General features: G+C 37.2%; 1 protein-coding gene and 1 pseudogene across 1 annotated transcript; one reads left to right on the top strand and one right to left on the bottom strand.

Moving 5' to 3' along the window:
• The first annotated feature begins 328 nt into the window (after nucleotides 1-328).
• Nucleotides 329-104185, top strand: PTEN (phosphatase and tensin homolog). The gene is made up of 10 exons (XM_004607499.3): nucleotides 329-533; nucleotides 748-1545; nucleotides 23582-23666; nucleotides 54699-54743; nucleotides 62058-62101; nucleotides 64121-64359; nucleotides 83575-83716; nucleotides 91101-91267; nucleotides 94301-94525; nucleotides 97750-104185. The coding sequence occupies exons 1-10, from the start codon at nucleotides 329-331 to the stop codon at nucleotides 97933-97935; spliced, it is 2136 nt and encodes a 711-aa protein (XP_004607556.2). The 3' UTR covers nucleotides 97936-104185.
• On the bottom strand, nucleotides 56059-56185 carry LOC129399463 (small nucleolar RNA SNORA72; annotated as a pseudogene).
• Nucleotides 104186-121896: the final 17711 nt, after the last annotated feature.

The following is a 121896-nucleotide window of genomic DNA, read 5'->3' as shown; positions in this document are numbered from 1 at the left end:
GACCAGTGCAGCCACCTGGTCCTCTCCACCTGTGCACGGGTAACCCCAGACTACGAGCCAAGTGATACCTCTCAACGCACCCACCACCGCAGCTCTCAGCTTTCACCTTCAGTCCCCCGTTGCCACCTACGCTCCCCCTCCCCCCACTCCCAAAGCCTACCTAAGAATCCTCGGCTAGGTTTCTGGGCACAAGCCGAGGCTTCGCCTCTTCTCCCCCCCGCCCTCCACCCCCTCCGCCCTGCGTTGCTGCAGAAGCAGCCGCGTCAAGTGCAGTTACTGGCGGGCTCCTCGGAGCAAGCCCGAGCGAGCCCGGACAGTCACACTGGGCATGCTCAGTGGCGCCTGCAGTTGGGGGGTAGGGTGGGGGTGCTCAGCGCAAGAGACCGAAGCTGCCGGTTGTGCGCCCCCGCCCCCGTGTCCCGTCCAGGGCCTTCCCTGCCCGGATCGGCACGGTGTGCTCAGCCTCCCGCCTCCCCTCCGGCTCCAGAGGAGCCCGGGCTCCCGGCGCGGCGGCGGCGGCGGCGGCGGAGGGGGCGGGCGGTGATGTGGCAGGACTCTTTGTGCACTGCGGCAGGATACACGCTGGGGCGCCGGGCCGCGGCGGCGCTCAGTTCTCTCCTCTCGGAAGCTGCAGCCATGATGGAAGTTTGAGAGTTGAGCCGCTGCGAGGCGAGGCCGGGCGCAGGCGAGGGAGATGAGAGACGGCGGTGGCCGCGGCCCAGAGCCCCTCTCAGCGCCCGTGAGCAGCCGCGGGGGCAGCGCCCTCGGGGAGCCGGCCGGCCGGCGGCGGCGGCAGCGGAGGCGTCTCTCGCCGCCTCTGGGGCTTCGCTTCTGACCGTGCAGCCGCTTCCTCGGCTTCTGCTGCCAGGGAAGGTGGAAGCCGCGGGCTCGGGCGCGAGCCGGCTGCTGAGGCGCGGCGGCGGCGGCACCTCCCGCTCCTGGAGCGGGGGGGAGAGGCGGCGGCGGCGGCGGCGGCCGCGGCGGCTGCAGCAGCAGCTCCGTGGAGAGGGTCGGAGTCGCCTGTCACCATTTCCAGGGCTGGGAACGCCGGAGAGTTGGTCTCTCCCCTCCTACTGCCTCCAACACGGCGGCGGCGGCGGCGGCACATCCAGGGACCCGGGCCGGCTTTGAACGTCCCCTCCGCCGCCGCCGCACCCCCCCCGGTCCGGGCTCCGGAGGCCGCCGGAGCAGGCAGCGGGGCCGAGGATCCTTCGTCTTCTCCCCGTTCCGCGGCCGCCGCTGCCAGGCCTCTCGCTGCTGAGGAGAAGCAGGCCCCGGGGGTGCAACCATCCAGCAGCCGCCGCAGCAGCCATTACCCGGCTGCGGTCCAGGGCCCCGCGGCCGCCGAGCGAGGGGCATCAGCTACCGCCAAGTCCAGGGCCATTTCCATCCTGCAGAAGAAGCCCCGTCACCAGCAGCTCCTGCCGTCTCTCTCCTCCTTTTTCTTCAGCCACAGGCTCCCAGACATGACAGCCATCATCAAAGAGATCGTTAGCAGAAACAAAAGGAGATATCAAGAGGATGGGTTCGACTTGGACTTGACCTGTATCCATTTCTGCAGGCGTCTCTCTCTGTCTCTGTCTCGCAATTTTATTTTCTGGTTCCTTGTCTCTGTCATTTCTGTCTTGTAACGTGGGAATGGAAGGATCCCCCCCCCCCTTCCAGTTTGCCATCGTTGGGGGGTGGCTGTAACATTGAACCTGGTGGAATTTCTAGACCCTGTGCATTTCGGGTCTCCCTCCAGTGCATTCATGCCAGGGTGTGTTCGGCTCATCAGAACCTTTCCCTGGTTGCGAGTGTCAGGGCACCGGTTGGTTTCTTATTCTTTGGGGGTGTGTGTGTGTATGTGGGGGGGTGGGGGTCCTCTTCCTGAGGGCTATTGTCCGTTAATACCGAAAACGGCACAGTTAGTGGATTAGTGAGCTCGTTAATCCGGTCTCCTTAAATGAACAGAAAAGTCGACGGTTTGAGATTGGACGTATTTCGATTAAATCTTGGCTTTAGGCCCTAGATCGAGGGTATAGATCAGATTAAAATGAAAATTAGTGGTGCACGTAAGCATGTTGCATCAGAATCTTGCAGTGATTGTTTTAATTTCCTGGGTTGCATGGATTTTTTTCTTTTTTAAAAAAAAGTGAGTTGTGAACTGATTTGCATAACTTGGGGAGCAGAATCGTTTTCAGCATGTGTGGAGCTCACTTGAGGACAGAAGTAGGTTTGTCTGTTTAAGCCTGGTTAATTACAACTTTGAACTGCATTAGAAGTTTGAAATCAATATACCTCCCGGTGCGCTCATGCTGGAGCTTTGTTAAATTTGCCTTTTCCTCTCCTGATGCGGTGATGTAGGATGGGACATGACATTTCCAGTCCAGTAGACTTTCATAATCAGTCATACCTAATAATTTAATGGAGATTGAGTGCTTTTTGATTCCAGAGATAAGGTGGTGTGGGTTCAAGGGTATTGTGTGTAGCAAATGGTGATGGTCGAGATTAAACTTAAGTTCTCAGTGGAAATGTTAGTAGTACTAAGTGAAGACAGAATTGCCACTCACCATATTTGGTTTCAGGTCCTCCGACACCTCTGGGTATCTGTCCATTTTACTTACTTGTATGTAATATCAAGTATGATCTACTAAATAATGCCCAGAAACGCTGGCGAAAGTGCATCACTCAGACTTAAGATTGTAGATGTGTGAGCTTTTTTTCACAGTGTATTAGATTTACTGAGTCAGCTTGTTGAATAAGAAGGAAACCCAAGAATTTTAACTGTATAGTTTTGGTTGTCTAAAACTTAGGCCTTTGTAGTTCAAAAAGATAGTGGTTATTGAAAGGCTCTTTGCGGTTTCAGGTATAACAAACTGGTTTTGATGAAGGATAGGGAACACAGTCTTTCTTTTTTGCAGAATGGAAAGTATCACAGGAATTGAGAATTACTGGTAGGCATGAAAAAATGACAAACAGAATTAAGTTATTGTTGTGAAGTGACTAACATTACATTAAGGCCTCTGTTTAAAAATCAAAAGTTTGATTATATTGTAGCAGTGGGCAGTTTTCAATTAAATTATGTAACTGCGTAAATGCTCATAGGCTAGTCTTAATAAAAGTTTTTTTCTTAAATATTTGTAAATGTTTTGCTGAAGGTTAGAGTAGTACTAAAGTGTCTATGTCTTGCTAAAAATAGTTTGGAAGATTTTATTTTTTGAAGAAAATGTTTTATATCCAAGGATTTTGTTCTTTTTGGATTACTTGCTGCATATAGATGTGCAAGGAATTTTTGCCCGCGTTTTGTTCTGAAGATTTTGAAGAAGTAATAATACAATAATTTCATGTTAATAGAATATTTGAAAGACTTGGAAAATGCAAGCTTTCAGTAATTGAAAAACTTTACTAAGGGTGATTTGATCTGCTTCCCCAGAAGATAATTATGGAATAACTTGTGATTTGTAACATAACAAAAACAGTTCACTGTAGATGTGACTAAATGATAGTAGATCTATAGGAAAAAAATGGTTTTTAACTGTATTTTAAAAAGCCTTCGTTGAAAAAATTTTTTCAGAGTGCTGTTCGGTAGCTTTGCAATTAGTGTTCAAAGTACATTTATGTATTTTCTTTATTTTAATTTATTTGGGCTGTAGGACTAATATTTGTGGAGGTTCTTCTATGTGAGTTGTGAGGTGATTGGCAATATTGCCTTTCCTGTCAGAGTATGTGTGTCTTTGTGAAATTCAAGTGACTTGAAACTTTTTCTAAAACTGCGGTATGCGTAGAAAGCATTATTGAATTTTGCATTAAATGACTAATAATACCCAATTTCTAGAATTGTGGTTTTATTGAGCCAAATGTTGATATGAAAGAAAAGTCACTTAAAAAAGTTAGTGAAGGACTTGGTTTTTTTTGACAGCTGCATTTACAATAATTTTGATATGCCCAAGCTTTTTTGGTACGCTTGGTTTAACGTTGGTGTCTTGTGTTTATTGTGGGAAAATAATTGAAATGGTCACTGAAGACTATCTCTGGATGGTTGTGTTACCTTATTTAACAGCAGGTCAATTAAAAGTCAATTCTTTTATGATTGAAAGTAGTGATTGGAGTGTTTTTTATCTGATAAAGATTAATAAATAATTTCTCAGGGAAATTGAGGGTCATAATGTAGCTTTAAAGTATTTTTGCCAAACTGCGATATTCCAAAAATAATTTGTTGGTAGGTCTTTATTCTCATTTTTAGTGTGGAAAGTAGTGCTGAACAGGAGACTAGAAAAACTGTACTGTCTTTAGATTCCTTGGAAACTTTGAGGCTTCTCTTGTATTTTATTGACAAGTTTGCATCTTTTCAAATACTAACCTTCATAGGTAGTGTTTTTTTTTTTTTTTTTTTTTTTTTTTTGCTTTTTTTTTTGGGTCACACCTGGCGATGCACAGGGGTTACTCCTGGCTCTGCACTCAGGAATTACCCGTGGCCATGCTCAGGGGACCATATGGGATGCTGGGATTTGAACCCGGGTTGGCCGCGTGCAAGGCAAACGCCCTACCCGCTGTGCTATCTCTCCAGCCCCCATAGGTAGTGTTTTTAATTTGACTTTTGAAATGATCCATATTATCTTTTAAGCTTAGCGATTACTGAAATGACCATATTACTAAAGTTTTTTTTAAAAAAGATTTTATTCACAAGTTTTATTTTACACTGTTTTGTAGCTACTAAATTGTATTCTTTTCCTGCACAATAGGAAGGGGCCACCTGATTACTCATAGTTAATTACAAACTTCATTTCATAAATCTTAGTCAAGAACAGAGTATCTGGAAGGAAAATAGGTTAAAATTTATATGATTTTTCATATAAGGAATTTTATTGCTGCTCATTGTAAATGTTTATTCAATAGTAACTATCATCAGTATATATTTACATTGCTTATATTTTACAAGTTTCCAAATGAATCAGCATCATAAAATATAATGATAAATAAAATCATCTGAATTTTAAATTTAGCTTTAGAAAGATGGTGGTATAGAAAAGAGCATTTGTGTGTATTTTAGAATTTTATTTTAACAGCATGAGAATTTGATGTTGAGAATGAGATGTTGATGTTTTAAATTTTTTTAAAGAAATGTAAGCACTGTACTGCTAACACTAATGTGTCTGGAATACAATGTTGCTACCTTACACCGATATTTTAATTTTTGTGAGTAGCAGTAGATCTGCTTTTTCCTAATAATCACATAAATTACAAAAACTCTATAATACAGAATTCTTCTTTTTTGATAAGTGAAACCTTCAGTTCCTATTTTCAGGTGTTCTTATTTTGAAATTTGCCTCATTTTGTCTTTGTTCATTTGATAATAGCTTCGTCTTAATTTTTAAGCCACTTGGTAATTTTGCTACTTTCACTGAGGCAGTATTTATTATGAAAAAAATCAAGTCACAGAGTTGCAGCATTAATTAACTCTATGAGTTTTAAATTTCTACTGTAACCTTTTTAGTTAGATTAAAAACTGTAGGAAAATGTTTTAACAGTCTATATGAAATAAGAGTTTGTAAGGAGAAATTTAAACGTGCACATGTGTATGACAGTTTTTCACTTCCTTGAAATGTTAGACCTTGGTAGAAGTACAAGGATTTAACATAGTAGAAGGTATTAATGATAATATTAGAAAGAAGTTATATGGCACATTTTTTTTCCTGTAGATTCTTAGCTCGGAAAATTTATTTATTTATTTATTTATTTATTTATTTATTTATTTATTTATTTATTTATTTATTTATTTATTGCTTTTTGGGTCACACCCAGCGATGCTCAGGGTTACTCCTGGCTTTGCACTTAGGAATTACTCCTGGCGGTGCTTGGGGGACCATATGGGATGCCGGGGATCGAACCCGGGTCGGCCGCGTGCAAGGCAAATGCCCTACCCGCTGTGCTATCGCTCCGGCCCCGGAAATTTTATTTCTTAGAAATTTCTCTTAAGACTCTGTCTTCCTTTCCCTCTCTTCTTCCCTCCATCCTCCTCCTCCTCTTTTTCCTCCCTATTTCCCAGTCTTTCTACCTTTCCCACATAAACATGATTTTCAGCCAGTATTGGAGAATTCTTTTATGGCCTTGACTGAGAAAAGATGTTAGAATTTATTCTAAGGATACATTTGTATCCTTTTGTGAGATTGGTGTCAATAATGATTTCAGTTAATCTTCAGTTCTATATTACAGTTGCTTTCTATCAGCTTTAAAATTAATGAGTTGCTCTCAGAAATATCAATAACTTTGTTGTTGGACTGAATAATCTTTTAATTGGTAAGGATTTGCCAAGCAAACTGATAAACTTTAATTCTTTCATAGGGACTGTATTACTGCTGCCTGCCACCATTACTAGGTGGTCAAAGTGTTTCGGTCTGTGAATAGTAATGCTTTTTGTAAGTATTGAATCTGTGTAGCTACTAATGTAAAACACTTTCATTTGTCAGCAAGGGTGAAATTGATATATTGGATTTCACTAGTTAATTCTCTAATTTTTGAAAATTTTTTTCATTGCTAAAGAATTTAACAATTAGCATTTTGTTTTCTTTTAAAGTAATAGGCATAGAATAAAAAGGCTGTTGAAAAATGTATGAAAGGGACAAGAGTAATTTCGGAGGTGGCTTAATTTGGGTTGGAAAGTTTGAGTTTACTTCAGTATAGTTAAAACAGATTCTGTTGATTTGTAGTAGTTATGAAATTAGAGGGCCTGTCGCTGTAATAGGTGTCCACACTTGGTAGTGTTGAGAATATTGACAAATATTACCAGCAAAAAGTTTATAACCTGTATGTAATTGGAAAAGAAGACTGTTTATATGTTGTGTTTTAGGTTGTTATATACTACTCGCCAGCAGTGTAAAACATTAAATATGGGAATGAATCTTTTAAGTGTTTGATAACCACGTATGTATTTAGTTAGCAAACTGATTCAAAACTAGGAAGTCTTTGAAAGAGATATCCCTGGGGCTGGAGCAATACTGACCTGGGTTCGATTCCCAGTATCCTATATGGTCCCCCAGGCACCGCCAGAAGTAATTCCTGAGTGTGCAGAGCCAGGAGTAACCCCTGACCACCGCTGGGTGGGGGGGGGAGGGGGGGAGAAGGAAAGAAAAAAAAAAAAGAAAGAGATATCCCTGGTGGATTAGGCTTCAGAAGTTTCAAATACGATTCACTATTTAAATTATATTAGTAGTTTTATCTACGCATTGCTTACATACTTTTTTAGGTGACAGTGTAGGCTATGGATGTAGATTGCCTGGATGCATCACTCTGGTTATGCATCTTAGTGACTCGATGACAAGTAGGCTGCTTAATCTTTTTCAATTTATTTTACCTGAAAAACGGGCTGATAATGGTGCCAACCTGAGTTTATCCTGAATGTGAGATAATATTCATTTAGCATATTCATTGCCACACTCTTAAGTACTTGTAAATGCTGCTCTTAAAATTTATAACTTCAGATTATCCTGATAATGAGAAATTATATTTTCATTTATGGAGCAGTGACTGTAACTGATTTTCCTTGGTTTGGACATACTAAATTTTGTTGGAGTGACGTGTTAAAATTTGGTTTCAACAATGGGGGTTTAATAAAAATAGGGATATTGCTTAAAGAACTCTGTGGAACATGTCTGTGACTTTGCTGTTTTATCAATATAGTATAGGAAGTTCTGCCCAGTCATACAGTTGATCAAAGAAAATTTAAATTTCATTTAAATATTTTTTCATTAAAATAGTAAAAGCTTCCTAGTATTATGGCATAATGCAGTTTTAAAATAAGAAAATGATGTTTTATTTAGCACTAAAGACAAGTCTACTCATGGCATATTCAGTAAGCCAACAACAGTAACAGCAAGTCTCACAATGGAGACAATACTGGTGTCCGCTTGAGCAAATTGATGAACAATGGGACAACAGTGCTGCAGTGCTTAAGACAAATTGGATTAAACATATATATTTGTAATTTTAATTTAGGATGAATAATCTCTGCCTCCATTGAAAGAAAATTTATAAAAACTGTAAGGGACTTATCAGTAAAGGTATTCTCTAGCATTATTTTAAGTTCAGGTTTTTGGGAGGTGTCATTAAACTTGGAAATGCCAAAGTTTTATTTATTATGATAAAATTAGCAGTGTAATCTGGCAGTGTATTAATGTAAGATTAAAATTGGGTTTAAAGCCTTGGTATTTTTATTGGCTATACTTAGCTGTGTTCAGGACTTACTCCTGGCTCTGTGCTCAGGCATCACCCCTGGAGAGTTTGGAGAACAATATGGGATGCCTGGAATTAAACCCATGTTGGACATGTTCAAGCAAAGCACCCTACCTGCTGTACTATTACTACTACTACTACTACTACTACTACTACTACTACTACTACTACTACTACTACGCTGTACTGCTACTCTGACCCTATTTTACTCCTTTTCACATTTGATCAAAAATCTTAGTACAATTTTAGGTTGTAGCAAAGAGAAAAAAAAGCTAAAGAATTTTTTTTTTCTAATTTGATACAGGGAATGATGAAATCAACTAGATTTATCTAGTAAAGATCATCATATCTATTGGTACCATTCTTTTTTCCTCCTTTGTGCTTTTCTACCAGCTGTATAAGAGTACCCTTAACAGTGAAAGCACTTGATTTCAAATGTTTTTTTCCTTTTAGGAGTTGAGAGTGAATTATATGTGATTATAATTAGGTGAACTTTACGTTTTTGTTTTTGCTTTTTGGGTCATACCAACTGTGTTCAGGGCTTACTCCTGATTCTTTGCACAGGGATCACTTCTGGAGGTATCTGGGATCGAATCAGGGCTTTAACATTTTATGTTATCTCTCTGGCCTGAGTTTTACATATTTTGTTGTGCTATATAAACTGACTGCCTTTTTGGTATAAGGCTAGATTGTATAATTAAACTAAATTATAATTTATAAGACGTGTTTTGACATCTTATGAAAAAATCTACATAGACATTTAAAAAACAGATTGACACTAGTTACTACAGTATTAAAATACTAATTTTTTAAACAGTGAATTTAGTAGTATTAAAGCCCTTCAAAAATAGTTTTGAATTTTATTCTTTGGAATTTTACAGATTTCAGGCAAAATAATGTTCTTTTTAGTGGTAATTGAAGGCATTGCACTTTGTATGTTTATATGTTTGGTCTTTTGATGACAGTATTTAAAGTATGAGAAAATGTTTTGAATTGTGATTAGAAATAGATATTCTGTGACTTACTATAAAATATACTATACGTGCTCACATTTGTAAAACCTACTTTAAACTGCCCGCTACTTCTTAAAATTTAGGATATTTTTGCTCATGAATGAGTGAGATTTCTATTTGAGTATCACAGTTGTTCTGAACTGACAGGAACTCTCCTATCAATAGGATTGAAAAACTGTTCTGCTTTTAAAATGAGTTTGGGAGCTGTGAAGTTTGATTTTATGTTTTTTTTTAAACGTCTATTTGTGAATTGATTTGAATCTTTCAAGATGACATGGAAGGCTGTGCTTTTCTGTTTTTTTTTTTGTGTGTGAAAATTGCTTTGCTCTGCTTTAGCTATGTAAAATTAATATTTTCTTGATTTACAAAATGTGAAAAATAAGGATTTAAAAACATTTTTTTCCATTTTGATTATGGAATAGAACTAGCATATTCCAGAACAATGTCTATATTTGTTTAGTTTTTTTTTTTCCAATTAGCAAAGCCTTTTCTGATTCACTAGCTTTTTTGCAGAGAAAATAAAAAGGCAGCCTAAGGAAAGAGCAAACATCATTTTCTTTTTTTGTAATTAGTAATCATAGCTTCAGTAGACTTAGTAACTTGTTAAAAGCTAATAGGAAATTGAGTCCATATAAGGATATGGGATTGTTGGGAATTTGATGCAGTATTTATTTTCTTTTCATATATTTATGGTTCTCAAACTTGAGGGAGTAGCAGAGTAATTTAGAGTGTTTTTTAAGCCATAGATTACTTACACTACCCCTAGAGTTTCTGACTCATTAGCCTGGGGTCTAAGAATTTGTATTTCTTTTTTGGGGGGGTTTGTTTTTAGCGCATACCTGGTGATGCTCGGGGGCCAGGGGACCAAATGGGATGCTAGTCATCAGATCTGGGTGGACTATGTGCAAGGCAAATGCCCTACCTGCTGTACTATATCTCCAGCTCCCAAGATTTTGTATTTCTATTTCCAGGTGTGATTGGTTTAGGGATCATGCTTTGTGGACACATCTCACCTCAAGCAATTTTTGAATATGCTTACCTCATTTAGATTAATAGAATGTGTACATATATATTATTTAATTTTATCTATAAATCCTAAATTGCTATGTGTGGAGGATATTATTCTAATAATGTAGATGAGGCAATGAATGAGCTTTGAAATGCAGTTTAGGGCAGGAGAGAAAGTACAGGGGTTAAGGCAATAAATAGTACAGGGGTTAAGGCACTTGCTTTGCATGTAGCTGACTTTATTTCAGTCTTTGGCAACTGTATAGTCTTCTGAACACTGCCAGGAATAATACCCAAGCACAGAACTGGGTGTAGCCACTCAACATCTCTGGATGTTGCCCAAATGCCCCCACCAATGTTTTTTTTTTCAAAGACGTTATAGTGGAATGGAAGTTGCGTAGATTTGAGAGACAGCTAAACCTTTGCTTCTAAAAACAGTCACAACTACTTACAGGATTACATAACAACGTGGGGGGTGATTTTAAAATAAATCTATGTTAATAATTGTAAATGCTTGATTTGTAAATCCTGGGTTTCTTGGGTTTGATTTTTGTGCCACACCCTGTGATGCTCAGGTTTACTCTTGGCTATTCACTCAGGAAATAATTCTGTCACTGCTTCGGGGACAAGATGGGATGCCCAGGATCTAACCCGAGTCAGTCGCATACAAGGCAAGCGCCCTACCCTCGTATTATATTTCTGGTCCCTATATATAATGATTTTATATATTAATATGTATACGTTTCTTGGGGGAAAAAGGTTTGAGGAAAAAAAAGTTGTTAAGGTCTAGTTAAATTCTGCTGAGCCACTTAGCAGTTATGTAATAAAAAGACTCTACTTAACCTTAATGAACCCTAATTTCCACATCCCCAGTGTGATGGTAAAAATTCTTGTAGGGTGGTTATTTAGGTTTCTTCGAAGTATAGTTTGGGCCAAAGAGATAATAGTACAAGGATTTAGATACTTGTCTTGCACTCTGCTGATCCCTGTTCAAGCCCGGTACCACATGTGTTCCCCCAAGCACATCTAGGAGTAAGCCCTGAGCATAACTGAAGTCAGGGCTTATTCCCTTCTCTGACTCCCTCTTCCACAACGCCCGCCCCCCAAATTATAAATGCTTTTAGTATATTGATTTTCAACTGGTGATGATTCCATCTTGTCTGGCATTTGGCATGGCAATGTTTAGAGATATTTAGATGAGACTTAATATCTTACAGTGTATAGGACAGGCATTACTACAGTTGTCCTTCACAACTATCCTAACTGCTAACTTGAGACCCTAGTTTAGAGTTATAAAGTAACTGGTCCAAAATTTTAAATGCATGACTTTCTATAAAAGTCACTATTTTTGCTCTTTGTGGTATTTAAGAAGGTTTAAACTGATCTATCCAAGTAATCCAAAAAAGTTTATTTAAAGAGGACTTGTATGTTGTTTGGCTGATTGTTAAAGTGTTGCTTTGAATTCCTCTTAGAAAAGGCTGAAGGGGGCTGGAGGGATAGCACAGCGGGTAGGGCGTTTGCCTTGCACGCTGCCGACCCGGGTTCAAATCCCAGCATCCCATATGGTCCCCTGAGCACAGCCAGGGGTAATTCCTGAGTACAAAGCCAGGAGTAACCCCTGTGCATCGCCAGGTGTGACCCAAAAAGCAAAAAAAAAAAAAAAGAAAAGGCTGAAGATATTTTCAGTAGGTGTAATGCACTGAAATGTGATACTCAGATGGTTGTTACCTAGAACTTCTATTAGTATGAATATGTTTTATTTTATTAAGAGACATTTTGAAAATTTTTAATTTTAAATTGTAGTTTTCAGAGTCATTCTTTTTTTTTTTTTTTTTGCTTTTTGGGTCACACCTGGCGATGCATAGGGGTTACTCCTGGCTCTGCACTCAGGAATTACCCCTAGCGGTGCTCAGGGAACCATATGGGATGCTGGGAATCGAACCCGGGTCGGCCGCATGCAAGGCAAACGCCCTACCCGCTGTGCTATCGCTCCAGCCCCTCATAGTCATTCTTGACTAGTTTTTCTTAATTTTGGCATTGTGGGCTGTTGGCAGATAATTTGCTCCTAGTATGTTTTTTTTTTGATTAGTGCATTTTTTAATCTTAAATTCTAATGCTATCTTTCTTATGAGACATTAAATTTATATTAAATAGCAAATTTTGATATGAAATTTTTAAAGATGAAGATACTAGAACTGATCTTGATATGCATGTATTAACACTTTTTTAGATCCTGAATTTGCTTTATCTGTTGAACTGAAGTTCTTCATTAATCCACTTGAAACATGTACTAATGTGAAGTTCTTAGGAAAGTATGGGATATGAGTTTTCGGTTCAGCTGGTGAAGAAAAGATACCAATTGAGTAGCTTAGAGGGTTATTTTTTTTTCCTCTTATTTTTTTCTTATTTAAATTTTTAAGTAAATGAAAAAAATTTATGCACTTTTGATCTGTCAAATTTCCTTTTCTTATTGTAGAAATTATTTTGATGAAAGTGGATATGGAAATTAACTTGAATAAGTGATTATGTTTTTACTCAAGTGATTTTTAGCCCTGTGCTTTCCTGTCTAATCAGAAAGGTTATGGCTTGTCATATTACTGTGCCTTAAAGCATTTTTTGATGGATATGATGTACATTTATTTATACTGTTGCCTCAGTAATTGTGATAGTAATTAGTAAAGGTTTGCTGTACATTTGCATCTATTTCTTTGTGATCAAAATTTCATTTTTTAAGGTTTTATCTGTAAGATAACTGAAACGAAAATAATTTTAGCTATTAACTAAATAATATTTTTCTATGACTTTATTAATATAGTTAGAGCAAAAAATAATGAACTCCTAAAATTTGTTAGAATACTTTTTTTCCTACGTGAGAAAAACAAGGAAATTTTGATCTAGTTGTGGTATATACTTTTTTGGGTGCCATTCTTAGTGTATAGCATACTAAATTCAACTGTAAGTATAGTATAACTTTGTATTTCTGAGTTACATTCAATGTGAAAGAATACAAAACATGAAGGCTAGTTGGAGTCTTTTTAATACTGAAAAGTTCACATAGAATGTGATTATTGTGTAGTGTCCAAGAATGAAGTTTTGCCATCTGTTACTCAAATTTAGAAAAAATTTAAGATAATCTAGTGATAGAAATGGTTTTGACATTTCTATTTTTGGAATCACCTCTTAGGAGTTTTTAGACTAATATATATATATATATATATATATATATATATTTTTTTTTTTTTTTTTTTTTTTGGTGAAGACCCAAACCTTGCAGTACTCAGAGCTGACTCCTAGCTCTGCATTCAAGGATCACTCCTATGTCTCAGGGGATCATAAGGGATTCGAAGAAACGAACCTGGTCAGTTGTGTCCCTCATGAATTTTTAATTAAGCTTTTGCAAAAATAAAACTTAATGGTTTGCTGTTTGCGTTTTTTTGTATTTATATCTATATTTTATCTTTACCTGTATTTTGTTTTGTACCTATATTTTATTTTATTTTTGGTTTTTGAGCCACATCTGGAAGTGCTCAGGTCTTAACTCCTGGATATATACTTACTCCTGGCTGTGCACTTAGGGATCACTCCTGGCAGGCTCTAGTGACCATTGCGGGTACCAGGGATTGAACTCTAGTCTGCCACTGCAAGGGAAGCCATATTTGAAGGTGTTTGAGAATACCCTCTGTATTATTTCTTTGGTTCCTGTATCTGTACTTTAAAATACAAAGATAATAGTTGAAAACTAAAGATGGCTGAAAGTTTAGCTTTATCATTAGCTTTTAAAGAATCATATAAATATGTATATTTTGTATATTTAAGTGGAAAGGTTTTAAAATGATATTAATTTACATAATTATTTTGATACTAACCTTGTTGGTTGATGTTGGGGCTACACCTGGCAGTTTTTACTTTTGGCTCTGTGCTTAGGGGTCAATCTTGGTGGTGCTCAGGGGACCATATGTGGTGCTGTTGATCAAACCAGGGTCAGTCACATACAAGGCAAGTGTCTTAACCTTGTACTATCTCTCTTGTCCCCAAAGATTTTGATTCTTTGGGGCAGAGAGGTAGTACAGCGGTTGGGTGTTGGCCTTTCATGCAGCTGACCTCGGTTTGATCCCCCCCCAGCATCCCATATGGTCCCCCAAGCATCGCCAAGAGTAATTCCTCAGTGCAGAACCAGGTGTAGCCCTTGAGTTTGGCCCCCAAACAAAAAAGACAGTGGAAAAAAAAAAAGATTTTGATACTTTCATATTTTTAGAGTCCTAAAGGTTGAATTTAGGGCCTCAGTGTATGTGAAATATATGCTGTTCCTCTGAGCTGCATCCAAGACCCTTAAGATTTTTATGCTTTCAAGCTGAATGCTTCTTAACAGTTGAAGTAGCACTGTAGCACTGTCATTCTGTTGTTCATCGATTTGCTTGAGCAGGCACCTATAACGTCTCCATTGTGAGACTCATTGTTACTGTTTTTGGCACATCGAATATGCCATGGGTAGCTTGCCAGGCTCTGCTGTGCTGGTGGGATACTCTCGGTAGCTTGCCGGGCTCTCCGAAAGGGATGAAGGAATCAAACCCGGGTTGGGCCATATATAAGGCAGATGCCCTACCCACTGTGCTATTACTCCAGCCCAACAGTTGAAGTATAGGAATCTATTATTATCTAAACATGGAACTGATTGAGTATTTTCCTTCTATAATCAGTTCTTATACCAGTAAATGAGTTTCCCTATTTTGCTTTTGTAAATTTTATATCACTACAGAAGTTTTTCCTACTGTAATTTGTTTTCACCTTCAAAAATTTTGGGTCTTCGCAAGTTTCATAGAAGTCTTTTAAAATTAATTGGGTATTAGGCTTAATATTTGGTTTGTCTTAATCAATTTTATTTTATTAGTGATAATGTTTTTTGAGAATCTTGTTTTCATGCCAAATTATTAATATCAGAAATAGTTTAGATACGGTTTTGTTTTCACAAGTAGAACTTTGGGGCCTCTATTTTTTGTATTTGTGACAATTTCAAATTAATGTCTGATGGAAGTATATTGTTTCTGTTAGCATCATTTTACAAAGTTTGTTCCGATCTGAGTTTGAATAGGCCATTAAAAGAATAATGTTCCATGTTTTTTTTATTTTTTCTTTTGTTGTGCTGGGGAACAAATCCAGGATCTCATGCAATACCAGGCATTCCTCCACCCCTTAGCCACATTGTTGGCCCTCAGAATTTTGTCTTTTGAATAGATAATGTGTGAAAAAAATTACTTCTCTTGTATGAAGTGAGACACATTTATAGGTGAGATTAACAAAGTACTAAAAGCTTGCTAGTATTTAAAGGGCCTGAAGTGTTAGGAGCTCCTTTCTGTTGTTTTCATTATACTCCCATCTAACTATTGATATTTTTGTCTTTGTGAGTTGAACTTAATCATTTTCTTAAAGTTTATTAAGTGATTGAAGAAATTGACTCCTGGAACTTGAGAGATAGTATAGTGGTGTCCCCAGGCACCACTAGGAGTGAGCCCTGACCACTTTCTGGTGTAGCCCTAAAAGCCAAATGAAAAAAACACCTTCCCTGTCTCTCCTATAGCAAAACAAAAAAATTGACTTCTTAGTTTTACTTAAAATTTTTTAGTGTTTTTGAATATTATAATTCTAAAACTAATCATTTTAGCAATTTTGCTTTTATCTCTTAATTGCAATAATTGGATTCATTCTGAAATAATATCCCTTCAGAAACAAAATTTCTAAAATTGAGTTATCTGTATAAATCAAGCAATGCAGATGTACTCATATGTTAACATATTTAAAAATAGCATATAATTAAATTTTCAGATAGAATTTTGGTATTTCAATCTGCTTTCAGATTTGAGATGCTTTTATTTAGGCAATCATACTTAAATTATTAATTATACTTAAAATATTTTCAGTGGGAGTATAAATTAATTTGTAATGTTAACAGGTGATTATTTCTTTTTTTCCTTTTTTTGGTCACACCTGGCAATGCTTAGGGGTTTACTTTTGGCCCTGCACTTGGGAATTACTCCTGGCGATGCTTAGGGGACCATATGGGGTACCAGGGATTGAACCCATGTCAGCCACATGCAAGGCAAATGCCCTACCTGCTGGGCTATTGCTCTGGCCCCGTAACAGGTGGTTGTTATAAAATCCGTAATATGATTTTTCTCATTATAGTTGTGAATTCCAATGTCTTTCTAATTTAAAACCTCTTTTAAAATAAATGTTTTTAATCACCTCAGATTAATAGGGATTTCTTTGAACGGCAACTTTTTAAAATGGAAATTGGTTATATATTATATTTTTGGTTAAGTTAATAGGAATACTGAAACCTTGCCCAAGACACATTTGATTAGAATTTTTTTAGTGTCTTGTCTGTATAGTAGTTTTTTAATACTTGTAGATTTGTTCTCTTTGCATCTAAAAAAATCAGTAGTGAGAAATCTTGGAGTCTTATTTTTTTCATAATGCTAATAAGTGAATTGTCACTAAATGTTACAAAGCTTTTGTTCTTAAACAGTTGACATCTCTAGGCATCTTCTGTACTATGTTGAGATGTCTTTTTTTTTTTTACCCTGTGAAACTTAAGGACATTTTTGTTTAACCATAGAGTAGCCGAATGTTTTAATGACTTTAGTTGGGCACTTCTGGTAAAAATAAATGGTAAAAGCCTTGCATTGTAATAGAATGCTATTATAGCATAACATACAAATTGGAATACAGCAATTGACCATGAAAAAACTCTTATGTACTTTAGTGCTGGATCTATGCTATAACTTTAACCTGTATGATCTTTTCTATGCATCATTAACATTTAGAAAATCCTGAGTAGCATTTATATAATTTTGACAAGTATGTATAATGCATAGTTGGAACTAAAAATATATTTAGAAAGTTTTTTTGTGGGGGTGGGGGTGGAGGATGGGGGCTCTACACTCGGTGGTACTCAAAAATCTTATTCCTGGCACTGTGTTCAGGGATCACTCCTGGAGGGACTGGGGATCATATAGGCTGCCAGGGATCAAACAGCATGGCTGCTTGCAAAGCACATGCTCTACATATTGTACTCTTGCTTTGCCCATTCCCCCCATTTTTTTTTTTTTTGTAGGAACACACACACACACACACACACACACAGAACTAGAGAGAGAGAGAGAGAGAGAGAGAGAGAGATTGTGTTTTAACAGCTAAGTTTTGAAACAGGAATTATGTCTTATATTCATCCAGAGACCTAGGAAGAAGGTCATTGTTTGGTGTACTCATTAGAATTAGTTAGTTGGGCAACTTAAGCTTTTAGAAGAATACAGTTGTAGATTTGAGTGGTTGTAAGTATATTATTTACTAGTTCTATTAAAAACTTCTATTAAAAATTTTGGTTGAGGGAACTCATTTCTCAGTAACATACAAAGTATTTGTACATTGGATTTTATTAACATTTTTTCCCCCTGCTTGCCCGCTTCAGTTTTATTGAAATAAATTTAGAGAAATGTGAGGGGAGAGAAGTAGAGCTGTATGTTGGAGAGAACATGGGCTTCTCCAGAGTGGAACAAGTCAGAACATTAGATTTGAGTTTTGCTGGTATTATTAGTGCCTTGAAAAGATATTATTTTGGTATTCTAATTTTCTTAAATAAAGTTTAGGGTCTTGATTTATTTTTTAATTAAATATAGTCTTAATGTGTCTGACTCGAAATGCCTTCAAAGCAATACTTAAATCCTTAAGAAAAAAAGTTGTTTATGACCGGAAATTATCTTTCCCTATTTATGTCCCTGATTTACATGTGTCTTTTTTCTTACTGTCCTGTGGCCTCTTCACTAAATAATTTTTATCTGCCAGTGGGCATTTACTATTTTTAAAACTAATATTTCTTCAGGCTAAGTACTCTAGTTTCTTTACTGTGTTTGGATTATATCCATATTTTTATCTTTTTCTTTCTTTTTCTCCACCCCCATAGTTTCTTTTTCTCTTTTGCCCCCTTACCCCATTTTTCTACCCTCCCTCCCAGCAGTAATCAGGGACTACAGGATTGATGCTGCGTTGGGTATACTCGGGGTGTTCTGGGAATTAAATCTGGACCTTCCATGTGCAAAGTTTGGTTTCAACCCATTAAGCTTACTCTTCGGCTTAATTTTATTATTGAGTTTTTGGTTATTGGGCCATACCTGGTGGTGCTCAGGGGGTTCTTCTAGGTGGTGCTGGGAGATGTGGTTGTTACAGTGGATCTATTCCTGGGTCTCCTGCTTGAAAAGCCATGTGTTCAACGCTTTTGAGCTCTCTCTGCCTGAAGGACCTCCCCCCTTTTATTCTATTTAGAGCAGCACTATTGTGAGCATCTTTGCAGTGTTTTCTTTCTTTCCTTCTTTTCTTTTATTTAAACTTTGTTAGAGTATATTACTAGAGTGGGACTGCTGCAATAAAAGACTTAACACATTTACTGCTCTTTGTTACAGGTTGTAGATATCTTGTCAAATGAATCAGGTTTTAGTGTTGCTACTAAGTAGCAGAATTACTAGCAATTCTGTTACCTTTAAAGATGAGTTTTGGGGCTGGAGTGATAGCACATCGGGTATCACGGTTTGCCTTGCATGCGGCCGACCTGGGTTCGATTCCCAGCATCCTATATGGCCCCCTGAGCACCGCCAGGAGTAATTCTTGAGTGCAGAGCAGGAGTGATCCCTGTGCATTGCCGGGTGTGACCCAAAAAGAAAAAAAAAAAGATGTGTTTTGATTTGAAAAGTGAAATCTAACCTTCTGGGGTGTGTACATGTGCGTGTGTCGCGCGCACACGCACACACACCTCTCATTGCATTTTGCTCCAGCTTCTGGGGTGTGTCTCACACATACAGACACACACACACACACACACACACACACACACCTTGCATTTCATTTTGCTCCCGATTTGAATCCCAGCATTGCATTTTCACACACACACACACACACACACACACACACACACACACACACACACACACACACACACACACACACACACAACACCCCCATTGCGTTTTGCTCCCCTGATTTGAATCCCGGCATTGCATTTGACCTCCCTTGTATTGCCTGTGGTTTCAATATAGAAACCAGGTCCAAATAATTTATATCTTTAATAGGGAAAAATAAAACCTAATAAATATGAATTCTTTTTTAAATAAAAAAGTAATGGAAGTCCGTGAGAGTAGTTGGATATTTAAGTGTAATATGATTAGAAAGCTTAGTCATATAAGATAGCTGGAACATAAACTTGGAAAATATTTGTTCAATTTTTTTTGTAGGCTGGAGGGCCCAACTTTTTGGCAGTGCTGAGGGAACCCAGAGCTCCTTCTGATGATTTCTGGCACATAGTAAATGCTTCTTTTTTGAGCAGTAGAGGAGCTTCCCCACCTGTGTTGGGGAGCTGGCAGTGGAGACCTGGTAATAAGGTGTTCATGTGCTGAGGGCGTCTTAAGGAACTGTGGCTCAGCCTGAGGTGGATCTTGAGCTAACTCAAGGCATACAATCTGCTTATTTGAGCTGTTGCTATGGTTTCATATTTTGTAAATTTTAGTAAGTGCTTTTAGAGTCATTTTTATTGTGCTTTTTTTTTTTTTTGTTTTGCAGGGGGATGGGGGTTTAGAAATTCAGTATTTAAATGCAGAGCTGATTCTAAATATACATGGGAGGATATTTTATGATAATTAGGAAATAGACTTGTAGATAATTTAAAAGCAAGCATAATTAAAAATGTGGTAGCAAAATAATATAGTTTCATTCTAAAAACAAAATGTAAAACAGGCAAAAATGAGAATAAATATACTTCCATTACTTAGAGATTATTGCATTTGTGTCTATGTTTTTTTTTCATACAATTGATAATATACTATACATTTTCTTTTGAAACCCTTTTTATTGGTCAAGAATGTCAACATTTCCATTTCTGTAATTTAAAAAAGTATCCTATACTGAGATTATAATAGAATTCCTCTATTTGACTCAAAATGCTCCTTCCTTTTGGCAGGGTTATCTAAAACTAGTGTTTCTCAACCATTCTCTGACCTTGGCCTTTTTCTGACCTTCTCTTCCTTTGGATCCCCTGTTCTAATTGGCCCTTTGCCTCATGCCATGGCTGCCCCCCATTTGGGGGATTTTTTTTTTTTTTTTGGTCTGTAGTGTCTTGGAATATCCTGGGAGCCCAATAGAAGCCATATATTCCCCAGTTGAGAAGCACTAGTCTAAAACTGTACCATGAAAGTATTGTAGTCTTATACCTGTAAATTTGGCTTAAGTGAATTTTTAAGTGTTTTTGAATCAAGGGTAGTTAATTCTCTCCTTCGTTTAAAATGATAAGACATTAAAAAAAAAAAACATTTGAGGGGGCCTAGGAAATAAGTAGAGCTGGTAGGGCATTTGCCTTGCACTTAGATCCCAAGCATATGGTTTCCCTGAGCTTACCAGGAGTGATCTCTGAGCTCTGCCGATTGTGGCCCCAAAACAAAAACAAAATTACACACAGAAAATTTTGGAAAGAAACTTTGATGTCCTAGGGCCTTTTTAATTTGTTCAGTTTTCTCTCAAATTTTCATTTAGCTTGTTCTATTCCATGTGTTCTCTGTAAATGTATAATAGTTGTTGAAGTCTGAGAATTTCTGAGGTTAAAAATAACTTGGCTGTCATAGATGATGCTGTGTTACATGGAAAGAAATTTCTTGCATCATCACATTGTAAGTTACTATGATTATCTTAGTGATGCTAAATGATCACTGAAATTAGAAAATATGAGAATGTTTTCTTCTCAGTAGTCAATTTTATCTGTTTCTCTAGGAAGAAGTGTTCTTGTCAGGTGTTACTGGGCTCTGTAAGAAAGTTAACTTACACATCATCCACTCAACATACTGGTTTAGCATCATTTAGCATCATGATCCTTGCTTTATTTACAGTTAGTGGGACTTGTAAAAATAATATTTTACCTTTTTATTTTTTTTTTATTTTTTTATTTTTTTATTTTTTTTTGCTTTTTGGGTTACACCCGGCGATGCACAGGGGTTACTCCTGGCTCTTTACTCAGGAATTACCCCTGGCAGTGCTCAGGGGACCATATGGGATGCTGGGAATCGAACCCGGGTCGGCCGCGTGCAAGGCAAACGCCCTACCCGCTGTGCTACCACTCCAGCCCCTATTTTACCTTTTTAAACTGGTGTTTTATATTATGAAATGGGGCTGATGGCTGACCTTAAAACTCAGGTCCTGAACCAGTGAGATAATACAGAGGGTAGGGCACTTGCTTTGCACCCACAGTCCCCCTGAGCACGTCTAACAGTGAATTCTGAGCACAGAGCCAGGAGTGAACCTTGAGCACTGCCAGGTGTAGGCCCTCTCCCCTCCAAAAGAAACAAAAACCCAAATACCTAGTTTCTACATGAAAAGCAGACTAACTTTATACTCTTAACCTTTACTAGTTTTCAAAGTGAAATACTCATCTCCACCTTTAGGTGAATGAATAAAGCATAATGTTAAAGAAAACTCTCGAATAGGTTACTGGAATTTGTGAGTTTTGACTAATGTTTGAATAGAATGATTCCAGAATGTGCAAAGAACTTACAGATGATCATAAAGGGAGGCTATAAACCTCTGCAATGGAGCTGTAGGTTTGTGTCAAAAATACAAGAAATTTGAGAGGTTTGGTGGTGGAGCTCAAGAGGAAATGAGAATTGGACAAAATGTGTAAAATGTAATTGTTATATAAAGTTAATTTTGATATAAATTCTTAAATGTTGTATTTTTGTTTCTTTTATTTTGGGGGCCACACCTGGGTGCTAGGATTTTCCTGGCTCTGCCCAAGACTGACTCTTGTTGCTCTCTAGAACCCGAGTCAGCTGCATGCAAGCCTAGCACCTTACCTCCTATATATTATCTCTCTGGCCCTAGAAGTTTTGTTTTCTTCCAACTGTAGTGTGTTACATATTTGAATATGCTAAATATTGTCTTGATTGGAAATAAGATGAAGTTTCTACTTCAGGACTGGAGTGATAGCACAGTGGGTAGGGCCTTTGCCTTGCACGTGGCCGACCTGGGCTCAATTCCTTCGTCCCTCTTGGAGAGCCCGGCAAGCTACCAAGAGTATCCTGCCCACACGGCAGAGCCTGGCAAGGTACCCATGGAGTATTCGATGTGCCGAAAACAGTAATAACAGGTCTCACAATGGAGATGTTACTGGTGCCCACTCGAGCAAATGGGACCATGGGATGACAGTGCTACAGTGCTATTTCAGTATTATCATAGCATAAATCCCAAGCATTAAAAGAGATCTTAGTGGTTTGTTGCTGCTATTTCTTTGTTGCTGGAAGTCCAGGACCTCACACATGCTACCTGTGAGCCACATCCCCAGCCCTCTTAGTGGTTGTTTGTCTTAATTTAATCATCATTACAGTAGGAAACTGAAAACCAGAAAGGTTAAGTGATTTGACCTATTATACAACTAGTTAGTGGCATAGCCAGCTATTAATATGGCATCGTAACTATTAATTGTGTTTACTTTTCTCTACAAAGTGGTGCATTTTACAAACTTTGAAAATTAGAAGTTGTACAGCCTTATTTGTTTGTTTATTATGGTTCTGGGACCACACCTGGTGTGCTTAGGGCTTAGCTCCCATCACTTCACCCAGCTGAGGATCACTCTTCGCAGGGCTGGGAACCATATGTGGTGCTGGTGCTGGGGATTGAATTTAGGTTCGTCGCATGCAAGGAAAGTGCCCTATCTGCTGGACTATCGCTCCAGCCCCTATTTTCATTTTTGTCTCAACATACTATAGTTCTTTGATATAAAACGTAAAATGTGAAAGTGTGTTTTTATTTTTAATGCTTTGACTATGGAAGTTTCCTTATATATAGGTACTTGTGTGTGTGTGTGTGTGTGTGTGTGTGGTGGATCTTGAATGTAGGGGCCTGGCACATGTCTCCTTTATCATTCAGCTGTGTTCATTGCCAACTTAGGTATATTTTTAGCGTGCTAAGGAGAGGGATTTGAAAATTACCTTGTTGTGTATTATTTTGATGATCTTTTTTAGAATTAATTTCCTGTATTTCTTTTTTTAACCTGCATTTTATAATTATATATTATGGATTTACATTATTAGCTTTTTATTAGTATAGGTGTGTTCTATGTACATAAAGCTTTTTTTTTTTCTGGCTCATCCTATTTTTTAAAATTAATTATTTTTTGATTGAATCACCTTGAGATACAGTTACAAACTTTCAGTCTTACAATAATCGAGTACCCATCCCTAAAGCTTTCTTTTTATAATTATTTTATGCCATTTATGTATTGCATTGTTGCATATTTCAGATACTTCCTTAACTTAAGTACTCAGATATTTATCCAAACATTATTGCTATGGGGTTTCCTGCAGAAAGACTTGAAGGTGTATACAGGAACAATATTGATGATGTAGTAAGGTAAGAATTTTTAATTTTCTATTTCATAATTGATGTTTTACTTATGCTGTATTTTCAGTTTGAAAAGCTTTGTAAACTAGAGAAAACGATATGCTTGATGTAAACTTTTATTTTTATTATGTTCGTGCTTTGTAACTACCTGTCTTTTTTTAGTGACTTAATGGACCTCTGGATTACAGTTCACTTGATAAGAACTGACCTTTTACATACTCAGGTGAATGTGATATGGCTTTATGGACTCCATATAATGCCTCTCACCAGGACAGTGTAATGAGTTACATTATGATTTTTATTTTTTATTTTATAATTGGATATTAGGCTTAAAAACTCTTTAGTTAGTGGTTTATGTACTTAAATTTATTCATCCTAAGATTTAGATAACTGATACTATGTATTTTTGTGTAGTTTGTAATGGGGCTTAAGTATACTAAGGAACTTGGTAATAAGGATATAGAAAGGAATTTTTTGGCTTACCAGTCTAGTTTTGTTCACTTTATGATTTTTCATAATTTTTAAAGTGTATCATTCAGTTCAGAATATATTTATGACATGAATACTTCCTAGTGCTCTCAGGAATTTGTGTCTGCTGTGTAAATCATGTTAATATATTTTGCTGTGCAGTTTTCTCTTAGTATCTCTGGAAGGTTAACTTCAGGATCCCATGTACAACAAAATCTACAAATGCTCAAATTAATCATATTGTTTGTGAGTAGCTTGGATACTTTAAATCCTCTTTAGATTGCTTAAAATACCTAATGTAAGTGCTACATAAGTAATTCTTGTACTATATTGTTTAGGGAATATTGACAAGAAAAAAGGCTATATTGTTTAGGAGAGGGGCCATAGTAGACCTTACAATATGGCGCATAACTCACTCATGATTGTGTGAATTCACAAGGAAAGCCAACTGTATTGAATTGGGTATTTTTTTGTCTTTATATTAAAAATTAAATTCAGAATCTATAAAAATCCCAAAAAAAGCCCTCTGAACTTCTTTCTGGTTTCTGTTGTAACAATAGATGCCACGAGATTGTCAGAGGTACTGTTTAAGGACTTAAAAATAGGAAAATAGGGCCAGAGAGAGATAGTACAGTGGGTGGGGCACTTGCTTTGCACGTGGCTAACCCAGGTTCAATCTCCAGAACTACATATGGTCTCCCGGGCATCAACATATGGTCAGGGATGACCTTCAAACCAAAACCAAACCAAAAAAGGGAAAATGAATTTGCCTTCTCATAGTTAGGTATGATGCAAGTCAGGAATGCTTATCATCACAGACCCATGAGAGGGACATTTAAATTGGCTGTAATAATACATATCTATGAGAATGCAGTGGGTGGGGCCGGAGAAACAGTGCAAGGGTCAAGGCACTTGCCTTGTATGCAACTGGCCCAGGTTTGATCTCCTGCACTGTATAAGAGTCACTGTGTGTAGAGCAGGGATAAGCCCTGAGCACAGCTGGCCATGGCCCCAAAACAGAACAGAACAAAACAAGACCAAAAAAAAAAAAAAGCAAAACAACACCCCAAGCAAAAACAAACTTGCAGTGGGTGATAGGAAAAGAGAGTGAAGTAAATGGAGTAAAATGGAGAATAGGGGACATGAGCAGCGAGAGTCACTGGGCCATGCAGTCTGTGGTACAATCTTTATAGCTTAGATCAGAGCTTCCCAAAATTATTTGGTTTACTACCTTAAAAAAGAAAAGAAAAGAAAAGAAACAAGCCCTGCATTTCTCCCTACCCACAGAAGTTGATCAAATAGTCAAGAAGCACCCCAGTAGCATTCAAGGTAACTATTGCCCTCTTGAATTGCTTCAGTGTCCCCCATAGGGCTGGTATCACTTTGGGAAAACCTGAGTGATAAATGATCAGTGCAGTAGCAGTATTATTATTTTCTGTTGTTCTGTTTTTTTTTTTTTAAAGGTGGGAAAGGGGTTTTGGGCTACACTGTACACTGGGTTGTGCTCAAGGCTTATTCATGATTCTGCTCTACTCTGGCATCATTCCTGGCAGTGCTTGGGGGAATCATTTGCAATGACAGGTTTTAACCAGCATCAATCTCATGCAAGGCTAATGCTTACCTCTTACCATCTCTTTGACTTACAGTTTTTAAAATATGTTTCATTTTAATTCTTTTGTCTTGTGGCCACACCTGGGCTGGAGCGTTAGCACAGCGGTTGGGCGTTCGCCTTTCACGAGGCCGACCCGAGTTCGATTCCTCCGTCCCTCTCGGAGAGCCCCGCAAGCTACCGAGAGTATCAAGCCCAAGCGGCAGAGCCTGGCAAGCTACCCATTCGTATTGGATATGCCAAACACAGTAACAATAAGTCTCTCAATGAGAGACGTTACTGGTGCCTGCTCGAACAAATTGATGAGCAACGGGATGACAGTGACAGTGACAGTGGCCACACCTGACAGTACTCAGGACTTATCCTAGCTCTTAGGGCTCATTCTTGGAAGTACTGAGAGGACTATGTGTTGTGCTGGTGATCCCCTAGTGCAAGGTAAGGACCCTAACTGCTGTACTATTTTGCTGACCTCTTCCCCCCTAAAACAACAACAACAACAGCAGCAGCAGCAGCAGTGTTCATTAAGGAAGTTATGCAGTCTTTTTTCCAAAATGAAAAATGAAAATGAGTGGTCTGGAGCAATAGTACAGTGGGTAGAGCATTGGCTTTGCATGAGGCTGACCCAGCTTTTGTACCTGGCATCCCATATGATCCCCTTGCCTGCCAGGATTGATTCCTGTGCTCAGAGCCTATTGTCTTGTACCTTTTCTTTTTTTGAGGTCGGGTGGTGGCCTGGGACCACAACCAACTTTGCACAAGGATCATTTTTGGTGGTGCTAGGGGACCCTGTGTGGTGCTGGGAATCAAACTGGGATAGGCTATATACAAAGCAAACACCCTAACCTCTGTACTATCTGGCACTCTACTTTTTTTTTTTCAAACCAAAACTTTTAGTTGGATTTTTTTTTTTGCCTTTTATTGGGATAGTTAAAATGTATTTTAAATATTATCTAATTTTTTTTTTTTTGGCTTTTGTTTTTGGGCCACATCCAGCTGTGCTCAGGGCTTACTTGTGGCTCTGTCTCAGGGGTCACTCCTGGTAGGTTTGGGGGACCATGGGTTGCTGGAGATCCTACTCGGGTTGGCCATGTGCATGGCAAGCACCCTACCTGTTGTACTATCTCTCTGGACTTTCAAATAGGAAATTTTATGTAGATTTAAGACTTTACTATTGTGTATTATTGCTTTGAGTAAAATTAAATTGCATGGTCTGAAGTGACAATACAATAGTTATTATCTGAGCCAGAGCCAGGAGTCAACTCCTGAGCATCTCCAGGTGTGGGCTCCTCTACTTCCCCAAATCCACAAATATCTTCATCCTAAAATGTTCAAGCATTCTTTATTTTGTTTTATTTTTATTTTTTTGCTTTTTGGTTACACCCGGCAATGCTCAGGGGTTACTCCTGGCTCTGTGCTCAGGAATTACTCCTGACGGTGCTTGGGGGACCATATGGGATGCTGGGAATTGAACCCGGGTCGGCCGTGTGCAAGGCAAATGCCCTACCTGCTGTACTATCACTCCAGCCCCTTTCAAGCATTCCTTAATTATTTTGGGATGTGGTTTGTAGTGGAAATCTGAATTTTACACTTGAGGTAAATGCAAAGAATTTTGTGTCAATTTTTAGCTTTTCCTTTTGAGGTTGCTTCTTAGTATCAAGAATTAATATAAAAAGTTAGGGTAAGAGTGATAGTACAGGGGGTAGGGTATTTGGCTTGGCATGTGGCAGACCTGGGTTTGATCCCTGGCATCCCACACGTTCCATGAGCCCTGCGGGAAGTAAGCCTAGAGCATCAGGTGCATAGCGAGGAGTAAACCTGAGCATAGTCAGATGTGTCCCAACCCTCACCCTTCCATTTCCCCCCCCCTCCCTTCCCCTGCAAAAAGAAAAGGAAGGAGAAGTAATCCAGTCAAATTTTTTGGGTACCATTTGACTGCATATTTTGTTTAATAAGTAATTAGACTTGATATGGTAAGATAGTTTACATTTCCAAGAAGGAAAACTGAAGAAGTATTTTTTTACTGATATTTTCTTCTTGTCCTATCATTGCCACCTCTCCTGTGTCATCTTGTTACAAAGTTCTTACTCTAACCTGCTGGTACTATGAAGCAATGTTTTATTCAGATAATTGATTATTCTTTGATATGTATGTTAATCTTTTCCCTTGGGTTAAAACTGAATCTGTGTGATCTGGTATAAATCTAAGCACTCTAACAAATTGATGCTTCATGTGTTTAATAGACACAGCTGTAGAACTGTTTTGTCCTTAATAAATCAGGAAAATGTATGCTTAATGGAGGTGAACTGACTTTATAGCTGCAGAACCTCTAATAGGCCACTGTGCATTATAAATCTCCATAGAATCAAATTCTTATATGCTGGCATACTTTTTCTTTCCTCCTTTTTCCCTCTCTTTCTCACATACCTTCTCTCATCTTTTCCTTTTATAATACTAAATATAATTTTTTTTCTTTTTTTTTTGCTTTTTGGGTCACACCCGGCAATGCACAGGGGTTACTTCTGGCTCTGCACTCAAGAATTACCCTTGGCAGTGCTCAGGGGACCATATGGGATGCTGGGATTTGAACCCGGGTTGGCCGCATGCAAGGCAAACGCCCTACCCGCTGTGCTATCGCTCCAGCCCCTAAATATAATTTTTATGAATATCTTATGAAACAGAATTGGGTCACTGTTAAAATGACAAAGACTCATAACAATATTTTCTTCTAGTCTCAATTAGTATGAAATTATCCTTTTATTGAAAAGATTTCCAAAGTGGCAGTATTCTATTTAATAAGTAAATGTTTAGAGCTTAATCTGGTGATATATAATGATTTTAAAAAGTCTATTATTGTTATTTTTGGGTTTTTGACCACTCCAAAAAGTACTCAGACTTACTCATTTTTTTTCTTTTTTGGGCCACACCCAGCGATGCACAGGGGTCACTCCTGGCTCTGCACTCAGGAATTACCCCTGGCTCTGCTCAGGGGACCATATGGGATGCTGGGAATCGAACCCGGATTGGCCGCGTGCAAGGCAAATGCCCTACCCGCTCTGCTATTGCTCCAGCCTCCAGACTTACTCTTGATTCTGTGCTCAGAGATCACTTTTGGTGGTGCTTAGGGGACCATATGGGGATGGAACCCAGATAGGCTGCATGCGAGATAAGCACTTAATCCCTCTATTATCTCTCTGACCTCAAGTCTCAGAGCATTTTATTTTTGGGGGGTCGTACCTGCTTGTGATAGCAGCTTACTCTTGGCTCTTCACTTAGGGTTCACTTGTGGTGGGGCTGGGGGACCCATATGGGGTGCTGGGGATCAAACCCGAGTCATTCGTGTGCAAGGCCAGTGCTCTAACCCCTGTATTACTGCTCTGATCCCAAGACTATATTATCTTTTATCATGATCACGATCACGATCACGATAGCCCAGTAGCATCTCATTTCGTCCTTTCCCTGAGATCTTAGAAGTCCATCTGGACTTGGCCCTCCCAACGATGTTGCACTGGGGGCTCTTCAGGTCAGGGGAATGAGATCCAACTTGTTACTAGATTTTGCATAAAAATACACCATGGGAAGCTTGCAAGGCTGTCCCATGTGGGCAGGAAACACTCAGAAGACTGCCAGTTTCTCCCAAAGGGAGAAGCAGGCTAAAGAGAGCTTGCTTTCAAGTCTCTGGATGTTGACCGTTGATGGGATTACACACACCTGGGTTCCTCTGCCGGTACCTTCATGCATGAGGCCTGTCCGAACGTGTAGAGAGGAGCCTCCAGCATGGCTGCAGCTAGGTTCTGGTGGTCTTCGGCCGCCGGGAGCTCTGGGTTCCTCTGCCAGTATCTTCATGCATGAGGCCTGTCCGAACATGCTAGAGAGGAGCCTCCAGCATGGCTGCAGCTAGGTTCCGGTGGTCTTCGGCCGCTGGGAGCTCTTCTTGGGGTGAAGAGGGAAGCTGGAGCCCATCCCCTCCGAGGGGCCCCGGGGAAGACAGCCAGGAGTGCGGGCAAGAGACTCTCTGCATCGCTCTCTTCTGAGAGCTTGCTTTTAAGTCTCTGGATGTTGACCGTTGATGGGATTACACACACCTGGGTTCCTCTGCCGGTACCTTCATGCATGAGGCCTGTCCGAACGTGTAGAGAGGAGCCTCCAGCATGGCTGCAGCTAGGTTCTGGTGGTCTTCGCCACCGGGAGCTGTGCTTGGGGTGGGGAGGGAAGCTGGAGCCCATCCCCTCCGAGGGGCCCTGGGGAAGACAGCCAGGCGTGTGGGCAAGAGACTCTCATATTTAGTATATATCTTTTATACTATAGCTTTATTTGTTTTTACTGTATTTTAGAAATTTTATTATAATTGAATCTAGTGCCTTCCTTTTATACTATTTAAAAAAATACGACTTATTGCTGAAGAAGCTTTCTGATTATTCCCTTTTAATTGATATCTGATCTCAGTCAACTGATTTTTACTAAAAAGGGGAGTACGGTTATTCTGTTCAGAACAATTGAAAAATAGCAAGAGAGATTGTGTGGTAGGTATGGTGCTTGCCTTGAACATTTCTGACCTGTGTTTGATCTTTGCACTCGTTTTGGCCCCTGAACCCTGTCATGTGTGGTCCCTAAACACAGAACCAAGTTAAACCATGGCATTCGGGTGTGGCCCAAAACCAAAATAAATCAATAAAAAGAATGGGGAAGAAGGACCAATGAAGTGGTTCAGTTGTATAGAATGTGCCTTGCTCCATCAAAAGTAAAAAAGAATAAAATAAAGAATTAGCAAAAGGTTAGTTAAGGGAAAGCTTCTAAATAAGAGGAAAGATACTAGAAAAATTCCAATAATTTTTTGTTTGTTTCAGGGCCAATCTGGTGGTGCTGAGGGCTTACTCCTGGCTCTGCCCAAGTATTTTTTCCTGGCAGGGCTCGAGGAGACCGTTATGTATTGTGGGGATAGAACTCAGGTTGGTGGTGTGCAAGGCAAGTACCCACTGCTCTATCTAGCCCCTTTTCCTACATTTGAAAAAATGTTTTAAATTATATAGTTCAGCCACATATTTTTGGTACTGCCACAGGTTTTGTGACTACCATTTTTATTAGTTTTCAAAACATGTTTGTAAGCCCAAAAGAAAACCTTGTACCCATATGTGGTCCTAGGAATTGAACTTGGGTTGGCCACTTGCCTACCCACTGTATTATGTATCTGGCCCCTACACATGTCATTTTGTTAAATTCTTAAATCTACCCTCATTATATAAATGGTTTAAAACAAGTATATACTCTGTCCCATGTGCCACAGTTGGTAAATAGTGAGGTTGAGTGAAGTTGAGAGCTAGAAGCTCTTTTAGATTTCAACTGTGATTTATTAAATAACCATATAATCTTACATATCAGAGGACAAAAACTGGAAACTCTAGACTAATTTAGCCTGTCCTTTAAAAAGAAATATTTTTGATGTTAAAAATTTATTTTCTTGGGGCTGGAGAGATAGCACAGCGGGTAGGGCGTTTGCCTTGCACGCGGCCGACCCGGGTTCAAATCCCAGCATCCCATATGGTCCCCTGAGCACGGCCAGGGGTAATTCCTGAGTGCAGAGCCAGGAGTAACCCCTGTGCATCGCCAGGTGTGACCCAAAAAGCAAAAAAAAAAAAAAAAAAAAAAAAATTATTTTCTTAATGAAGGCATTGTGGTTTCCAAAGTTATTCATAAGGGCCAGTGAGATAGTACAGTGGAAGGGCACTTGCCTTGCATGAGACACATCTGGGTTTGATTTCTTAGTCTGTCCTTTTTTTTGGCTTATTACAGTATTTTCCATACAGTGTGGAAAATCATTAAAGAAGGTGTTTTCTGATATTATTACACCAGAAAATTTAGGATTTGATTGTCTAGATTGAAAAAAACCATATATAGTGCCAAACAAAAATGAAATAGGACAATAACAAATTATTATGAAATTTCTGTAAGAGTATCAGAAATAATGAGACTGCCTCAGGAACATTCAGGGTCATTTTGGAAGGACTGGGAATATGAATGGTATCTTCTTGACAATAGAATTTAAGAAAGATGGTAGGATAGCACTTCAAAGAATCTGCGGTCAGCTTAGAATTGTGTATCAAGCCTGTCATCAAAGAAAGTGTGAAAGTACGGGGAGAAGCAGTTCAAGGACTACAGAAATGTTCACAAAACATTTCTTGGTAGGTTACTAGTCATTATGCCCTCACAAAGCAAAGGGAATAAACCATGAAAGTAAAGGCTTTTATTAAATAGTCTTCAGCTCAGAAGTAACAAAAGAGCACAGGATGCCATAAACTGAGTAGCAACTACTCATTGGAGCAGAGTGAGATTCTTGGGAAACTAGATGAATTAGAAACAGGAAGTAATGAGTAATATGTATGGATTCAACCCAAAATTGTAATATTTCTATTTGAAATGAAGAAAAAGGAAACTTGTTGGTACTCCTTGATTTTGCAAACCCTCTCTACTGTGACAGAAAGTATATAGGTAATTGTTAAATCAATAGTAGTACTGAGTATAGTATTAAAATTCTCAAAGAATTCAGGTAATTGAGGGTGGTTGCTTTGTGGGATAAGAAATAAAGGTTTGAGAGTGAATGCGATGGAGTCAAGTATTCGTTTTTAATTGTGGTGGAAAATAAGTAAAATTCATTCCACGGTTACCACTTTTTAGTCTATACTTGAATGTCAATAAGTACTTGTTGATGTTATGCAACCAGCACTGCTATTTATCTTGTAAAAAATTTTCTTGATTCCACACTCAATATTGTTTAGGACTTACTACTGGCTTTGTGCTCAAGGATCACTCCTAACAGGGATTGGGAGACCACAATTGGATAAGTGGTTTTGAGTAGCAAACCTAGGTTGTCTGCAGCAAGGTGAGTTCCTACCTACTACTGAACCATCTTTCCTAGCCTCCAAACTTTTTTATTTTACCTTAAGAAAGTTTTTTTTTAATCTAAAACTTTTTATTTACTGTGGATGGTTCATTTCTTTTTAATAAACTTAATTTGAGAGGGAGAGTATTGTGGGTCACTCCTGGAGATGCTGGGGGAGCAGCAGTAGTACATATGCTGTACTAGGGATCAACCAGGATCAGTTGCTTGTATGGGTGGTATTTTACTTTCTGTACTGTATCTCTTCGATCCCAATGTAAAACTTTTTTTTAAATGATTTTTACTGAAACATTCCTTAATAATCATCACTGCCCACTCCTCTTAACTGCTCTCAAATACTGTTCTCTTTTCTCTGTGTTTGACTTTCATAGCTACCTTATAAAAGTGGAGTCATGTAATACTTGTCTTTTTGTATCTTGTTTCTTTTAGCATGATGTCTTTAAAATTTATTGATACTATGATGTTTAATTTTCATTCATTGATGGACACTTGCTCATTCCCATCCCCCCTCTATTAGTTATTGCTTTTTGTTTGTTAGTTTGTTTTGGGGCCTTATCCGGTGGTGATCAGGACTGACTTCTGGCTCTGTGCTCACTCCTGCCAAGCTTGGGGAAGCCATATGGCGTTTCGGGGATTGAACCTAGGTTGTCCGCAAGTGTGCAGGGCAAATGTCTTACTCACTCTGCTGTCTCTCCCTCCCACTATAATTTTTTTTAAGGCCTTTTACCCAGAAGTGTTGGGGTGCCAGGGCAACTCTCAGTGGTATTTAGACCTGGTGGTATAATTTTGAAGGCAGGTGCTTAGCATGCTAGGGTTGAGGGCCTAGATCTCACCTGGGGAGGTGAGGGATGGTGCTTGCCCCTTCCTATTTTTTGGGGGGCGGGGTCACATCCAGTGATACACAGGGGTCACTCCTGGCTCTGCACTCAGGAATTACCCCTGGCAGTGCTCAGGGGACCATATGGAATGCTGGGAACCAAACCCGAGTCGGCCGTGTGCAAGGCAAACGCCCTACCGCTGTGCTGTCGCTACAGCCTCCGCCCCTTCCTATTTTTAATTGAAATAATGTTTTAGGTGTCTTTGCCTTTTATATTTTATAAATAATTCTAGTGTGAATGTGGATGAACCAGTGTGTTCTGGAGCTGCTCTTAGTTTTGGTGTTAAGGGGTTGCTCCTTTTATGGTGCGTTGGCAACCATGTGATGCCAGGGATCAAGCCTCTACGGCAGGCACCACTTTTCATGTCTCTCTGGCATTATGATTTGCAATACAGGTATTGAAAGGTTATTGTATATATCACTTTCAAGGCCTGAATTTACACCTGGAAATGGTCAAATGTTGATTGCTTAATTTTCTAAGGAATTTATACAGTACTGTGGTTTTCTACAGTGACCTACTCTGACCCTAATATAAATTGTATTTTTAAGAAACTTAAATTTTAGGAGCCAGAGCAGTAGTACAGTAGGCAGGATGCTTGCTTTGCATGTGGCCAGTAGGGATTTGATCCCAGATACCCCATATTGTCCCCCGAGCACTGCCCAGAGTGATCCCTGATCATAGAGCCTTGAATACAGCTGTTTATAGCTCCCATACAAACAAAAAACAGTCAAACCAAAAAATTTAAATTTTACTAAGAGTTCTATATATATCCTGGGTCTCAATTCTTTTCAAATAATATTGGTTGCAATATTTTTCTCCATTCTTTCATTGGCTTTTTTACAATGTTGATGTCTCCTTTCATGTATAGTTTATAATTTGATGCAGTCCAATATATATTTTGTTGCCTGTATTTTAGATGTCACAATCATTGCTAAATCTAGTAAGGTCATGAAACAGTTATCCTATGTTTCCATTTTATAGAATAAAAGTTTTACATCTTTTTTAGGTTTTTGATCTGCTTTGAGTTAATTTTTATATATGGTTTAAGATAATTTAGGATTTTATATCTTGCTTAAGATTTTTATATTTGGTTAATTTTTATATGTGGTTTAAAAGCTGTTGGCTTTAGCATGCAGATACTCAGTTTTCCCAGTACCATTTATTGAAAAGACTGACCTTTCCCCATTGAATGCCAGTAGCACACTTGTTAAAATACAATTTTCATCATATATATTAGGTTTATTTTTGGGCTTTCAGTTCAGTTCGTTTGGTGTGGGTCGATGCTTCCTAGCTTTGTAGCCAAGCCAGTGCCATGTTTTCTAGCTTTGTAGTCAGTTGAAATCAGGAACTTTGAGACCTAAAGCTTTTGTTCTTCAGGGCTTTTATTTGGCCATTCACGCTCTTTAGAGTCCATGTGAATCTTAAGATGGAATTTTCTATTTCTGGAAATAAAATTGTCAGGATTTTAATAGTAATTATTTGAATTTGCAATTTTCGTGTTGGGCAGTATCGAAATCTTTGCAGTATCAGGTCTTTAGTTCAAGAGCATACACAGGCCGCCTTTCATTTTATTTGGGTTTTTGATTTCATTAAACTTTATTTTTTAGTTATGTATAGATTATTATATCCATAGATAAAATTAAAAAGAGGGGTAGGAGTGTAGCTGAAAGTATATTGGCTCTGGGTTTGATCCCTGTATTGTATGCCCCACCCCTTACACTGAGAAAGTAACTCTGGTGGCTCCAAACACTGCCAGGATTGATATCTTTAGGGTCTCCCAATAGCTTGGGAGGGGGGGCATAAAACAACTGGATCATTTATTCCTTTCACATGGAAAATATAAGTTTGAGAAAAATTCTTTTGGATTTTTAGTTTTTAGTATGAAAATACAACTGATCGTTGCATATTTTGTATGCTACTACTTTGCTGAGTTTGTTTACTGGAACAGTCTTCTATTATTGTGTAATATGTTAGCTGTGGAGTGTTTTTCTTTATTTCTTTTGGTTCTTGGGCCACACCCAGCTGTGCTCCTGGCTTGCTCTTGGCTCATCACCCAAGGATCACTCCTGGCAGGGCTTGAGATTCTGGGGATCAAACTCAGTTTGATGGCATGCAAGACCGATCCCTTACTTTCTGTATCATCTCTCCAGTCCTCCTTTTTTTTCTTTTTTAATAGCCTGTTGGTTTGTGTATAGGGTAGTGTATGGGCCACTTCCAGTGTTGCTCAGAAACTATTTCTGGTCCTGTGCTAAGGGGTAATTCTGGTGATGCTCAGGGAATCATGTATGGTGCCTGGGATCAAGTGGGGTCAGTGGCAAGCAAGGCAAGCACTGTACTCTCTGCCTGGCCCCAAGACTTTTAATGTGTTTAGAACTTTTTCAGTCTCACAAGTATATTGAATATAAATTAGAGATTTCCTGTACACTCCCTCCTTCCACATGTGCTTTTCCTCCATTATTAATTTTAAGTGATGCATGTACACTGACACATCATTATCATCCAAAGTTCATAACTTTGCATTTAAGGTTATTCTTGGTGTTGTACATTCTGTGGATTTGGATATATTCATTATCTGTGTTCTCCATTATATTTAGTATTGTACAGAATAATTTCATATAATGGGGCTCATCTAGTATATTATATACTCAAAACTCTGAAGCTTTGACCATGGGAGTGGGGGGGGGGAGAGAGAGAGAGAGAGAGAGAGAGAGAGAGAGAGAGAGAGAGAGAGAGAGAGAGAATATTCTGAGTCTCTCTGCTTGTGTTGAAGGCACAAGCCTTGCATACATATAGCCACTGTAGTATGATCTGCATATGGTGCCCCAAGCACAGCCAGGGAATTATGTCTGAACACAGACCCAGGAATAACATCTGAGCGCTGTGGAATGTAGCCCGCAAAAGATAAGAAAACCTGTGCTCTTCTTATACAATTTAGCAATTTATTTAAAGTCCAATGATGAAAAATGATAAAGATAACTGAAGAAGACATTTTACTTTTTTTGGGGGGGGGTCACACCTCGCAATGCACAGAGGTTACTCCTGGCTCTGCACTCAGGAATCACCCCTGGCGGTGCTCAGAGGACCATATGGGATGCTGGGAATCGAACCCAGGTCGGCCGCGTGCAAGGCAAACACCCTACCCTCTGTACTATTGCTCCAGCCCCAAAGAAGACATTTTAAAGTTTTGTAGAAAAAATAAATATACTTTGACTGGCTGGTCAAGCAAATGTATCTCTTGGTATTCACTCAGAGTTGGAAACTTAGTTTCACATGGAAAACACCTATACCCAGATGTTATGCTTGAATGACTGACCTAAAATAACTGTAGCACTGTCCTCCAGTTGTTCCTCAGTTTGCTCGAGTGGGCACCAGTAACGTCTCCATTGTGAGACTTATTACTGTTTTTGGCATATCGAATACACCACAGGTAGCTTGCCAGACTCTGCTGTGCGGTCAGGTAGCTTGCCGGGCTCTCTGAGAGGGACGGAGGAATTGAACCTGGGTGGGCCGCATGCAAGGCAAATGTCCTACCGGCTGTGCTGTTGCTCCTAAGGGGAATAGGGGGAAAAGATGAAGAAAAGGAAAAACAGACTTTGGATAGTAAATCCTCTGAAGCCATTTCAGTCCGTGGGGATTGCATCAGTGGCAGCCTGCTTACTTCTGTTCACCAAGTCCACAGTCAGAAGCTACAGTTAGCAGTCACAACACATATTTGGAGGATGCAGTCTCAGAAATTGGTGCAGGCTCCTCATGGAGCCTGAGTGGTGCATAGCTGCTGTCAAATAAGACTTGAGATAAACTGAAGCTTCCTTATATTCTGTCTAAACTTTCCCCGGAAAATTGGAAACTTTTGAATAGAGCCCACAGTTCCAAAGTAGTGACATCAGACATTATGCCTGTACAGTTTTTGTCTAGGTAGGAGGGTGGATTCCTGGTGCTTCTTATTTTGCCACTTTCCCTAAATTGTACTTTATTACTAATTTTTTTAATAACATTTTTTTTTTTTTTTTTGCTTTTTGGGTCACACCCAGCGATGCTCAGGGGGTTACTCCTGGCTTTGCACTCAGGAATTGCTCCTGGCAGTGCTTGGGGGACCATATGGGATGCCGGGGATCGAACCCGGGTCAGCCGCGTGCAAGGCAAACGCCCTACCCGCTGTGTTATCGCTCCGGCCCCTAATTTTTTTAATAACATTTTGACAAAAATTTAAAATTTTAAAAATACACATTGCTAGCGTTTTTAGAACAATTTGAAAGCAGTTCTTTGAGAAAACAAAAACTTTTAAACTGTAGAGATTTTTCATTGCCACATTTGTCTTTAGTAGAATTTAGACTTTTTATAATTGAACTTATCAGAAGTAAGTTTTGTTAGACTGGTTTCCTAGATTTTTCAAGGTTTGAGAGTCTTACCCCTGCTCTTGTCTAAATTTTTAGTTTCTACTTTCCAAGTATCTACAATTAAAATTTCTCATTTCCCTTTGGAAAGTGCCGTTTTCTTGCCTTTTTTCCGCCTTTCCATTGTATCAAACTTAATAAGGCAGTAAGCCAATTGTGGGCATGAAATCCTTGGGAGGAGAGAGGAGGAAGTGGGAGGGGTGGCCATGGTGGTGAGTGTTTCCTAAGTAATGTTTGATTTTGTTGGGAGAACCCACAAAGAAGTTTGATTTGTTTGTTTCTCTCACGAAAAAAAAAAAGCAAAATTAGGAAAATACTGTAAGTAAAGTCAGAGTTCTTGGTTGCATGTGACAGAAAGTAAGTCTAAATTTGGTTAGAAAGGAATGAAAAGTTATATGACTTCTGTGATGTGTGATGGGCTCACATCACATCTTGAGATGTGTACTTTCAGCTTTTCCCTCTTTGGAGAAGCTCAGGTTCTTTCCTGAGTCTCTCTCTCTCTCTCTCTCTCTCCCCCTCTCTCTCTCTCTCCCCCTCTCTCCCTCTCTCATTTCTTTAAGTAAATTTTTAAAAATGGGGCTAGAGAGGTAGTACATTATTGTCTTGCAAATACTGCTGCCCCAGTTTTGATCCCTGGCACCCTGTATGGTCCCCCGACTCTCTCTAAGTCTAAGCCCTCCAAAAACCAAAACCAGTTTTTTCCTTTGTCATTTGAATAAAATAACAGGTCTCATTCCCCTGACCCTGAAAGAGCCTTCAATCGTTGGGAAATATGAGTAAGGAGAGGCTGCTAAAATCTCAGGGCTGGGACGAATGGAGACTGTACTGGCGTCCACTCGAGTAAATCGATGAACAATGGGATGACAGTGATACAGTGGTTTAAATAAAACCCGTTTCACATTAAATAAGGTTATAAGATCATGTAATAAGTAGTTCCACACCCAGAGGTGCTCAGGACTAACTCCTACCTCTGCCCAGGGATCACTCTTGGAGGGCTTGGGGGGACCATGTGTGGGACCAGGGATCAAATACAGGTTGTCTGCTTGTAAAACAAACATCTCATCCACTGTAGCATCTCTGGCCCTAAATAGTTCTTAATTAGAGAACTAGGCTTGGAGGATTTGCAGAAGCTGATGAAAGCAAGGCATAGTTAAAGCATGAGAATAGTGGTTTTAGGAGATTTTGCTTGGATAGTTGTGGCTTTTAAGTCCTGCTGCCATGAATGGATATTGTTGACTGTAATCGTAAACAACTAGTTTTTCAGGAATTTCCCCTTACCACACTGTACCTTGCTCTCAGTACCTAGTAAGGATTCATTGTGTAGGGAATAGGAGAACCTTATTGATTGTGACCTGCACACATGGTAAGAATAAACTAGAAAAGGGACTGTCCTTTCCACCTCTTGAAAATCTCTTCATATTGGATTGGTTTTTGGGAGCTTAGCAGCCCAAACACATCATATATCCCCTATAAATTTCCTCTGCCCAAATATATTTATAATAAACTACTTCGTATTTCTTTTCTTTTTTGTTTGTTTTCTTTTTTGATCACACCCAGCAGTGCTCAGGGGTTACTCCTGGTGGTTCTCAGGGGACCATATGGAATGCTAGGGATTGAACCTGAGTCGGCCGCATGCAAGGCAGACGTCCTACCTGTATACCAAGCTCTGGCCCTTGCTTCTTATTTCTTTAAATTACTCTAAAACTTTTTTTTTTTCTTTTTGGGTCACACCTGGTGATACACAGGGGTTACTCCTGGCTTTGCACTCAGGAATTACTCCTGGTGCTCAGGGGACCATATGGGATTCTGGGAATCGAACCCGGGTTGGCCGCATGCAAGGCCCTACCTGCTGCGCTATTGCTCCAGCCCCTAAATTTCTCTAAAACTCTTATACTCAGAATTTTTTTTTTTTACACAGATGAAAAACATAAAATGTTCCCATCAACCCTCATGATGTTAGGATGTGTGTATAGTGGCGCCTTTCTTTTTGTTTAGTCTTGTGGTGTTGACTTAGGCCAGCAGTGGTAGGGAGGGGGCATGTGGTTACAGGTATCAAACTCAGGGCCTCAAACATGCCAGACATACTCTATCTCTTAAACTCTTCCTGTTCCTTATACCCTGTTTTTAAGAAAAACAAAGTTGGGACCAGAGAGAGTGCATCATGTAAGGCACTTGCCTTGCATGCAGCTTACCTGTATTCATTAACCGGATCCTGGCCAGGAATAATCCTTGAGAACAGAGCCAAGAGTAAGCCCTGAGCAGAGCTTGGTGAGGCCCCCAAACAAATAAGGACAATAACAAGAAAGAAAGAAAGAAAGAAAGAAAGAAAGAAAGAAAGAAAGAAAGAAAGAAAGGAAGGAAGGAAGGAAGGAAGGAAGGAAGGAAGGAAGGAAGGAAGGAAGGAAGGAAGGAAGGAAGAAAGAAAGGAAGGAAGAAAGGAAGAAAGAAAGAAAGAAAGAAAGAAAGAAAGAAAGAAAAGAAAGAAAGAAAGAAAGAAGAAAAACAACAACCAATATTCACATTCAGTGTACTCTTTCGGTGAATTTCTTTGTGTGTATGTGGTGGCAGGTGGGGTGGGGGGGCTACACTTGATTATGATCAGGGATCACTGCTGGTGGAGGACGGGGGGGTCATATATAGTGCCAGGATTTAAACTTTGGTTAGCTGCATACAGAGCAAGCACCCTACCCACTGTACTCTCTCTGGTTCCTGTCATTACCTTTAAAATTTTTTGTCTTTTAACATACTTAGTAGTTTTTCATTTTAATAGATAAAACTTAATAATTTTTATTTTTAATTTTTGTTGTTTTGGGGTCACACCCAGCTGGTACTCAGGACTTTGCACTCAGGGATCACTCCTCAGGGATGGAATCAGGGTCAGCTGTGTGTGCAAGGCAAGCACTATACCTGCTGTAAATCAAAACAACATGGTGTTACGTAGAGAAGATGGAAGTGAAAAGTAATTAGGAGCTTGTGCTCTTATAGAGCTGGGGACCATGTGGTGGTGTTGGGAGGCCACACAGTGCTATGGATTCTGTGTATGACAGATATGCTTTCCATCCCTTTGGGACTACTTTTGGGACTCCGAGTTCTGCTATGTTTTTTACCTTTAGAATCATAAAACTAACTTGTGGGATTATACTTTATTTATTGCTCTTTTGAATTTAAATATTCCCTTCTACTTCAACCCTTTTTTCTTTTGTCTTTACCGTTTATATATATATATAAGATATCCTTTATATATTGAATACTTATATTCAATAAGTAATTTTCTCCATTTTTTGCCTCATTTTGTATATTGTATGTGTACATGCACACAAATATATATATATATATATATTTATGTATGTCTTCGTAATTTTTTTTTCTTTTTGGGTCACACCTGGTGATGCACAGGGGTCACTCCTGGCTCTGCACTCAGAAATTACCCCTGGCGGTGCTCAGGGGACCATATGGGATGCTTGGAATTGAACCCGGGTCGGGCCGCATGCAAGGCAAACTCCCTACCCGCTGTGCTATTGCTCCAGCCCCCTGTCTTCGTAATTCTATTCTGCTATGTTGATTGGTGTACTTAGGTTATATTTTCCTTTTCTGACTTAAAACTGGTGTCATTGTAATTGTTTACACTTAATTTTAGTTGTAAAGCTTTCTGAACTCTTTTAGAGTTAAATTGTGAATTCATAGCCTGTTTTTTTAAATGAAGTGTATTAAATGTGTTTCACTGATCTGTATCATATCTAAGTATGCCAGTATTTCCTTCCTTCTCTGATGTGAACTCTAAAGTTACATGAACACTTTCTCTCGTTTCCTGGTACTTCCATTAAAACTTGTTCCTCATTTCTAATTAGAACTATGCTCTGGGTTGTCGTTCCCTTATTAACTACTTGAAAACAAAGCTAAGCATATTAAGAAATTTTTGCAAAGTTGCATTCGGCTAAAAATATTTTTTAGTATTGTGAAAGTTCAAGTTGGTTGTTATCTATTTTATTTTCATGCTGTATTTCTAGAATTTGACTAAGATCTATACTGTGCTCCAGTGAGATTTTTTCATATATTTTTTATACTTGTGCTATCCAATGTAGTAGCTACTAGCTACATTTAATTTTATATTTAAATTAAAAAGAAAGTAAATTTACTCATTATCATTTTTACTAGTCAGATTTTAAATGCTGCATGTGGCCGTTGATGTGTTGGATGGCACAGATACAGAATGCTTTTGGATATTCTAGACAGTTTGGCTTTGTTTTGCATTCTAAAAGTTGTAATTTCCAAAGATGATGTGTGTGTCTATATATATATCTATCACTGTATCATTATCATCCCGTTGCTCATCAATTTGCTCACTTGGGCACCAGTAACGTCTCCATCGTGAGACTTGTTACTGTTTTTGGCATATCGAATATGCCACAGATAGCTTGCCAGGCGAGATATTCTTGGTAGCTTGCTGGGCTCTTTGAGAGGGGCAGAGCAATCGAACCCGGGTCAGCCACGTTCAAGGCAAACAACCTACCCGCTGAGCTATCGCTCCAGCCCTTATATATATGTGTGTGTGTATATGTGTATATATGTGTATATATATTTGGCTTTTGGGTCACACCCAGCAATGCTTAGGGGTTACTCCTGGCTCTTCATCCAGGAATTTCTCCTGGCGGTGCTCATAGAACCATATGGGATGCTGGGGATCGAACCCAGGTCAGCCACAAAGCAAATGCCTTACCGCAGTACTATCGCTCCAGCCCAAGGAATAATTTATAATTCAGTAGACTATAACCATTTTATTTCAGACAATGGGCTGGAGTGATAGCACAGCGGTTGGGCTTTTGCCTTTCACGTGGCCAACCCGTGTTCGATTCCTCCGCCCCTCTCAGAGAGCCTGGCAAGTTACTGAGAGTATGGAGCCCGCACGGCAGAGCCTGGCAAGCTACCCGTGAGTGTGCGTATTGGATATGCCAAACACAGTAACAATAAGTTAATGAGAAATGTTACTGGTGCCCGCTCGAACAGATTGATGAGCAGCGGGATTTCAGTTGATGTGTGTGTGATCCCTGTACTCTCTCTCTGGCCCACAAATGTTTAATATTTTATTTAAATAACAGTTAAGGGAATTTTCTTTCTACACACACAGATACTCTTATAAATATCACCATATAAGATAACACCATATATAAAACACCATACATATATAACACCATATATGTAACAGTTTTGTTACTATAATAGGTTTTTCTCAGGCATTTTTGTTTAAATTCCTAACCCTGGTGGCAGGCAATCTGTAGGTTTGTTCTCATATAAATTTAGCCATATAGTATTTACTCTTTTGTGTCTGACTTCTATTTTTAATATAGCATCTTGAAAGTCACTCCTGTTAATATAAGTAACTTCTTTCCTTTTATTGTTTAGTATTTCATTGAGTGACTTTGACACAGTTTATCAGTTCACCTGTATTGGAATATTTAGGTCATTCAGTTTGGGTCTAATATGAATGAAGGAACATTCTTTTTTAAAAACATTTTTGTTGTTGGCCATACCTGCTAGTGCTCAGGGCTTATTCCTTCTCTGTGCTCAGGAGACTATATGTGATGCTGGGGATTGAACCTGGATCGTCTGCATACAAGGCAAACTGCTTCCCTGCTGTAATATCTGTCTGGCATAGGAACATTCTTGTGTAAGACTTCTGTGGATATGAATTCTCCTTTTTGTTGTTTAAATACCTATACTGGGTCATATAAGTCAATAGCACATAGTCAATGAGATTATAGAAAAAAAATCTCTATATACATACGTATGTGTTTATATATGTGTGTATATATGTATATATTTGGACAATGATGCCAAGATACTTTTTTGCTAGTGAGTGGATCTCTTATTAACTAATGATGCTGGAGCAATTAGATTTCAATATAGAAAAGAAAATGAATCTTTAATACATAATATCTAGTGCATCAAAATTATCTTAAAATGCATTGTACATCTAAGCATACGTAAAATGTAAAACTATAAAACTTTAAAGCAAAGCACTAGAGAAAACCTTTGTGATATTTGGGTTGTTAGTCAAAGTTATTTTAGAGTACACATAAATCACCCATCACTGTCATCCCTTTGTCGATTTACTCGAGTGGACACCAGTAACGTCTCTATTCCTCTCAGCCCTGAGATTTTAGCAGCATCTTCTTAATTGCCTTTCCCAACAATTGGAGGCTCTTTCAAGGTCAGGGGAATGAGACCATCATTACTGTTTTTTGCATATTGAATACGCCACAGGGAGCTTGCCAGGCTCTGTCGGTGTGGGCAGGATACTCTTGGTAGCTTGCCGGACCCTCCGAGAGGTATGCATATATATCTATTACTGTATTTTGGATATGAATACACCATGGGGAACTTGCCAGGCACTCCTGTACGGGCAATAAATTCTCAGTAGCTTGCCAGGTTCTCCAAGAGGGAGAACTAGGCAATCAGATGTCTGGTGGCCGCATTGCGTGAGCTTGGTTTTACAGTCTCTGGATGTTGGCTATTGATGGGATTACACAGCGCTGGGGGGGGGGGGGGCGGGCAGTTGGTGGGTGTGACTGCTTAGCTACTGGGAAATGGGGAATCTGGGTGGAAGAGGCTCAGTCCCAATCCGAGCAGCCTTGGAAATCTCGGCCTTGGGTCCTGCACACCTGGGTTCCTCTGTCAGTTCCTTCATGCTGTGAAGCTTGTCCGAATGTGTGGAGAGTGACCTTGAGCATGGCTGTGGCTGGGTTCTGGAGGTCTTCAGCTGCTGAGGCTCTGCTCAAGGCGGGGAGGGAAACTCAGCACGCCCCCTCCGAGAGGCCCTGGTGAAGACAGCCAGGTGCTAGGGTAAGAGACTGTGTGTCGCTCTTTTCCGGGAGCTTGGTTTTATAGTGTCTGGATGTTGACCATTGATAGGATTACACGGTGCTGGGGGCAGTTTGTGGGTGTGACTAGCTACTGAAAAATGGGGAATCTGGGTGGAAGAGGCCCAGTCCTGATCCAAGCAGCCTTGGAGATCTCGCCCCTGGGTCAATCACCCATATTTTAAGAAATGGATAAACTGCATTTCATCAACATAGAAAACTTTTTTTTATAAAAAGGCTATAAAATGCAAAGGCAACTACAGTTTGTGAGAAATTTTTGCAGTATGTGTATGTACGTGTCTGTGTGTGAGATAAAAGTTTTGAATCCACACTGTGCTGACACTTAAAAATTCATAGGAAGACAATCCCTAATCCCATAAAGAAAAAGACAAAAATGTCTGATTAGTAAGTTCACTGTCATTGACACCGTCTTCCTGTCCCGTTGCTCATTGATTTGCTCGAGCGGGCACCAGTAACATCTCCATAGTGAGACTTATTTACTGGGATGCTAAAACATAAAGGACTAAGCATTTGCAAGAATGTAGGTCTACTGGAACACCCATCTCTGTTGATTAAAGTTCAAAGCAATGCAAGTTCGGGGCTGGAGCAATAGCACAGCGGATAGGGCGTTTGCCTTGATTCCATTGTTACTGTGTGTTCTGATTTTCACTTCTTGGAGGTCTGTGTATAGTGAGAGATAGAACTGATTATAACACTATGAATAATTTTTGTGATGGTTAGATTTTTTTACTTATTATTATGGTTATTTTAGCCTTGATGTTTGTACATCAATTGTATGATATTAGTTTGAATTTGTTCTTGGGGAAAAAAAAACCCAAATTCAGTATATTGACAGACTCAGGCAGAGTTAGAGGTATCCAAAAGGTAGCGGATTAACCCCTGGACTATGACAATAACAATGGTAATTGAATTTTTGAGATCTTTCAATAATAATAAAACTCTTGATAAAGCTTAGGCTTTTTGTTGTTTTGGGAATGAATTCTGTAGCATAGCATTAATGTATAAAGCAGTTTTATATTTGATGTATGCTCCTGCTTCTTTGGAAGGGACAATGCATATTATTTACCTATTGACTGTTGTAACTTACATAGTAAGTATATGTAGACATATATATGTACATCATGAACATTATGTCAGTTTTGAACTTCACAATTAATTGGAACATTTACACTGTAATTTTTTTGCTAATGCTTTAAGTTTGTTCTGTTTGTCTTTAATGTTCAGTATTTATGTGTTTTCATTCTCTTTGGATTAATATATTTTCAGATTCTTCATTTTACCTCTATTGACTTTAAGCTGTATCTCTTTACATAGTATTTTTGAGGTTGTACTGGGAAATATATTATTAGCTTTTTCTTTGAATTAATATTGTGAACATCAAAATGGAAAATCCAAACAACAAAATTCTGTTTTCCTTTTTTTTGCTTTTGGGCTACACCTGGTGGTGTTCCGGTCTTACTCTTTGTGCTGTGCTTAGGGATTACTCTGGCAGGCTTGGGGGGACAATATGTGACATCCTTGTGTCAGGGATGGAACCTGGGGATGGATGCCTGTCTTCCACATGCAATACAAGCATCCTGCTTGCTGTACTATCATTCTGGCCCCAGTTTTGCACTATTTTGTATGATTGAGGGCTGGGGTCAAGTGGAAGGGTCTCTCAAATGTTTATAAGCCCAGGAAACTCTTTCCAGTGATATTCAGCCCATATACATGCTAGTGGTTCAGTGCTCAGGCCTGAGAATGTGGAACCCCAGGGGTCCTTGGGGCCACATTTCTTGAGCTATTTCCTTGTTCTTTTGGTGGCTGGGATCAATCTCTGGTTGACAGTATGCTTGCTGTATCTGCTGTTTCTTTGGCCTCACCATACATTTTACATCTACATAAGTAGTTCCAGAATACAATATTGTTTTGTTTTAAACATTCAGTTGTCAAAAACAAAATAGATGCACTATATTTACTCCTTTATTTTTCATTTGTTAATTCATGTATGTTCAAGTTTTCTTCTGGAATTGGTTCATTTTATCGTAGGGCAAATCTGCCAGTGACTAGTTCTCTCAGCTTTTGTTGATTTTTTTTTTTTTTAATTCTCTGTTGACTCCCTCACCCCTCATCTCCTTCTCCATTTCAGTACTTTAAAATGTCATTCCATTAGATCTGTTCAAGGCAAGCACCTTCCCTGCTGTCTCTCTGGACCCATACTACTTCGTTTACTTTTTGTTCTGTGGGATTTGGCTTTTAATGTGCATACTGTGGTTCTTTTTTTTTTTTTTTTTAAATCTTGCTGGCGTTTATTGAGTTTCTAGTATCTATATGTTGATGTTTTATATTCTCACAACTGAGAAATTTCTGAGATTTTTTTGGGAGAGGCGTTTCCACCACTCCTGGCAGTGCTCAGGGGCTGCTTTAAATCCATATCCACTCATTCTGGGACCTGTTTTTTCTTGGAATTTGTTGCTTGCCTTTTTTAAAATTTTTCCCCCTTGGTCATAGGTCATGTTTTTCTACTTTTGCATGTCTCATAAATTTTAGTTGTAGAATATTACATATAATAAGTTTCTGGGGGATTAGATTGTTATTTCTTGAAGGTACTGAGTTTTCATTTTGTTAGGCATTTATTTAAATTAACAGAAAGAAGCTTTCATTTAGTAGAAGCTAAATGAACCTGGGAATTATTAGGCTTGGGTTTCTTAGGCCAGTCTCAGTTTTGATTCTTTTCTTATGGGCGTAGTATTGTTTTCTGTGGTGAAACCTTTCTTGGGTTCTCAGTTGAGTACTTAGGGCACTCATAAGGTCTCTCCACTAGGGGTGCACCTAATTGTGTTTAGAGCTTATTCCTACCTTACACTCAGAGATCATTCCTGGGGGAGCTTTAAGGGCCATATGGAGTGCCTGGGACAAAACTCTTGTAGGTCATGTGCAAGGCAAGTGCCCTACATACTATACTATTGCTTTGGTCCCCAGAATTTCCAGATAAATTTCTGAGATATTTCCTTTTTCTCTAATACCCTGTTCCACAAAATCCAGCTTCCTTATTCTCCCCACCCCCCATGACACCAATCACTGCCTGCTTACCTTAGTAGAACCTGTTCCATTTGCTCTGTTTCTTTTCTGCTCTGTCAGAAAAGAGCCTCCAGGCTGAAAGCAAGGCAGTCATGAGGGTTACCTCATCTTTTTTCTTTTTTCCTTTTTTTTTTTTTAAGAATCATAAGCCTGTGCTGCTTTTTGTTCAGGGCCAAAAGATGGTCACTTCATATGTTTTGCCCAATTTTACAGTTTATAATAAGAGGAAAATTCTTGAACCAGATACCTCTACTGGTCAAAAATATATAAATTCAAAAAATATAAATTCAACTCAGAAAGTATGAGGTGGTCTTTTTATAATAAATACTAATATAAGAAAAAATTAGAATAATTATTTCAGGCATATTAGAAACATTTAACTTTGTGGCAGAGACCTTGAGCCACACATAGCAGTGCTTAGGGGTTACTCCAGGTTCTGTGCTCAGAGGTCACTCCTAGCCTTATGTAGTGTTTAGAATTGGGGGCTCATATGTGGTGCTGTAATCAAACGAGGGTCAGTCTTGTGCAAGGCAAGTATCTTAACTCTTGCATTCTGTCTCCAGTCCAGAAACAACATACTTTGCTGCTATTTAATAACCTATTATGTCCAAATTTTACTGTATTAAATTTTATTAGTATATTTATATTGATTTTCTCTGGAAGTGACAGAACTAGCACTTTATGTGCCTTGCCCTAACTAGTGACAGACATTGCTAATCATGATATTCTTTCCTAAGATCCACCTTGATGTTATATTGATACTTCACTCCAATAAGCCCCTACCAGTCAATACCTTTTTTTTTTTTGCCTTTTTCTAGTTTATTTTCAATTTGCTAACTCAAATAGTTATTTTGTGGGATATATAATTTTATGGAAGTTTAACCCCATAAGTAATTTTTCTTTTTAGAAGTGATTTTAAAAACGCTTTATTTAAGCTTTTGTCTCCCTCTTCCCTCCATCCCTCCCTGATTGTGCCCTGGTGCCCCATATAGTCCCCTGAGCCTACCAGGGGTGATCCCTGAGCACAGAGCTAGTAGTAAGCCCTGAGCACCACCAAGTGTGGCCCCAAACTACCCCTCCCCTGCAAAACAAATAGATAAACTAAAAAAGCCCCATGTAGTCATGTTGAGCTATTTAATGTCTTTATTACTTCCTGAATGGAAAGTAGAAAAATTTAAAATTGGGTAACAATTTCTAAGCACTTATGCATGTAATTAAAAATGCTTGAATTTAAAAAAATGATAAACATGACTTTGAATGTGTGCTGTAGACGTGTAGCTAAGTTTCTATAATGAAGATATATGAAGTTGAAAAGTAGTTTTTTTTATGCCTGGACTCTTTAAGAGAGAGATTGAAAGAGATAACACAGTAATAGCATTTTAACAGTAATAGCATTTAATAATAACAATGATTATTCTTGGATAATCATTTTTCGCTGAGATAAAATTTGTGATTTAAAAAACTATTTTATGTAAATTAATTATTTGTGAGCCTTCCCTTCTGTATTTAGTAGCCCAGGAGTTACTTTAAGTAGTATTTAATCCAGGTGTGCCTGGTCAATTAGGTGCTAGGGATTGGCACAACCAGGAAGTATTTAGGGGCTACCAGGGCTGAGCCTGACAGTGCTTGGGGAGCCATGTGGTGCTTTGGACACAAGTTTATGTTCCTTTGTTCCCCCTTCCCCCACCAAACTAACTTCCTGGCTCTCTAGGTATCCTTTGGACAAGCTCAGCAAAAGGATATATAAAAAAACTTCATTGTTATAGTAGTAATTGTATGTGGGACTCATGAAAGGTAATTATTTCATTAGGAGTACTGTGATCACAAATAGAACCTCTGCTCTTTATTTGTTTTAGTTAAGAAGTTGCATATGGGGGCCAGAGTGATGGTACAGAGGTAGGGAGTTTGTCTTGCGTGTGGCCGAACTGGGTTTGATCCCTGGCATCCCATATGGTCCCCCAAGCACCGCCAGGAGTAATTCCTGAGTGCAAAACCAGGAGTAACCCCTGAGCATCGATGGGTGTGACCCAAAAAGCAAAACAAAAAAAAAAACCAAAAAACGCATATGGGACTGGAGAGATAGCTCAGTGGACTGAGTGCACGGTCAGTGTGTAGGAGGCCTTGGTTTGATCCTGGTTCCTCAGGCTCAACCAGGAGCAACCCCTGAGCACTGCTGGATATTGCTCAAAAACAACAAAAAAAGCTGTATATGAACATAGTTTATATATATGTATATGTATGTGATGCACAATACATATATTTTTAAATCCTAAAAATAGTGCTCATAAGAGTTGGGCTTCAATTTTAAGCTCTCACACCCACTTTTTGAAGTTAAAATAGTGTGATATCAGTTCTGTACTTTTGGGGAAATATGATAGGATGGAAAAAAAATTTCTTTTGAAAGTAGTGTATGTTATAAAGTTTGTGTCTTTTAATTTTGGGTCATACTACTGCCACAGTGTTTGGGGTCACTTCCAGCACAGTGCTCAGTTTAATGTGTTTATCCAGCTGCTACTTGTGAATAGTATTTTCTGAGATTGGACAGTGGTATGTGTATCCTTATTATTGTAGTGTTGGCTTATATTACAAAACTCAGAATGAACTAAAAATAAGTTGTTAATCGTACGAAATACCCTTTTGGGGTTCACATCTAGTATGTAGGCTTTCAGTGAGAAAATAACAACTTCCTACTTGTTCATTTCTATCGGAATAGACCCGTAGTGAAAGATAAGCCATGTAAAAGTTTTCTGAAGTTTTATAATCATATTTCATTTTATGAAAACAAAGGACAAGACTCAAAGCAGTCTGTGCTAATAGATTTAACTACTTGGGATTTTAGGGGCGTGTTTTGCAAATGAACATGAGTTTTCTAGAAGGCACGTAGGGAGTGGGCGTATTGTATGTTTTGATTGGGGTAACTATTGCTAAATTCAGAAATGGGGGCCAGAGAGATACTATAGTGGGTAGGGTATTAGTCTTGCATGCAGCCAACCTGGATTTGGTTCCCTGAGTACAGACCCAGGAGTAAGAATTGAACTCTGTTGGGTATGGTTTCTAAACAAAACAAAACCAAATCCTGAAGCTCAGAATTGTACTATATAAGATCTATGACTTTCACTGTATACAAATTTTACCTAAGCTAAAACAAACAAACAAAAAACTCCCAAAAACAGAAATTTTAAAAGATGGTGAAAGAGACCAGAGGGAATAATGTGTGAAATAGACTTTTTTTCCCCTTAGTGTATTCATAGTTCAGTAGAATTCTTGGTGCAATCAGTGATTGCTTGGTTGGTTGAAGTAGTAGTGGGTTAAAATATAGAAACATAAAGATAACATTTCCTGAATCTTTAAATTGTGGGGCCAGAGAGATAGCACAGTGGATAAGATTTTTCCCATGTAAACAACATAGTCACATTCCTTCCCTGGCACTGCCAGGAGTGATCCCTGAGAACAGAGCCAGGAGTAAGTCCTGAGTACCAGATATTTCCCCCACCTTCGCTGCAAAAGTTATATGCACAAAATATCAAATAGAGCAGTTCTGTAGAGCTTAATACTCACTACAATGAAAGTGGCTCTTGTCCTTCATTTTTCCTTGACCTTCAATAAGAATTTTTAATGTATTTTTATGATATGTGCTATTTAGTGAAGATTATGGAATCCTTTCAGAGCGATTTTTATCTTTATTATTTAATTTTGGTTTTGGGGCCATGACTACTCCTATTCAGTGCTCATTCCTGGTGATGTCACAATACAGAATATAGTACCGAGGGTTGACCTGGAGTTTGCCACATGCAAGGCAAGCACCTTAACCCTTGTACTATCTCTCAAGTCTCTCATAATGGTTTTTAAAGCAACATACTAGTGGTTACTGAAGTATTTATCACATAAATATTTTGATTATAGTAGCTTGAGAAATAATAAAGGTCAAATATTTAATAAGGTAATAGAGTTAATGCATTAAGAGTTGATTTTACTTACAGTACCTGCAACTAATGTAATACAAAAATATGTCATTTCATACTGATTTTTTTTTACACATTTCTTGCCCTCCCCCAATTTCTTCCCCCCCTCCGTTTCTGTGTACTTCTCTACAGTTGTATCAATATCACAACAGATTTCAACACATTAAACGCATCAATTTTATCATTTCTATGAGCCTTATTTAATTTTTTTTTTTTTGCTTTTTGGGTCACACCTGGTGATGCACAGGGGTTACTCCTGGCTCTGCACTCAGGAATTACCCCTGGCGCTGCTCAGGGGACCATATGGGATGCTGGGATTCGAACTCGGGTCGGCCGCGTGCAAGGCAAACGCCCTACCCGCTGTGCTATCGCTCCAGTCCCAAGCCTTATTTAATTTTTAAAAAAATTCATTGTGGTTCTGTGATTTGTTAATGGTGGTTTCCTATGTATATAATCCCTGTGCATAAACTACTCCCATCACCAGTTTACCCACTTCCTTCCCCTTCGGACCCCAAAGTCCCTTCCCAACTGTTGCTTGCATCAGTTCTCCCACTGTGTTGCCTTTTGCACCGTGTTGCTCCTTGCATTGCATCTTTTTGTTTGTTTTTTTGCTTTTTGGGTCACACCTGGCAATGCTCAGGGGTCACTACTCCTGGCTCTGCACTCAGGAATTATTCCTGGTGGTGCTCAGGGGACCCTATGGGATGCTGGTCATCGAACCCGGGTTGGCCGAATGCAAGACAAACGCCCTACCCACTGTGCTATCGCTCCAGCCTCGCAGTGCATCTTTAAGTCCTACATATGAGAGAAAACTTCTGTATTTATATTCCTTTCTTCACTCAGCACAATATCCTCTAGTCCTATCCATGTTGTGGCAAATTGAATCATTTCTGTTCTTTCTTAGAACTATTCAATAATGTGTTTATAGAATACAGTATAATACTTATAACTGTATTCTGTAACGTATTCTGTAATGTATATATACACACAACTTCTTGATCTATTCATCCATAGTGTGCCAATTTTAGATTAGTTGTTGACTTGGCTTGCTCTGTGGTTCTCTTCACCTCATTCCGGGTATTCTTTTCTTCTCAAGTTGGAGTTTTTTAGTTTCTGAAACTTGTCTTCGTTTTTCATTATTCTCATTCTTGTGGCACACTTCTTTGAGACATTGCTTATTTAAAAATACCTTTATTATGCAAAATATTTTATTATGGCCTTCCTTGCAACCATTAGTTCTAGGCTGGGAATAATTTTCCCTTGGGTGGTTTTACATCCAGTTGTTCACATCTAGTGGTTTACGTCCAGTGTTGCCATTAAATTGGGTGATACCATTCTTATTCCAGTTTCTCAAACCTCTTTCTTCCTGAGCATGTTTGAGAGAGGAACACAGGCTTCTCTAGAGTGGAAATAGCAAGCAAAGAAATATCAAGTTATATGCTCAAGGAAGAATACAGGCTTGAAGAGCAAGCCAATATATTGCTATTGGTTTTAATAACCAACAGGTGTTAGAAAATATTTTTTAAAGCTTTGTTATCTTGATTACAATAATGATAATATTTATGGTATTGATAATTACTGTACCTCACCACCACCAAAGTGCCCACAGCTCATTACTACTTTATGTCACATCTGGTCATTTCTTCATTTTTTTTTTTCCTCCTCCCACTGATTGTTAATCAGTTTTGTAAGTCAAAGCCATGGGTTTGTTATTGCTTCATTCTGTCAGTTCCCTTGTTTTATCTTTATATTCACAGATGAGTGAGTTCATGTGGTATTTGTCCTTCTCCCTCCCATTTATTTCAGTACCATAAATGTTGTAGTGAAGTGCATGATTCCATCTTTTCTCACAGATGCATAGTATTCCAGTGTGTATGTGTGTGTGTGTGTGTGTGTGTGTGTGTATGCATGTGTGCATGTATACCACAGTTTATTTTTTTATGAGTCATTGGGTATTTTTAATTTTCGGAGTCTTAAAATATACTTAGTGTTTCTTTTTTATTCTATTTACTCATCCTTACATACTTCTAATCCTTATATTGCCTGACTCATAGGATTAAACAAATTTGGAAACATGGGGTACTTAAAATAGTGCCATACATCCAGCAAGTGTTTATGTTAATTATAATTGTTGTTTCGGTTATTATTCTTTTTTCCCCTGAGCTACAACTGGCAGTACTTAGGGCTTATTCCTGGCCCTGTTCTCAGAAATCAATCCTTGCAGAGCCCAGGGGACAAAATCTGGTGCTGGGGGATTGAACTGGGGTTGGCTCTATGCAAGGCAGATGTCTTAATCCCTGCACTATCTCTCAGCTGTTTTTTAGTTTCTTAGCTCTTAGGTATATTAGCTGTATGACATGCGACTATTTTGAAATGTGAATAATCTCTACCTTTAAGATGAGTGTGAGCATCAAATTACAAAATGTGAGAATTTGCTTAATAAACTTCTGTTTAGAGTTAATAGTTACATCTGCATCTTCCAAGTACTGAAAACACTTAGTTTGAAAGAAAATGATTGAATTTTGTAGGTTATTTAAATATGTGATTGGACACGACTCTTGCAAAATGTATATGACTTAGATGAACTTGGGCTAAATGCTAATGTTGTCTTTTATAAGTTACTTCATAATACTCAGCTATCATTGTGTTAAGATGAAGATTATACAAATATTAATTCCATGAAAACTACCTTACTTTAGATTGTATGAATCTGTGTAATGCAGTAATTATTTAAGAATGATTCCATTGTATATTTAGGTACATGGAGGGAATATTTATAGTAGAGGTTTTTTTTAATTTGTCTTAAATGATAATTGATTAGAAAATACTTTTCTTAGTCAAAAAAGTAATTTCACATTAGTTAATTTTGTATTAATGTTTGTTCTTTGTTTTGTTTTAAGGTTTTTGGATTCAAAGCATAAAAACCATTATAAGATATACAATCTGTAAGTATATGTTTTCTTATTTTTATGCCTGCAAATATCTTATAAAGTAATTGTCAATTAAAATTATTTTCTTGTTACAATGAAGTAGAATTAAAGAAATCCTTTAATAGAACTGTATTTTTTTTTTTTTTTTTTGCTTTTTGGGTCATACCCAGCGATGTTCAGGGGTCACTCCTGGCTCTGCACTCAGGAATTACCCCTGGCTGTGCTCAGGGGACCATATGGGATGCTAGGAATCGAACCCGGGTCAGCCCGAGTGCAATGCAAACGCCCTACCTGCTGTGCTGTCACTCCAGCCCCAAAAACTGTATTTCTAAAACAATCCAAGAATCTGCTTGAGAACTTTGTTCTTTAGAAAGTGGTGATAGTTAAAAGTGTTGGTACAGATTCATATTACTTTTCCTGCTATAAGTGATTTGGAATCTTTTATTCTTTATCCATGTGGTAGCTTGAAATGTAACTCATAGAACTACTTCTGTTAAAGCATTCATATCTTGCATGGAAGAATGTTTCAGAGTTGAAAAAAATATTTTATTCTTTCTCTGTTGATTGACTGAAACTGCTATTAGGGTATTTTATAATTATGTAATGCAAACATATTAGCTAAAGTACTTGAGTTGGGTGGTTTTTGTTGTCTGGAGCAGGATTATAAAGATAGCACATTTAATAGCCAGTTGACCATAGCTTTAGTTTTTTATCTTGGCATTTTGAATAGGATATAAAAATGAAAGTGGAAGAAAAATGGAGGGGGGGAGAAATAGTTTTTCCCCCATACTTTCCAAAATGTTGACTCTTTTATAATTTAAAAAATGTATATAAGGGGGCTGGAGAGATAGCACAGCGGGTAGGGCGTTTGCCTTGCACGCGGCCGACCCGGGTTCAAATCCCAGCATCCCATATGGTCCCCTGAGCACGGCCAGGGGTAATTCCTGAGTGCAGAGCCAGGAGTAACCCCTGTGCATCGCCGGGTGTGACCCAAAAAGCAAAAAAAAAAAAAAAAAAAAAAAAAAATGTATATAATATGTGATATTTTTGTGCCTGGCCTTTTATTTTTCCCTGTGACAAGTATTGCTTAATGCAATTGGAAAATTAAAAATCTAAACATGTATACTGATTCACTTATAATTTCTGTAGAGTTTATCAAGTATATGAGCAAAATTCTTTTTTGCTTTTAAGGGACATTTAAATTAACAGAAAGAATGAATGAAAGATTTTCAGTGCTTTGTAGGTAGTGGGAGCTTGCTTTTGTATCTTAGTAAAGATAGTGATTTTTTTTGTTTGTTTTATCACCTGCATGTCTTTCATTTATTTATTTATTTTTCACCTTCATTTCTAAGACTATACCTATGTAGATAAAGAGTTAGGTCTGGGACATGTGCATTATAGAGAATATTTAGCCTGTCCTGATCATTACAAAATCAGAACAGCAAGAGTAGTTGCAGAACTAGTGATCTTTATTTTCTAGTAAGAGCTCAGAAGATCTGAATATAAAGTGTACTCCAATGAAGAAGATCTAAATATAAAGTCTATTCCAATGTTTATTCTTGTAATATTTTACTTCTTCAGAGTCACAAGAGAACAAACATATGGAGTACTTGCCATATACTAGTCATTATAAAATACATTGGAGATGCAGAAATGAATCAGGTTTAGTTCTATTTTTAAGAAAACTTACAATCTACTGTGAAATCTAAACAAAGTATTGTAGGAAGGAAATTCTTACCTAGAACAGAGCTGCTTAGAGAATCACTGTCACTGTTGTCCCGTTGTTCATTGATTTGCTCGAGCCAGCGCCAATAACGTCTTCGTGTGTGCCTGTCGCGTTCTAGTACAGCCCGATAGAATCTGCTCACTCCAGGAACATGGAGAGTATGTTGTTGTACTGTTTTTTGCATATCAAAAACATCACAGGTAGCTAGCCAGACTCTGCTGTGCGGGGGTGGGGAGGGGTGGGGGGGGGAATAAATAAAAATAAAAAGGTCATGTGCCTGCAAATGCAGCCACGTGCTCCAGGAAAAAATTGTATCGCTCTCTTCTGGAAGCTTTGTTTTATAGTCTCAGACTAATGGAAAACTGGGGACCTGGATGGAGGAGGCCTAGTTCTGATCTAAGCAGGCTTGGAGATCTCAGCCATGGGCCCTGCATACCTGGGTTCCTCTGTCAGTTCCTTCATGGGTGAGGCTCATCCGAGCATGTGGAGAGTGGCCTTGAGCATGGCTGTGGTTGGGTTCTGGAGTTTTTTGGCTGCTGAGGCTCGGCATGGGGTGAGGAGGGAAACTCAATCCACCTCCCTCCGAGGGGGCCCCTGTGAAGACAGCCTGGTGTGGGTTCAGGAGAGTCTGCATTGCTTTCTTCCTGGAGCTTTGTTTTATAATCTCTGGATCAGGGCCGTTGATGATATTACATGGCCACAGCCACAGCCATGCTCAAGGCCACTCTCCACACGCTCGCATGAGCCTTAGCCATGAAGGAACCGACAGAGGAACCCATGTATGCAAGACCCGTGGCTGAGATCTCTAAGCCTGCTTGGATTGGGACTGGACCTCCTCCACCCAGATCCCCAGTTTTCCAGGAGCTTGGCAGCCACACCTACAGGCTGCCTCCGGTGCCATGTAATCTCACCAACGGCTTAGAGAATAGAAATAGTAAATGTACCTCATGGGAGGTTTTGTCAGAAAAAGCATGTTTAAGATGGGGTATTGAAGAGAACCAGTGGAGATCAACTTTCTGTTTGTTGTAGACAAGCAGAAATAGCATATATGCATCTCTTTGGCATGATAGTATTTAGATAGAATATGGCAGATACTCAAACTATGGTGTATATGTGGGTATGGTGATAATTAAGAACATGAAGAAAGTAAAAGGTGCTGTGAAATTGTAAGTTAAGATAGACCCCAGTTTTCAAATGAGCCATGCATCTGCCATTTTTGTTTTTGTTTTTGGGTTACACCAATGGACTCAAGTCTTTCTCCTGATTCTGTATTCAGAGATCACACCTGATGGGCTCAGGGAACCATATGGGGAGCCATAGATGGAACCTGGCTTGGCTGCATGCAGGCCTTACCTGCTGTACTTTGCTCTGGCTCCTGCCTTCTTTTCTGATTAATTTCACCTACAATAAGCTTTGTTGCAGCTACCATATAGTCCATTTAATGAGTTACTAAGGCTTAGACTTTTCAGAATTAGGCATTTAGAGAAACTCAGAAGGAGAGTAGAAAGGTGTATAAAGAAATTTTGCCCTTTTCAAAATTTAATTCAAATTTAACATCCAAGGAAGGGAAAGGAAATTCTTTTCATTCTTGTGCATAGTGGCTTCTTCCAGAATTTAGAATTTTGGCTTATACTAACAGTATTATGAGTCATTTGCATTATTGTGAAATCTGGCACTGGGGACTAGACTGTTATTTCCAGACACATTGGAGTCCCAAATTAATGAATTGCCACTATTAGCTGATAGTAGTTTTTGGTGTATATATTTTAATTTCTCATCTGTATTCCATTTAATGGAATACTAGATTTCCAGATATGGGAAATACCTTAACTTACAGGTGGAATATTTGAGGCCCAGAGAAGTTAAGTATGTCTAACAGATAGCAGTCTACCTTCTATTTATGCCTGTAGTCCCTTTCTGCTTTTTGTTTGTTCTAACCTACCCACATTTTACTTATACTAAATTTTGGTGTAGCATGTTTTGATTTCTGATGTCACTATGCAGTTTTTGTCTTCTTTCTACTCATGTATATATTTCTGATTCTGGATGAATCTTACATGCAGCAGCTGTTTCTGTTTTATTCCCTTTTTATTTCATATGTTAAGCATATCTGATGTATGTCTTTGCAAACATAACAGATCTTAAAATATTTTTGCTAGACATACCTATGTTTACTAATATATTAAATTTTCTGTGACAAATGGATAAATAAGACTTCTTCATCTTAGTATGGACTTTCTAAATTGACTAAATATTTCTCTTTTCATTAGACATTCAATACATACTTAAAAGAGGACAAAACTAGCCTCATTAGTAAATTAACCAGTGTTTTTTTGGGTAATAAAATTGAGTATTAGTATGAATGTGTATATGGCTATATCTGCCTAGCACTTGTGTTGGGCAAAACTCCGTTTGCCATTTGTTTACCTTAATTTTGTTTGTTGAGAGACAAATCACAAACATCCTTAAAAAAAATTACAAGGAACCCTGTGTTTGTACCCATAGGTGAGTACACTCATTATTATATGTCTTAATAAAGAGGAGTCTTGATTCTTACCCTGTTTGACTCTCCCCTCATCACTTTCTTTACAAGAAAGTAGTCCCACTATATGATCTCACATATTCCCTTTATATATCTGTAGAGGTTTTCATAACATTTTTGTTTTATATTTTTGGTTCTCTTTGTGTATGTCAGATATTGCTCTTGTAGAAAGGTTTACTTTAAATTTTGTTATTGCTTTTTTGTAAAACCTTTTCTATTTTAAAATTTATGTGGAAGTATGAAGCAGCAGTAAAAAAAAAATCAACTTGTAATCAGAGATAATGTCTTGCTCTGGCTCTTATATTTATATGTTGTAGTTTGGGGCAAGTATTTTAATATTCTTGCAGATTTTAGTTTTGTCATATATAAAATGGGGATTTTAGCTACGGATTATTTAAAAACGTGGAAACTACTTACATATCGATATATCTGGTAGACATTTATTAGCTTATTATTTCCATTTTCCTTCCATTTCTTCCCCTTAACAATAATAATTGTGAATTGTTTGTTTATAAGGTAGTCTTAATCAGGGTTTGCCACGCTAAACATTTTGAGCTTCTTAAAAAGCATGGGAATTTTAGAGAATCAAAGTAGCATGTAACTCATGTTTATATTTTATTGAGCTGTCATGGACCAGCTTCTTAGAGTTGTTTCCTAGACTGTATCTTCCCTTCTAAGCCTTATCTTTTCATGTGATTCATCCTTCTTTATGGATTCAGTTCTAATATGAAATCTTTATTGTTGATAGTATTGATCTCTGCAATATGTAGTAGAGAAATTACAGATTGTGATTGTTTTCTTGGTCAGTCTTTTATTCCTAATTAGTGTTTTATATAAATGAAGAGGAAGAATTTGTGTGAGTACATTTGCGTGTACATAGGTGAATGAAGAGTGTTATGATATGCCTAATAAACGGTATCATAAATATTACATGTGTAAATTTTAATAAGTCTTAAAGAGGAAAAGTATGTCTCTCTGTGTGTCGTTTAGCTGGGTATTGAGCCCTCATGCATGCAAGACAAATGCTCTAACACCGAACTATGCCCTGGCCCTAAAGAGTAAAATTTTTAGAAAACATGTATATGCCATTACATTTTCTATTTTTACCAAAGCTCAGTGTCATTAAATTTTCTTTCTGTCAAAACTCAATATACTAATTTATGCTAAAAAAATTTTGCTTTGAGCTGTAATATGAAAGTTTGAAATATCAAATCTGACAGATTAGAAACCATTGGTTTTTTTTTTTTTTTTTTATGCTTTTTGGGTCACACCCAGCGATGCTCAGGGGTTACTCCTGGCTTTGCACTCAGGAATTACTCCTGGTGGTGCTTGGGGGACCATATGGGATGCCGGGGATCGAACCTGGGTCGGCCGCGTGCAAGGCAAACGCCCTACCCGCTGTGCTATCGCTCCGGCCCCAGAAACCATTGTATTATAGTTCGTTTATGAGCATAAATCTTCATGTGGTTTGAGGTATCCATTTACAGTTAGTATATTTACAGTTACTAAATTCTCAGAATATCTAAATATAGAATACAGATTCGCAGTGCTTATTTGAAAATTGGGCCTGTTTCAGCATTCGCAAATTTTGAATTTTCAGAAGGGTAGCATGGAAGCATAAATAACCCTGGGTGCGTTGTACCAGTAACTTATAATGGACTCTTAACTCTTGATCTACTAAGATTGGTTTTGCAGCTGAGTTTGCTGTGAATAAAGTGCCAGATATTTAAAATTTGGAGATTTTGAAATTACTTTTGTTTCAAATGTTGTTTTTCTTTTAAATATTAAGAAAAAACTTTTTGGCTCATCAGGTGGCTGGAGTGATAGTAGTGGGTAGAGTGCTTTGCCCGACATGGTCCCCGGAGCTCATCAGGAGTGATCCCTGACTAGAGCCAGGAGTAAGCCCTGAGTGCTGCCGGGTATAGCCCAAAAACAAAACAAAACTTGGTTTGGTTAGAATTTGGATTTCTTAGAATGCTGCTGACTACAAATTAACATAGAATTCCTTGTTGAGCCTATTAATTTTTAGAAACATTGCCTATTATTTACAAGGAAGCCAATGCATGGTTATCAGTATGTCACTACTATTCAAAAAAAAAAAAAAAGGCTTGGTACCAGAGGGTTAGAATAGAGCTTAAGGTACTTACTTGCTCTACTTGTGGCTGATCCCAATTTTATCGTTAGCCCCACATTTTGGTTCCCAGAACACAATGGAATGTGCCTACAAGACCCCTATCCTTCATCAATAAAAGTGCTAGAGAGATATAGTACAGAAGTTAAGGTGCTTGCCTTGCACACACCCAATCATAGTTCGATCTTTGGCACTCTATATGGTCACCTAAACACTGCCAGGAGTGATTCTTGAGCACTGATGGGTGTGACAGTTACCCTACACCCCAAGAAAACAAATATTATCATGTCTACGTAATGCTAAATCTAAAAACATTTTAATATTCTGTATTGACATTATTCTCTTTCAAGTTTATAATCTGAGAGATAATTTTAAAAGATGACCTTTGATTTATCCAAAAACAAAAGGTCTAATTTAAAAAAATTTAGTAAGTAGTATGTCTTAAGATATTGATCCCTTTCAGTTTGTTTATTTTTTTATCTGTACGGATTTTATATTTGAACAAATATCTTTGATTTTTGAAGTTTGAGAACTGTGTACACTTAACTCTGAGATAAAGGTAATATTGAAACTAGGTAGTGGCTTAGATATATTCATGAAATCGATTGCATTAGCTTGAAGAATTTCTATAAAGGGAAAGTTATTAAGCAAATTTGAGGACTGGATATGAAGCTTAATTTGCAGATATTGAATATTTGTGGCATCACATTGTTTGCATTCTTAACCTTTGAGGCCATAGTTTCCTTAATTGTAAAATGGGATCGCAACAGTACCTACTTTATTGAATTCTTGTGATAAAAAGAAATAGTTGTGATAAAAATTCTTATGATAAAGAGAAATAGTACATTATGAGGATTTAAAAAGTTTGTTGTCATATTTTTTTCTCAAGTACAAAAGGTAACCTTGTATCTATTTAAACCTTTCTTTTAGATGTGCTGAAAGACATTATGATACCGCCAAATTTAACTGCAGAGGTAGGTATAAATGTACTAAGTTATGTGACTTTAAAATAATACATTGAGTCTTAGTGTTTTGGCAGTAATAACAAGTAGGAAATATATATCATAATGATGTGCTTTAAAAATTTGAAAATGAATTTAATTTTCTATTGTTTTATCTTGTGTTTTATTTCGGTTATACCCAGTGGTGCCCAGGGACTATTCCTGGATTGGAACTCAGGAATTCAGAGTGCTCAGTAAACTAGGTGCCAGGGATTGAATGCAGAACTCCCATACAAAACAAGTATCATATAAACCCACTGGCACTAATTAAAATTTATAAACTGTAGTAGTATAAGGAGAGCTAATAAAATATAAAATAGGGGGCCAGAGCAATGGTACAGCGGGTAGGGCATTTACCTTGCACGTGGATGACCCAGGCTCAATCCCTGGCATCCCATATGGTCCCCCAAGCACTGACAAAACTAATTCCTGAGTGCAGAGCCAGGATTAACCCCCGAGTGTCGCTTGGTGTGGCTCTCCTCCCCGAAAACTGACAGAAAAATAAAATGTTTGATATGCGGTCAGCAATAATACAGTGGATAGAGCATTAAAAAAAAAATCAGAATAGTCTAATGGAGATTTCTAAACTAACAATAAAAGGAGGACAGAATCATACTTACTTTTGAAAACGTTATAAGAAAAAAGCAGAATGATAATTTATGAAGGAGCTTGACCTAAAAGGTAGGAAAGACTGTAATAGTCCAGGTAAAGTACTACACCTCATAGATGAGAGCAGGGGGCTGTTTAAGTGGGTTTTTCTTGGTTATTGTAAATCAGTCTTTCTCAGAGTTCACAGAACTTCGTTTTGTTTTTGTGGAATCACTTGAACCATGAGAATATTGGAATGTTGAGAAGCTTGAGGTGTTGCTGTGATAGTTTGAAAGAAAAACTAGGAGCCATGAATTAGAGACTGATGCAGTTGTTAAAATCTAGATGAGGCTATGAGATAGCCCAGAGGGATGCAGCATATTTTGCATCCAGCAAACCCAGGTCCCACGTGTGGTCCTCTAGATACCAAGCCAGGAGTAGCCTCAGGAGCACCACCGTGTGTAACCCCAAAACCAGATTAAATAAATGAAATTTTAGAATAGACTTTCAGATGGTTGATTTGAGTTGAAGCAATAAATGACTGGGAACCATTTTAGAGTCAGTAAGGTATCTTCTTTTTTCATGAATTTAGTTAGACTAAGGCTACTGTTTTTTAGGCAAATCATACTATGTTTGAGGTTTTATATCTTTAAGTAGACATTTAATAGGTTTTCCATGGAAATTATTGTGTTGCAGTGAGAAAGTATAGATGGAGTGACAGTCCAGTCAGCTAGATGACTAAATGAAAGCAACCATGATGACTCCCTGTAACTGATCTGTAGAGGGAAGTCTGTCACACCAAGAGATTTAACTGCAAGACCTGTATCTTGACTCTAAGGAACAGAGAACTTTAGCTTTATTAATAATTCTTGTGAAAATGCCAAAACTTTGTTTGACATACTTTGCTATAGTTTTACAAATAATATTTTAGTATTTTATAAATGGCTTTAAAATCACGTAAATATAACACATTTGCAAAACATCTTTATCACTTACTAGCATTTTAATTTATAAAAAGTATAAATTACACTCTTCTAAATTTTTCATTCATAGTAATTTTTGATACCTTAGAGAACATGTTTTATGGTGGCACAGTATTGTAAAAACGTTGCTCCTATATTGAGAAATGTATTGAGAACCTTGACAAAAGGTCCATGTTATTTTTCATTTTGGGTTTACCTCAACCAATTTTTGTTACCATTCCATAGCAGTATATTCCATATAATAGCTCTCCTTTCTAATGAATAGTTTTGAGTCAATGATACTGTTTTTCATAAGTAAAATTTGAGACAATTTTTTTTTTAATATATGTTCAGTTCATAGGCAACATAGGTAAAGTGAAATTTATTTCAGTAAACAATTAAGGAGAGATTTCTTATTCTGAGTTTATCTTTTTCACTATAGTTGCACAGTATCCTTTTGAAGACCATAATCCACCACAGCTAGAACTTATCAAACCCTTTTGTGAAGATCTTGACCAATGGCTAAGTGAAGATGACAATCACGTTGCAGCAATTCACTGTAAAGCTGGAAAGGGACGAACTGGTGTAATGATTTGTGCATATTTGTTGCATCGAGGCAAATTTTTAAAGGCACAAGAGGCCCTAGATTTCTATGGAGAAGTAAGGACCAGAGACAAAAAGGTAAGTTGTAGTTGATGTTTTTTCTTTTTTCAATTCTGAAAATTTAAATTAAATTTAAATATATATTTAAAAACATATTTTGGTAATCCTTATATCTTTATTCTAAAGATTTGATCAAGTATACTTTAATAGTAAATGAGCAAAAGACTAATTCCATTTACTTTATCTCTTTATGCTAGCAAATTCTATATCTTCATGCTAGCAGTTTCATATGTTGGAAGCTAATTTTACTGATTAACTTTTTTGCTTATTTGGCCTCATAAAATGCTTACAAAGTTCCTAAAACAGCATATTGAAAGTAAGTTTTTTTAAAAAAACAATTAAATTTGATATTTTCAAAGTTTGCTTGAGATTAAAAGGTTTTTAGATTGATAACTTAGATGCCTTTACCAAGTCAAGTGTTATCGTTTACTCTGTATAAAGATTATGATTTAAAAAAAACAAAAATATGCTTTTATATAAATATTACTTGTAATTAAGTTTAGTTACGAATCTCCTTATTCAAAACACTAAAGACTGATGAAAAGTGACAAATGTGATATGTACAGTAATTTGAAAGTAATTTATGTATTTGCAAAAATTTGTAGTAATTTGCAAACAGCAAATTAGGGAGAACTTCTACAGTGATTTTCTTTTTGTCTCTTCTTCTTCTTTTTTTTTTTTTCTTTTTGGATCACACCCAGCGATGCACACGGGTTATATCTAGCTCATGCACTCAGGAATTACTTCTGGCGGTGCTCGGGGGACCATATGGGATGCTGGGAATCGAACCTGGATTTGCCGTGCGCAAGGCAAATGCCCTACCCGCTGTGCTATGGCACCAGCCCCATGTTCTTGCATTTCTTGCATTTTGTTTTGCTTTTAGTTTTTGGACTATGTCCAATGATGCTCAGGGTATACTCATTGCTCTGCACTCAGGAATCACTCCTGGCAGTGCTTTGGGGGACCATATGGATTGGCTAGGGTCAAATCTGGATTGGCTGTGTGCAAAGCAAGAGCCCTATGCACTGTGCTATCTCTCTAGCTCATGCTTCCATTTCTGATGAAGAAATTTTATATACTTCTTTGTCTTCAAAAAGGGGAAAACTTTAACCCATTCCAGATATACAGAAAACCTCATTTAGAGAGTTGTTGAGGTAGACATTACATCCTTATGTGATCATATGTGTTTTTTTTTTTTTTTCTTTTTTTGGTAGGGAGGTATTTTAGTTTTAGGCCACACCTGGAGGTGTTCAGGGCATTTATTCCTGGCTCAGTGCTTAGGGATCACTTTTGGTTGGGCTTATGGAACCCATATGCAGTGTTGGGGTTTGCTGTGTTTGCCAGTACTATCTGTCTGTCTATCTGTCTATCTGTCTCTCTATCTCTTTTTCTTTCTTTTTCTTTCTTTTCTCTTTCCCCTCCTCTTCCCTTCCCTCCCACCCTCCCTTCGTTCCTATAAACCATTGTGAATTACATAGTTATAAAGTTGTTCATGATTGGGTTTTGGTCACACAATGTTCCAGTACCCTTCCTCTCATTAGTGTACATTTCCCATAACCAGTGTCCCGAGTCTACCTTCTTCCACTCTCTATCTCATCATTCCCGTCTTTCTCCTCTCTGGCTTTGGGCATTATGGGGGTTGCAGTACAGGTACTGAAGGTATCACATATATCCCTTTACCTACTTTTAGCACTCAATTCTTGGCCAGAGTGATTATTCCCAACTGTATTGTCATAGGGGGCCCTTCTCTATACTAACTGCCCCGCTTTCGCAAAAGCTTCCAATTGTGGACCAGTCCTTTCCCTCACTTCTACTGTCCTTAGGTAATTGGATTTTATCTTTAATTTTCTACTGGGTAGTTGCATTGATTTTTTTTTCCACTCCATCCTTATTTAGCTCTTGTTTTACTTGTCTTTTGTGACTTTTAAAAATTATGTCAATATTGGGTACTGGAGCAATAGTACAGCGGGTAGGGCATTTGCCTTGCACGTGGCTGACCCGGGTTCGATTCCCAGTATCCCATATGGTCCTCTGAGCATTGCCAGGGGTGATTCCTGAGTGCAGAACCAGGAGTAACCCCTGTGCATTGCCATCTGTGACCCATAAAGCAAAAAAAAAAAAAGAAAAGAAAGAAAAGAAAAAAATTATGTCAATATTCATTTGTGATAGTTTGTAAAAGTTGATCATTAATAAATTGCCTTACATTTCTGCATATTTTGTATACCCTGGAATGATAGTACTGAAATGAATTCCAGAGCAGAGGACTGGAGATGTTGACTTGGTTCATCTCTTCAGGGAAACACTTGCTTTTACTGATAAAAAATATAGAAGGTAAATTGTTCTACACTTTGAGAATAAATGTTGGGCACATGGGTTAAAGAGGCTGAATTAGGAGAAAACCATAGAAAGTGGGTCAAATTAAAGTACAGTTATAGCAGTGGTAGTAATTTAAAATAGGGTTAATGAACAGCCAGCATTTTGATAGTTAAAAAAAAAATCAGGTAAAAAGAATTTGTAATAGATACTGGGGAAATGATTCAAAGGGCTGGAGTGGATGCTTTCCATACAGGATCCCAGTTTGATCCTCAGTCAGCACGTGGTCATCAAGCACAGAGCTGTGAGTCACCTCTGAGCGCTGCTGTGGTATGGGCCTCAAACAAACAAATTATTTAGAAGAATCTTTGTATTGTGGAGCTAGGACACTAGATTAAACTAGAGGTTTAAAAACTGCATGTGTAGTATTCCTTAAGAAATATAACATCTATAAATATCTCCAATAAAATTAAGTACAGTATACACAATTTTGCTTCACTGTATCACTGTCACTGTCATCCTGTTGCTCATCAATTTGCTCGAGTGGGCACCGGTAACGTCTCCATTGTGAGACTTGTTACTGTTTTTGGCATATCGAATACACCATGGGTAGCTTGCCAGGCTCTGCTGTGCGGGCGAGATACTTTTTGGTAGCTTGCCGTCCTCTCCGAGAGGGGCAGAGGAATTGAACCTGGCTCGGTCGCATGCCCACTGTGCTATCACTCCAGCCCCCACAGTTTTGCTTATAGTTCTTAATTGCACTGAAAATTATCTTAGCATAGTAGTTTTTCTCATTTGTTTTCATGTAAAAATCAGGTGCAAAGAGTGATAAATTTAGAGATGCATATTAGCCAAAATTAAATTTTAGTTTTCTCAATAGTAGTGAAAAGGCTGCTTTAATTTGATTGTTAAGAAAAATGATATGTTCAAGCTATGCCATTGTCTTTCACTTGGTAACTTGGATGACACCGTTGATAGCTAGTCAGTTCTCACTTTGCTTTTGGTTAAAACAAGTGCTGAAAGCCCTATTGCATGGGAAAATGGGAGCAAATGTAATCTGTAGAATCTTTTGCCAGATGGAAAGTAAGCTTGTGTCAAGAAAGAAAGATAGGCCAAAAGGCACATGAAAAAGTGCTCTATAAGACTAATTTTCTTGGGGATGCAAATGAAAACAATGAGATACCATCTCATGCCACAAAGATTGGCACACATCAAACACCATGAGTGTTGGCATGGATGAAGAGAGAAAAGTCCTTTCATTCACTGCTGGTGGGAATGCCGATTAGTCAAACCTTTCTAGAAAATAATAATCTGTATGACTCAGCAATACTGCTCCTGGGAATAGACCTTGGGACCCAAAACACAATGCAGATAAGCCATCTGCACTCCTGTGTTCATTACAGCACTGTTCACAAGAGTCAGAATCTGGAAACAATCCAAGTGCCCGAGAACAGATGAATGAATAAAGAAACTGTGGTACATCTACACAATGGAACATTATGCAGCTGTTAGGAAAAATAAAGTCATGAAATTTGTTTATACATGAATGTACTTGGAGAGTGCCATGCTAAGTGAAACCAGAGGGAGAAGGACAAACAGAATGATTGCACTCATTTGTGGGATATAAAAAAAAAATCCAACAACATAGTATTAGAATAATGCCCAAAGATGTAACACATAAATACAAGGGCTAGAAGGACTGGTCCATTGTAGGAAGCTTGCCACAAAGTGGTAGGGTGAATGCAATTAGGACAGAAGGGCAGTGATAGTTGGAAATGATCACTCTGGACAAAACTGAGTTGTGAGAGAAGGTAAAGTGATATGCATGATACCCTTTCAGTATTGTAAACCATAGTACCTAAAAAGAAAATGAGATAGGAGTGGAAAGGGGAAGGAAAGGAGGGAGGGATAGAGGCTGCAGGGGTGGAAAGCAGGAGGGAAGGAAACTCAGTCATGAACAGCTTTATATATCTCATGATGATTCCATAGTTTCCAAAGAGTATTCACAAATCGAATTTTTAAAAATTGTATTACTGCTATATTTGATGAAAATTAGTAATTGGGTAACTGAGTAATAGTTTGAAAGGAAGTAGTATTTTTCAATTCTTACATGACCTGCTCCATGGTATAAAATCCCGATCTTTTTTTTGAATGCACAAAATTATTTGGTAGAGATAATATTCTGGTGTTTCATGTTCTAACCTACAGATAATGTTTGATGATTTCTAAGGAATTTGCCTTAATTTTTAGTTGTGGCTGTATTTCTTTCTTTGACATTAGAGCCAACAACTCCAAAGGGTGATTTGATCTGTTATTTTAAGTTGGGAACAAATAAATGTTTCTGCTTCTTTTCTAATTAAACTTTGCTTTCATGTCTTCAAACTTTCTACTTCATCCTTTCTCTTACTCATCTACCCCATACTAATGCGTCCGTGTACTGTCTGACATAGGTGCTTCTTGAGAAAAGTTGGTCATTTGCTTTTGATAGTGAAATCTAGATATACAAGAAGTATTTGGAACATTCCATACTGTCATGTTTAGGGATCAAAAGTGAAAGAGACTGGGATATGAAAATCACATACTTAGTATGAGTGAGACTCGTGTTTGAGCTGTAATCATTCACAAACACACAAAAATCCAAGAATAAATAAACTTCATTATATTTTGTCTGTTTCTAGCTTAAGTTTGAGCCAAGAGAAATTGTCATTTAAAAAAGTAAGGAAATATTTTAATTTGTTGGTGGGAAAATATTTCAGTGATCACAGCCTTTATAATGGATAATTTTAAGAGTTAATGAGATAGTTTTTATATAAAAGTTAGAAAATTTCATGAGGCAATTCTCTTTGTAGAGGAAGGATATTTGATGAAATGGTAAGCCGTATGAGATGTTGTGAAACAGGGCCAGAGTGAAGAGAAACAGGACAAGTATTTATGAAAATGAAATGTATGAGAGCAGGAATGGGGTGGGGGTGGGGTGATGGGAGAGAAGCTGGGGGCACCAGTGCTGGGGCATGCACACTGGCAGGATGGGTGTTGGAACACTGTATGACTGAAACCTAATCATGAACAGCTTTGTAAAGATCTACCTCGGTGATTTAATAATAAAATCTTTTTTAAAAAAGGAAATGAAATGTGAAGTCTGTAGTGTCACTTACTATAGAAAGGTACTATTTATTTATTTATTTATTTTCCCTGAGTAATGATATTTTATTTTATTTTATTTTATTTTTTATTATTTTAATTAATTTATTTTTAATTAGAGAATCACCGTGAGGGTACAGTTACAGATTTATACACTTTTGTGCTTATACTTCCCTCATACAAAGTTTGGGAACCCATCCCTTCACCAGTGCCCATTCTCCACCACCCGTAAACCCAGTGTCCCTCCCACCCTCCCCAATCCCATCTCCCCCCCACCCCACCCTGCCACTGTGGCAAGGCATTCCCTTCTGTTTTCTCTCTCTAATTAGCTGTTGTGGTTTGCAATAAAGGTGTTGAGTGGCCGCTGTGCTCAGTCTCTAGCCCTCATTCAGCCCGCAACTCCCTTCCCCCACATGGCCTTCCACTGCAATGTAGTTGGTGATCGCTTCTCTGAGTTGAAAAAAAAGGTACTATTTAATTGTACCTTTTTATCAGCAACAACTGCTTTAAGCATAGCTTGTCTTCCACCTTCATTTAATTCAGACTCTCTCCCAAGTAAAACGTGATGAGAAAATAACTGGAAGAGAGTTCTCTCATAGTGTTTTGTTTTGTACTTTGTTTTTTGGGCCATACCTAGTGATGCTCAGAGCTTACTTCTGCCTCTGTGCTCAGGGATCAGTCATGCCTTGATGGGATCTGGGGACCATGTGTGGTCCCAGGGATAGAAGTTGCATGCAAGATAAGCACCCTACCCTACTCACTGTACTATCTTTCATATGTTGTCTTAGAATGTACTTAGTAAAATTGTTGTGCTTAGTTTTATATAATATGAAAACTCAGTTAATCTAGTTTACATTAATCACATATAGTGTCTTAGAGTCAAATCATAGAGATCTATGTGTAGTGCATAATTGGTTTATCTAGAGCATGTTTGAGATATACTCATACCTTAATTGTACTACTACCATTATCTTTGTGTTTATTTACAAAGGCGAAAAACGTTTATGAGTAAATACTATGGGAAAAACTTATTTTACTAATTTTAATAAAATTATTTTGCTTTTTCACTAATAAACTGTTTCACATGCCATTTGTGTATATAAAATTACCTTAGAAAGCTACTTACAGTGAATAAAAGTCCTTATGAAATTTTATTTTTTGCAGGAATTTTTCATATTATAGGTATAAAATTAGACCCCAAGAGAACATGCTTTGATTATGATTTTTCAAACAATTGACGACAGCATTTTGAGTAAATGTGAATCTCCTGACAGGCTGTTGAAATTCTTTCTACACTGTCAAGTTCACAAGCCCTAAAATGACAAAAGAATTCTGAGACATTTCAGTTACCCCTGAAAGGGTCAAAGATTATGTAATGCAGATGAAATTGGTCTATTTTGACAAGGCTTCTCACTTTATACCCATCTTTATAAATGCTGTGGCATTTAACGATCCTTGATTTATTATTATTATTATTATTATTATTATTATTATTATTATTATTATTATTATTTTGCTTTTTGGGTCACACCCGGCAATGCACAGGGGTTATTCCTGGCTCTGCACTCAGAAATTACCCCTGGTGGTGCTCAGGGGACCATATGGGATGCTGGGAATTGAACCCGGGTCGGCCGTGTGCAAGGCAAACGCCCTACCCGCTGTACTATCGCTCCAGCCCCAACGATCCTTGATTTAATTAGAACAAGGAGAATAGGGGTTGTTGATCTTAAAATACCATTAGGCTCCCTTAAATTCTTTGCAATTTAATTGTCCCTAAACTTTCAAATATATCACATGTACGTAATAGACTGCTAGTGAAATAATATATTTTTAACCTTTAATTGATATAATTATTGTCATCTTAAGAAAACTTAGCTGGGTATAGTAAAGCTATTGTTGTATGACTGTGGAATTCTGTCAGAGAATACCTTATAATATAATTGGTTATCCCAGAGTACTTTTTTTTTTTGAAACATTTGGTATTAGATTTATTCCTTTATCAATATTTCATCTTGGATTTAATCTGTGATTTCTGTTTAATTCTAAGTCACTGATATAAGAGATTTATACATTACATCCATTTTTTATATTATGAAATGTTTTTAATGTTATATCAATTTTAATTATAGAGAAACATTACAAAGTTAAAAAAAATTTTTTTGTGTGATATTTATTTAGCAACAGAATGGTTTTTTTCGTATTCCTCCTTTCCTTCCTCCTTCTCCTGCTTCTCTCTGTTTTGATCAAAGAAGTGCCAGTTGTCATATTTTGGTAAAGAGTTTGTAGACTTTGCCGAAACTCTCCTCAAAATAATTTGGCCCAGAGTCTTGATAATCCCTCAGTGGACTTGGTACAAGTTATATTACGTAGTGATGAGCATCATCCGACCATAAAATAGGCCATTTTATTGGTAATACCCAAACAATACTTTTAAGTTTTGAATGTTGCCAAGAAGTCAGAGTGCAATTAATACCTCCTTTAATGAAAAACCTGTTTCAAGAGCAAGATAACTGCTAGAGGGAAGGAAGATTCCTTCTATCTTAATAATTTATAAAGCAACAACAATATTGTTATAGGAGGCATGACTGCATATTTAGTTTTGAGCATGTAACAAATTACTACAAAACTCATTTATTATTATCTAGTTCTACTTTCCCCATGAAAGTATCATATAGGCCTGACAGTTCTTAGGAGTGATTGCATGTAGTCCAATGCCTCTTCCTCTCTGTATCTGTACTTATGTTTTATATTTATAATAGTGAACTTAAAATATTTTTTATAAACCAGGGCTGGGCTATAAACTGAGATAGTTCATGTGGAAGAGCATATGCTTAGTATTTGTGAGGTCCTTCATAATGCATGCTTTCCTTAATGCCAGCATCATGGTATATGACCCTGTAAAATATTTCTGTAAACTGGACAAAGAATGAAGACATCCTGGGGCTGGAGAGCTAATACAGGGGTTTATGTGCCTACCTTACAAGCAGACCCTTGTTTGGTTCTGGGTACTATATATGATCCCTAAGTACTGCCAAGAGTGATCCCTGAGCATAAAGCCCAGGAGTTAGCCCTGAGCATCTCATTATCCTTCCTGCCTCCCCCCAGAAGAATTTAAGCATTCTATGAATTATCATGAGTATGTTTATGTATTTTGGAAGAATGATTAGGTAATGTTTCTGAATTTAACATGACAGTTTATCTCAAATATTTCTAAAATGGTGGTCATGAAAACATGCAGTGATTTTTTTTTTTAATTAAAATTTTAGGACAATTAGGGCAGTTAGAAAATTGGAGGTTTTTTTTTGCTTTTTGGGTCACACACAGCAGTGCACAGGGGTTACTCCTGGCTCTGCACTCAGGAATCACTCCTGGCAGTGCTGGGGGACCATATGGGATGCTGGGAATCGAACCTGGGTCAGCCGCGTGCAAGGCAAACGCCCTACCCGCTGTGCTATTGCTCCAGCCCTCGAAAATTGGAGCTTTTTACTTTAGTTATTGAAACAAAAGTATGAGATAAGTTTATGTATTTTATGATATATGGATACAAATCTTATAGTAATAATAGATATTAAGTTTATTGTAAACACTTCTAAGAGAGAAAATTTTCTAGTTTTTCTGGTTGACTTTCATAGCTTAATTATAGTAATAGACTATTTTTTACTATATTACCTCATATAATTATCTAGTGAAATTTTCTCAATTTTCAACAACTAAAATAAGATGTAAAAATTTTAAATTGAATCACTGTGAGATACAGTTATAAAACTTTCATATTTGAATTTCAATCATACAATGATCCAACACCCATCCCTCCATCGGTACACAAAATAAGGTATTTTTATTTTTTTATTTTTTATTTTTTATTATTTAAATTTATTTATTTTTTAGTTAGTGAGTCACAGTGAGGGTACAGTTACAGTTTCACACATTTTTGTGCTTGTTTTTTCCTCATGCAGTGTTTGAGAGCCCATCCCTCCTCCACCAGTGTCCATTCTCCACCACCAATGAACCCAGTATCCCTCCCACCCAAAATAAGATTTTTTTAAAATCCTCTTTTCCACCTTTTCAGAAAGTTCCTAATAGAATACTTAAGTTTTTTTCTAATGTATTCTCTGATATGGCAGTTTAAGCCTCTTCTCCAACTATACATTCATAAAATTTTAAGATTTTGCACTGTGAAAACTCAGTTTTCTGACTAGGCTCATTCTAAGTGATAGCAGATCTGTAAAGATAAGTCTTTTCTAGTCCATTTATCTATGTAATTCAAAATTGTATCTTCTAATCTCAAATCCAAGTATTCTTTTTGTCACATTGTTTTTCTAACAAGTGTGTTTTTTTTTTCTTTTTAAGCTGTTTTGGTTCCTAAAGTGAAAATAGAAAATTAGGGTTTGGAGAGATAGAACAGTAGGTATGGCTCTTGCTTCGCCTATGACTGACCAGCATTCAGTTCCTGGAAGCACATATGGTGCCCTGAGCCTACCAGGAGTGATCACTGAGCACAAAGCCAGGAGTTAAGCCCTGAGCACTGCTAGGTGTGACCTCAACTTTCCCCTACCTCTCCAGAAAAAAAAAAAATTCTTTAAAATATAGTTGCTTTATCATAAGAAACTATGGTTTCATGTCATGGAAAACCAACTTAAAATAGCATAAACAAAAGGGCAGACACTTACTGACTTAATATTTTCCTAAAGCTCTGGCCTAGATCTAGAAGTTTTAACAAACATCAGGCTCTCTCTTGTCAACACTGTTCTCTAATTTGTTTTCAGGCAGTCTCTGTAAGTAAGGGCAAGGTATAGTTCCTAGATGTTTCAGGTTTGCATTCAGTAAAGCCGCATGAAAAGAGACCCAAGATTTGAGGAAAAATTCCAAGATTAGTTTCTGGTTTACCTAGATTAGGGCTTGTATCGATTCCTCAGCAAACACCCTGGCCAGAAATGTGGAACACTTAAACCAATACTAAAGAATGAGGCCTGTTCTCTAACTGCCTCACCGTCTCAGAATGATAAGCCTTCCTGAAGGAGATGGATTATTGTGCTGGAAGAATATCAGTTGTCTGCTTCAGATTATTCCCAGAGATTCTTTGGGTCATGAACTATTATTTACTACATTACTTACAGTTTGTATCACAGAACTGAAGTAATCTAATACTCTTAACTTTGGAGAGTCATTGATTAGAGTTCAGAGTTGTTGAGTGCCTTCATATCACATAAATAAATTACTGCTTAGGTTTTAGATTTAAAAAGCCCAGCACACCTGAATAAAATGTGTTAATATCAGATTTACATTATGTTTAGATTTTGGGTTTGAACAAAATGATTATGAACACTCACTTTTTCTTAAAATAGAGGTGATGGTATCCATCTTGTAAAATTATGATAGTGTTAGGGATATTGTGTTTGACATACAACTTAATAGATAATAACTGGTATATGTTATCTTTTATAATAATCATTCCCGGAATTGTTTCTTCTTTTGTGAGTTACTTGTTTATTATTTTACTGTTATCATTCTGAAAACTCAAGAAAACCAAAACTCAAAAAAAACTTCTGAATTCAGTGTTGAACATGACATTGAAATATATTAAGCAGAAACTGAAGAGAGAAAGAAAAATTGCTATGAAAGGAGCAAAAAGCAGGTAGAAATTAGAACATGGAGGAATGGCGTAGAAGTTATGGCACATTATTTTGCTGGTCCCAGTTTTATCTCTGGCACAGTGTTGTTTCTGGAGCATGACTGAGTGTCAGTCATGGACAGTTTTTAATAAAATGTTACAATTGCTCCTCGCCTTGGCAGCCCCCATTCACAGCTGGGATGATCTAGGTAACGCTTGGCACCACAGGGACTGGGCAGGACTATATTCCTGGGCCCTGACAATGAAACTAATAGCCTGGTTGGTAAGTATTGCCAAGGCTGGCATTTTGTCACCTGACCATTGCTTGAGAGCCCACTTCCCCCTGTCCCTGGTTGAAAAATAATGACATATAATAAAAATAATCCGTAAAATGTTTTTGCCACCCATGAAAATTATCTCTAAAGGAATGGAAATATCCAAATACCACTTCTTGATTATAATTCAGTAGAATTAGATTTTCGTTTATTTTATTTTTTTGGACCTCACAGGTACAAGGCAAGCACTCCACTGGGCTTCCGTGGCTCTGCCTCGGTCACCTTTTCCAGCTTAGCTAGACCTGGAGAGTCTGTGCACCTGCAGAGTGGCCTCTCCAATAGGGTAGACAAGTCTGATTGGGAAGAGAAGGGTCACTTAAGTTTTGCATATCATTAGTGTCTAATAGAATGACAAAGAACCATTTGATCCTGGACTCTTTTGGTTCTGGGGTGGGGAGGGGGTTCTGGGGTGGGGAGGGGCGTGGCACAGAGGCGGGATTGCTTTGCATGTCTGAAGCCCTGGGTTCAGTCCCCCATCTCCAGCAATTTTGTGTTTAAGACTTAAGACATACCATGGAGAACATGGCAAGTTACTGAGAGAATTTTCCTGCCTACATGGGAAGCCTGGCAAGCTTCCCGTGGTGTATTCATATGCCAAATACAGTAACAATGATGGGTCTCATTCTCCTGACCCTGAAAGAGCCTCTAGTGTGGCACTGTTGGGAAGGACAAGTAAAGAGAGGCTGGTAAAATCTTAGGGCTGGGACGAATGAAGACATTACTGGGCCTGCTTGAGCAAATTGAGGATCAATGGGATGATAGTGATAAATAGATATTTTTGGTATTGGGGTTAACCCAGGGATGCTCAAGGGTTACTCCTGTTTCTGCATTCAGGCGTTACTTCAAGGGGATGTTCAGGGGACTTATGGGGTTCCAGAGACTGCACCTAGGTCAGCAGTTTACAAGGCAAGTGCTCAAACCTGCTGCAAACTCTTGCTCCATTTTATAGGTATATTTTTGGAAAGGTTTAATTAAATCAAATCACCATTTGGAAATTTAAAAATCTTGAACACTTTTGGGTCAGGGATAAACTATAAATTCATATTTGAGATCATTAATCTAAAAGAAGATTAATGAAAAGAAAATATAAATTGGTGAATTAGCAAACAGTCAACCATTTGAATTAATAATTTTAAGCACATGAGCATATAATACTGCCAGTAAAATCAATAAAGGAAAACAAAAGTACTAGAGATGAGAAAAGAGTAAATGAATATTTGAAATGAACAAGTTTTTTGTTGGTGTTGGTAGATTTGAGAAAAGAGATAAAATGAATTAGAATATTTCAGTAGGAAATGAACAGCTTTTTTTGATACTGTTTTTGGGTCATACCTGGCGATGCTTAGTACTCCTGACTGACTCTGTACTCAGCAGTCACTCCTGGTGGGGCTCAGAGAACTATTTGGGTTGCTGGGGATCGGCCTGGATCAGCCACACGCAAGGCAAATGCCCTACCTGTGTGCTACCTCTCTGGCCCAGAAGTGGACAGTTTTTAATAAAATGTTGCAATTGCTTTAAAGTATAAATCATATATAATTTTATAATGTAGAAGCCCTCCAGAAGAACCAGTGTGAAATGCATTTTTAAGTGATTGCTCTCAAACCTTAAAGCAACAAATAATTTAACTAAATTAATTAGGGTATTGGAAAATTTGTAAAACTTCCCTGGTGATTGCTTACCAAAGCCTTTATAACTAATCTGGTTTTTAATAAAAGTACAAAAGTAAGAAAATAGGTTGGCCAAAAGTAAGGACATGTGTAACAGAGTTGTCAGAAGTAAGATTGGAAGAGTTTGTAACAGAGTTGTCAAAGGTAAGATTGGAAGAGTTGGGCTGTCTTTTTGTTTTGTTGTGGAATTATGTAATGTGATGATTTTACTCTTATTTGGATTGCATCCAAGAAATCTGGGTAGTGAAAAATAAATAAATTGGAAGGGCTGGAGAGATACAGCTTAAAGGGCTACTGCACATGCTTTGCATATAGGCTCAATTCTAGGATTTACTGGGTCTCTTTAGTACCACTGGGAGTGATCTCGACGTAGTGGTTCAGGGTTATCCCCAACAGCCCACCCGCCAATTGGAGAAAATATTATAGTTCATAGAAACTATCAGTTATTAGCAAGATTTAGGAGGTCACCAAATTAGAAAGCCACAGGAAATTAGAAGTGGTATTTTGAGAGGATTTCAGAGTCCGAACCTGGATTTTGGTGTTGGAATAGATGTGTGGAATCAAATATGATTATTCTGCCTGTGCTTTAACCTCTGGTATGTATGCATTTTGTGTGTGTGTTGTGTGTGTATGTATGCACATGTTTATGTATATTTAAGGTAGTTGATACACTGACTGATAAACAAATCTCTTCCTCACCTTACCATTGTACCTATACTATGGTGCTAGTGGTTGAGTATAAACTCTGGAACTAGAGTGCTGGCATGGAGTCTATTTCTATTACTTATAAGATACATGTTTTTATCTGATCTATAAAACAGTATTACCAGTAATGCCCCTCTTTTAATTTAAGAAAAATTTCAGAATAATGCAGATAACACAGTGAAGGTGTAATGAATAGTGGTAGTAGTGGTTTTAGGCTCAGGTGTTGGAGCAAGTAGTGTGTTATTTCACAGAAATAAATGGTAGATTAATGCAAGGATATGAAAGTTTTGATTTGGGGCTATGTGATGTGCTTTTGAGATTTTGAGCTAAAAAGATAGAGCCAAGTAATAGGAATTTTTGTAAATTGGTGTAAAGTCACATTGAGATATAAAACTTTTTAAAGTAAGTGCAAAAGATTGATAATTATTATACATGGATGATTTAAAGAAGAGAGATCTAAAATAAAAGTTTTGAGGTTTGTCTATATTTGGGGACAAGAAGAAAGACAGGGGCTGGAGCCATAGCACAGCGGATAGTGTGTTTGCCTTGCACGCGCGGCCAACCCAGGTTTGATTCCCAGCATCCCATGTGGTCTCCCAAGCACTGCCAGGAGTAATTCCTGAGTGCAATAGCCAGGAGTAACCCCTGTGCAATGCTGGGTATGACCCAAAAGAAAAAAGCCAGCCAGCCAGTAATGTGAAGAGAGATTCTTTGGGAGAGTGTGTCCTGTGTCCTAGGGCCATAGGAAGCAAGACTTTTTTTTTTTTAATGGCACTTAAAAAGAAAAACTAGGATTAGGAAACAGCAGGAAATTTGGTTTTGAAAGCACTAATGACTACTAAGAAATCAGTTGTATAAAAATGGTTTTCTGTGCTGTAAGTAAAGACTTTTCCTTGAGTGTCCTCTACTGTATGCAAAGAGGATGTTTTAGAGTTTAGGGTTTTGGCTTTGAATTGTTAGCTGCTTTTGGATAAAGACTGTATTACTTGAGCTTATTATTAAGAGGAGTCAGCTTTTACTGAGCTTTTATTAAGAGAATTAAAGCAAAATGCCAGAGAGGTGATAATAGAGAAGTTGATAGAACAGAACATTTGTAAAAATGAAGAGGCACTTCTATAAAATATCAGGAATGAAAAGATGGAAGAAGCAAATTTTTTTTTTCTTTTTTTGGGTCACACCCAGCGATGCACAAGGGTTACTCCTGGCTCTACACTCAGGAATTACCCCTGGTGGTGCTCAGGGGACCATATGGGATACTGGGAATCAAACCCAGGTTGGCAGCGTGCAAGGCAAATGCCCTACCTGCTGTGCTGTCACTCCAGCTCCCAAGGAAGAAGCAAATTTTGACTGACTTCTGGGTTCCTACTAAAGTATGAGCAGAATTCATAGATATTTGGAACAGGATAGAGAAGTGGGGTGAATAGAGTGCTGAGTCTTGTGATCAAGAGTATAAAAAGTTGTTGAATGATATGGGATGCGTAAGTCTTAGTAAAGAACTAGATACATGGACTAAATAGGAGAAGAGCATCAAGAAAGTAGCCTTCACTCCTGGCTTATAATCTTGAAGGAATTGAAGACACTGTTGACTATTTGAGACAATGGTTCTAGGAGTGTGGTACTCTGATAAACTAAAGATTGCTAAGTTAAGTTGTTTTGAAACATATATGAGGAAAAAAAGCTGATTAATTTTTTACAGCAGAAAAAAATTGAATAGAATAGAACTGTACCTTTGGTAGACCATAAAAATTCTTGGTTAGAAAATAATTGGTTAGAGAATAAGATAATTTTATTTTTGGTTAGAGAATAAGAAATTTATTAATTTTAGTATAAATGGAAATAGGAATATTTGAAAATTTTTCTTTAAAAATTTGAAGCAGTACTTTAATCTCTAATAGCTTTAGGTGAGACCCTTTTTCATATGTGTAAGCAATTTTTTTGAGATCGGTAAAATAACTTTTTTTTTTTTTTCTTTTTGGGTCACACCCAGCAATGCTCAAGGGTTACTCCTGGCTTTGCACTCAAGAATTACTCCTGGCAGTGCTCAGGGGACCTTATGGGATGCTGGGAATCGAACCTGGGTCGGTCGCATGCAAGGCAAATGCCCTACCCGCTATGTTATCGCTCCAGCCCCAGTAAAATACTAATTTTTTTGATTCATTTGTTAATTTTGAAAGGTACTTGAGGGGCTGGCAAGATAATATTGTGGTTAGGACAGTTAACTTTGCACTTGGTGACCCCACCACATATAATCCCTGAGCACTGCTGGGTGGCCCAAAGCACAAATCAAAAAAATATTTGAAATCCAGTTTCCATATTCAAAGTGTTACACATGATTTTACAGGAATTACTGTTTTCAGTATATGCATTCATGAAGCATTTGTGTTAGAAATTGTATTGTCAACTTAGTGCAGACATTTTAATCATTTTATTTCAAATCCTGCAGTTAGCACTATTCACTGTATTGTTAATTAAAATTTACTAACTTTATTGTGGCTTTAGAGAGCAGATTATTGTGTGGGGGAGATACTGAAGTTGATTTCATACACATTTGGGCCTTTTAAGCTTTTTGGTTCTTTTAATCTGTACATTCTGAATTTGAGGTATTGGCACAGGTTGATTAAAATTTCAGAGTTAAAACACAAAATCCCGGGGCTGGAGTGATAGTATAGCAGGTAGGGCCATTTGCCTTGCACGCGCCTGACCCGGATTCGATCCCTGGCATCCCATATGGTCCCCCAAGCACTGCCAGGAGTAATTCCTGAGTGTAGAGCCAGGAATAACCCCTGAGCATCGCTGGGTGTGACCCAAAAAGCAAAAACAAAAAAACCCACAGAATCTCTGGGCCAGAGAAATAATGCAGTGGATAAGACACTTGACTTGCATGCCTAGCACCAAATATAGTCCCAGCAGAGCACAGCTTGGTGTGACCCAAACACTCTCCGTCCCCAAAAGTACAGAAACCCTAATTGTGTAAAGTGAAAATATTTTTATTTTCCAATTGTCCTTCTAATTATTTTTCTTTGAATTGTATAATGTTAGTTCAGCTCATATATAAACTACTCATCTAATAATGTTGACAACTAATTGATTCAGACATTTTTTATAGTTACCTATAAAATTAGATAAAAATTTACAAAGTGTGTATAAACACAGATTGATATTATTAGTCACTTGTACATGAGTATAGATGTGAAGCTTTGAAAACCTTTGATTTCATACATATCAAAAGAGATTTCAGTTATTTCACTACACTCCAAGCAATTTGATAACTTAATCTTCTTGTGTACTTGCCTTGACTTAAAATTTTTAAAGTCTTGTTTAATTTTTGACTAGAAAACAAATTTTCTTTAGAAAATTTTCCCCTTCTGTCTTCTGCTTCTTTCAACCTGGCTTGTAATTCTCTATTTTATCTTGATCAATGTGAATGGCAAGTTATTTGCTGGAATGGTGTAAATAATGTATATATAATAAACAGTTTTAATTATGGGTATAAGGCAGGAGGGTGTTTAATGGTGATGGGTTAGAAAAAGCTAAAATAGTTTATTTTTTAAAAGAGAGACCATTTTTAGTTTAAACTTTAATGATAAATTTTATATTCACTTTGGTAGCAGTTCTTCAAAGTAATACTTTATTATTGTTCATTAAGAAAAATAACATAGAACCAAAATTCCATGTTTATCAACACCACACTTAAGTATATACAGAATTTTCAGAAATTTTAAATTAGACTTTGTATAACATTTTCCAGTTTTAGCATATTTTTGTGTAACCGCATTTGGTGTTTGATCCTCCTGAGAATCCTGTGGAAAAGGTAGGGTGTTTTTTAATAGTCTTCATTTTTCTGAGGCCTTTGTTGTGATTTTCAGTATTTAGATCTGAGTTTAAAGTCTAAATGTGATCTTTGCACTATGGTCAAAATCTTAAATTGTTTGTCCTGATTAAAATGGCTTTTATCTTTTAGGAAATGTTTTGTATATTGTAGTTTAATAAAATTATGCTAACATTAACAAAAAAGAAAAAAAAGAAAAACTTAGGCCAGGGATGTAGCTTAGCAGTAGAATACTTGCGTTGCATGTATGAGGCCTAAAGTATAATCTCTGACACTGCAAAATAGAAAACAAGACAAACACAAAAACCTACTGAAAATACTATATATATTCTGGCATCTAACATATTTGTCTGTAAAAATCACATAAGTGAACTATGAACTATGTGCTTGAAAGAAGAGAGATAATTGGTTTAAAGTTTGAAAAACATTGGGGAGATTCAGATGTCAATAATAATTTCGGAATATTGCAGGGCTGGAGAGATAGAACAGCCAGTAGAGTGTTTGCCTTGTATGTGGCTGACCTGGGCTTGATTCCTAGTGCTGTATATGGTCCCTTGAGCATTTCAGGAATAATCCTTGAACACAAGAGGCAGGAGTCGGCCCTGAACACAGTTGGGTGTGCTCAAACCACTCACACCCCCACCCCAAAAGCAAAGAGAAAAGAGTATTGTAAGATTTTTTTCTCCTTTTGTGTATACTTTTAAGGTCTTGCATATTACTTTTAACTGCCAAGCTTCTTAATGTTACTTGCCTTTTATTTTCAAGTTAAATATTTGAATTTTTCTGGTTGCATTATGTATTAGGATAAGAAATCTCAAAAAAGTGCTCTAATGTTTCATTTATTCGGCATCTTTAGTGAATGTGTGGCCTCACAGTGAATTTTTTTCTTTAGGTAAGCTAGTATTCCCTTTTAAGTGCTACCTCAATATATTTCTGTATATGTGTTTGAGAGTGAGATGATAGCATTCGTAATACTTAAAATTTATAAACATGATGTATTTCCCTTGTTTATTTAATAAAGAAATGTATGTAGCTTGGGCACATCTGTAAATATTTGTTACAGGACTACTGATACATTTATGTCAGCTAAATCTGTTTTGTGATTGAGTGTCACCTTTTCTGGATACTATTGCTGCCTTTTAAAGACTACGTGCCTTTATGTAGTATGCTGATTTTGATGTGCTTTCCTGGAAAATGGGTGACCAAGTTTTTGAGGAATTGTGTGTTTATAATAAGAGCTGTAAACCTTGGAGGGAGTCTTTCATGTCAAGCTGAAGTACGGAGGCCTTTGACACTTATTTGGGATAAGCAGTGATCTTGATTTATTGTGTTTATGGATCAAAGCATTAGTATGGTTGTCCAAATGGGTTTGTAATAATTGTATTCTAAGGGAGAAAATTTGTTCTGGTATGTTCCTTTGTGTTGATGTTGATCTAATTTACTCTGTTATTGAGTTATATTTAAATATTAATCATTAATCACTTGATCAAATTTCTAATGTATATGTTTTTTGTGGGTAAACCCAGCTGCCATTTATAATTTAGTGAAATAACTATAACGGAACTTTTCTTTTGAATTTGGCTTTTCTTTTCTTTTCCTTTTTTTTTCCTTTTTTTTTTTTCTGTCCACCAGGGAGTAACTATTCCCAGTCAGAGGCGCTATGTGTATTATTATAGCTACCTGTTAAAGAATCATCTGGATTATAGACCAGTGGCACTGTTGTTTCACAAGATGATGTTTGAAACTATTCCAATGTTCAGTGGCGGAACTTGCAGTAAGTGCTCTAAATTCTCATCCTTCCATGTATTGGAATATTTTTCTTAATGTATTTAGAAATTTATTTTTTAAAAAGTTTAGAAGAAAATTTACAACATTTAAAAATGTTTTCAGGAGTGTTATATTTCTGAATTATCCAAATGAATTTAGCTCAGTTCTTTAATACTTTGGACTAAGGTGGTCAAGAATAAAGGATTTTAATGTTTTTCAAACCAAATTATATCTATGAAAAATATCTGCTGTAATCTTCAAATACAGCTCAAATTCTGACAAGCTGAGTAATAACTTATTCCCATCAGTGATCTAACATGAAGTTAGTAGTGGGATTCATCAGTTTACTGGGCTAGAGCAAGGACCGGTGTCTTATTACATTAAGAACATTAGAAATTGACAGCAAGATGAAAGAAAATGGACAATAAAAGGACAAATTGGTAAGACGTGGTGACAAGCTGAAGTATATGGAGTAAATAGGTATGAGTCACAGTATTGATTGTTAAAGAAAACGTGGATTTAAATCCAGTTCCAGTGCTTCTTGTTAAAGTTCCAGGTACATCAACTTTTTCTCTTTGTGTTTACTCATGAATAAAATGAAGATATCTTAATGTTGAAAATTTTCTAGATTAATACTAACTAGAGCTCATGTCATTGATAGCTGTCCTTAATTTATTTCTCTCTAATACTAACCTCACTAGACCAAAGCCAGTCAGTCTGATCTTGTTCTTATTCTGTCCTACTTTTATCAGAGTTCTTAGCTAAAATAGTCAAGGGAAGATGAAATAAGGCAATATTATCCAGTCCTCTAGGAGACTTTACTGTTGCTATGGTTTTTCCATACCAAGTTTTTCTATTAGTTTCTACCTTAGAAGTAATATATATATATATAACTTTTTTATGAGTCTGGCAAGATAATAGAATAGGTGGATTGTTTGCCCTGCACGCAGCTGACCTTGGTACCCCATATGGTCTCCCAAACCCTGCAAAGAGTGATCCCTAAGCATAGAATTAGGAGTAAGCCCTGAGCATCTCTGTGGTTCGCTCACCCCCACCCCACCACCAAACAATAACAAAAAGAGTATGTTTTATATATTAAGAGTGCATTTTTTATTTGTAGTTTCTCGAGGACTTAAAAGGTAACTCTTTGGTTGAGGACTTGTTTTGCATGTGTGAGACCCTGGGTTTGATTCCTATTTACCCGATCCCCACCCCCTATCACTTTAACACTTCTTTCAGTATATTATATTGAAATTAATCTTTCATGATATTTTTTAGTAGTTGTAGTTCTTAAATTTTGCTTCCTAAAAGCACTTAAATAATTTAGAAAATTTCTGTCCCTCAACTTAAAAGCTTGAAAATTAATTTCTTGGTGTTACTTATCTTGGATAGGTAATGCTCACCATCATCAGATCTTTTTAGAGCAAGGCACCTGTATCAAAGACAAACTTATTAATATAGCATGTGAAGGCTTCTAAGAGATGTTACTGAAAGGGCCACGATGTGACTCAATAGTAAAAGTTCATGCCTTAAATGCATGAGACTTGGGTTTGATCTCTCTGATGCTGCAAACTAATAGGGACCAGTGAGATAGTATAGGGTAAGGCACATGTTTTGTGTGTAGCTGACCCATACGCACCACATGGTTCCTCTGTGAAAGGCCAGATGTAGCCGTTGATGCCCCTGGGCACTACCAAATGACCCAGAAAATCCCTAGCACCTCATGACCAAAGCAGCACTGCATTCTTGGGCTCCCTCCTCACATTAAACCTCCATACTGGTTGGCTGAGAATCATCAGGAAAGCCCCTGCCCCTCTGAGCATCTCTTTGGAGCCCCCCAAAAACTAAGTAAGAGATGTTATTAATGCTTTGATCATCTCAGTGCAGATTTTAAATGTTGTTGGATGCAAGGCACTGGATTGTGAGATGTGACTAACTTAAGAACATAACATCATAGAAAAGGAAAAAGGAAAGAAATACACAGGCTCTTCCTATAGTATAGATACCAACACAGGAAAAACTTTCGGGAGATAAGGAGAGAGAACATTCAGTTTATTAATTATACCTAATACAATTTTTCACATTGACCTCTCCAGCAAAAATTCTTATCACTTCTGGGCCTTGCCTGCATTTAAATGAATTATTATTATGGTTGTTTCCTAGTGTTTCATTTAAAAATTACTGCATACTGAAATATTTTTTAATCTTTATAATTTTTAGTTGTCTGTTAGACACTGATTTAATTGTGTAGAAAACACTTATTACATAAATAGTATACAATTATATATAAGGTTATATATCTAGGTTATAATTGCCATATTCAGAAAATAAATTTTGGGAGAGTTTTCATAGTTTTGTGAAGGAAGTTCATGTCTTCTTGAATATTGGAGAAAGCAGCTTAAATGAGTATTAAATCTGAAGGAAATAGAGGCAATGAGAAACTTCAATTGAAGCACATTGGGAAGAAATGCTGGCTAAGAAATTGACAGACAGTGAAATAAGAATGGAACTTGTGACTAGCTGTTAAAGGACTATGGATTACCAGTATTGATGTGATTTTGAAATAGTACCAATGGTATAAGTTGTAATTCGTGAGGCTCAAGCTGTGTATTACATATGATTTTATATGTGTAGAAATCAGTGATTGCAAGAGAGGGAAATAGTAGAAAGTAAAGTAGTTATATGATTTGCTTTTAGCCACAAATGCTTGGTAGTTATGTGGGATTTGATTTGTTTGTTCTTTTGACCACTTATATCTTAAGATCTTGTCCAAGTTTTGATTTTTGTCAGAATAATTTATAGAAGAAGGAGGAAAGAATGGTGTATATCTGAGACTTGAGTATGTGAATATTGACACTAGTGGCCTATTTTAAATTAGGTGAAAGTGAATTGTTGATATGAAGATACACAGTAGGTTCTTGGAAAATATGGGTTGGAATTTCATGTGAGGGAATAATTTCAGAAGTAGCTAAAAGAGGGTTAGTAGTTAGTAGTATAAACATGATATGGGGCTTAGGGAACAGAAGTTCAGAGGGAAGATTGAGGATTGAGATGGGAGAACAGCAGCAGTTGGGCTGAAGGATGAATCAGTAAATAAATCAAAAGTGGTGGCAAAAATTAAATCTATAAAGTTGTCAGATCTTTTTTCATATTTGATCATTTAACACTTTAAAATATCCTGAAATATTTTAATAAATATTTTAATAAAAAAGTTAATAAACGATGATTAATGTGATCTGATTTTTGCTTATTGGTACAGATCTTTTCATATTTTAAGAACTTAAGTCAATTGTATCAAAGGCTATATATAAGAATTGTATCTTATGAGTTAGTAGAACCCTACTAATGTAGGAATTCTGATAAGCTAGGTCTTGTTTGTCTAAAATATAAAATGCATATTATAAACAAAACTTCTAGTGATTTGAGGAAAATTTTGTCCACATTTTTATTAAAGCTTTTAATTTCTGGGGAAAGTTCTAAGTAACTATGTTGTGCACTTAGCTTATGAGTTGTTTATATAATGAGCTTTTGAAGTTACATTTTTAATGTAGTTTAACTGCAGTATTTTATGCAGTTAACTTTCTATTTAAAATCCTAAAATCAGGATTATCAAATTCCTAATTAGAGGAATTTGAATTAACAATTAAAAATTATAAGGCATTTTTATTTAAATTACTTTTTATTACAGCTTTTAAATTATTTCTTTGTGTCTTAGCTTAGCATTCCCAATGAAATTTTAGTATCACTTAAAATCTTGTAAAATGCTCATTTTACTTTGTCCCTGACAAAAAATAAAATATTTTGACAGATTGTTAGTGTGAAGCTTCCAGCTCTTTTTGTTTGCCCCTCATCCCCCAGAATTTTGTTTTTTGGTGGGCGGGGGGGGTATGGCGGGTGGTAGGGGCACACCCAGCTTGCTCCTAGCTCTGCACTAAGGGATTGCTCCTGGCAGGACTTAGGAAACTATATGCAGTGCCAGGTTTGAACCTGGGCCTGCTATGTGCAAGGTGAGTGCTTTACCCACTGTACTGTATCTCCTACCTCTGCTTCTAGTTCTTGGAGTGCCTTTTTGTCATGATTAACATCTGACATACCCATAGTAGGACAAACTTACATGTTTTTATCAAATCTATTATGTGAGGTATTACTGGTATTTAAGTATTGCATAAATGAGCCAGTAGGAATTTATTAAACTGGAAAATTAATTTAGCTTGGATAAACAATTTGGCATGTTCTCAGTTTTTACTTATTTTGATAAGGATGATACACCAGTGCTAAAATTTTTGTCATGTACATATATATATTCCTTATGCACTTTATGTAAGCTTAAGTTTTTATATTTTGTCATGCTTTCTTCAAGACCCATTTCTTATCCCCTCAGATTAATTGCTTTTAGAAGAACTTTAAATCACTTACCTTATTATTTCCTTTCCATTTTTTAATTGTAGTTTACATAACATGTTTATAGTAGTATTCATATTTATGGTTTTAGTATATAGTTTTTATAAGGCCCATTACTTTCTACTAATGTTGTTATTACTTCTAGTCCAATTTTCCTGCCCTTCCCCAGCCTACTAATCATAGTTTTGTGATTTTATGAATTTGAAAGGCAGCTATACATTCATATTTATTGTAGTATACAATAGCTAAGAAATAGGAAACCAATGCCCAGCAACAGAGAAGTGGATAAAGACACTGTGGCATATGCACACATAGATTGAATACTACGTAGCAGCAAAAAGGCTGAAACCTTTCAATTTAATAGAATTTGAGATTAGGTGAAATAAGAGGGAGAAGGACAAGTACTGGATATCATCTCAGTTATCTTAGTATGTAAAAGAACAAAACAAGAAAATAGTATTCGAATGACAAACCCTTGGTCTTGAATAATTTTCAGAGAACTCTTTAAAAGTTCTACAAATGACTTATGCTTTGTTAGACTGTTCATGCAATGTAAAAAATTTAAAATCCTAGAGTCTTAGCATTTATAAATAAGTAAATTCCTAGCCTTAGTCATTAGATATAATTTTACTTGGAGATAGATTTATGGGGGTTGGGCATGTGGTTGAGTAAGAGAACACTTGGCAAGTACTATTTGAGGCCCTGAGTTCAATTCTGGTACCCTATGATCCCCCTTCCCCAGCACTGCCTAGTGTGACCCCTTCCAAAGAAAACAGTTAACAAAACAGATCATATAATCTTTTCATCTCTACATATAATTCACTTTTAATTGTATTATAAATAGAAAAACCTGGTACATTTGATGACTTATTATGTTTTACTAGCTATTTATTTTGGTTTTGGATCCTCTCTGGTAATGATTTAGTTTGACTCTTGACTCAGTGCTTAGAGATCATGCCTGCCATTGCTTGGGGGACCCTATGTGATGTAGGGGATTTGAACTGAGGTTGGTCAAGGCAAGCACTTTATTTACCTCCTGTTCTGTCTTTCCAGTCCTAGTTATTTTAAAACTGACTTAAAGCCCAGCCTGTATATTTTTATGAAAATGAATGTGATTTGGAGAATAAAAAAATTGTGCTACTGTTCTTTTGGAGCAATAGCACAGTGGGTAGGACGTTTGCCTTGCACAGGGCCGACCTGGGTTCGATTCCTCCGTCCCTCTTGGAGAGCTGGGCAAGCTACTCCCACCCGCACTGTAGAGCCTGGAAAACTACCCATGGCGTATTCTATAATGCCAAAAACAGTAACAACAAGTCTCATAATGGAGACATTACTGGTGCCCACTCGAGCAAATCCACGAACAACGGCATGACAGTGCTACAGTGTAGTGCTACAGTTTTTGATTTAATGTCTGTTACATCTCTTTGCATTTAAAATCTTTTTCTCTTTCTTATGATGGCAACTTTATATACCATTAAATAAAATGGGGAGCTGGAGAGACAATACATGGGTTAAGCACTTGCCTTGCTTATGGCCAACAGTGGTTTCATTCCTTGCATCAGTTAGGTTCCCCAAATATCATTAAGCATAATGCCTGAGTACTAAGCCAGAACCCCTTTGTACTCCAGGTGTTGCCCCAGAACAAATGAAATTAAGAGAGACTTAGGCAAATAACTAGAGAGCTGGACCACATGTTTTGCATGTGGGATCCCCAGGTTTGATCCCCAGGATCTCAGGGTCCCCTGAGCATTGCTGGGTATGCAGCCCCCTCCCCTGAATTAAAGAAACAAAACCAAAATGTGAGCTATAAATAAACTAAGTCATTAGTATTTTTCTGGCTTATATTTATAGAATGAATTATTGTATATTGTATTTTCCTTCCTCTTAGTAGTGCTGAATTGTATGGATTTTATTATAGGGTAGAGACTAAAATACTACAGCAAAAACGGTTTGTTTCTTTTGGGGATACGGGCTTGGGGCATACCCCCTCTATGCTCAGTGTTTAATCCTAGCTTTGTGCTTAGGGATCTCTCCTGGCAGAGTGCAGGGAACCATAATGTGCCGGGGATCAAACCAGATTGTCAACTTGAGCACTTTTCCAACCTTACTATCTCTCTGAACCTTCTTTTTTTTCTCTTTTGGGCCATACCTAGGGTAGTTATCGGGCTTATCCCAACTCTGTGCCTTGGGGGTCTCTCTTGGACTTGCTTAGGGTACCACACACTGATGGAACCAGGCTTCCTGCATGCAAAGCATGTATACAGCTTATTCAGTAACTCCAGCCCACAAATACATACCTTCTATACAGTTGATGAAGTCTCAGAAAGATATTTTAGTGTCCTGATGCTTAACATAATTCATATAGTCATGTGCTGCAACTTTTCAGTCAGTAATGGACCATGCAAGCATTGGTCACCCTAAAAATCTAGTTGCCTATGGTAGCTCTGTCACTGATGCGTACAGTGATTTATGCCAGGAGCAGGCATGCACATCTCATATTTTTTGCCTTAATTGGTAGCACATTTCTTCTATGTTTGATTAATACCTACAAAATCTTAGATATTTTGGTTTCTGTAAACATGCTCTATGATATTGGCACATAGATAAAATTACCTAATGATGTATCTCTCAGAATATCCCCATTATTAAGTTGACACATGACTGTATTGTGATTTATAGTATAATTTAAAAAATTTATGTTACTATACTTCAAGAAGTCTAATATTGGGACCTATAATTTGTAAAATGGAATTGTCTTTCTTATCAGTATTTATTCAAACTTTCTGTTGAAGATTTAAATTGGAGAAATTCTGCATTGTTTATGTTTTTGGATATATTTTTATTTCATTTTAGATCAGGGCTACAGATGTAGAATTGTTATTTTCTATGTATTGCTAATGTTATTTATTAAAATAGTGGGTTTTTTTTTACAGTTTGACAATTAAAAGAATTTTCAGTGAAAATTAACCAGTATGTATTTAACCATGCAGATCCTCAGTTTGTGGTCTGCCAGCTAAAGGTGAAGATATATTCCTCCAATTCAGGACCCACACGACGGGAAGACAAATTCATGTACTTTGAATTTCCTCAGCCATTGCCTGTGTGTGGTGACATCAAAGTAGAATTCTTCCACAAACAGAACAAGATGCTGAAAAAGGTTTGCATTTTACTTTTATTGGGAAAGATATCCAAACTTGTCTCACCTTACAAAGTAACCTGAATCAAAACGTATAAAGAGAGGTTAAAGGATTGGTGATCAAGAGCTAATGAATTTTAATTGGTTTCCAATAGATCTACACATATTTTGATTTCTGTCATTGATTAGTCATTATAATGGTAAATAATCCTCTTTGAAGAAAAATGCCATATGACATTGTAATTATAATTGTAAATGAATTTGCAGATTTGTTACTGAAATTTATAAATGTAAATTTTTAGTATAGTTTAGTAAAAAATATTGTGAGGCTGTTAAAGATTGTATTCATTCTCCTTTCAATTATGATCTTAAAAAGAATGAAAGAATGGTTAATTGAAAATTTATCGTGGGACTATTAATTATAAAAAGATTTTGCCCAGATCTTTTTTGAAATGGTGCAAACTACTTTCCCTCTGTTTTGGTTTTATTTGAAATCTGGATCATTTTATATTTAGTTTCCTCAGATTTACTTAGTTTTTTTTAGACTTTTAGCTAGGAGAGAAATGGGTATGAAGAGGAAGTAATATAGAATTAAAAGTGTGATTTTTAAGTATGTTTGTTTAGAACATACTTACATGTGGAAGACCCTTGTGTTTGATCCCTGACAGGACATGGTACTTAAACATCACTGGGTATATCACTGGCACCTGCATTGTCAGCAGTGGCCCAACTAACAACTGCTAAAATAAAGTAAAATAAGGGGTCAGAGAGAGAGCACAGGGGGTACCCAAGTCTTCCTGCGTCCCATCCCCCCCAAGCAACACAAAGAATGAGACCTGAATACAGCCAGGAATAAGCCCTGAGCACAGCTGGGTGTGCCCCTAAAGTTAAAATAGTGAATGTTTGTGTTATTCTAAGGTGCAAAATTTAGGTGATAATAAAATCTCTAGCTACGTTGTTACTGCCTTGTTACATGTTCTTGATAATGTATTGATAGATTTATAGTCTGATAATAGGATTATTAGCTTCCTGATTTTTCAGTTTTTTCTTTCTTTCTTTTTTTTTTTTTTTAAGAAAAGAAAATGTTTCATTTAAATTTGGCTTTGAGGGGCCGGATCGATAGCACAGTGGAGAGGGTGTTTGCCTTGCATGCGGCCAACCTCGATTCGATCCCCAGCATCCCATATGGTCCCCCGAGCACCGCCAGGAGTGATTCCTGAGTGCAGAGCCAGGAAAAACCCCTGAGCATCGCTGGGTGTGACCCAAAAAGCAAAAAATAAATAAATAAATTTGGCTTTAACTTATCAATAGAAATACAATTTTCTTTATGCAGAATCAAAGTACCTTGAAAATAACAGAATGTTAAACTGATTTTTTCACCAGTAAAAACCCATTTACCCTTTTCTGCATGTTAGATATCTCAATCATTTTGAAAAATTATTATTAATAGTTTAATAAGTATTAGCAAATGTTTTAAAATTAAGTAGTTTTATTTTTTCCTACTATTTAACTTACATATACTGCGTTATATTTTCTTTTTTAAAATATAATGAAACACTGTTTCTCTGTAAATTTAGGAGGAATTTATTCTTTTAATTTGTATAAATTGCGTATTTTTCAGCACATAGAAATGAACATTTGATAAATTATTTATACTTGCCTAACTTTACATAGATTTACTTTTTTGGGGGGGGGCACAGGGGTTACTCCTGGCTCTGCACTCAGGAATTACTCCTGGTGGTGCTCAGGGGACCATATGGGATGCTGGGAATTAAACCCAGGTCGGCTGCATGTAAGGCAAACGCCCTACCCACTGTGCTATCGCTCTAGCCCCACATAGATTTACTTTTCATGTGATTTTTCCTTCTAGTAAAAAATGTTTGCTGAGATTGAACCAAAGCAGTATCATTATGATATACATAGAACCTTTGCTTTTGTAGATTAAATATTGCTAGCTTATTTTCTTTTGACTAAATATTCTTAATAATACAATAATTTTGCTAAAGATAATTGAAATTAACGGATATTTTTAAAGGACATAGAAGGTTGCTTTGCTTAGGTATTGTTAAACATTGAAAGAAATTTAAGATAAGATCCTTCAAGAGTCTTACCATCTTTAAAAAGAAAACTTGAGGGACTGGAGCACAGCGTGTAGGGCGTTTGCCTTGCACACAGCCAACCCAGGTTTGATTCCCAGCATTCCATATGGTCCCCTGAGCACCACCAGTGGTAATTCCTGAGTGCAGAGCCAGGAGTAAGCTCTGTGCATCGCCAGGTGTGACCCAAAAAGAAAAAAAAAAAACTTCATATAAAAGACTTAATGACTGTTTAAGGCACTGGATAAGATATCACAAGTTTTATCATTCTTGTTAAAGAATACATACAAGTTCTAGGAATCATGAAACAATATTTGCTTTGTAAGATTAGAAATGAAGTTCTGATGTTTGTTGGGTTTTTTTTTTTCATCAAAACCTCATTATTAGAGTTTTTTCTTTAAATAGGCATTTTGTAACATAATAGTAAGAAGTACTGCTTCACTCCCACCCTCATGTTTTCATAGGTAATTTTTCAATCATGAATTGCAATAAAAGAAAAAATATGTTTGTCTTGTTCTTTGGGAGTTGTAGTAACCTTTTAAGAGCTTTTGTTTAAATGTTGTAATTTACAATTTTTTGAAACAAAATTCAGTTGGTTTGTGAATTTTTTTACAAAAATATAAACAAAAACAATTTCATATTTAGATATTTAGATGTGATTTACAATAGTATTAGTATCAATGTTTCAAGAATATAGTGTGTTGCTATACTACTACACGCTTTGCCAGGCTATCAGCATCACTCCTTCCACCATTTATAGGACCCTTTCTTTCCCTATTTCTCCTCCTCTCATTAAACTCATAAAGTAAAAAAAAATGAAAAGCTAATATCAGAGTAGATGGGTGATATCTTTCAGAATATCAAATGATATATAGTTTATTTTGTTTACTTTTTGGGACAGATGCTGAATGCTGAGGACTTTTTTTTTTTTTAATATATCTTTTTTTCCCCCCCTTAGGACAAAATGTTTCACTTTTGGGTAAATACATTCTTCATACCAGGACCAGAGGAAACCTCAGAAAAAGTAGAAAATGGAAGTCTATGTGATCAAGAAATTGATAGCATTTGCAGTATAGAGCGTGCAGATAATGACAAGGAATACTTAGTACTCACTTTAACAAAAAACGATCTTGACAAAGCAAACAAAGATAAGGCCAACCGATACTTTTCTCCAAATTTTAAGGTCAGTTAAAAACGTTTTAGGAATTGCTGTGTTATGTGTTGGGGGTTGGGGATGATGTGGTATTCTAGGTCTTTAATGGGTAAAAATTTGCTTAACTTGTTTTTATATTACTAAAAGCAGATCTTTTTCTACAGTAGCAAAAGTTCCTAATAACATTCAAGATCACAGAGAACCTCTGCACCACCCCCACAGCCCCCTTCTTATTTTTTGTAGTGACATGAAGTCCCCTCCAACTAATCTTTAAAACAGACTGGATTGTGTTGCTTCTGTTTACACTTTTTAAAAGCCTTTTGTTTTAAATATGAACTACAAAGACTTGTATAGTATAGTATGGGCCTTTCTTTTACATCAACTCTAACCACATTCTCTTCCTGGGTTCTAAAAGTAACCCAATACAATGTTTCCCCAGTTTTTTTTTTTTTTTTTTTTTTTTTTTTTAGTTCTTGTAGGTGAGAGATAGGCTTTTTTCCTTTTTTTTTTTTTTTTTTTTTTAAAGTTAGGCACTGTGACTTAGAACTGTTGATAACAAAAATTACTTTTTGTTGTTTTGTTTGTGTTTGGCTTTTGGATGATACTCAGCAGTGCTTATTTTCTGGCTCTGTGCTCAGGATTGACTCCTGGCACATACTTTTGTATGAAAAATGAAACATCTTTTGTAACTCACGCACTTACTTGAGGGAGCAAGAGTTGTTCTGGAGATCAAACTTAGGTCAGCTACATGCAAAATAACTGCCTCAACCCCAGTTACATCTCTCCAGCCATGCGGTTTACATTTTTTACATCTTTTTTCTGCAACAAGGAGCTTTTTGATGAGGATATCTGATTGTTAGGAGGGTGAAAGTGGCTTCCAATCAATGCTCAGAATTCCCAGAGTGGGTGAGCAGATGGTTCAGCACTTAGGCCCTTAGATTAGAGTGCTTAGTTGCCAACAAGGCTCCATGATTAGCTTTTAGAGTATGGCTTTTCTAGTTTTGTTTTAATATGAGGGTCCCCCCTGCCCTTTTGTTCTCTATGACATGGAGCATGCTTGGTTGTGTGCTTATTTATTTGGCTATGGTGTGTGCCAGTTGTCACATGTCTGGGGTGCAGTCCTTGCTCCATTGTGGCACTGTTGATCCCAAATAGCAGAGCCCCCAGACCATACTCAGTGGGAGTTGGTAGCACCAGGGATCAAATACCTACAATGTAGGTGCTTTTTGCCACTCTCTGGCTTCCTTCATGAGGTTTCATATTTGTGAGTTATTAGTAAACAGATATACAGTGGTAAGTGCAATGAAAAAAGCAGAGGTGCAATAGAAAATGATCTTGGTATTTTCTTAGTTGGATGGTCAGAGATGATCTTTTCAATAGGTGATATTTACTCAGAGGTATGAATGAAATTAGGGTCCTGTGCAGATGAGCACTGTCAGGGTGGTCTGGGTAACCGTGGCACTGTAGAGCCTGAGCTTCACCACATTCTCATGATTCACCACATTGAACCTAGCCAAAAATTGTTGGGTGGCCCATGTCCCCCTGAGCAGATTTTGGGATTCTCTTCTTCCTGCGGTCCCCTCATACATATACATATACATCATAAAACTGGAGGGAAAAGAAAGTAAAAATGGAGAATAGAAGATATGAGGACAATTGAGTGGCTGTTGCTATAGTTTCAATAAAAATGAGGTTGCATGAAATAGAGTAGTTCCAGTATGGGTGTGAAGATAGTACAGAAGGTAAGGTGCTTGCCTTGGACTCAACCAACATGAAGTTTGATTCCCCAAGCACAATATGTGTTTCCCTGAGCACCACTGAGTGTGGCCCCCCAAACAGAAATAGACAAGTTGAATGACATTAAAATAAGCTACCAGATTTAGTATTTATATATGGTAATTTGGAGATGAAACTAAATAGGTTTATTAATGGATGAATGGTGAATACAGAGAATTGATAATGTTCTTAGATAATTGGAGTGACCATAGGAATAATAGGATGGACAAGGAATTTAAAGTCAGATCTGATTAAAATTCTACTAATCATTACACACATGGCCTTTGGCAATTAGCTAATCTTTCTGAGCCTTAGTTTATTCTCTTTTAAAATGGAAAATCCATGTATAGGTAGATTGCTGAAAGGGTCAGGGCACTTGGCTGGCGTGCACAAGGTTCCAAATTAACCTACAGCATCACATAATATCCCTAAGCACCACTGGGTGTGGTACTAACATCAGACCTGCACCTCCAGTCTGGAGTGTTGGCTCCTGAACCCCTAAACATCACTTTAGATGTCCAGAAAAAAAGAGTTGGCCTACTAAAAGAGCAGTCCATAGAGCCAGTGCTGGTCTGGATAACTGAAGAACTGATTTTGGGGTGGGGGGGGAGAGGGAGGAAAGGAGGGGAGAGAGGGGGAGAGAGAAGAGAGAAGAAAACTCAGCAGGGTGGAACACACTCTTCATGCAAAGATCCACTCAGTACCTCTATTTCAGACCACAACACCCAAAAGGAGAGAGAGAGAACAAAAGGGAATGCCTTGCCACAGAGGCGGGCACTGGTGGAGGGATGGGTACCCGATCATTGTGTGACTGGAACGCAAGCACGAAAGTTTATAACTCTGTAATTGTGCCTCACGGTGATCCACTTAAAAAAAAAAAAAGAATCCCAGGTTCTAATCCCCAGTACTATGTGGCCCCTTAAGCACGTTAGAAATGACCCCGGAGCACTGCTGATTGTCGACTGACCTCCAAATAAATAAAAAAGAGAAAAGGAAAAGCAAAGGGTTTGACCTCTGTACAACATTAGCTTTTCTCTTCTTCCTCACATTAGGTAAGGCTTAAGGGAAATAGAATCCTAACCATAGTTATTGATAGCATAGTATTTATGTAGTGATGTTTGTCCAGAATACATGGATTTTGAGACAGAGGTAGGAAGTGAAAAATACTTTTGTAACTCATGCACTTATGAATTAAATTCCGTGATTTAAAATATGTGAACTATTGATGAACATGTTCCAGTATATTTCTTTTCCTAGATGGAGTTAATACCTTAGATTTATGTTTATTGTAAAAAAAAATAGTGTATCAACACCCCAAGCTATCTTTTCAGGACATTACAATAGAGTGTAAGCAATCTTATAATTAAATTTGTCATGGTACTTAAAAGTGGATCTGTTAAAAAAAAATCTGTGTTGTAACTAAATACAAATTATATTTAAAGATTTTTTTTTTAAAGTTTAATTTCTTCTTTTTCTAGGTGAAGCTATACTTCACAAAAACAGTAGAGGAGCCATCAAATCCAGAGGCTAGCAGTTCAACTTCTGTAACACCGGATGTTAGTGACAATGAACCTGATCATTATAGATATTCTGACACCACTGACTCTGATCCAGAGAATGAACCTTTTGATGAAGATCAGCATACACAAATTACAAAAGTTTGAATATTTTTTTTTTTTTATCAAGAGGGATAAAACACCATGAAAACAAACTTGAATAAACTGAAATGGACCTTTTTTTTTTTTCTTTTTTTAATGGCAATAGGACATTGTATCAGGTTACCAGTTATAGGAACAATTCTCTTTTCTTGACCAATCTTGTTTTACCCTATACATCCACAGGGTTTTGACACTTGTTGTCCAGTTAAAAAAAGATTGTGTAGCTGTGTTATGTATATACCTTTTTGTGTCAAAAGGACATTTAAAATCCAATTAGTATAAATAAAGATGGCACTTTCCCATTTTATTCCAGTTTTATAAAAAGTGGAGACAGACTGATGTGTATACCTAGGAATTTTCATTTTGTGTTCTGTCACCAATTGAAGTGGCTAAAAGAACTTTGTGTTATACAGGTTCACATCCAACCCCTTTGCACTTGTGGCAACAGATAAGTTTGCAGTTGGCTAAGAGGAGTTTCTAAAAGGGTTTTGCTACATTCTAATGCATGTATTCTGGTTAGGGGAAAGGAGGGAATGCTTAGAAAGGAATATATTTAATGCTGGACTCTGGACCATATACCATCTCCAGCTATTTACATGCACCTTTCTTTAGCATGCTACAGTTATTATTAATCTGGACATTTGAAGAATTGGCCGCTGTCACTGCTTGTTGTTTGTGCATTTAAAAATTTTTTTAAGCATAATGGTGCTAGAAAAGGCAGCTAGAGGGAGTGAATCTGTATTGGGGTACAGGAATGAACCTTCTATAACATCTAAAAATACACAGATGAAGGAAAATTAAAGTGATCATAGATAAGAAACACAGCAACAATGACTTAACCATACAAATGTGGAGGCTATCAACAAAGAATGGGCTTGAAACATAAAATTTGACAATGATTTATTGAACAATTTTTCAGTTGTAATGACTGCTCCATCTCCTCTGTAATCAAGGCCAGTGCTAAAAGTCAGATGCTATTAGTACCTACATCAGTCAACAACATACACTTAACTTTATTAGTTTTCAATCATATACCTGCTGTGGATGCTTCATGTGCTGCCTGCAAACTTTGTTTTTCTCATTAAGTATAAAATATTTTGTAATGCTGCACAGGAAATTTCAATTTGAGATTCTACAGTAAGCTTTTTTTTTTTCCTCTAAAGATTTATGATGCACTTATTCAATCCAGTAGCTGTCAGCCGTTCCACCCTTTTGACCTTACACATTCTATTACAATGAGTTTTGCAGTTTTGCACATTTTTTAAATGTCATTAACTGTTAGGGAATTTTACTTGAATACTGAATACATATAATGTTTATATTTAAAAGGACATTATTTGTGTTTGAAAAGGAAATTAGAGTTGCAGTAAATTTTCAACACTGCACAAATAATAAGGCATTTACTTTTTCAGTAAAAAGTGTCCCACATAATGCTTTATTAATTTGCTATTGAAAGGATAGATTTTTTAAAAATGTGCAGTGTTGAATCATTTTTTCATAGTGCTAGAATTAGGAGTAGGACTTCAATTTCACTTCTTGAATATCATATTTGATATGCTCAGACTGCATATGATTATTAGCAGAGTACAACTATTGTAAAACTAATGTGAAGATATTAACAGAAAATATTTTCCCAGGAATTTGGTATCTTTCAAATTATACCTGACCTTACAACATTTGAACTTCCAGACAATTTATTTCTTAATGGTGTAAAATCTCATTTTCAACAACTTATTGGTGCTGAAATTGTTCACTAGCTGTGGTCTGACCTAGTTAATTTACAAATACAGATTACTTAGGACCTACTAGAGCAGCATTTGTAGAATTTGATGGTAAATAGATTACGCAGAATTTCATCAAAAAATATTTTTAGGTAATAATGTTGACATGTTCCATACCTCGTCAGTTTCATTTAATAAACTTAAATTTTTAACAAAGCTCTTAGGATTTACACATTTATATTTAAACATTGATATATAGGGAATTGATTGACTGCTCATAAGTTAAATTGGTTAAGTTAGAGACAACTCTTCCTAAGATCTTACTGTTGAAATTTATATGCCACGTTACCTTTCATAAAAACTGAAAATTGTTGACTAAAATAAAAATCAACTCTTCATGTTTTGAAAATAGTTACTAATACTGTTATTTGTTACAGTTTGGGCACAGTATATTTAAACAAACTGTATTGTTCCAATATGTAACATGGAGGGCCAGGTCATAAATAATGATGTTATAATGGGCTTTTGCACTGTTAATATTTCCTTTGGAATGTGAAGGTCTGAATGAGGGTTTTGATTTTGAATGTTTCAATGTTTTTGAGAAGCCTTGCTTACATTTTATGGTGTAGTCATTGGAAATGGAAAAAATGGCATTATATATATTATATATATAAATATATATTATACATACTACTACTCTCCTTTATTTCAGTTACTATCCCCATAGAATTTGACAAGAATTGCTATGACTGAAAGGTTTTCAAGTCCTAATAAAAACTTTATTTATGACAGTATTCACAATTAGCCTGAAATGCATTCTGTAGGTAATCTATTTGATTTTCTGGAATGTTTTCTTAGACTTTTTGGATGTGCAGCCGCTTACATGTCTGAAGTTACTTGAAGGCATCACTTTTAAGAAAGCTTACAATTGGGCCCTGTACCATCAAGTCCTCTGTAGAGCTCCTCTTGAAAAAAAATTTTTTTGCCATAATTATTAAAGGGTAGTTGAATAAATAGCATCACCATTCTTTGCTGTGGCACAGGTTAAAAACTTAAAGTGGAGTTTACCGGCAGCATCAAATGTTTCAGCTTTAAAAAATAAAAATAGGGTACAAGTTAAATGTTTAGTTCTAGAAAATTTGTGCAATATGTTCATAACGATGGCTGTGGTTGCCACAAAGTGCCTCGTTTACCTTTAAATACTGTTAATGTGTCATGCATGCAGACGGAAGGGGTGGAACTGTGCACTAAAGGGTGGGCTTTAACTGCAGTGTTTGGCAGAGTTGCCTTCTACCCTGCCAGTTCAGAAGTTCAATTTGTTTTCATATAGAATATATATACTAAAAAATTTCAGTCTGTTAAACAGCCTTACTCTGATTCAGCCTCTTCAGATACTCTTGTGCTGTGCAGCAGTGGCTCTGTGTGTAAATGCTATGCACTGAGAATACACAGAAAAAAACATGTGTACAGGATAATGCCTCATACCAATCAGATGTCCATTTGTTATTGTGTTTGTTAACAACCCTTTATCTCTTAGTGTTATAAACTCCACTTAAAACTGATTAAAGTCTCATTCTTGTCATTGTGTGGGTGTTTTATTAAATGAGAGTTTATAATTTAAATTGCTTGAAGTCATTGGAATTTTAAATAATAAGCAGCTAAATGTGATTAAGAAGTTTCCTATAAGTGGTTTTTTTGTCTTGATTCACACCTCTCACCCCCACCTCTTCCCTATCTGGTATGGCCCTTTTTTAGCTTGTGAGTAGAGAATTAGTTTCATGCTTAAGAGAGGCACTTCACTTTTTTTAGGGCCTTAGTCTGCACTCAATAGTCTCAAGTACATAAACTAATGTTCTAATTCTGAAGAAGTTCCAAGATTCTTGACAAATTGTGCATATATTTTTAAGTATGCTGATATCTGGGGACAATTCCCCAGAAAGGATTCTGTATTTCAGATTTGTTCATTATGGATTCTGTATTCTTCTGTCAACATATCGGAGACTTCATTTCTCATTGTGACGTGCCATATAAATTGATACTCTAGAATAATGTAAAGGACTTGGTGTACTTGAATTTAAACTTGTTACTATATTTTTAAAACTTTAAAGACCACATAATATTCTTTTAACAAAGCATGGTAAGGTAATAAGTGAAGATATAGCCTGTACAAATGTCTTGAAAATCAGACCATTTATGTTACAGTGGAATTTATTGTTATTTCAAGTTTACATTTTCTTCTGTGATTCACTAGAAGTATAATTATGAAAAGTTTATGCGTGTGCCCACATATTTTAAATTAATCTTAATGTGTACGTATGTTTGCATATTGGAGTCTAAAATTCTGATTTATAAAGAGATTTTGGTGATGTCTGAAAAATAAGAATTAGTGGTATTCCCCTTAAGCTCCCTGTTCTTACATTGTAATTGGAACTAATTTTGGTTAAGTCAATGCCATCACCATCTCCACTGAGAATTTTTAAAAATCACCAGCATTTAGCTTGCCGGCTTCCAGAGGCTTCCCAAAAAACCAAGACCTTTAAATTTAGTTATTTGCTGCTAACGTGAACTTTTAAATTTAATTCTTGCCTGATAATCCACTCCTAAACCTTAGTCTTAAATGGCTTAAGTGTAACTTTTTATTAACAGTGTTGTTAGTGCAGAGACAAATGTTTGTGAATGAAAACTAAAAAATATTTAGTCTGAACTGGTACAAGGACAACACTGAAAAAACAGCAAATAAAATGACAAAATATTTTTTAAAATTTAAATGATGACATGTTGAGACTGGTTTTCTTATAAAATAATTATATAGCTATACAAAGCCTAATGATTAAGTTACTTACAGTCTTACAGTCTTTTGTCTTTGATTCCAAAATTTAGAGCAAGTCTATTCTTTTATGACCAAAATCTGACTATTTTTCCATCTTTGAAGAGATTTTTCCTTAAAATATGTCAATGTAGATAACCACCTTAACAAATCCATATTGGTTGACAGCTTTAAAGGTATAAAATGAAGACAGGAAGGACAATAATTTCATCATTGGATCATAAATTAGATACTTTGAAAATACTTTTCCATGACAAGATAATCAAAATTTCACTACCTGGAGACATAGCCATTATTAATACCTTAGTGACTAAACAGTGTTTCTGTATATGTCTTTTTACAAAATGAGATGTGTGTTGTGCATATTGTCAAAGCTTTTAAGCTTAGCATTGTCATGAACTTATAGAATGTTTGGTTACATGAGAAAATGGATGGTGATTAGATTCTAATGTTACAGATACAGCTTGTGTGCAGTTACTACAGAGAGCCCTTTCCAATTCAGTGGGTTAATCATGAATGTTTAAATATTGTTGGCTTTGGGATGACATGTCAAAGTAAATAAAAGTTGCATTTATTTAGTATAGAACTCTTCAAAAACTATTTAAATATTTGCATTTTGAAGTTACATGTTAATATATACAACACTAGAAGTTAACTTCATCACCTCTATTTCCCTTCTAGGTTAAAGAAGGATAAGCTTTTGAATTCTGATAGTTCTCTAATTATTGTTCAAGTTAGAGTAAATTAGTTTAATACCTGAAAAAAAAGTGAGGAGAAAAAAAAGAAGGTACTGTTGGTTTATCACTTAATTGTCTTTAAATCTGTGTACTTATGTCCATCACATCACTAACGATATTTCATGTATGGATCACCTTTAACTCTGGAACTTAACCTCCTTTTTTTTAAACATATATGAGTAAATTTAATTATCATATGTGAGCATTACACATTTTAAAATCTGTACATTTTTAAAACCAAGTGTTTACTAAAGTGTTTATATTTTTCCTTTTTCTTAATTTAAAAGTAATTTATATCTCCCTTGTTGCATGTGAATTCTTATATACCCTTATAATGGTTAGTGATTTTATTTGTGTGGAATGGAGCGAGGTTTGTAGTCATGGTTTTCGTGTATTGGTTTTTAAAAACTGCTTACTATTTTGAAATTCTTAAAATGTTTAGGTGTGGCTTTTTACAGCCTATCATTTATTGGCTTTTATTTTGTAGACCCTTAGGATTTTTCTGTCTACTGTATACAGTTATTCAGATGAAAGCCCACATTTACAAATGTCCTTTAAATTTCCATCTTCTTACTGCCCTAATGTGCTGTGTGCACATGCACTCGTGCAAACGTGTGGGGGTGAGGGTGAATTTAATTTTTGAGAGTGCTAGACTCCAGCACTAGAGATTAAATAGTTTTATGCAGGCAAACAGTTCTCAGTGGAATGTTAAAGTTCATTATATTGAAAATAATGTTAACCCTGAATGACCTTTGACATATAGTAATGACTTTGGCTTATTTATTAATTTGCTGGTAGTGTCTGAATTTTGTGCATTAGTGAGTTACTTTCAAAATTGTGCATTTTACCAAAGTTGGTGTATTGGAAATGTTGTATCAAGCTCCATTTGGTTACTGATGGACTTAAAAATAGAAATGCTTTCCTGTGGAGAGTATTTTTTTCTTTAAAAAATTAAAATTTAATTATTTTGAATATTTGGTTTTAAACTTTTTATTCAACATATATTAAATCCTTGCTATATACAGTAGACATTATGAATACATTAGTGATTAAAACACATGATTAAAACACACATTTTCTATCTTTGAGGAGTTTTTATGCTAGTAAAGGAAACAGATTTTATTAAATAAGTTTAAACAGTATATGTGTCATATACTGTTTATATGCATATGCCAAGTATAAGCATATAATATACTTGTACAATATGCATGTAACGCAATAATAATCAACAAGTATTTCCTAAATTACCACCCCCCTTGAAGTTAAATGGCGGTCAATGGATCTAGTTTATTCAAATGAAACATATTTCAAAAGTAATATGACAGTCCAAGTAAAGACATTAAAAGTTAAATTGTACAATTCCTTCAGTATCTCTCTTCTTTCCCCACCAATGACTTGACATGTCCTAGGTGGTCCCAGCTACCATCCTCTGTGAGTGACTGTATGGAACAACTTCCTTAATTCTCCTCTCTCAACCTGCGCGCGCACGCGCACACACACACACACACACACACACATACACGATGTATTAAAATGTATTAAACATTAGTATGAGCAAGAAACAAACTTGCTATTTTTACTGAGGTTCTGGGACATTTTGTTACTGTGTTATAATTATATTCTGCCTAATTCTTTGAAAGGATCAGAGAAGGGTTTCTTGAACAAGGAAGGATTTAATATAGTAGAGGGCTAGAAAGTGACTACAGACACTTGGCCTTGCATGCAACTGACCAGGGTTCACCCACCACCACCGCCCCCCTCCCCCATACAGTACTGGCCTCTCAAGCTCCAGGAGTGATCCCTGAGTGCGGAAGCTGAGATAAGCCCTGAGTATTGCCAAATGTGACCCCCAAACCAAAAAGGACAAAAGGATCTGGCAGAATGTGAACCAGGGAGACTGAATTCAAAGTTCAATTCATTTCAACTCAAAGTTCAAAGTTCAAACAAGAACATGCTTTGTGCATGGGCGGCCTGTATTTGATCCCCAGGACCTCAAGGTCTCAAGCACTGCAGGAGTGAGTCCTATGTACTGTTCCAGAAACAGCATTATACCTTCCCCCTCAGAAAATGTGGCAATGAAAAAAATGCATATTTAAACCACTTGATACGATAGAAAACTAATTGCAAATCACTTAACACTTTCTGAACACAAGCTGTGTGTCAGGCACTAATCTTAAGGTGCTTTGGGATATACTGGTGAACAGCAGATTCCCCTTAAGACTTTTCTTCTACCAAGAAACAATAGATGATAAACAATAAACATACCTTAAATAAGTCAATGAGTGCTATGGGGAAACATGGAACAAGGTCTGCATACTTTACAATATTGAAGCCTCAAGATCAAAATGCACTTAGTGTTCTCGATAAAATTTTATTCTCATTTTTCATAACTTGACATTAATTCTTGTGTCTTTATTTTTGGGCCATATCCCATGATGCTCAGAGCATACACTCCTGGCTCTGTGCTCAGAAATCACTCCTGGCAGGGCTTAAAGGACCATTTGGGGGTCCCAGGGATCAAACCCTAGTCTGCTATATGCCAGGCAAATGCCCTACCCACTGTACTATCACTCCAACCTCTAATTCCTATGTCTTAAGATCATCATTGGTATACCAATGCGGAATGCTTAAGAATTTACCGTACATAGCCAAAATGTTCTTAAGTTTTTAATTTGACCAAATTTATAGACTTATTTTCATTCTGTTAATTATTTTTTTAATGACTTGCTGAGTATGTGTTTGTGATTTGCAAATACATGATACTGTGTTTTGGTTGAGATTACAGTTGTTATAGTCTTAAACATTTCTGTAAAGCTTAAAGGAAATGTCACCTGATGATTTATTGGTAGGAAACAACTTATAAATGTTGGGTTTTTTGAGAAACAAAAGTTAAAATTTAAGACCTTAGTGCTATATGTTTTAATTTTTAACTCATAAGCAGAAACCTTTGGAAAATTACTAATATTTAGTGAAAGAAATTTTCTCTCTGATGACCTTACTTGAAATTTCATGAAAAATTAAAGTAATTGTGTGTAAGCTACCCAAGCTAATTCCTCACACATTTTTCTGTGAACCTAAGCTGTTTTTTTTTTCTTGTTTTATTTATTTTTACATACACCCAACTTGTCTCCTTCCTTCTATCATTTTCTCTTAAGGTGTTAATTCTGTTAAAGATTTTGTTTTTAACCGATTTTTGTCTTCAATGAATTTTATATCCTTATATTCCACAGATAGGTGAAACATCCAACACTCATGTTTTTCCTTCAGAAAACTTTCTTTGTACAATTCCCTTGAACTACTTCCATTTTGCTGTAGGAAAGCAAAATGTAATGGACTGTTTGCTGCCAGGAATTGAATCTGGGCCTCAGTCCTGTAAAGCTTATATTCCAGACTGTTTGAACCATCTCTCTGGCCCAGAATTTCAGCTGAAGCGTATCTTGTTGTATAAATGTACTGCACTTTATTCAGGCATCTGTCAATGAACACTAAAATCCCTTCCATATTTGGGATATTGTAAATAACATTGCAAAAAAAAATGGGTATAACATTTTGTGTTAATGTTTACAAGTCTGGCTAGAAACTAAAAAGTGAAAATAGCTGGAAATGGCAGGTTTATCTTTAATTTCCTAAGGAGGCTTCATATCGTTTTCCAAAATAGTTGCACCAGTTTCCAGTCTTTCTAAAGTGCACAAGAATTCCTTTTTCTCCAACAGGTCTTACCACTTTTGAAGTAAATTTTTTTTTTGCTTTTTGGGTCACACCCAGCAATACTCAGGGGTTACTCCTGGCTCTGCACTCAGAAACTACCCCTGGCGGTGCTCAGGGGACCATATGGGATGCTGGGAATTGAACCCGGGTTGGCTGTGTGAAAGGCAAACACCCTACGATTCTTACCAGGTGTAAGGTGGGACTTCTTTGTGGCTACATTTGAATTTCACTATTGACCAGATGATGAAATTTTTCCTTTGGTGACCTTACTGGCCTCTTTGTCCTTTATGTCCTTTAAATTTTTTTTTTTTTTGTTAGTCGGAGTGAGTTCATCATATACCTAATGTATAACCTCCTGACACATCAGATGTAATGTGTACATATCTTCTTCCACTCAGTAAGGTTTTCTGTTTAATTTTCTTTTACTATACAAAAGCTTTCAGTTTAATGTCCCAATTGCTGGTGTTTTCCTTTCCTTGGGTGTCAAGTTCCCCCAAAGCATTTAATGATATGAAACAATTCACATACAGGAGCTCTAGGTGAAATAGAAGTTATCTTTTGTGTGATTGATCATTCGGTGCCTTAATTTTAAAAGTCTTCAGTGCATTTGGAGTGTTTATTGTGTTATAGATGGAATTAGAGAATTATTTCATTCTTTCAATATGACAGTCTAGCTTCTTCAACACCTTGAAAACCATTTGTTTTCAAGACTTGCGTTTCTACATGGCATGGTTTTTATTTTGGCTACTGAGCCACACCTGGCAGTGCTTAGGTCTTACTCCTGGCTCTGCTCAGGGATCACACCTGGCAGTGCTCAGGGACTATATGTGGTGCTGAGTATCAAACTGAAATTGTGCTGAAGTGGGTGCATGCAAAGCAAATATCTTACCATCATTCTATCTATGCAGCCCTACTACCAATACCAGTATTAGATTTTTCTAATCATCAGTTTATTCCTTTCTCAAAGGGGTATGTATAATTTGACATGAAATTTTGAAAACAAAATATATTACTTTAGCTTTTCCTTTTCTGGCTCTTAATTAAAAAGTAAAATCTTAGTGACTTTAAGAACATTTTGCATATCAACTTTGCATTTCATTTTCATTGTGGATCAAGTGAGACTTTACCAAATTTGCTTTGAAAGACTTTAAGGTTGTTGCATGGATTTCCTCAATGGGAGGGAAAATTGGCATGTAAAAATGCATTTGGTCTTGGCTTTAGGATTAAACCTCATTTACTGGGAATGATTCTGAACCTCTCTCAGTGGAATTTGAAAGTACATTCTAATAGAACTGTCTTTAAACACCAAGAAGTAAAGACTGGGGAGATAGTTTACTGGTTAAGGTGCTTGTCTTGCATATATGTGGTTGGCCTTGGTTTGAGCCCCAGCACCCCATTTTGTCCCTGAGCAACAGAGAGTGATCCCTGAGCACAGCTGGGTCTGGCACCCAAACAAACATCAGTATTACTCAAATCTAATTTTCCAAGAAATAAGCATTTTTTCCCAAGAAATAAGCTTTTACTGTAATGTTTATTCTTCTTGAAATTTCTGAGTTAGGCAGTTTATAGGTATATTTTTTTCTGACAGTGTTAAGGGTATGGGACAAGTGGGGGGACCATTACGTACCTGGAATAGAGCTTGGAACTTCCAGGATGCAAAGTTTGTGCTTCAACCCTTGAATATCAGAGAGATCTCCTTGGCTCCGAGACCTAGTTAATTTTTCAGTCTTTGCTACGTGCAAGGAAGAGAAATATTTTATTCATAAAGGTGAAATGAACAAACTTCTTAGTTTTATTTAATATTTTCATGAAGATATCATTGGCAGGAATGCCTAATATTTACATAAATATCCTCAACAAGGGAACAGTGAGGTATTTTTTTCTACAGGTGGGGATGGTGAGAGGGGTTGGGGCCACATCCAGTAGTGCTCAGGGCTCACTCCTGGCTCTGTGCTAAGGGGTCACTCCCCCTTATGCAGTGCCAAAAATTGAATTGGAGTCTGAGTGCAGGGTACACACCTTACCCCTGAACTGTCTTCCAGTTTCATCAATTCCTAATTAGAAAACTTTGTTTTAGCTGTGTACAGCCTCTGTAATTGTTATGAATAATGCATGAATATTTTAAGATTATTAGTACTATATATTAAATTGATATTAGAGAAAATAACTTTAGACTTTGTAAGAGTAGGCATAAGGTAAAATTTCCCATTTGGGAGACTTAGTGATACCATTTAATGTGTTAGCTATCTTTGGAGAAGAGCCTTTCTATTAAAATCCACCCAGGGAGGCTAGAAAGACAGCTCAAATGGTTGGAGTACATGCTTTGTATACAGGGAATTTGGGTTTGATCTTAGCACTGCATGGCTTTCTTTTTTCTTTTTCTTTTTCTTTCGATTTTTGGGTCACACCTGGAGATGCTCAGGGGACCATATGGGATGCTGGGAATCGAACCCGGGTCGGCAAGGCAAGCACCCTACCCACTGTGCTATCGCTCCAGCCTCCAACACTGCATGACTTTTTGAGCACCACCAGGAGCAAGCTCTGAACACAACTGGAAGAAAGCCCCAAGCACTGCTGTGTGTTGACTAAAACAAAACTAAATAATGACAGAGTCAATAAAGTTAAAATAGCACTCTGAACATGATTCCTTGAGGTACATCTTGACTAGGAGGTACTTAAAAACCTTGCAACTTGATTTTTTCCTAAAGAAAATGAAACACAATTCTGCTTCAAAAACCTGGACACATTTAAATCTCATAGATTCTGTTATAAGTCACCTACCTGGGTACCAAAATGAATGAGTACACAGAAAACTGAAGGAAGAAAAGAAGGGAAAGCAGAAAAATATGCTGGAGAGAGCTAAGACTAAGTACTAGAGGACTGGTGGAAAGATAGGAAAGAATAAATATTATTTTGAGCCTGCAGTACATGCCAGACACTAGTAAACATTTTACATACTTTACCCACCCTTCAAGATAGTTTTTATCTCATTTTATGCACAGAAACTGGAAGAATACTTTAAATACCTCGGTTTCACAGCTAGTAGGCAGTGAACTGAATTTGAATGCAGGGCAGCCTGCTGCCTCTTAAACAACTCTTGCTTTACAAAGGAAACAAAAACCCAAAAGCCTAAATAACGAATGGGAAATAGTGTTGTGTCAATATTCTTTATTTCTGACAGAATAAAAGCCAACTTTTAGTACAAAGTGTAAGTCCTACAAATGAACAGTAAAGAGAAACATTTAACAACTGTTTGAACCATAAAAAAAAAAAAAAAGCAAGAAAGGGCGTGACAATCCAGAGCTAGGGACAGAGAGAAGCAGACAGAGAAAGAAGTGTGTTTTGCAAAGTTCTTTACAGATAAGATGTAAGGTGTTGGCACAGTTGTTTATCAAGACTCAAGCTGAAAGCCTCAAAACAGTGGGGTGGACATTTATTGTGGGAAGAGGGCACACACCTGCTTGTACTCGAGGATCTCTTTCTGGCTTGATGCTCAGAGCTCACTCTCCTGGGTGCTCTGGGGACCATGTAGTGCTGGAGATCAGATCTGGGGCGCCAACATGCAAAAGACTTTCTCCAGGCCTTTGAGCCATCTCTCCAGTTTTCATAACTTTAGCATTGAAGAGAGTAAGAACCCTGAAAGGGATGGTGTTCTACTCTCAAGCTCTGGGCTAGGAGCAGAATTTACTCAGAAAATATGGAGGGGCCGAATTTGCCTCCCACGAAATAACATTCTGGCTGAATATAGTCCACTACCATAGCCACTAGCCCCCTGAAGCTGTTGACTAGTCCAAATTGAGATTTGCTCTAAGGATAAATTACACAATAGATTCTGAAAATTCTGCATGGAAACAATCTCAATTTTTTATACTGATTACATGCTCAATGTATTCTGGGTATGTTAGGTCAACATATGTTGTTAAATTAATGTCATCTGTTTTCTTCTAATTTCAAAAATATATGACTACTAGAGAATTTTAAATTACATATATGACTTACATTATACTTCCATTGGGTAGTGTTGTTCTAAATAATAGTTTCCAGATGGAGAATATTAACTGAAAAAAAAAGCGACTTACTTTTACATTTACATTTACTTTTTAAAGTACCTACACAGAGACTGGGACTTGTTTTTTGGATTTTTTGGTGGTGGTGGTGGTAGTCATGATGTTGGGGCCACACCTGGCTGTGCGCAGAGCTTACTCCTCAGTCTGTACTCAGATATCATTCAGGCTGGAGCTTGGGGTATTAATATGTGGTGCTAGGGATCAAATTGGAGTTGACTACAAGCAAGACAAGCATTCTACTCTCCTACTCTCTCCAAAGCTCTCCATGTTTGCTTCACTGTTTGACAAGATCACCTGATAGAAGATGATATGGGACTATGGAACTTCATTTTATCCCATTTTTAAATTCAGGTACAAAATTGTTCAAGTTGTATTAACTGAGTAAATTAAATAGTTAACTGAGTAAAGGAAATATGTATGCATGTTTTAAGTAAAACATGGTTCAGAGTTCAGACTTTGGATTGGGTCATACTGCCAGTTTAGTTCGCAATGCTATTTCTCCGGGAGCTCTCTGGGTTGCCAGGGATTGAACCTTACATACTTACTATCTACTGCACTATGCTCTGGCCCCTCACTGCCATATCTTACTAGCATTGTAAATGTCATCATCCATTCTATGCCTCAATATCTTCATCTGAAAAATGTGAGCTTTGAGGGTTGGAGAGATAGCACAGGGGTTACGCTGCTTGCCTTGCGTTCTTCTGACCCTGGTTCAAATCCCCAGCATCACCTATGGTTCCCCCATAACATTGCCATGGGTCACTCCTGAGCACAGAGCTACCAATAGCCCCAGAGCCCCCAAACCAAAAAATAGTTAATAAATACAAAATGAGATTCTCGTGCAATTTTGAATAGAGCATTAATAATTTCCCGAGAAACATGGCATGCTTTTAAACATATTTGGTAATATTATTGTGCAATGCATGTCTTGCAAAAGAAAACTCTACACAACAACAATAGCAGGAACAACAAAACACTTAACAAAACATCTAGCCTATTAAGTTGTTAAACATATTCTCACTTCCCTCCCTTTTGTCACCACCTGTGTAGCATGTTTTGGAAGCAATTCTACAATGTTTGTGATGGCAGTAGATTTTTACTTTTGACTGCCTGGATATCCTTAGCAACTTTATCTTATGGTGGAAGAATCATTCATTCATGGGGAAGTAGAAACTTCATATTCAGAAGAGAACAATAATGTACAAAAACATCCAAGGTTCATGCCCTTTCTTCTTTTTGCCTTTTCCATTCACACCTGAATGACCTCATGACAGCAAAGAACTGAGTTAAATGTTTACCTCATGCACTTATATCTGAATCTCAGGCTGATTGGTAGATAGTGATAATTTTTTTAAATTGAATCACTGTGAGATACACAGTTACAATGTTGTTCATGACTGGGTTTCAGTCATACAATTTTCAATACCCATTTCACCAGTGTGTAGTGATCATTTTTGTAACAAGCATTACTTGTCCATCTTATACCCCTCTGGTTACTAGTTCCCATTTCCCAGACCTTCACTGTCCAAATCTGCCCCTCTGTCCCACTTTCTCTCTTTTCTCTTTCTCTCAAAACCTACCCTGACTTTATTGGGACAGAAAAACTGAGGATTATAATACGGCATGGACTGCCCCTTAGCTTCTGTTCTTAGATCTGTCATGAGCCAATCCTCTACCTTTCTCCATCTGCTTCCCTCTAATTTTAGGATAAAAAAGATTTCCCTTCTTATTCCTGCTCTTGTGCTGCTTATTCTTTTGTGCCCTTATTTCTCTTTCCCAGAAACTAAGATCTGTATTGAGTTATCTCTTTCACTTATTTTCAACATTTAAGTCTCTTTTGGATCATTTCTTGGAATCTATAAATATTCTTAAATTCCTCCTTTTTTTTAGTAAATGAAGAGAAAAAAAGAAAAGACCTCTATTTTTAATTCTACTTAGTTATCACTGTCTTCTTTTAAAAAATCAAGCTAAAAAAAGACAATCTTCTATTTCCTGACTTTCTTACATTTTATTCACTCATCTATGTACTTAATACCAATTTACTTGCATTTTTTTAATATTAGCATAGTTGCAAAGCCTCATATAATAAGTATACTCAAATATTCTAGAGCTCATTAAAATATTGATCAAATATAAAGGTAGAACATATGAAGTTTCAGCTCCTCCGTGATTCAGGCTTCTCTCCTGTGCATGCAACATTTCTTGGGAAGGTATGGAAGAACATGTTCCAACAAAATGCAGAAGTAAACCGAGAAAGAGGAAGACGTGGGATCTGGGAAAGGGGAGAGGAGCAGCAAAGGGAAGTTCTAAAAATAAAACCTATGTAACAGGACTAGGAAAAAACCACTTCAGATTGAAGCAGAAATGTGGAGTCCTTTGGGAGAAATATCTACAAGAGAAAACATGGAATGAATATGTTTGAGTGTAGGCAAAAGACTATTGATAGGTAGGTGAGAGAGATGTTGGAACATTTGGGGGCGGAATTTTAGAGTATCATAGTACAATAAAATTAACAAATGTTTGGGACCAGAGCAATAAAACAGCAGCTGTCATTTGCCTTGCACACAGTCGATCTGGGTTATATAGCTGGCATTTCATATGAGCACTGTCAGGGGTAATCCTTGAGAATCACCTCATGTAGCCTAAAAGCCAAAAACAACAAGGAAAAAAAATGTAAAGGTGAGGTAGTTAGCAACCACAGGAAAAATGAAGAGTGGAGCAAGATAGGATGTATTATGACAAATGATTTTATTTTTAGAAATTTTACTAAATATAATGTAAAGACTGATGAATAATTTTTATCAAAAATTACTAAGATGTGTCAGTGAGATAATGAAAAAGTGTAAAAGTAGTGTAGAAGAGCTAGATCTTTAGCCCCTATATCAGAAATGAATAGCTACAAAGCCAAAAATTAATAAGTGAAGAGGTAGAAGAATAATGTTTGGTTATACAAATAAATACAGGCATGTAATTGAGGTTACTTTGGTTTGCAGCACTGAGAAGTATCTTTTTTTTTAAGTGTTTTAGTTTTATTTATTTATTTATTACTTTTCTGGTCACACCTGGCAATGCACAAGGGTTACTTCTAGCTTTGCACTAAGGAATTACTCCTGGTGGTGCTCAGGGGACCATATGGGATGCTGGGAATCGAACCCGGTTCAGTCACATGCAAGAAAACATCCTACCCGCTGTACTATAGCTCTAGCCCCCTGAGAAGTATCTTCTCCAGTCAGAGAGCTCTTGCTTTGCACACAGCTAACCCAGGTTTCATCCCTAGCATCCCATGTGGCCCCTTGAACCCTGCCAGGAGTAAATCCTGACTGCAGAGCCAGAAGTAATCCCTAAGTACCTTCTTAAATGTATGTCACCACATAGCTACCACCTTCCCTTCTCTACTACAGTACACTGACCCCCACCCTCTACATGCTTTGCTCCCACCCCCTCTCACTTGGATAATCTTGACTCTGCAGTCAAAGCCCTAAGGCTTCTATTTGTTCCATTTTTTTTCTAACCCATGAATTCAGTATTTGTCATTTTCCTTTAGACTTATTTAGCTTAGCATAATCTCTTCCAGTTCTATCCATGTTGTTGGAAATGGCAAGGCTTTATCTTTTCTTACAGCTGAGTAGTATTCCATTGTGTACTCTTAGAATTTCTTTGTCTGCTTACCTATCTATAAAAATATCTTAGGATATTTTTATATCTTAATGATTGTAAATGAAACTTTAACAAAAATGGGAATTCATATTTTAGATTGGTATTTTCCATGAGTTCTTTGTATAGATACCTAGGAATGGAATTGCTAAGTCATATAAATCTATTTTTACTATTTTGAAAATTCTCTGTATTATTTTCCATAAATCTGGACCAGTTTATATTCCTATCAACAGTCTATGAAGTTTACTTTTCTTCCATATCCTTGACAACATTTACTGTTATTGATCCTTTTGATTGTTACTGTTACTTTACTGTTACTGTTTTTGGCATATCGAATATCGGGTAGCTTGCCATGCTTTGCCGTGTGAGATTCTGCCGCAAATAATGTACCTCATAAAATTATTACCTTAACATAAAATTACTACTACATTACCTTACTATACACTGAAGTTACATGAATTAATAAAACTTAATTCAAATATGATCACAGTACTAGGATCTGCATTTTCTCCCTTACAGAGCATATGAAATGACTAAGGTCTTGGTATATCAAGATACGGTCTTCTAGACGCAGGATTTGTACAAATGTAGAATCATGCTTTATGAAGCTTATTAAACCAGGATAGCACTGGCGACTCACTACCTGAACTGTTTAAAAGTAAACTAATCAGTAAAGTAAACTGACCCTGAACTTAACAGGGACAAATGGAAATGTTACTGGTGCCCGCTCTAGCAAATCGATGAGCAATGGGACAACAGTGATACAGTGATCCTTTTGCTATATGTCATTGTCACAGATATGAGGTGATATCTTATTGTAGTTTTGATTTGTGTTTCCCTAATAGTAAGTGATAATGAGCTTCCCTCCAACCCAACCCTCCCCCACCCATCATATGCCTGTTGGCCGTTTAGAAGCTGGGGAGAAGAGACTAAGAAATTATATATATGTTTTCATAGCCAAGATCTCTTGTTCTCTGAATTGTCTTTTGTGTGGCTTCCTATTGTTGATTTACAGGAAAGGAATATCATTCTGAGGCAATTAGAGTTGAAAACATTTCAAGGGTTCTGCTCTTCTTGGCATTGTGTTCTTAGTCAAGTTTCTTTTCACAATTTGTTTGTTTACTTGAATATTTTTTCCACCACAGTGGAAATGTCTTTACAGATATTGCTTGGTTGTCCAATCATAACACGGAGCAAGAGTTCCAAATCCCGAAGTGTGTTTTCAGTTTTACTGGCACACCTTGCTTTCAAAACAAAACAACAACAAAACCAGTTAAAGACAATTAAAATTATGTTTCCTGTATATTTTCAGGGTTTGGCAGAAGAGGGCAGTTACTTTCTCCTTCAGTATCTTTCACTAAACATTCAAATTTCACTTTCTAACGTTCTGATAGGTGATTACTATTCCTTCATATATTTTTAATTTTTAATATTTTGTGGTTTCCCCAATGTCTACAGGATTTTTTATAATTGGAATTTACTTCCGTTCTCATTTTTCATATTGGGAGGAGATTTCTGTGAGGAAATGTGCACAAAAAACTTCACTGCCCTTTTCTGCGGGTGTCGACCATTCCTTGAAGCAGCTTCTTTTAATTTCACTAGACTCCATAGTCTTCTGAATCTTCTCTAGAACACGTCTAAATTCGGAGTCCCTCAGCCTATGGTGTTTGGCTACCTACTCAGCTCTCTAGACGCTTTTATCCAAGCTGCTCTAAACCATTCATAGGATATTAAAGAATTCTATGTTCTAATAACTCCCGAATTTATGTTTTCAGGACAGATTTCTCCATACTGTATCATCTTGTCTATCTTTCAGATGCATTTCAAGACTTCCATTTTCATTTTGAGTCTCAAAACAAAATGTATCCATCAGGTTGCTTTTACCAAGTAATTTCTTATTTAGCAAACCCCTCCCTACCTAATTTGATCCAGTTCATTTAATCCAATTCCGAATTCCAAAAAAGTAACTTGATTTCTTTTGCCATAATCCAGCCTACTTTAATTTTCCATTTGCATTACTGATACTGCCTTCTAGCTGACTTTTTCTTGCTTCCCATTTCTATCTCAGTCACCGTGAAATTAAATGCTCAGTTGCATCATTCCCTTTTTTTTTTTTTAAAAAAAAGACTCTAGTATCTTCTCACAGCATTCCCAAGAACACCTTTGCCTACAAGGTTGGGAATGGTTTGTTTTTTGCCATTATCTTGATCTCTGCAGAGCAGTTAGAAAAGAGAGCACCCAAAGTGAAATTTTCATGTATTCTTATAGAATTATTATTATTTTCAATATTATTCATATTATTGAGATTCTGTGTTTGTTTTGGGACCACAACTTGTGGTACTGAGCGTTTACTCCTGGATCAGTGCTCAGAGACCCAGTTAGACTTTATGTGAGACAAGAGCCTTAAATATTTTTGGCCCTGATACTATTTTGACTTTATGTTTTATTTTGTTTGGGGGGGTGGAGACTCATCTGACAGTGCTCAGATATTATGCTTGGCTCTGCACTCAGAAATTACTCCTGGCAGGCTTGGGGTACCACATAAGTTGCCAAGAATTGAGCCTGGGTTGACCGTTTGTAAGGCCTTCCCTGCTGTACTATCACTCTGGCCCCATATTTTGCCTGTACATGCAGTGCTACTACAACTGTTGCTGACTGGGGTTCAGCCAGGTCTAAGTACCTAAACAAAGAATTGAGCAACACACACAAACAGTTGTCTGAGAAAGAGTTGATCTGAAAGCCAGCACATTCTGTAAAGTAGAGCTAGCCAAGCAGATAGAGGCTCAAGGCCTGTAGGACATATTTTGAGAGTTTTTTTTCTTATTATGGTCTGAAGGAGGGTGGCTGGGGGGCAGTCAGGGTGACATGTCAGGTGGCACAGAATTCTTGCTGGGACTTAACTGGCACTGAAGGTTGTGGGACAGGATTCCAAGAGGCTATTGGCGGTCTCACTTTCTCTCTCATCTGGCCATTGACTGCATGGAATGTTTGGAAAGGGTGTGTCTGCCCTAGTTGTAGCTGAGAAGTCCCAGATTGACATTTGGTGGTTCTTCCATTGTCCTTGTACCTTATCTATTCTGCCTCCATTACTCCTATCACTAGTGTCTGTAACCCTCCAGTTACCCCAAGGTCCCCGCTTTCCTTTTCCTCTCTCCGCACCCTCCCACCCTCGCAACTGTATTTTACAGTTGGCAATTTCTCAGTGCTCCACCCCCACCCTCTGTCCCCACTGGGGACTGTGTATTCTCTTGCTTTGCTTCTTTATTCTCCACATATGGGCCAGATCATCTGATGTTTTTTTTTCCTTCTGACTCAGCAAAAGTAATTTTGACCTGTGCTGCTTTTGCATGTGCTGCTTTTTAAACTGAGTTCATGCTTACACACTTTTTTCATATGGTTTGCTCACTTTCAAATATCTCATCTGAAATTCAGGTTTCCCAGGTATTGGTAATGACCCTCAGAGGACTCCTTTGTTTTTTCTTCAGTGACTTTCCCCAATTTATGTGGAATTTTTTTCCCCTGAGTAGTCTGTCTTTCACATTGAAGCAATGAAACTATAAGCTAAACTGATGGCAGGATTTACTTCTTTTCACTGTTTTTCTTTCATTGCCTGCTGCCCCATGTAGAACTTTGCTTAAAATATTTTTCAATTAAATAAATGTTCTCAAAAATTAGCAAGCAGCAATAAATAAAAGCAAAATTGGGAAATATGGTAGGAAAAATCTGTCACGTAAAATTAGAAAGTTACTACAGCATTTTAAAGCCAAAGGAAGATCATAATTCCAGAAAGACTATTAAATTTTAAGGAACATTTGTTTACCATTTTCAGAGTGTTTAAAAAATCGCAAATTCTTTTAATAATAAGTAGAACATTATTTGGTGAGACTACACAATGAGAATATAAGGGAAATGTGAGACTAACATAGAAGTGAATATAAATGATCATGAAAGAAATATTATCAAAGGAGGAGAATTAATGCTGCAGAGAAGCAAAAAATCAGCTCAGCCTGGAGAGAGTTGAGTAGAAGCCTTTAACAACACATAGGAAAAGAGCAAAAATATTAGTGAATTCACAGGATTAGAATAGGTATGGGAGAAAAGAGTAAATAAACCACATGTGAATAGCTGGTGATCCTGAAGAGGAGAGAACACAGAGAACAAAACTATTTCTGAATGAAAGGAAAACTCAGAAATGAGTTTTTCTCATTTCTCAAGACATGAAATGAAATTCATGGCAAAATTGACTTCACCTAGAAGTATCTTGGTAACTTTTTAAAAAATGTAAAGTTTATTTATGAAACTAATTGCCTATACTTGGCCTAGCAAATTCTTGCTAGAACAAAATTTTTCATGACAGCAGGGCCTCTACTGCTATAATTTCCTACTGTGTTCTCTCTGCTTAGTACATAATAGGTGCTTAATAAATATTAATCATTCAAATTGATTGTCTGCTCCATCACTCTTAGAAGTTTTTTTTTTTAGTTTCCTAGGAATTACTTCTGCCTGATTCTGCATGCACAATGCATAATACTTTGGGGTAGGTGGGCATGGGACGGCTGGGAGTGGGGGGGTATTATTATATTCATTGACTTCTACTGACAAATTTGGATGGCAGAGAATCTACAAATATCTGTGACTAGCAGTTCTATACCTAGCCACTGTATCAAGCACCAAGCAGCAGTGTTGTTTTCAGATACTCAAAGACTTAAAATTCAAGAAATACACCATACGCCCAATTTGAAAAAAAAAGTATCTTTGTCTTATTGAAATGAAAACATTCATTTACAAAATATAAAGTGTCCTGAAGGGATGAAATCAATCCATGGTAAGGTTGATGATAGAAATGAAATCTTGAAATTACTAAATGTAGGTAAGTATGGCTACATAATTTACAAAAATCATATTATAAGTGTGGGAGATTCCCTGTGCAAAATCATACAACTATATATACATATGTGCATATGTATCACACATATGATACATGTAACCATATGTATGGTTACATGACAGAAGGGGATAGTTGATAAACATGTATATTGAATGTAGACATGTATATTAAAGACATGAATAAATGTGTATTGAAATCCATATTTTTCACAGGACACATAAAATGGTGCATTCATTTGTGAACAGAGACATTTGAGAATAAAGAAGATTAGGATGGCTTTCAATAGTTTCCTTAAAAAGTTATTCATTAGCACAACTGAAACATCCTACATTACTACTAAAGGTAAAACTGTATTAGAGAAGTGGGTAACAGAAAAGTTTAACAAAGCATTGGAAGACATAGAAGTACATGACAGAAAGAGGTACAACTGTAAATTACTTTTAAAAAATTATTGTAGTGGGCTGGAGCGATAGCACAGCAGGTAGGGCATTTGCCTTGCACTCGATCAACCTGGGTTTGATTCCCAGCATCCCATATGGTCCCCTGAGCACTGCCAGGAGTAATTCCTGACTGCAGAGTCAGGAATAACCCCTGTGCATGGCCAGGTGTGACCCAAAAAACAACAACAACGACAACAAAATTATTGTAGTGGGGTTGAAAGCGTAGATCAATTGTACGGCACTTGCCTTGCAAGTGTGAGGTCCTGTGCTTGATTTGTCAGTATAGCAGATAAAGTAAAATAAGATAATTGTAGATCAGAGATGTGACTCAATAGGTAGAGTGATTTATGATTTGCATATATAAAATTTGAAATTTGATCCCTTACATCACACACAAAAAGGAAATTATAAAGGGTATGTACCAATTAAAGTAAAAAACACATTAAGCTGGGTCAAAAAGCAAAATCAGTAAGTTTCTATTAAGAAGTATCACTGTATCACTGTCATCCCGTTGTTCATCAATTTGCTCGAGCGGGCACCAGTAATATCTCCATTCATCCATCTAAAATGATATAACAGATAAAGTTTAATCAGCATTTATTGATTTAGTCAGTAAATCAAATTATTTGAAGTACTAAGCTAAGTGTCTGAATTACAGGCCCCAGTTGTAGCACACGGATTAAAGTGCTTGATTTGAGTGCAGCCAATCTCTGCCACCACAAGACTCCCTGAGTAATGGGAACATGGCTGGGTGTGGCCCCAAAACCTTGAATTACAAACACAAGAAGAAAGAATTTCAAAATTGTTTCATGCAAATACAAACAAAATTAAATCAGGCTTCCCTATCTTAAACAAGGAAATTTTTATAATTCATATAAAACCAACAAGAAAACGAGCATTACATTTTTTAATTGTTCACATATATAATCCTTAGTGAATAATGAACCATAGTGAAATTATAGGCATGAAACAAAGTATTAGCAAAGTACAAACGTAATAAACCTTTACTGTGATGAGTGAAGTTGAAGATCATAACAAGAGTTGAGTAAAACGTTGCTATATGCTTTTGAATCTTATAACTCGGAAGGAGAAACAAGTGACATGGTTCAGGTGAGAAGGCCCAGTCTGCCATACAGCAGACATGGGTTCTATCCCAAGAACCTCAGTAAGTCTCTCCCCTCACCCCACTTCAGCCCTGCTGGGTCGAGCATGCTGACTGTGGCCCTGGTGGACCCCTGGAGCACTAGCATCATCTGTACTGGCACAGGGCCCCCATCATCCCAGGGGGTGACCCTCATAATATTGAGAAAAAAAAAGTGATGCTGGTTTCTTTACAACAAAACAACCAGCAGTATCTCTGTGAATCGACACCATTAATAAATAGCATACGCCAGGCCCTGTACTTAATATAGCAAAAAGCCTCATTTCATATCCTCAGATAGACTGTATGCAAGGCAAACTCCTTACCTGCTGTATCTCTTTAACCTGATCAATATTTCTTTTTTGTTGCTTGGTTTGTTTTGCCTTTTGGGTCACACTTGGCAATGCACTCAGGCTCATGCACTCCTTACTCATGGCTCATGCAATTACTCCTGGCTCATGCACTCAGGAATTACTCCTGGCCATGCTCGGGAGACCATATGGGATTCTGGGAATCAAACGCAGGTTGGCCGTGTGAAAGGCAAACACCCTACCCTCTGTACTATATAGCTCCAGCCCCCCGAGAAGTATCTTGAGAAGTATCTTCTCCAGCCAGAGAGCTGAGGCTTTTGTTTTGCACACAGCCAATCCGGGTTCCATCCCCAGCATCCCTTATGGCCCCTTGAACCCCGCCAGGAGTAAATCCTGACTGCAGAGCCAGAAGTAATCCTTAAGTACCTTCTTAAATGTATGAGAATTTAAGAAGCTACCACCTCCTCTTC

This window comes from Sorex araneus, chromosome 11, assembly GCF_027595985.1.
Source record: "Sorex araneus isolate mSorAra2 chromosome 11, mSorAra2.pri, whole genome shotgun sequence".
Classification (NCBI taxonomy): Eukaryota; Metazoa; Chordata; class Mammalia; order Eulipotyphla; family Soricidae; genus Sorex; species Sorex araneus.
This window is presented reverse-complemented; position numbering and strand designations above follow the sequence as displayed.

Bases quoted from the DNA above. Each gene is read 5' to 3' on its own strand.
- PTEN (XM_004607499.3), top strand. From the start codon at position 329: ATGCTCAGTGGCGCCTGCAGTTGGGGGGTAGGGTGGGGGTGCTCAGCG. The intron at 23,667-54,698 runs GTAAGAATTTTT...TTTTGTTTTAAG, and splicing joins AATATTGATGATGTAGTAAG to GTTTTTGGATTCAAAGCATA. The intron at 54,744-62,057 runs GTAAGTATATGT...CCTTTCTTTTAG, and splicing joins CATTATAAGATATACAATCT to ATGTGCTGAAAGACATTATG.